Below are 131,811 nucleotides of genomic sequence, written 5' to 3'. Positions count from 1 at the left end.
GCAATTTCAACCAAATGTCTTTTCACCATTTTATCATCAACGGTTGTGCAAATTTCACTCAATACAAGATGTGGAAATGTCAAGATAAGATCAAATAAGATAAGATAAGATACAATAAGACAATAGACAATAATAATAGATAAGGCTTCATTATTCCCTGGGGGGAATAGAACTATAGTGTGAAATATAAAGGGGCGGGGATCCCCTTGGCCATATAATTTGACAAATTTGTGTATTCTAACATTTAATTATTCATATCTTGTAACGGTGATTATTTCCATATAGTGTGTTGGCTTTTCTCACCCCTACTGTAGCTTTAATGACTGAGACACAGTAGTTCTCTGGTAAAATGCTGCACTAAAAAAATGCAAACGTATCCATTTGGTAGCTTATGGCACCATGAGGGCGGGGCAATCAAAACTCCACGGCGCCCGTAAAAGCTGTAGATCAGCACAACTTTGCAACGGAGGTAAAAGTTGGCTCTCGCCAGAGATCGCTAACGGCCCAATTAAACAACGAGAGCAGATAAAAGCATTAAATATAGATGAGCTGGAACCGCCGCAGACATGGCCGCCGCCGCCGCCGCCCCATGCAGAGACGGGCGGAGACGCCGGTCCGCTAAGGCCGCCGTCGATGGGAAAAGGAATAAAATACAAAAAATGAGCGGAGCGTCCTCGTTGTGGGTGTTTAATGGGAAAATGAACGAGGCGACGTGCTTCCGAGCTCCTGTCGCCGTCCAAAACGCAAGCACGAAATAAAAAGTGCATCGCCTACCAACGGAGCAGAAGTAAGTGCGCGTCACATTGTGCAGCGCGTTGGGAGGCCGTGGCAGTGGTACCTCTTTTTTTTTTTGGGGGGGGGGGGGGTTGGTGGTTTGGGTTTTAGCTGTGACAGAAGGGGCCACTCCCTCTCCTCCGCCGGCGCAAGCCAGGGCCGTAACTTGGAGTTTAGCGGCCTTTACGACTCCCTCTCCTCGTTTCCCCGGAATGCGAAAACATCAGCATATGGCTGCTGACGGCGCTCAGGCTAAGGGGCCGATTTCCCCAAAGCGACATTGGGACAGGGGTGACATTCACGTCCGGGGCTCCACCCGCCCGGCTCCAACAAACAACGAGCAGGAGAGGCTGGGAGGCGGAGGTGAAGGCAGGAACTCTTGAAACGCAGAGGGAAGGACCTCCTATGGACGGCAAAGAGACGGACCGAGGGCGATCGGTCGGTCGGTCAGTCGGTCAGACGGTCCGTCGTTCAGTTGTTTGGTCGGTCAGTCATTCGGTTGGTCGTTCGATTGGTCGGTCAGTCCGTCGGTCAGTTGTTTGGTCGGTCAGTCAGTCAGTCGGTCTGTCGGTCAGCCGTTCAGTCAGTCAGCTGGTCGGTCCGTCGGTCCGTCGGTCAGTTACTCGGTCGGTCGCCGCCCTTACGCGTGTCGTCGTGCCGGGCTCGCCGGCTTTCTCGGCGCTTCCGGGACCGGAGAATGTCCATCGGCTGCCAACTGTCCAGCTCTGCCCCGTCCCTCTGAGCGCTCCTAAAAAATCCGCTGTTTCACACCCATGAATTACTCTGTTTATGGGTGTGGTTAAAATGGGCAGAATCTGGGCACACTACATGCGCAGGACGCGGCAGATGGGAGGCAATATGGCAGACCTCTGCCCGGGCAGCTGTAGCGCGGCGCATCACGCCGGGCCATGAGAGGGATTAGAATCCTCCGGAACATCTGGACCTGTAGCAACCTTCACCCCCAGCCAACAAGCTAACTTTACCTAGCCGACAGGGCGTGGGAGGAGGAGGGACGGAGGAAGATGGGAGTAGTCCGTCATTGTTGCCCAATACAATTTTAACGGACGCCATCGTTTCTGTGTCAACATTACCTTAAGGGTCGGTTCAAATGAAGCGTCTCTTCAATGTATTCTCTTTTTTTTTTTTTTTTTTCCCCTCAATATTTTAACTTCTTGGAAAGCCGCAAGCACATCGCATGTCACGTGACATGAAATCAGCAATCAGCCACGGCTTCACAACATCCTGTCTGTGCAGCGGTCTCCTTTGTCAACATGGAGGACGGTTTGGATACCGCAGATGTACGACCTGTCCAATCTACATTCCTATGTACGGAACAGAAGCTGTGAACTGGGATGTTTATCTAATGGCGATTTAATAACGTTATCTCTCGGCTAAGTTACTATTAGCTCTAGGCTAAGTTACTGTTAGCTCTAGGCTAAGTTACTGTTAGCTCTAGGCTAAGTAACTGTTATCTCTTGGCTAAATTACTGTAATCTCTTGGCTAAGTTACTGTTAGCACTAGGCTAAGTTACTGTTAGCTCTAGGCTAAGTAACTGTTATCTCTTGGCTAAATTACTGTAATCTCTTGGCTAAGTTACTGTTAGCACTAGGCTAAGTTACTGTTAGCTCTAGGCTAAGTAACTGTTATCTCTTGGCTAAATTACTGTAATCTCTTGGCTAAGTTACTGTTAGCACTAGGCTAAGTTACTGGTGGTGCTTGGCTAAGTTACTGTTGGCTCTTGGCTAAATGTTCCAATACAGCGTTTCAAGTAGTGGCCACTTTTAGTTACCTGCAGGCGCAAGGCGGATCATTTTGACATTAATAACAAAATTATAGTTCCGTCCTGTTTCTGTGTGTATGCGTGCGCACGCACGCATTTTTCTGGCTAAGAGTGTCCAGAACAAGACAATCGCCGAACCCACAGACATGGCTGAGGTCTTGTAGGAACCGTGGTGTTTCAGACATCTTGTCGTGTAAGTTTTGTGGCAGGAATTAGTGAAAAGCTGTTGCAAATTTACCGGAAGTTGAAATACATCGGCATGCCTTGATACCACTCTGAGAGTTGCGCTGTGTTGACCCAGGTTGATTCGCATAGTACTTCACTGTCACGCTTGTTCAGACGACAGACCGGAGGAGACGATGTGGCGTTCAAGGTAAACTGGGAAAATCGCAACTCGTGCTGCGTTTCGCAGAACCTGGAAAACTGTAATATGCGTCGAACACGACTAAACTGGACCCCTTTGTTATGCTGCCTGCAGCTATATTTGGACTTTTGATTGCTTGGTTTTATACCATAATATGAGGTGTGTGCCTTTATTGTTGTACATTTGAAGAGGTTTAATAATAAAAAAGTGTGCAAAGACAGGCACAACCCTCCAAGCGCCTTGATAAGAAAGGATTCAGCGGCGCCGCCTCCCGTTTTCCAAGCGTGTCAGGGGCGCTTCGTGTGAATCGGCCCTCACGCTCGGGGCGTTTGGCGGAGCGTCGCTTAAGTCGTACGATACCCTGCCCCCCCCCCCCCCCCCCTCCCGCATGATCCCAAACGTACGTGGCTTTTTTTTTTTTTTTTTTTAATCCCCTGTTGCTGTTTGAGTGACAAGTGAGGAATCCCGCCGTCACTCAGTGAGAGCTGTCAATCATGGGCCCGGTGGAGTAAAGGGCGGAGGCCCGTCCCGACATGGGCCTGTCATGGCCCAGTGCACGAGAGGAGGTTCCCACCACCCGGGGGGAGGGGGTTGGCGGGGGGGGGGGCGGGATGGGGACGGGGGTCTTTTTTGGGGGGGAGCACGGGCAGCGGAGGGGCGGGGCTCTGGCAGGTAGCGTTGGGGGAAACTTAGTTAAGTCGGATTTTAAACACAAGCGTCGACGGAGGGTTGAAATACTCACACTTCCACTCCCTAAAACCTTCTCCGATCAATTTGTCGTTGACTGATCTTCAAAAACAAGGCTCCCTCCCGCTAAGGCGCCCACAACGTGTATTTTATTGCCACGCAGACCATCCATGGATAATATCCGCTATTCGGTTAACGTTAATAACACAGCAGCCTCCGAAGCTCAATTTAACAATGAGGGTTGGTTGGTTGGACGCCGCGGCTGATATTATGTGCAGCAGGGACGACTCCGAACGGCCCGGAAGAGGCAGAACCTGACCGCGGCGCACGGGGAGAAACGGCGCGAGGAGGTTCTGAAGATTAGGGTGGAACGGCAAGAGAACAAGAATTAGAATGAATCGAAAAAGTGGAAAGAAAAATTTAAAAAATTTGATAATAATTCGAAATCCGTCCGACTTCACGCTCACTTTGTCTAGCTTAAAAAATAAAAAAATAAATAAAAATGACGTCACTGCAGGAAAAGCGCTGCGGATGCGACGTTTTTTTTTGCGTGGCGTCGCGTGCTTTGCAACGCCTTCCGGCCCACAAGCGATTTTTCACCGACGTTTTCTTTTTGTCGGAGCGGTTCCTCACTTCGCACGGGGCGTTTTTTTTTGTTAATTCCGTTCTTTTTTTCCCCCCCGTGGGATTGAAGTTGCCTGTTTATTTACAGGAGCCGTCCTGGGTTCCCGGGGTTTTTTTTTTTCCCGCGGTGAGAGAGAGAGAGAGAGAGAGAGAGGGAGTGAGCGAGGGAACGGCGTCCGACCCCAAAGACGCCCCCCCCCCACCCCCCCCCCCCTCCCTCCCTCCCTCGCTCTCTGAATAATTAGTGATGTGTGTCAATATTGCGGCCCATAGTAACCATATGGTGGGTGCAGGCAGACAGGCCATTGTTGGCGAGCTGTGAAATATTGTGTATCCCTGCGAGGGCTGGAGCCGGCGGAGGCAGGAAGTGTTGTCGGGACTGACAGGGACATTGTGCGGCTGAATGGCGGAGTCCTCGGCGGCAGGGAGCGCCGCGGACCCAGACAGAAAGTCTTGACCCTGGCGAAAAAAGGCTGATTAGGCACGGTGCCGCAGGCCTCTCCTTCATCCACGCCCCCCCCCCCCCAGCCCCCCCACCCCCTTCCTCCGCAAACCCCTGGAAGCCGCGAGGGCCTGGGCGGAGCGCACAACGAGGCCACTTAACTGGATGGAGCCTTTTCACCGGGGGCACATAAAACACGCTCACATATTCCTGTCGGGGGGGGAGAGCGGCGTAAGGAACCGAGGAGTTTCCTGCGTTCGTTTTTTCACCCCTGTAAAATAAACCTGGTTACGTACTAACGGGTGGAGCGCGATTTCGAGGCTTTGAGACGAAAAAAAGAGGGGGGTTATTTAGAGGTGTGTGTGCGACGCGGGGCGGAACCTGAAGCTTTCGGGGTTTTTTAGTTTTTTTGACGGCGGTCACAGCACAAACACACCGTGGGAAAAGAGCCGTTCCGTCCCGAGGGAGCAGGCCCCGAGGAACGGCGTCCGTCTCGTCAACAAGCCGTGCGCTCGTTTTCCCAGTTCCAATCCCAGACGGAGAATCTGGAAGCGTTGGAAGTTCCGTTTACGTGCCCCGGGGAATCCCCTCCGTCTGACGTTCTCGGATTCCGGTCGAAAAGGGATGACAGAGACATGAAAATCGATCTGTTTACGGTTACGAAATCTATCAATAATGACATCGACGTGAGGCACCTCCCTCACCCGCCCGCTCCTTACATTCAAAGTAAAAATCTCATCCTTAAACTGAACCGAACGCATTTTATTATTTTTTTTCTGGAATGGGATGGACGCACGTGGGCGGACCGGATCTTCACGTTTAAAAGAACGTTGTGATAACTTAACAACCGCCACCCCGCGAGTATCATCCGCCCTCCTCGCCGCCCGTCCCTCTCTCTCCCGGCGCCATCAAACGCACCTCACCTCCATCTTGATGGACTCCCAATGCAGTCCCTCCATCCTCTCCACCCTTTCATCCGGTCCTCCGCTCCCCTCTGCCAATTATCTCCCAGTCAGTCTGTTGCTCTTTGTAGTCCGGTAAAGGCATTTTAAATTGATGCCCAGCCCGCCTTTATCCCCCTGATAAAGCACAACAATTAAGGCCCCGTGTCTCTTTGCTCAGGCCTTTGATGGCCAACAAAGCTGCGACAACCGCAACCGGAGGGGAGAGAGGGAGAGAGCGACGGAAGCAGGGAAAGTGGCGTCGGAGCCCGAACGCAAGTTTCGCGGGCAACTGACTTATGTTCAAAAGGATTCTGCAAAAGATTTCGATAAAAAAAACAAAAATAACAACAACAAAAAAAAAAAGGGATGAATTTCACTGACGACCGAACAATATCACCTTCGACCTGTTCCTCGTGCGGGATTGACCCCTCGGGCCCGCTTCACACCGAATACGACAAACGGCGAGGGCTGAGCGGAAGTCCATTCGTTCCGATGGAGAGCGGGGGTTCCGCACGGGAAAAGCTGCGACGCACTGCAGCGCAGAACTCCGCATCCCATCCAGGCCCTGGGACGTGTGCGTTTTTTTTTGTTCGTTTTTTTTTTTATCGCAATTTAGCTTAAAATTACGTAAATAAGTCGCGTATATGAAATAATCATGATATTAACGTTAATGTTGGATGTCACCATATTCACTATCAAAAAAACTATTTTTATATAAGTGAATTGTGTGTTTTGAATTTTGAAAAAAGAAAAGGGTGAACTTTGCAAACACAATATAAAGGGATTTTTAAACTCTGATTTAATGGAAAATGGTAAATGTCCAGCCGAGCAAACTACCTGAGGGGTGGGGCGGATTGGGAGTAAAGTCAGTAACGGTAACAGTTAACGGAAAACCTTTGTTTCTTTCTCAGGCTCAGAAAAGTAACATAGTTGAGCGGAGAAGTTTGATAGCGGTGTCGGGGTATCGCAGAATCGCTCAATAAGAATTAAGGCGTAGATAATTACCAGGTAAAAAAAGTAGAGAAAAAACACTCATTGCAGAAAACGTTTTAAAAAACCCAGCGTGATGCCAGCGGGGACGTTCAACATGTTCCCTCTTTGTTTATCGAATTGTGCCGTGACGCCGGGGGGTAAGCTCCTCCAAGATGTAAATTCGGATAGTCACTGGAAGCAAATGGAGAGGTACGAGTGAAGGCGGTCGACAGAAAGTCATTAAAATCCATATTTGGTCCGCGAGGGATAGCGGCAAACTGGAGATACCGTGTTGTTATGGTAGACGAATGAAATGGAATTGCACCCTATTATTATATTTAGCTTTTTTTTTTTTTTTTTGTACCAAAATGGGAGACAGCAATTCTTTTCTTCTTAATTTGATCTCACACAAGAAACAGGTATTTCTCCAAATTATACACATGACTAAAAGAAAAAAATTCTTTGTGGTTGTTTTTTTTTTCTCCAAATCCTAACTTGTTTTTTTTCTACGCTGAAATTGACTTGGAAATTTTACAAAAATTGTACGAAGCCCAGCAGCAGAGCAAAAGAGAAGATTTCGTAAGAACCCTCCCATTAAATATGTGGAAAAACATGAACCTTTTTGTGTTATTTGAGGCGGGGGTTAAACTACTCTTTATTATCCATCCAAACACATGACACTAACTTTGCATAACAAATAGTGCCAGAGGATTTACATAAATCAAGACTTTTGCTGCAGTCTGAGACCTTTGAGAATAAGCCACATAGATAAACATATTTATTTCCGACGTGCCGCGATGCAATACAATACATGCAATACATTTTCATTATCGCATGTAAATATCTTTACTCTGGAGAAGTCTCCTATTACTTGGTGCTACAGCCATTCTACCAGTTCTGAGATACAATATGTGTGCGTGTGCAATACAAAATAAATCAATTAATCGTATATATATATATATATATATATATATATATAATTTATTTTTTTGTGTGGCTTTTACATCTAGACGGGAAACAAAACACCAGATAAAAGCTCCAGATTAAAAGCAAGGTACGGCCGTATTGTTTTGTGAGGAACAAAGACAAACAGAGTCTACGGGCCCTCCCTCGCCCTCTCTCTCCCTCCCTCTCTCATCCGCTCTCTCTCTCTCTCTCTCTCTCTCTCTCTCTCTCTCTCTCACACTCTCACACACACACACACCAGCTCAGCAGTATAGTTACCTGGGAGCCAGGGCCCCGGCGAGTGAGTAATGTTGCAGAAACAAAAGTCTTGACAGCAGAAGTGTGGAGAGAGTGATGAGACGCCCCGCTGGGCTGCGAGCTAGCGCTGCCTCTCAGTCTCTCTTTCAACCTCGTGCCTTGTTTTTTTTTTTTGTCTTCCCCGAGCCCTCGAGGCGGTAGAAATCCGGAGGAGATAAGGTCCCAAATGAGACCGAATGCAAAATGCTGCAAACCACGTGCAAACGTCTCGTTGGTTTCTCCGATTTGAGCGGTTCGACAACGGTTCCTCCTTTCTGTTTGCTTTGGACAATCCAAAGCAAACAGAAAGGAGGAACCGGGATCTGAGATGCACTCGGGATCCGCAGAGCGTCCCAAAGGGTCCAGAGGGGAGATGGGCCCTCGCCCGTCTAGAGAGACAATTAACAGAAACAACTTGAAAATCCTGGACACGTGGGTGAAATGGAGCTCCACGGTTCCTTCTCCCCGCGGGGACAAGGGTCCTCCGGGGCCCCCCCGGCGGAGCGCCTCGGGCGGACGGAGCCCCCCGGGAGGAAATCCAAGGCCGGCGAACGCGCTCAAAACGTCGCCTGGAATTTTTAATTGACGCTGGAGGACGACGAGAAACCGCTCGAAGGAGCAAGTTAAGGTTTTTTGGGTTTTTTTGCTTCCAACGACAGGTTCTACGGCTCTGCGGTATGAAGGGGCGCTCCGGCGTGCAGGGTCGTCCCACTGGATCCCCGAAGTCGCTCGAATGGCGTCAAATGGCCTTTGAGTATCGGCTGGACCCGAAGTGTGTGTGTGTGTGCGTGTGTGTGTGTGTGTGTGTGCACTGCGACGTGGGGGCGTTGTGCAAAACCCCTATATGTCAAGTTTTCAGGCCAACTTTGGCCAAGCTGTCCAACCCTACCGGGCTCAACCAGGGACGTCTCGTTCTCTTGCACCCCGCCCGTCAGGAGTGATTTCCAGGGTTTTGTAGAAAGTTAATGCTTTTCATCGAGCAACTATTATGGCCGAGCAATACCCGACCACAAACACTTTCAACTTAACCAAAGGGTTTAATGCAACAACCGTGGACGTAACTATGAGGTCTACGACGTCGAACAAGGACTTTGAGTTTTTCCTCCATTCAGTCATTATAACATCAAGTATTTGAATACTTTCACTGAATAGAATGATTTTGCTTTGACCACAGAACTGTTTCTCTATTTACATGTCTGCTGAAGTATCGGCGGTGGCACTGCCAGAACGCTGCCGGATGGGACCGCGGGAAAATATCTCGGGGTGGCACACCAGAACCTTGCTGGCGGGGCGTGTCACAGCGTTCAACGTTGACGTGAACGCCTTCATTTTGACAAGCTTATTTTTTTCAATTATTTCCTAATGTGGTTTTGAACTGCAGAGAACCGGGAAGGGAGCGGGAGCGCCGTTTGTCCCGCCTTCTTGCGTTGACGGACTTGACCGACTACCTATCAGATCTGGGGTTTCAGTGGCGGTTGAGTATTGGACATGAGCCTGTGCATAATTGGTTTTCCTGGGACGGCTGGGCCTTGTTGACCACGCAGTCACAATAGTTTGGTGCAGAGGTTGATCGGGTGACAGCTGCTCTTCTCTGGGCGGCGTCTTATTCTGCTCCCGCAGAAGGACATCCGCCTGCGATAAAGAAACGTGGCTCTCCTCTGTTGAGGGTTGGAGATGCGGTTCCTTCCTGTCAAGTGTTTTCTATTGAATGTAATCAGTGTAAGGAGACGCAGGCCGCTGTCATTTACACTATTAATATTATATCCTGTGAGGTACGAAAGGTTTTACCTCCTGCTACAGTCCACCTGTATCTTGAGCAAAGTGATAGTACCTAAGTTAATAGTTGACTATATTCACTGTCTGTGAAGCGAAACACCTGAGGTAAACAGGGCGAAGGATGAAACAAAGAATTCATTGATCATTCTTACCAGTACGGATCCTGTGCCAAATATTTTGAGAAAGACGGGGCCAAAGGAAGGAGGATGAACTCGTCTCCTCAGTAAGGCCAAGGCTGTCACCACGTGGTCAGAGTGGGGAAATGGAACTTCAAGCAGATATTTTAGATATTTTCATATCCAGTGCAAGTGCTGCCACCAAGTGGTGATTACGTAACATTTTATGTTTTTTTATACATTTTCCCGTTAAAAATGATTGAAAATACACTGTAAAACAGTTGCCCTTGCCTGATGTGAACAGGTTTAAAATAAACCCTATGCCATGAGATTCATGTATTTCTTCTTTTATTGAACCCATAAAGAGGGCCATTTGGAGTCCCGTGTCACTCCAAGTGGGCTATGTAGTCGACTCAGCCTGAGCTAAATGCAACGTTATACCTTGTTTGATTTGACTGGTTGTTAAAGTGCATACCGCCGTATTACCGTGGTGGAACCATGTGGTGCCTGTTGGAAAATACTGCAATAATACCAAGGGGGAATAATAGATTTGATAGAATATGATATGGGTTAAAAATCTATAAATTTCCAGAAATTATGCTTGAGAATTCATGCTCAACCAGAAAATGCTCAACTTGAATGTGTCACAGTCTATATCTTAGGGTTTTTTGGTGTGCAATTACATTTTTTTTGCCTTCTTTTATTAAATGTGGTGTCAGCAGATCAAATTACAGAAGGTATTTGTATGTCATTGCATCCGAAACTGTTCATCTGAAAGTGAAGTTCCAATTCCCAGCCTGCGATGCCAATCTCAAGACACTTGTAAAAAAATTGAAAGAAAATTGTAATAATTAGAATAAATATGTAAATAATAATAATAATAATAATAATAATAATAATAATAAATGTAATAATTAATGAGACACTAAAACTTAACCCTTTGCTCCTAGCCGATTCAAGACAGGTTCTCAGAGCTCTATGTAATGGGTTTATTTGAAACATAATGAGTACAGATATTAACAGTCTGTTCTCCCCTCTTTGGTGTTGAGCTTCTTGAACTATTCAGGGACTGGAAGGGTGTAGTCACAGGCTGCTGAAGGCTACTTTCTAGTACTCTTCTCCCTCCTCCTCCTCTCCAACGCTGTCTGTGCCCACCTCTTCGTAATCCTTTTCCAGGGCGGCCATGTCTTCTCTGGCCTCAGAGAACTCTCCCTCCTCCATGCCCTCACCGACGTACCAGTGGACGAAGGCCCTCTTGGCGTACATCAGGTCAAACTTGTGGTCGAGACGAGCCCAGGCCTCGGCGATGGCCGTGGTGTTGCTCAGCATGCAGACGGCCCTCTGGACCTTGGCCAGGTCTCCTCCGGGAACCACGGTGGGGGGCTGGTAGTTGATGCCCACCTTGAAGCCCGTGGGACACCAGTCCACAAACTGGATGGTGCGTTTGGTCTTGATGGTGGCGATGGCAGAGTTGACGTCTTTGGGAACCACATCGCCGCGGTACAGCAGGCAGCAGGCCATGTACTTGCCGTGGCGTGGGTCGCATTTCACCATCTGATTGGCTGGTTCAAAGCAAGCGTTTGTGATGTCGGCCACTGTCAGCTGCTCATGGTAGGCCTTCTCAGCGGAAATGACCGGGGCGTAGGTGGCCAGAGGGAAGTGGATGCGTGGGTAGGGCACCAGGTTGGTCTGGAACTCCGTCAGGTCCACATTCAAGGCGCCGTCGAAGCGCAGCGAGGCAGTGATGGAGGAGACGATCTGACCGATCAGCCTGTTGAGGTTGGTGTAAGAGGGACGCTCGATGTCTAGGTTCCTGCGGCAGATGTCGTAGATGGCCTCGTTGTCCACCATGAAGGCACAGTCCGAGTGCTCCAGGGTGGTGTGGGTGGTCAGGATGGAGTTGTAGGGCTCCACCACAGCCGTGGACACCTGGGGAGCAGGGTACACGGCAAACTCCAACTTGGACTTCTTTCCGTAGTCCACAGAGAGGCGCTCCATCAGCAGAGAGGTGAAGCCGGAGCCGGTCCCTCCACCGAAGGAGTGGAAGATGAGGAAACCTTGGAGCCCGGTGCACTGGTCAGCCTGGGGAGGATGCAATCAGGAGGCCATGTCACAAGGTTTTCACTTTCATAGGTTGAAAATATTTCTGTCAGAAATCTGGTTAGTTCAGCGGTGGGTTGTGTGAAGACATGACCACTGGACCAGTTGTGCTGCTTACCAGTTTGCGGGTCCTGTCGAGCACCAAGTCGATGATTTCCTTGCCGATGGTGTAGTGACCTCTGGCATAGTTGTTGGCTGAGTCTTCCTTCCCTGTGATCAGCTGCTCAGGGTGGAACAGCTGGCGATAGGCTCCTGTACGCACCTCATCTGGAAGAAATAAGGATTTGTTTCATTTTATTATGTGATCCTTCGTATATTATGAACTCTTACTTCATATTCCTGTAAGGCTCGTTCGTGGGAATTATTTTTCAAAATCTCGTTTTCTCTCTTACCTATGACTGTAGGTTCCAGGTCAACAAAGACAGCCCTGGGAACATGTTTTCCAGCTCCAGTCTCACTGAAAAACGTGTTGAAGGAGTCGTCTCCCCCTCCGATGGTCTTGTCGCTGGGCATCTGCCCATCAGGCTGGATGCCGTGCTCCAAGCAGTAGAGCTCCCAGCACGCATTGCCCATCTGGGCACCAGCTTGACCAACGTGCATGGAGATACACTCACGCTGTACAAAACAATATAAACATACATTAACCAAGTCCACACTGCGTCACATGAGCACTTTTAGAATTTTAGAGTGGAGCGTAGAAATGGACAGAGCATTACTCTAACTCCGCCTGACTTCGACACAGACCTTCGACTTTGGATCAAGTTACTTTAATGTAAATGTTAATGTAAATATTTTTTGTTTGTTTGTTTGTTTGGTTGTTTTTTACAATAGGCCACAAGTGATTAACCAGACATACTGTAACAATGGTTCGGGATTTCTAAGAGAAATACACCCCTAGAAGTCTGGGATTTTTATTTATGCAGAAACTTACCATTTTTTAAGTTTTTTAGCCTCTAAAAATGTAGTTCGTTCCAGGCGGCAACCAACCTTTAGAAGGGAGACGAGTACAAACAGGACAGAGAAATACATTCAAAATTTGACTAAAGACCAAAAAAAATAAAAACAGGAGCGAAGAAAACATCCATAGAAGGTTGTTGAAATTGCAGGATGTTGAAATGCGTGTGATCCTTATCCATAATTATCCTTTTGTTTGTGAAGTTTTGAGAGCCATTGGACTGCAATGCAGACACACCCAGGATTGGGAAGGAGTCACCAAAACATCACAAATTACATTCCTTTAATGGGAACAAAACAATGGAGAAGTATCTCAGAGAAAATGTGCAAAAGATTCAGTAGAGGGGCAACGTACCTTTGTGGCTGTTATTAACAAAAACTGGACAAATCCTGTTCAAATGGCGAAATTGCGTTGCTTGTCAGTCAGTGCTAGTTTGAAAATTCCAAACGCTCAGCTCCAAACATAGGGGACGAGTTGTGACGGCACAAAGACGTCACTAGATAATGCCCCCGCCCCCTGGTTACCATAGCTACCAAGGGCAATTGATAAGAACGCAGCCCGATCGCAAATTGAAGGTCGTAAAGGGACAAAATTAGGCCAAAACGACTCAAAATACATCGAAACGACCGCCTTGGTCCGGGAATAGTGGGCAATGACTTTGTGGAAAGTTTCAATGGTTTAGGAAATATTTTTATTTTCGTTCCACAATTTCTGCCCATGAGGTTCCCTGTAGGAAAAATACAGTATACAGGTATAGGTACTGAAGTATTCCCAAAATATGGCGAGGATTTAGCAGCGATAACTTGCGGTCGGAGCCAAGCGCGGCTCTCTGAACGCCGCTCGCAGCCCAGGTAGTCTGACTCGCTGCAGCCTAAATAGGACGAAGACGGTACGCGCACGCCCTCGACGTTTGAAGGATCAGCCAATCGGGGGGATCGACGCGGAACGTGCCGTTTTCTTTTCACTTCAACAGAGCGAGAATTACTGGCTGACTAAAAGCACGCCGACAAACGACCGGCGAACACATGAACATGTCGTTCATAGGGTCGACTTAAACTGACCTCAGCAAAATGATCTGCCCGTTCCATTCATAATAAACTGCGTTCCATGGAAAAAGGCCGTTTCCGCTTTTTCGAACTCGTGAGAGAAATGTCTCTCTGAGTCCGATGAACGAACGAGAGGTTCCAGTGAAAAATAGTCTTTATACGTCTTTATACGTCTTTTGGCATAAATGCATTGGCCTGTTGGCCCCAGCTGATGAAGAAAGGGGATAAAGACGCTCCTCAGCCTCGTCTGGAGGCACAAGGCACCCACTGTGTGGAGGCGGAAATTAATATCCTAACATTGTGTAAAATTTGAAAAAAATAAATTGCCCTCAGTGTACAAAGAGAAATGTTCACTCCATATTGCTGACCTTATCACGCGGAAGTAAAGTCAACCATTGGTTTCGCATCGACCCGCTTACCGGGTGACCCTCTAAAGCTCGCTTCACACCGAATACGAAAACGCTTCTGACAGTCAGATCCTCCCCCTAGTGGCTGTCGGATGAACTGCGCTAGGGTTTCAAATCCCGTATGTTAGGGAAAACTGGAGTTTTCGTTTTTTTCCAGAACAACAAAGACTAGGTTTGCTCTGCAAGACATTTACTGTCATCCATGAATGAGCTTAAAACCCTATATATAGTGTTTGCGAGGATAAATAAAAAAAAAACCCACACAATTCACATTATACAAAAAGAGATTTATTGAAAGGGAATATGGTGACATTTAATATTTTATATCCGTGACTTTTTCACTTATTTTTAAGCCCAGCTCCATTCAAAAAAAAACTTTGATGTAACTGCCGGACGGGGTGTCAGACTGAAACTTGCAAAAATTCCGCAATGCAGTGCATCACAGCTTTTCGCGCGTGGAATCAGACTACCCGTGGGAATAAATGGACTTCTGCTTTTTTTAATTTTGATTTTATATCTTTTTTTCGTTCATCATATTCAGTGTCATGCCGGCTCAAGCCGCGCTTCGTTTCCAAGCCAGGAAAGGGGTAGTTTGTCACCCAGTGGGCATCTTTGAGAGAGCCAGGCTAGCCGAAATAAGCCTTGCTCATGGCGAAAGCGGGATTTGGGGAATACCCCCCAGTTACTATGGAAACACATGTTCCAGGGAATCCCCCACGTGGCCCCGTCTCCTGGTTGCCGCAGCTACGGGGGTGGGCATCGACATGTAATGCATTTGTGAGGTCACAACTCTCCCTCTATAAAGCTGAGTGCTGGGCGGGTTGAAATTATTCCACTCGTCGCACGTACAAGCACATACGAACAGCCAAATAGGACCAGCTCACTTCACCAGGAATTGTCTAGTTTCTGTTACCACAGTCACTTCACAAAACTACCGATTGTCACCCCGATATTGAATTCCTCCACACCTTCTATGAGAGACTTCTCCGTTGTGCTGTTTCCTTCAAAGCAGATACCCAATCTTGCACTGAATATTTTTATTACTCATTCCCAAATCTGGATAGACATTCTTATCCATATTTCAGAGTCAAAAAACTAAAAAAAGGTATTGATCCTGATCTGTGAGAAGGATTTTCCTGTGATGGATAATGTGTTCCACTCTTCAGAAGAACAATCATAAAATCCAACATTTTTTGTTGGGATGTTTCTTTGTATCCAAGATTACAGTCAAAAAGGCTTTCAAAAAAATTCACATCAATTAGTGTAACATAATTGAGGCTTAGCCACAAGCGTATCAACATCCTGTGCTTTTATGACTTAAGATGGATGTTTGATGCGCTCATGTGTATATTTTTGGTATATTTTTCGTTTTGAAATTTGAAATTCCTTTCTCTGTCCCGTTTGTAGTTTTCTCCCTTCTAAAGATTGGTTGCCGCTTGGAACTAACTATAATTTAGTTCTTGAAATACTGTAAAAATGGTAAGTTTCTGCAAAAAAAAGTTGTTCATCCAGTTGTGTTTCATTTTGCCTCAAGAACCGGCCAATACGGTTAAGAATAAGTGCAGAATGTCCGGCAGCACTTAAGCACTTGCGTTGCTATCTGATGAAAAGGAAACTGTTATGACAACAGTTCAAAGAATTTTCTAGTTCGTAACCCTAACCTTTCCCTGTTTCTACCCAATACCTACCATTGTCTCGTGGACAGTATCACAGTCATGTGTAAGCACATTGCACATGACTTTGATGCCCTCCACCCTAAAAGTATGCTCAAAGCACATTATTTGCATGAAACCTGTTGCCTATGTGACACATGGTGGGCTTGGTTTATGTATATTTCTAAAAGGAGCTGGAGTCTATAGTGTATCCTGAACCATGTACTCAAATGAGTAATTTACAGACAAAACTCTTATATTCCATATCCACTGCCCCCAATTCCACAAAATGACTGGTACATTTGAAACCTTTTCAACGTTCTGGCTGTTCCGTATTGGAATCAGAGGATTGACAAGAATAACTTAACAATGATAAATGTAGAGTTGTCTCACCAGGACAGATCAGAACTAGCCCCATGTTTAGTAAAAATACCTGGTTTACTTTGTGTTGGCAGCGACATGTGCAGTTGACATGTGCTATGAAATTACAAAAAAATGCAAGTGATTTTGAGCAGTTGGGGGAGTTGAGTCAATAAAATATTTTTTTTTTGGTGCGCAGCGTGAGTGTATCTCCATGCACGTTGGTCAGGCTGGTGCCCAAATGGGCAATGCATGCTGGGAGCTCTACTGCTTGGAGCACGGCATCCAGCCTGATGGGCAGATGCCCAGCGACAAGACCATCGGAGGGGGAGACGACTCCTTCAATACGTTTTTCAGTGAGACTGGAGCTGGAAAACATGTTCCCAGGGCTGTCTTTGTTGACCTGGAACCTACAGTCATAGGTAAGAAAGATAACGACATAAGAAAAATATTTTTCCCGAACGAGCCTAATCAGAATATGAAGTAAGAGTTCATAATATACAAAGAATCACATAATAAAATGAAACAAATCCTTATTTCTTCCAGATGAGGTGCGTACAGGAGCCTATCGCCAGCTGTTCCACCCTGAGCAGCTGATCACAGGGAAGGAAGACGCGGCCAACAACTATGCCAGAGGTCACTACACCATCGGCAAGGAAATCATCGACTTGGTGCTCGACAGGACCCGCAAACTGGTAAGCAGCACAACTGGTCCAGTGGTCATGTCTTCACACAACCCACCGCTGAACTAACCAGATTTCTGACAGAAATATTTTCAACCTATGAAAGTGAAAACCTTGTGACATGGCCTCCTGATTGCACCCTCCCCAGGCTGACCAGTGCACCGGGCTCCAAGGTTTCCTCATCTTCCACTCCTTCGGTGGAGGGACCGGCTCCGGCTTTACCTCTCTGCTGATGGAGCGCCTCTCTGTGGACTACGGAAAGAAGTCCAAGTTGGAGTTTGCCGTGTACCCTGCTCCCCAGGTGTCCACGGCTGTGGTGGAGCCCTACAACTCCATCCTGACCACCCACACCACCCTGGAGCACTCGGACTGTGCCTTCATGGTGGACAACGAGGCCATCTACGACATCTGCCGCAGGAACCTAGACATCGAGCGTCCCTCTTACACCAACCTCAACAGGCTGATCGGTCAGATCGTCTCCTCCATCACTGCCTCGCTGCGCTTCGATGGCGCCTTGAATGTGGACCTGACGGAGTTCCAGACCAACCTGGTGCCCTACCCACGAATCCACTTCCCCCTGGTCACCTACGCCCCGGTCATTTCCGCTGAGAAGGCCTACCATGAGCAGCTGACAGTGGCCGACATCACAAACGCCTGCTTTGAACCAGCCAATCAGATGGTGAAATGCGACCCACGCCACGGCAAGTACATGGCCTGCTGCCTGCTGTACCGCGGCGATGTGGTTCCCAAAGACGTCAACTCTGCCATCGCCACCATCAAGACCAAACGCACCATCCAGTTTGTGGACTGGTGTCCCACGGGCTTCAAGGTGGGCATCAACTACCAGCCCCCCACCGTGGTTCCCGGAGGAGACCTGGCCAAGGTCCAGAGGGCCGTCTGCATGCTGAGCAACACCACGGCCATCGCCGAGGCCTGGGCTCGTCTCGACCACAAGTTTGACCTGATGTACGCCAAGAGGGCCTTCGTCCACTGGTACGTCGGTGAGGGCATGGAGGAGGGAGAGTTCTCTGAGGCCAGAGAAGACATGGCCGCCCTGGAAAAGGATTACGAAGAGGTGGGCACAGACAGCGTTGGAGATGAGGAGGAGGGAGAAGAGTACTAGAAAGTAGCCTTCAGCAGCCTGTGACTACACCCTTCCAGTTCCTGAATAGTTCAAGAAGCTCAACACCAAAGAGGGTAAAGTGGACTATTGATATTGGAACTCAGCAAAAAGAAATCCACAGGGCTGTGAGAACATTCCTGCCTCACCTGAACCATTGAAAACAGCTTAATAAAAAACAAATTAAAAAATGGAAAGAATTTAAGCAATTCATTGAACTATTAACTGAACTAAGTTAACCCGTTTGTGTACAGGGGACTGTATTTTATGAAGGAAAGATCATATTACATTCCGGCTCTAAACTTCTAGATTAAGCTTTGGACACTTTTGCAACTTAAAATAAGTACAATTTGTCGGTAGTATCAAACCACCATATATCACAGTCACAGCCAGCTAAACATCTTTGAGGAATAAAAAACAAAGACCTCATGGGGTAGACAGGTCAGTACAAGTAGGGTCCAGGTGTAGTCTGAAGAGATGGGTTAGTGCAAGTAGGTTCCAGGTGTATTCTTAGGAGATGGTCCAGTGCAAGTAGGTTCCCTTTTTTTATATCCAGTCCAAGTGCTGCCACCATGTGGTTATAGAAAGAGGAGACAGTACCTTGATTCCTTGATAGGTTGTTGTGCTGTGCTGTTCTCTTTATTAGTATAAATTATTTGGCACACTTTTCTGGCAGTATTTAAAGTAAGGTTGTGTTAAAATGTCAAAATCATGTAAAAAAGATTGCACACAAAAACCCCTATAAACTCCAGTCATTAACCAGTCCAGTCGTTTAAGCATTTCATGGGAATTTGAGTTTAACCCACAGCTAATTTAATCAAATCAACTTTTCCCATTTCTAATTGTTGAATTATTGTATTCATATTTTCAAAAGCAATTATGATTATTTTCAAAAACATTCAATCATTTTTATGGGGGAAATGTTTGAAGAAACTATTTCATATCATATATCATAAAAGGGACATTAAAAAGACACTGATGTCCGAATCCTGGTGGCTTTGCTCTGCTTGGTGGTGGTGGCAGGACTGCGTCTGCACCTAATTGGTTCACCTTATCACCTGCAAAGACATAAGTAATATTCATCACAGGAATATTCCGCATCTAAGTTGAGCAGAAAGTGGACAGAATCATTGCCTGATGAGCAAAAATAAACTTAGTCACTCGATGTGCAGCAGGAGCAGCAGGAGCAGCAGGAGCCAGAGTGGGGTCATCAGGCTTAGTGTAGCAGCGTCACTCACATGGTTCGCCTCCTCTGGGACTCCAGAGGTGGGACACCCAGCACTGAGCCTGATACTTGAGAGGGAGCCGATCATTTCCACCTTATTTCTCGCATGCTCCTCTTGGTCTTTGTCCATTTCAAAATCCAGAGGTAGCTGAACTTGAAAACCATCGGCATCTGATCGGAGAGGAGAGGAGGCCATTTCAGCAAGGTCCTCTCGTTCCAAATCTAGCTTAGTTGTGTCGGCTCTGATCTGTGGCTCCGAAGTGTCGAAGTGTTCCAGCCAGGGACTTCCCCCACAAGGAGGGGAGCAGTCAGATTCAAATCCAGTGGTGTTTAATGCAGAATCACTGACGTTTCTGTCCTCAAGCTCCTGATTCTCAGAGTCCAGGAGGGCCCGATACAGCTTAGAACCAGCCGTGATCAGTGGTTGCCATACATCCGCTTCACACAGAGAATGCGAGGGACCGGCGTCTTCGAATCCAGATCCAGAGGATGGGGGAGCATAGGCATAGCTCTGGCCCCGTACTCGCTTCAATGAGTCATCACCATAGCCGGGGAGACCCTGACAAAGCAGCTTTATGATCCAGGCATCCTCAAAGGGCGCACTGTAGGAAGCATTACCAATGTTGTTGGATGGAGTCGGGTGGGTGGGCCTCTCCGCCGCAGAGGTGATGAAAAACGGGTCCCACATATTGACACTTCCGGGCCCAGATGTGAAGGTGGAGCCCACTGTGACATTGCGTCTGGGTGGTGGTGGGGACAGCAGAGAGGAAGCACGGAGAACGTCTTCACAATCATCAGTTCTTAAAATGTTGCGTCCTCGGGCGTTTTGCATGCATGCTGCGGGGATGAAAGATGAAACAGCAACAGGTCACCAAAAATGTCATTGCTTGAATTCGGTTTTGGTCATGCAAATAAAAGGGCAATTATATGTAGGTCTAATATTAATGTTTATTCTCAGAACACCTAGTATCCTCAGTACACGTATACATTCAAAAATTTAATAAAAAAATATATATATGTTATAACAAATATACATATGTTATATCTAAATAACATTCATCCCTTCCAAATGGTGCCTTACATGGACAGTCGCCCATAGTTGATTCAATGCGTTGATTCATTGTTGTTGGATGGCTGTGTCTTTCCAGAGCAGGGTAAGTTTTTCAGCGATCTTGCTGTTTGTTCCTCTGGTCAAATGAAGACTGAATGGCCCGAGCTGAAAAAAAAAAAAAAAACCCCACCGCCCAAAAAAAACCACATTACCTTCATGTTGAACGGTGACAAATAACAAGCTTCAAGAAAATTGTTGATATGGTTGCCCTGGAAACGTGTAGAGCTGTTAGAGCACGTCAATCAAAGAGCATATGAAATCTCTCTGAATTAATCATATGGAGGACATAATGGCCAAAAAGGAGTTCTGATCAATTAAAATATATATATCCTTATTTGATATTTCTTGAATAACAGTTCAATCTCACTCAAAAGTGTATATTAACTTACAATTTTACATTTTTTCTGATCTTATATATTACCTCCACATATGTAACAAACAATACACTTTAAAAATGTATGTGGTTGACCTGGAAACGAGAAGTTAGACTGGAGCACATAGCAGTTAAAAAGGAATATGACGTACTAGTCAACCAGTAAACCAAATAAAATATTAAATTAAATGTTTATTCGGTTGCTGTGGAAACAATTGTGGGCGGAGCCACACTCAGGAAAACACACACTCAGGAAAACACACGCACGCTTACACACAGATTTCACTAATTGTATAACAATATGCCGAATAAAATAAGTAAAATTTTTTCATGTTTATATGGTTGTCCTGGAAAGGGCAGTGACAGTGGGAAGCATAAAAATAGCAATATGAAATAAAAAAGTCAGAATTACAAAAGTAAAATTAAAATTTTTTTACTTGATACTTCTCAACGAAAAGTTGAGCATACCGTACATTGATGGTGATGGTGAATGTAATGGTCTTTTATTTTTTTGAATCACCCAAAAGTGCTCAAAATATCAAATCTGGATAATGATGGGGTCCTCATTACATTATATATATATATATTTATATGTGATATGAGTGTGTGTGTGTGTGTGTGTGTGTGTGTGTGTGTGTGTGTGTGTGTGTGTGTGTGTTTGTTTGACACACAAACATTCGATGACATTATACAATGATGAGCTGATAACTAAATTTAAAATAGCATTGTATTGTCTACCATGGATGTAGTGTCGGACGTACAAAACCTTAAACCTGGGAGAACGCTTCTCAAAGACAGACAGGTCGATTTTAAGGATTAAAGGACCAACAGTATAGGGGCGGTTTTGCAGACAGGGTTCAATCTAAATCAGGACTAAGTTAATGCGATTTAAATGAATCCAGAATTCAAAGCCTATTAAGCCTAACCATGTTTAATTTAAAGTGTTACTTAGGCCTAGATTGGCTTTAATCTTCCATCTGGAAATCAGATTTATTTTTAAACCAAGACTACTGTAAGGCAAATCTGAGATTACTTTAAACTCTGACCATTTCAGTTTGTCCAGATTAAAAGTGTGATTTAGTCTAAAATTCACGCGAGATGGTTGCGGGACTTTCTGTGGCATTTTTTCACCGGTCGAGACTTCCGAGCCGACTTTGGACTCGAAAAATGCCGACCAAACATTTACGGGTCCATGCCGGCGATCCCCCGATGTGGCGACCTGCTGGCCATCCCAAGGAAAAATAAAGTTGTGTCGAAGCTCAGTCGAAGCGCCAACCCTCCAGAGAGTCCCTCCGAGTGCTCTAAATTTCTAAATGTCAGATATAATCCTAGGATGGCGTAGGACCCAATGGATATGCAGGGTAGCCCCCCCCAGACGTGGAGGGGGAGGGAGGGTGTTGATCCAGAACCGTCTGGATGTCCAATCACCGTCCGTCCACAAGGGGCAGTAAAGCTGGTTGGCCTGCATGTGGGGCTATTTAGAGACAGCCCTGAATCCCACTTAGATCTACCTCTTACACAACGCGCATGCCTCTATGCGTGCGTGTGTGTGTGTGTGTGTGTGTGTGTGTGTGTGTGTGTGTGTGCGTGCGTGTGTGTGTGTGTGCGCGCCCGTGTGCCATTTGGGCTAGGAAGTTGGAAAAGGTGTTACGGTACCATTGGTCATTTTCTTTCTTTCTTCTCCATGACAATGGCAGAATTAAAAAAAAAAAGAAAAGGATTTAATGACCGCAGAATAAATAACGTACGCTCAGATAACCAGAGAAAATACAACCAGGCAACTAGAGAGACAACACTTTAAAACCGTATACAAAAGCACAAAAACAAAAAAAAAAATATGTTCGGCCTTGCAAGATCTTGCTTGTGAATGAAAAAAGGCAGATTTGCAGATAAGCATTCAGCCCCAGTGTTTGAAAACTATTTAGAGCATCTCATATTCCAGTCGATTGTAAGATCATAAAAGTGTATCTTCTTGAGGATATTTTAGGTAAGTGAGTTGAGAAACTCTACTACCTTTCACTCTCAGTCTTCGTGCAAAATGCAATGGGGTTTTTTTAAACCTGTTTTAAAAACCTGCTTCTCGACAAAGACTCTGAACCACCCTGAAACCAAACTTTTTTTCCTCCAGTTCCCACGGGGGGCTCGACGGGTATAACAGACAAAAAAGCCTCCCAGCACATGCCCTCCTTCCACTCAGGTATCATGCGTATCTTCAGATCAACTGTCAGGCAGGACAACGGCGGAGGGAGCGGTCAAACACCATAAAGTTTTAAAGGAGGGGAGAAAGCGGCGCTCCGGCTGAGAGCAGGAGACACCTCTCATCTCGCACACGTTCTCACATTGTCACACATGTATGCACGGAGGCCGACAAAGACCGTTACGGGACACTTTCGAAAATAACCTTTCTCGAAACGTGCCGGCGTACCGAGCCGGGGCTTGCAAATGTGGACGAGATATATATATAGGCTGGGACCTTAAGTGAACCGCGCCTTGGCGAGACAGCCTCGTACCCTCCATGTTGAAGCAGCTCCTCTACGGGCTGTAGAGGGTAACCTGCCAAAAGAAAGTCAATTGCAGAAGTTTTATATTCTTTAAATGTTTTTTGATAACACAATACAACATCATTATTTGTTCACCAAAAACCCTATGGATGGAATAGAATAGAATAGAATTGAATAGAATAAAATAGAACAATGGACAAACGATATAAAATAAGACAAAATGCTGACATTCCAGACACAGTCTATTAAGAAAAAACAACAGATTTCCTCCCACATTCCTTAGAATCATTGGCCTGAGATGCCTTGATCTTATCATACTGTAGGCTAACTACTGCCTGTGGAAATTATAATGAGGAAGGAGATTAACGGTAATGATGACGACGACGATGACGATGATGATCGTGATCATGAGAATCATAATGAATATCTGAATACCCAGGACCGAGCGACAGCTTTATACCTCAAATTATTAATGCCGATCAGAGATATTGGGTTATGGGGAATTCCCTGGCATGGACCCGCCCCTGGTTGCCGCAGCCATTACGAGCGTCATCATGTGATGGTTTTGTGACATCACAACTCCCCCTATAAAGCGTACAGGATGGCAGGTTCCATCCCAACACCAAACTGCCATCGGATTACGCCGAAAGAAGTATGCGTACGTATGTGCATACGTACACAGATGCATCCACCCGTGTTTTAATGGACACCCTATGGGCAAATGCAATATCTCCCAATAAGACCCTGGCTCTATCATAAACTGCCAAATAGTTATGATTATTCACTTAATTAGGTGTATAGTTGTAGTTTTTATTCTGTTCTATATCTGCCTATAAAGGAAGGAATCTCTTGTCTGTCTGTATGTCCTTCGATTGTCTGCAAAAGAACAACATTTTTTTACATGGTCGTAGAAAAAAACCTAACACATTTGGAAAGGGCTCGTCTTGTAGGTTAACATACATAAGTTTGAGAGTTTTCAGTGGACCCTAAACTGAGATATTGACCTTTGAACCCTCACCAGAGGTCACCTTGAAGCCCTATTTCTCAGTAATTAAAAGAGCTACCAAGATAAGGTCAACTGTTTTGGACAGCTCTGGACATGTACTTTTAGAGGGGTGGTGGTGTCAACAGGGGCGCCACTGAAAAATGGCCAAACATTTAATCGGGGCTTTGCAAATACATATGTCATTCCCAGGCAGAATGAACGCCAGTCACACATGCATGTTGTTTTTCACCAACAGATTTGTTACATTTTTAGGTTTTTAATAATACCAACTACTTTACCCCTGAGGCGATTACATCAATATGCACTACAAAATGGCGCACAATTGGAGTTTGTGTAATTTATAGAGTTAAGGTTTAGTGTTCAAATGTTTATAAATAACGGTAAATATAATTCAATGTAAATAATGATTAGTTTTTGCTCCTGTAGAAGACACAAGTCTGTATGATGTAAAACTTGTTTTAAGAAAAACAATGACATGGCAAAGCACGACACTACCCATATTCATAAGCGTAACAGCGACATCTCTGATTGGTGGAGCTCGCTCTTACCATGGAAATGTTTACCGCACTGCCTGATGGGTACATTGGGTACACGGCTGCGCAAACACTGTTATTATATCCAGTTAAATTGTATCTATGAATGAAATTCATAGTGAGAGCAGGACACTTTATCCCTGTTCTCACCCAATCTTAAATTGAATAGATCATTCAGAGAAAAAGTGAAACCAGGATCCTGCTTTTATTTTGTGATAGAACGAAATTTATACTCGTGCATTTTCAATTTTGATACACCCCCCACTCATTCAAATCGATTGGTTTGAATTTCATTATGTGGAACACTCGAAAAGTCGGACCGCCATGCTCCGGGACACGATTCAACAAATTCTTTTTCGTGACGATGAGACGGGGATGGCCGCTCAGCTCTGTGCGGCGGCGGCCGGGGCTGGCGGGGCCGCGGTGCTCCGCCGCTGAGTCGCCACAGGCACGCGTCGAACGGCACTGCACTGGTTCTGTATAACAAAGTGTTATCTCATATTATCTTAGGATATCACGAACGAAAATGAGAGAAGAGAGAACAGGCGGACAGACAGAGAGACAGAGAGACAGATAGATAGATAGATAGATAGATAGATAGATAGATAGATAGATAGATAGATAGATAGATAAAAAAAAAGAAAACATATTTGGATTTCTATAAAAAGGTATTCATTTAAATTAATAATTAGAATGATTTAAATATATATATATACATATATATATATATGGAAAGATTATTTAACGCGTGTTTTCAGCCCGCGGCGCACCTGACCGGCCGCGACGAGCGGGCGCGAAGACGTGACGTCACCACGCTGGCCTAGAGCAGAACCAAGATGGCGGAGGTGAGCGGGCTGAGGAGCAGGATCCACCTCGAACCCAACCGTAAGAGCCATGTCTTCGACGAAGGTGAGCGACGCGACCCTCCGCTCCGCTCCCCGGGCGGTGATGTGTTATTATTATTATTATTTTTTTTTTATCTTGGTGGTTTCGAGTGTTGCGTTCGGGCGGGCGCGCGGTCTTTTGTTTGCCCCGCGGGAGCGACGCTCCGCTTTTTTTTTTTTTTTTTTTTTTTTTTGCCCGTTAGCTCGGAGCGGAACGTTACGTTATGTGGTGTGTTGTTATGTTTTGTTTTTGAAGCGCTTCCTCTTCGTGTTCATTGCTTTAAATTTTTTGTTGTTTTTTTTAAATCAACGTCGGGGTCCACCCAGCGCGACGTGTATTTTAAGCGGCGTAAGCTCCTCATCTCTCCTGGCTCGGGTTATTTTTAAACGCGCTATTATTAGTCCGCCACGCTGATCCACCTGAAGCTAATTTACGTGCTGATTCGGACCTCGGGACGCAATTGAAACTGCCGTGTCGTTAAGGGGCTGGGTTCAAGTGGTAATCCATGAGATGGTTTCGTCAAAAAAATAAAAAATAAAATAAAAATAAATAAAAGATCCCGCGTTTGATATCCGTCCCGTATTGATTTCACCGGCGCATGTGAGGTTCACGTTTCATTCCGTGCACTTTGCGCCTCCGTCTTCCGTTGACGTTGTTGGTGGCGCGACCGGGTCCCCTGTCAACGTCCGGCTTGCGCAGAGAGGCGACGGGCCGCCGTGGTGGATTTGATTAAAAAAAACCGGTGTCGTCAGTCAACTGCCAACGCGGAGGAACGCTGACAAGAACGAGGTTTCGTCCTCGAATGGGGGGAGTATCCCCACCGCCTCGAATGACCCACGGGGGTGGAAAAGGCGTCAATTAATGAGAAGGCATGCGTACGAGAGAAGTGAAGGTGAGGGTGAACGTGGATGTGGGGGCAAGAAAACAAAAACCCCATTGTCGTTGTCGAATGGAATCCCAGTACTGTTTACTGTTTTTTTGTTTTTTTTCTGCTATGGCGCCCTTTACGATGAAATAATCCCAAAGCTCACCACTGAAAACACGACGGACCCGGCCTGCTAATAGTTCTCACTTTCAGGGTGAAAACCCGGCCTTTGTTGCAACTGGAGCCGACAAATTACTATGAATTAGCCTTGCAAGTATGATCCTGCGACACAGAATGTGAATTCCGTTGTTTTTATTAAGTGGAATTTGAAATCTTCGTGGCACACCTGGCAAAAACACTTGTAATCCACCCAACACAGAAGATGTTTTGGATTTCACTTCAATGTGCACTGTATCTAACAATATCACACTAATTCTTATGGATATCAATGCGTTATAAATCCTTCCCCAAATAAGGTTTTTATGAAGGAATCTCATTCACAGGCTTTCATTCAATTAGTTTTCATATTGAACTTTGCTTTAATTGGTGTATGTCACTGAAGTGGCATTTTATTGGAATAAAGGTTGTGGTAACATTGCAAATGCAATGTTTTAGTATCTATCTGTTAAGGAATCATAGCAAATTCTTATCGTTAAATTGGAAAATGAGACGATTTGTCTCTTTTCTAAGTAGAAATATTGTCATAAAAATATGATCAATCAATCTACCATATCACAATAATCTTTATGTATTTTTGTGCAGGCCAGTTGGCTGTGTGGCAAAAGCTACAGCAACCTCCCAAGGCCATTCTAATCTGCACTTTGTCCTTGGAGCACAGACTCCGATCTCTCCGCTTAGTGCAGTTAAGCAATTGCCATGCTTGGCTTGGACATGTTGTCCGCTAGTTTTGCAACTGTACACAAAGTGTTTTGGCCTGCATCGGAGTAGAGCATGTTGCCCCCCTTTCTCTCTTTGACAAACTCATTCTCCTCAGCCGTGTATATATGATATATATGCCATACGATTAGATGTTTAAACTAGCCAACTCAGTCATTTGGCAATACGTTTCAATGCAAATCCTTGATCCCAAGATGCTGACGTGTGTTAAGCATTACATGACAGTTTTCAAAAATACTGATATTCTATCAAGAACCAAAGCAAGATATTTCATATTTGTAATTAAGTTACAGAGCTCTGCCAAACTTAGAAAGCTGTTACAGCAAGAAGACCCTTATCAATCAGCTTCAACTGCAGTGTCTGTCTTGGGAGTTGATAGTCCCTGGAAACACAGTTTTGAAGTATCTTGCTGTCCAACATAAAGGGAGACCCAAACTAGAACTGGAGTGATGCAAGGCTGAATACTGTAGCTGTTCTTTACATAGTAGGTCTATTTAAGTATACAGGACATCCCTTTAATGCTCTATGCATGTTGTTTTTATTTTTTATTTGTATAATTCCTTGCAGTGACCTTGTTTGTGTGCGCACATGTGCCCTCATGCATTTTTGAAGACACCATGTAGGTCAGTCAGCATCTGCTTTTAGTTCTTCAAAAAGATGAGAAATAAGGCAGCCAGTTTTAGCCCTGCCCCACTTACTGCCATCTGAGGAATTGTGTACCACTTTTGTGTGTGTCTCTGTGGTGGGCCTGAGGATACCTAATGGTTTCCACTGGTTTAAATGCACTTCACTAAATACCTAACATGCTAGCTCCATTCTATCCTTATTGTCACACACAGGCCTACACATCACTGCAATACAGAATCCTTGGTAGCCAGAAAGAATCGTGTCTTTGTGTTAGTCTTCTCTATGGCTGCAGAGCCACTTCACCAGCTCTGGCCACGATGGGAACCTGCTTTGCAACAAAGGGCAAAGATAAAGGTCTGATTTGTTTGCTGAGCACACGTGATTACGTACAACTCACTGCTAAATGTATATACCTATGTGTACAGTGGATTCACCATCATCACAACTTTCTGGAGCGCCTGTCCAACACGCAGCACCATAATCTGTTTTGCACAAACCAATTTACAGTTGTGGATTTAAATGATCTAAAGGAAAAAAATAACGAAATGTACCCTTATCACCTTGACTTGACTCCATGAACTTGACTTCACTTCATCAGTGACTCTTTGTATTTATTTTTTTACTTTATAGTATCTACGTTCATTATTCATTTTTAATTCAGGCTAGAAAATTGTATTGCACTAAAATAATGGCTTAAGTACATGACCATACTTTACCACTGAATGGCAAAACATAATGTAATAGTCTAGTTTGTAAAAAGAACACCACTAAGGACTTCTGTTGAAGGCTCTTCTCAGCCCTATCTCTCTAAGTGGAAAGTGACATCCAGACATGTAGTTACACAGCCTTTACACTAAATTGTTAAACACAAAATGAAGCTTCATCCTAAATTTGGATGCTGTTGGAACCTGCACAAATAAACATTATACAATATACAGTAGATCGTAATATCAGAATTAGTGGAGCAACTGTCCAGCCTGGACCCAAAACAAAGAGCCATACTCAAAAGCTCACAGATGGAAAGGTGAGCATTTCAACCAAAGCTTTTTTCTTTGGCCGAAAATACAGTTCAGTCTCCAGGTCATGTTCCTTTCCTGTCCATTCTGGCTTGCGTGATGATAAATCGCTTCGTAGTGTACACATTAACCTTACTCAAGAAGCATGTTGGCAGACGAGTATGCAAACGCTTGTTGCCTGCACATGTTTGCAGACGGGAAGACTCTCGAGGCACCTTTCACTCTTTACCTGCTCTATTAACTTTTTACGAAGCACATTTGTGCTCAATAGTGTAAACTTATTTCCTGATAAGTATTTGAGGATGAGAGTCCTAGAGACACTGCTGTTGGATTGTCACATAATTAACTTTCACAAGTTCTTAATGGCAGCATAGTCTACGGAACAAATACTATGCTCCCAACACACGCTAGTGCTGTCTATTGACCATCATTTTTCATTGATTGCTTCTAACTTGTTCTAACTCCTGCAAAGTAAATACTTGACTCTTGCAGTGTTTAGGGACCATGAAGCTAAAGTCTCTCCACCCTGTGTCTGAAGGGCTTGTATTTCACAGAAAGACCAAAATGCCTAAGAACAGTGGGAAATGTAATTCTAAACTCTTGTCTTGTCTTGTCCTTTCTTTTACCCCCTTTGTGGTTTTTTCAGGGCAAAGCTATTTTTGAGCCTGACCTAGATGGGTTAAGCAGAGTGGGTAACAACATGTAGCCCAGGACGGAGTCTTGGAATCATTCCCAATTAAATTACGACCCATATAGGGTGTTGTACATGTCATTGATGCATGGTGGATTTCTTATTTCTATTGCAAGGTGTCGCTGGGCTGTGGGAGATCTATGAAAGTGATATTACAGTGTTGTCATTTGAAAATATTGCGACCTACGATCACGTTGCCCACCGCAGACATGTTGCCGTTGTATAAAATTGGTTTTAACATAATTATTTGTCAAATTGTGACGCAAACACAAATGACAACTCCATGGGTAAACAAAATATCACTTTCACTGTCAGTATTTTGGCATTAAACCAAATCAAAATGCAGTACCAGAGGGAAATTGTAGCCAGCTTGCAGCCTTTTCAATGGATGCATCTCCTACATCTACAAAAAGTTTATGCTTTTCTGGGGCCCCATCGAAGTGTGGAAAGACAATTATTACTTCTACATTATCAATAGGGAAAAATATGCAATCCAATGTGGTGACGGTGAACCTTGGCCTTGTGGCTTAAAAAATTCACATCAAGCGGAATAAAAATAGTTTCAAATCCAGTGTTTGTATTCATAAAAAGACAGGATCTACCACAGACAAAAGACAGCAATATACAGAGTAGTAACGACTCTTTCACACTGAGCTCTCCTCCACCTTTAATATTGTGACAATTTTGAAAATCGTTTTTGGGGAAAAGATAACAAGTGAAATAACGTTTGCATTTAAAAAAAAAATGGATTTTGCGGAATCAACGTTAGATAAATCAATCTCAGTTCAATGTGTATATTGTGATTCTAGGGTTTGCAGGGTTTTTACCTTTTTTTTTTTTTTTTAAAGTATTTTTAAGGTTGTTTTTTAAACTATCAAAATAGCCAAAATCTTATTTCATTGTAGAGCTGCATGCAGCGCATTGATTGCCTCGCTCTCTCTCACACACACACACACACACACACACCACTGACAACGGACCTGTCTGTGAATAGCCCCTGTTCTCCATGCACACTGTGACTCAAACCATGATCATGCGTGGGATATTTGAAGCGTCCCTTTGCGTTGGGTACTGAAAGCCGGTACCACTATGGCACCAGTTCCAATACAATCGTTATCTACCGGATGTAATCGCAACTAACGTTTCGGTGCCATGCCCGAGCTGCCGTTTTATATATCCACCCTCCTCCGGTGCACCAAAACCGCCACACGTCTGGTTCTTCAGTTAAGAGGCAGGTCGTAAAGGTTTTCACTACAGATAACGTCCAGTTCATACAAACTGTCACTTTTGCAAGCATGTGAAAAGAAATGAAGGGCAAATGGGGTTAGTGCATAAAAAAATGTATAAAATAACCACTATCTAATTATTTGTTTTTTACAAAAATAATAAATAAAACAAATAAATGGAACAAGAATAATTAAAAAATATATATATCCTGGATCTATTCATGTGTCATTCCGGTCAAGCATGAAAGCCAGAGATTCTGTGATGTGCCGACAAACATAATGTTCTTATACAGAACAACTTTATGGACTTGGTCGTACCCAGCCGGACATTTCTATGAACTAGCCAACTGCTCTGCTCGGCTGCGCAGTTGACAAGAAACATTGGAACAAATTGAGTGATTGGCATCAATGGATGCCCCTGTCAGAGTACTTGGCCTCATCGGCCAGGCTGTCTACCCACACAGTTACTTTTTCGAACGGGTTTCGCTGTACTCTGCACTCTTCCTTACAGGTGTGGGTGGTGTAGAAGATGTCCCGATGTCTCATCACAAACGAAGACCTCCCTTGGCCAAGCCAGAATGCCTGGAGGACGACGAGGTTGGCAAGAGGATACTGCTGCCCCAGACCAAGTCTTCGCATCGGGCTACGAATGCAGACCCCACTCCCTCCCCGGATGAAGGAATTGAGGAGGAGGTAAAGTACAAGTCTTGTCACCATGGGAGACTGAGCCAACACATTCAGAATGGTGTGATGATGTGTCTTTTATACAAAGCTAATGAATCAGAAGCAAAGCATTTTACAACTTATGTTTTTTAACCCTTGTCATACTTATAAAACATGAGTCGTATGTCAGAGAAAGCTTTTGTGGAAAGTATTTATTTATTATTATTTTTTAAGTTCCTTATCTTCTGTATTATCTAAACACAAGCAAGAAATGATTCTATAGCAGTGGTACGCAGCTGGTTATTACTTATATACAGTAATATAATTAAATACAAATAATGAATGAAAAAAATTGCCAGTGGAAACCAGGTGATCAGCCATTGATCACTCAGTTAAAAGATCATTGATCACTACCAGGAAACGGATCTTTATAGATTGGCGCTCTCTCTCTCTCTCTCGAAGCCATGTGTTCATGTGTCTAATGGGAAATTCAGTTTTGAATACTGCAGACAATGTCGCAGGTATTTTTATGTATTAAAATATTATTCTAGAAATGTTTTTATTTTGTTTTAAATAACAGCTAGCCGCAACTTCTTTGCACGGGTCTGCGGAGTTAGATTGTGTAACATAAAAACAAAACAAACAAAAAAAGGCTTTTATTTAACCGCGGCATTGCGATTTGAAAATTGCGTTCTATTACATTGCGATGTATGTCTGAATTTGATTAATCATCAGCCCAAGTGGACAGCCGCTATTAAATATAAGCAAACCTTTCCCAGGCTGTGATGGAGAAGGATGAGGCCAAGCCTGTTCAAATTGTCCTGGCCAACGAAGATGAGCACAGCTTTGAGCTGGACGAGGTGGCGCTGGGGAAGATTCTGCTCCAGGATCACGTGAAGGACCTGAATGTGGTGGTGGTGTCCGTGGCCGGGGCCTTCCGTAAGGGCAAGTCCTTCCTCTTGGATTTCATGCTGCGCTACATGCACTGCGAGGTGAGCTCCCTCTCTCTGTCTCTCTGTCTCTCTCTCTCTCTCTCTCTGTCTCGCTCCCTGTCTCTGTGTGCGCGACACATGCATTGAAGGGAACTGCCATACACTCTTCACAGCTGTTCTCGGTTCCCTGCAGTCCACCACTTTCTGGTTGCAGGTTAGATGTCTTAACAATAAAAAAAAATCCCTGATGGGCGCGGTTACGTTCTCATTACTAAACGGAGAGATTCATAAGACATGTCTTTATTACTTTGTGTGTACAATCAACATGCACAAATAAATGGCACAAGAGGAATGTGTTTTCTTTAGAAATAGATTTTGTTCTTTATTTGATATTGTACATCTGAATAGTGACACACATTTATGAGACTTTCCATTGGTTTAGCAATGGTTTGGTTGATATCTTGCTGAGACGTGGAACAATCAACAACCACCCCTTCAGACATACGAACAGCAGCTGGAGGCAGAAGCAGCAAATATCACATTACATACACGCACACTGCAACCACACTGGCATGTGTTAATGTTCCTTTGCACACAGCTGTTGGCAGATATCTGTGTGTGCATTTGTTTAAGTGAGACATGCTACAGCTCTGCAGGCAGCTCTAATGGATGCAATGGATTGTAATATGTCGTGATTGTTTGCTTTCGATTACATTTTAGATAAAGGAGCCCTTGCATAAATGCTAAAAAACTTTGGAAGAGAAAAATTGAATTGTAGCAGACATTAAAGATTCCTCCCCACATGTCTGTAGAAATCAAGGTGGTGTTGGTTTCAATCTCAGGGATTTGCTTGCCGTGCATACTTTGCCTTGCAAATCAATCATTTGCTTTTCAGGGTTGTTGCAACATTTTCAAATTGCGATCGCTGGTTTGCAGCGTTAGTGGTTAACTCTGAGACTGTTCACAAACTGTGTGTGTGTGTGTGTGTGTCTTCATTACTAGAAGACAAATGGTGTGGTGGGGTGGGGTCTCCTGTCACTGTCAGGCCTTTTAGCTCAAACTAAGTGCCTAATAATTCATGCAGATTTTTAGAAAATTTGGAATGATATTAAACCGTGAAAATGCCAATTTACTAATACTAGATTTAGGTGTTTTGCTGAAAGGAGGATAGCTAAAAGTACTCAGTAAGAGTCTGGATCACCCTGCTGTGTGTGATGTAAAATGTCTCGTTGAAAGTTTTGGACGAGAACTATTGGCCTCTTTACAGTGATGAATGTTTTTGTTGGTACTACATAACAAAACTAAACAAGCAACCTGAGAAAGTTTCTGGCTACGCAGTGTTGTTGGCTTCAAATGATCGTCCTGCTCGTGTTTCCTTGATGAATGTTTTCTGCAGAATGACTCGTGGATGGGCGGGGACAACGAGCCCCTGACGGGCTTCACCTGGAGGGGGGGCTGTGAGAGGGAGACCACAGGCATCCAAGTCTGGAATGAAGTGTTTGTGATCGACAAGCCCGACGGTACCAAGGTGGGCCTCGCCATGTCGTTCAGAGTCATCAGACTGATGGGAGGTTGATGCGTGCTGACGTGGCTGGTCGACATCAGCAGGTTTTATGCTCCTGCGCAGACACTAGCACTACTACAGTTCTTGTACACTAGCCATATAAACCTGTACGACACATATACTTATTCTGCTAATAAAACAGCAGTTATATTATTATAAGTATAAGTAACTGAGGTGTTCCTGTAGGAGGTGTTTAGAGCGGTATGTAGTGTTAAGCTTTCTGTTCTTTAATGTTTATGCTCAATGGTGTGCACCACACCTCATCAGAAGAACTTCCTCCCATCTGTAAATGTACCAGGCGAATTAACAGATTCTCACATCACACACGGAGACCTACAAAACCACTGAAAAGTATAAAAACAGGGACGAACTGCTGCTGCCAAGGAGAGATGAAACCGATTGACTTAAACTCAAACGCAGATTGCATTTTTAAAAAAATCAAAACCTTTTCTGCGCTCCTCCAGGTGGCAGTGCTGCTGGTTGACACCCAGGGGGCGTTTGACAGCCAGTCCACCATAAAAGACTGTGCCACCGTGTTCGCCCTCAGCACCATGACCAGCTCTGTGCAGGTACACACGGCACCGCCTGCCTTGACAATACACACGTTTGGCGTCGTTGCGTCGGGGTGATGTTCATGCGCTTCTGTTTCGGGAACCTTCAGGTGTACAACCTCTCCCAGAACATCCAGGAGGACGACCTCCAGCACCTCCAGGTCAGCATCACTTCCTCTTCGCCCCTGCCCCATAATTGTCTGTAGAAATGTTCTGACGTTGCCCTCTTTGTGCAGCTGTTCACAGAGTACGGCCGCCTAGCGATGGAGGAGATCTACCAGAAACCTTTCCAGGTACTCTTTTGTTTCAGTTGACTTGGCGCGTGCGTTTCACCGCCTGCCGAGGCATTCCTTGCCCGTCATTGAAATAACATCTGATCAGATGAAAAATCCTCACTGCGTCCCTGTTGCGCTGCCTTCAGTCCCTGATGTTCCTGATCCGCGACTGGAGTTATCCTTATGAGCACTACTACGGCCTGGAAGGAGGAAACACCTTCCTGGAGAAGCGGCTGCAGGTAAGGAGCTTCCGCCGACGACGTCTCGTGCGGAGGCCCAGAAGAAGAACCCCCTCTCTCTTCCACGGTGGTTTTGTGACCTCATCGCAGCTGTTGTCTTCACCGTTGACGATGAACCCGTGACGACGGGCTGCTCCCCGTTCCTGCAGGTGAAGCAGAACCAGCACGAGGAGCTGCAGAACGTGAGAAAGCACATCCACTCCTGCTTCTCAAACATCGGCTGCTTCCTCCTGCCGCACCCCGGCCTCAAGGTGGCCACCAACCCATACTTTGACGGCAGACTCCGAGGTGAGGAGTGCCAACGCTACCGCATGAGCCAGGCATTAGAACTTCATTTTGACTTGAAGGCATTCTTAATTTCTTGTAACTATTTTATTTAAAGGCATTGTAACTCAACATTCTGGTTGATACAACAGCAGGATTATTTTTTCGAAACTGACTGAAACGGTGACTCATTTTCTCAGGCAAAATGAGTCACATTCTAAAAATATGTAGTCTGTTTGACGCTCTGATATTTTTATTTTATTATTTGTTTTTTTTGTTTTTTTTTGTTTTTTTGCTCTGTCAGACATCGATGGAGACTTTAAGCAGGAGCTTGCAGTGCTGGTGCCTCTGCTCTTGGCCCCTGACAAACTGGTGGTGAAGGAGATCGGCGGCAACAAAGTCACCTGCCGGGATCTCGTGGAATACTTCAAGGTGTGGTTGCATTGTCTGTCTGTCTCACCCTCGGGCCATCATGATGACATTTTAGTTTGACTGTTAATAGTCATACCAATAATTGTAATTTAATTGCCTTTTTTGCCCATTGTATACCACTATGCTACAGTCAGCATATAATGTGTGTAAAGGTGGAAATATTGATTAACAAACAATTGTTGTTTGTTTGAATCATTCTATTTTGTAGGCCTACATAAAGATCTACCAAGGAGAGGAGCTGCCTCATCCCAAGTCCATGCTACAGGTCTGTTCATGACTTGGATGATTTTGAATACATATTGATAATGGTTTATTAATTTTTTTCTATTTTATTTTTTATTTTTAAATCTTTCACCATCCACAAACATTAACACCTTCTTGGCTTCTTGCTGTGTCCTTTCTCGTTTCTCAGGCAACAGCAGAAGCCAACAATCTGACTGCTGTGGCCGGAGCCAAAGATATGTACAGCAAGAGCATGGAGCAGGTAGGGATAGCTACAGTTATTATTATCATTATTACTGATATCTATCATGAGTGTTGGAAATTCGATACAAAGGGCTACATCAATTGTCATTAAAGAAAATAAATATAATGTACTAGTGACTCCAAATGCAGCACTACTCTCGGGGTCCAACGCTAACTTTTTAAATGTTTGCCAGTTTGGCAAATGTGCATCAGCTTTTTGTGTAACACAGTAACTGAGTAAGATCAACAGGTAGGCTGATCGATAGGTTTCTTAACGGCGAGGTGTACTGTGCTGTTGATTAATCGAGAACCGTACTGAATGTTTATTTGACAAGCGCTGGGACTCAAAAGTGTGACCTTGTATCAGAAGTGCTCTGAGAAGGCACTGACCCCCACCTCTCCACCCCTCCTGACCCCGCCCCCTCCCCTCAGATCTGCGGCGGGGACAAGCCCTACATCGCCCCGACCGACCTGGAGCGCTGCCACGGAGAGTTCCGCGAGTGCTCGGTGCGCCACTTCCGCTCCGTTAAGAAGATGGGCGGCGAGGAGTTCTGCCAGCGTTACCAGAGCCGGCTGGAGGCGGAGCTGGACGAGGCCTTCGCCAACTTCACCAAGCACAACGACGGGAAGAACATCTTCTACGCAGCCCGCACGCCCGCCACGCTATTCGCCGTTATGTTCGTCACGTACGTGGTGTCAGGCGTGACGGGCTTCCTGGGGCTCGGCACACTGGCAGCGCTGGCCAACATGGTCATGGGGCTGGCGCTGCTGGCACTGTGCACCTGGGCCTACGTCAAGTACTCCGGAGAGTTCCGCGAGGTGGGGACACTGATAGACGCGGTGGCAGAGACGCTGTGGGAACAGGTGGGTGGTCCTCTCCAGAGCGCTCCGCGGCGCTCGGCTGCCTTTACCAACATCAATATTAACCCAAATAAAAGCAAAAGCAATGTGTTTTTATTTATTTTTTGTTTTGTTTGTTTGTTTTGTTTTTTCCACATTTGGGAAAACTGGATAAGGATAAGTGTGCGGGTGTGTTGTTGATGTGTGCATGTCCAAAATGTCTTGTTTTATTTTCTCACATAAGAAAATATAAGAATATAATGGGCTTGGTTAAGGGGGGAAAAAAAAAGATTCCCTGGTACAATTGTTTTTTAATTTATTTGAAAATTGATATATTGCAATACTTCTCTATGCATCTCTATAAATCTATGCAACAATGGTTCACTTAAATTAAATAACACCATAGTCACAAATGAATCTAAATGGTTGATGTACATTGGATGGTTCAGTGAAAAGTTGGTAACAATTCTTATTTGGTTTTGTTTCTTTCAAAGTCCTTTCTTTCGTAAATTATCTTTCCATTTTTCCACCTTTTTAGTTTTGATAATTTGGATAAATATTGAGAAATTGTTGCGATATTGTGACTATGGTATGACAATATCTTTTTGAATACATGGTAGTCACTGGTCAGCCACAACATTAAAACCACCACTAATATTGTGTAGCTCCCCCTCATGCCTCCACGGGTGGAGGCATGGACTCCACAAGACCTCTGAAGGTGTCCTGTGGTATTGGGCACTGAGACGTTGGCAGCAGATCCTTTAAGTCCTGGAAGTTGCGAGGTGGGGACCCCCATGGATCGGGCTTGTTGTTCCAGCACATCCCACAGATGCTCCATCGGACCCTAACCCCACCTATCCACATGATGTAGAAGAAAACGTGATTCATCAGACCGGGCCACCTTCCATTGCTCCATGGTCTGGTTCTGATGCTCACCTGTCCATTGTAGGTGCTTTCAGTGGTGGACAGGGGTCAGCACGGACACTCTGACCAGTCTGCAGCTACACAGCCCTATAAGCAGCAAGCTGTGATGCACTGTGTGTTGTGAAACCTTTCTATCATAGCAGCATTAACTTTTTCACCAATTTCTGCGGAAGTAGTTCTTCTGTGGGATCGAACCAGGTGGGCTAGACTTCACTCCCCACGTGCATAAATCAGCCTTGGGCGCCCATGACCCTGTCATCGGTTCACCGGTCGTCCTTCCTTGGACCACTTTTGGTAGGTACTAACCACTGCCTAGCGGGAACACCCCACAAGACCTGTGGCTTTGGAGATGCTCTGACGCAGTCGTCTAGCATCTCAATGTGCTCCTTGTCAAAGTGGCTCAGATCCTTGCGCTGCTTCCAACACATCAACTACAACAACTGACTCTTCACTTGCTGCCTCATATATCCCACCCCTAGATGGGTGCCACGGAAACCCGATGATCCATGTTATTCATCTCACCGGTCACTGGTTTTAATGTTGTGGCTGATCGCTGTATTTCCCTGTGTGCGCGTGCGTGGTCTGTGTCCACCCCTCCAGGAGGACTGACACGACACTGACTTCCTCCATTTTTATTTTTATTTTTTATTTACTTTTTACTCCCATTTTCTCCCGTGTTTTTGTTTTTCCCCTCTGGTCTCTTGGGTTTATCACCCTAGATCTCCGCCAACGAATTCTTTCTTTCTTTTTGGTTCTCTTCATGACCCCAACACCGTCCCCGCCCTTTTACCGCTGCCGGGTCTCCGTCCGTCCTTCGGTCTTCACACTAGAATACTTAGTTCAAACTGACGGTGTGAACCACCTCTCCACCGTCCTCCAGGAAGTGGAGGAATTGTTGGCGCACACTTCACCACTCTCCTCCTCTCCTCCTGCATTCTACCTTGTTTTGCTTTCCCTTCCTCCTCCCTGGCTCCGTCCGGCTGTCTGTCTCTCCCTGTCTCACGGCCTCCCTCGCTCTCCCCAGGTTCTGTCCAAGCTGCTGTCTCCGCTCGGGCGTCGTCTCGCTCGCCCGGCGTTGCTCCTCCGCTCGGCGTCGCGGCTCCGAGCGTTCTCCCCCCTCAACAACAACTACAAGAAGACCAACTAGCCCTCCCCCGCTCCGACCGCTCTTTCTTTCTTTCTACCGGGACCTTTTGTTTGTTTGTTTATTTTTTATATACCTCCCTCTTTTCCTCGGCGTGGAGGTCTGCATTTCTCTTGACGCACGGAGCGGCTCCAGGACGCGGCGCTCGAAACGCCTCGCGCTGCTCACTCTGTCCCGGACGGACCCGGGTCGGGTTCAGTGTCTGTGAGTTGGTGCCGGTTACCTTTCCTTTAAATTTTTTTTTTTTTTTTTTTTAGTTGTGGAATGCGGAATTGGTAAAACTTTTGGTGTCGTCGTCATTGTTCTTGTGTGACACAGTTGGAATGATCTCCTGTCGTCAGCATGTTCTCCCTCTGGACCCTTTGACTTTCAGTTCCTCCGCGTTTTAGTTGTTGTTTTTTGGCTGATTTGGAAGAGTCCAGCAGAGCCCTGGTGTTTGGTTCTCACGCCGAGTCCTCTCCCCCTCTCTCCTCCCCTCCTCCCCTCCTCGCCTCCTCTCCTCTCCTGCAGGTGTTGAAGCCGCTCAGCGAGCGCTATATGGAAGATAACGTCAGGCAGACGGTGGTAAACTCCATCAAAGCCAGTTTGACGGAACAAGCCGCGCTGGAAACCAAATCAAAGACACAATGACCCCCGCCCCTAAAGCTCTCCTTTCACCCCCGTTAGCCTCCATTGTCTCACCTGCTACATCCATTTTTTGAGTTCTGGGACTGTTGAACTGTTAAACCAAAGCTGACCCCTCCCGTCCCCCATCATGCTTTGCTGCAGCCTCCTGCCCCCCAGCCCCCCCCCCCCTTTTTTTTTTTATTATTATTATTTTTTTTCGCTTTTTTAAAATCTCGTTGCTGTAACGGACCTTCAGGCTTCCTGTCTGCTCCGCTCTACCACCACCCCCCCCCCCCCCGCCGCCGGTGGCCAGCAGGAGGTGTGGCGAGCCCTGCCGGTGGGCTGGGGGGGGGGGCAGAGCCTCCATGGTGGGGCCTCGAACCAAAATAGGAGCTGAAGGATTGTTTTGTCTCACCGTGCCATGTCGCCACGGATTGCACCTGCACGCTCCAGCTGTTTTTTCTTAAGAGGAACACGCGCTGCGACGCAGCCGCGCCCCCGCGCATCGCAATTGTAATACCACACGTGACGACACCCCAGCAGTACACTGATAGCGTTAGCTTTAGTATTGAGCGGTAATTCAGGGATAACTGACACAGCTCGGCACACACACACAACCCCCCCGAGGTGGCTTTTCTTTTTCCACATTTCCACAGAAAAAAGTCTAAAACAAACATGTCTTCCGTCTCAAAGACACTACAGAGCAGACTAGGTTTTTTTTTTTTTTTTTTTTTTTTTTTTTTTGTTTTTTTTTAAACAAATACCTTCCTGAAACGATGGAGTTGAAAGTAAACTCACAGGGAGCCTTGTATGAAGCCAGTTACACTAGTTGGATCTAATTGCCAAACTGTCGTCAGGCAGCGGGTCTGAACGCCGGCTCTCAACTAAATGGGCCAGTGCAAGCAATACGGCAATGGATACTCATTGTGTCTACATTGCACTACAGGGAGATTACAATAATCATTTTTCTCAATTCAGTTTTTAAGACGTTTGGCACTAGTGTAGGCTAGGGTGTACTTTTGTAATTTTTGGCTAAGCGTTTCGTCACCACCTTAACCGGTACGTCCGTCGCTTTTTTTTTTTTTTTTTTTTTTTTAAATATAATATTTTGTGATCGTAGACCCGCAAAGGCCGCTAGGAAGGCTGGAGCCTCTCGTGCGATATGTTATTTTTAGGAGGACTGGCGTGTTTTATTTGAGCTTGGTGTTGAGTGTCTGCCCTCTGCATGGTGTTGAGAGCCACCTTCTAGGAGCTTGTAGAGCCCGGCCCCCCGGGGCAAGAGGAGACCGCCACCCCGAACAGGCTGCTTCACTGCCGTTCACCAGCGCCACACGAGCACCAGGCCGCTCCGGTCCACTCGTCCCCCTGCCTTTGGAAAGTCCACGGGAGCTGTGGTGGAACTCGGGCGGGTTTTCCCTCAACTCTGCAATGATGCCGTTTCATTTCAGAGGTTTGCTTATTTTATTTAATTTTCTCTTTATTTATGGCACTCACTTTGTCAAGACTTTCTCGGGACTCACCAAGCACACGGGAGCTGATCCTATTGTACACTATTTCCCTCTAGCCTGGTGCAGGGGTGTATGTACGTCCCTGTACGGCTGCTTGGTTCATAGTGTGTGAACATCTCTACGAGTCCCTAAAACGTGTTAGTGCAGGACCTAGATCCCCCCCAAAAAAAACAAAAACTAAAAGATTACAAGTGAGGACGGGCAACAAAGAAATGGAAGGGGACATTTCCTAAACCCTTGTCAATGGCAATAAACAGTTCATATCAGCTCAATCAGAAATCAAAAATATAGGTTTTCTTTACGGTTTTATCCAGCGCAGCACTAGAGACGGCGTCGTTACATTTAAGTTCAAATAAGTAGATTCCATCCGCAACGGTCTTGCCTCACCAATCAAGTCTTGTAAAGTCTCATTTTCTATGTATATGTATTACAAAATAGGGCATGTGATTTCAGATATATTTAAATCAAGTTTGTACACATTTTATAGATAACTTGTTGACAGTGGCTGTTATTTGATAAAAACTGAAACTCGATGCATGGTAACAGAATGCTCAGGTTCTCGCTCTGCAGTCGCAGTTTTGTCTCTTCAGACGGTTTCGGAGGCGCGGGAAACGCGGCCTGAGCGTGTGGAATCCAAGCTTCTGGGGAAAAAGGCTTTTTCTTGAATGTGATCATTTGGTTAAGGATAACCTCTTGTTTGCCTTTTAAATAAACACATTTCCTGTAATTTATTTTTCAATAAAACGAGTATGTTGACCTTAAGCGTGCGTCTGCCTGTCTCCCTCTGCGAGAGGCCGCTACAGTGCGGAGACCTCTTCACGCCGAGCAAACGCCGCTCCCCGCCCCCAGCGAGGTGGTCTTTGGAATGTTTTTCCGTGCAGAATGGATTCTCAGACAAGCGGATGATTCTTCCGTCAGAAACAACCTTGTTCTGTAAATTTAAGGATGAAAGTAACGAGGCAGGTCAGTCCAAGTCCAAGTGCAAACCGCCCACACATTCCAGCTGATGTCTCACATGCTGCTGCAGCGTGAGACACACAAGGGAGCGTGACGGTTCCGCGGCCCAGGGCGTTTTTTTTTGGCACGATGCTTTGGAACGCACTGCGTTTTCCACCGACTCATCAAGTCCACGATTGTGTCGTGACAATATTTGCCGCTCGTCCAAATCATTCCACGGCTGAAGTTGTTTTCTGCGCCAACCTGAGCTGCAGTATTAAAAGGACCAGCAGTGGGAGACAGATTCTTACAAATGTTTTATTGCACAACTGCTTTTATATCGAGTTACAAGTAACAAATGGTTCTTCACGCCACCCTACAAACAGGATGGAGGGAAATAGATGAGTTAGTTGTGCTTTTAAAACAACAAAAAAGGCTGGTTAGTTGAATATACTGGTAATAACGTATACAACAAAAGCATAAAAAAAAAAGACCTTGCAAATAATGAAAAACTAAAGTAACACAAACAAGGTTGGTGCAGTCGTGTACCAAGCTTGACAACCTTTTCATGTGAACATTTCAATGAGAAATTGAAAATATTGGAGCTCAAACATGAGTTACAGCTGCTTATTTCATATTTGTCAAATACATTGAGATGCTTCAAACCGATCAGAACATTCTAATGTTCCGCTCGCTACACCTTCATAACATGCTGTTAAATCTGGCCCGCAAATGAATTTTAAAATCATGATGCTTGATTAACCCACTAGGAGCGATACAATCTGTTTGTTCCTTGATGTTCGATGCCTGGCCAATGGCTCCCAGGTGATGTGAGTTTGAGACCCCTGACCTCTGAAACAAAAACCTTGGTAAAACATGGTCTAAAATCTACCGTAACAAGAGCCCACACGCTCTCTGGGGCCTCCTCACGTTACTTAGGAGACCGCGACCTGATTACAATGAGGTTCAGGGGAACATGCGTATCCCAATTAAATAAGAAGTAGTGATGAGGAAACGTGTTTTGATGTGGATGTGAAACCCAGTTCCCCCTCAGAACAAAAGGGTTGAATAAAAGCCCAACATCGAAGATTTGGCCGCGAAACTCACAAAAAAAAAAAACACACACACAGAAGGTCCTCTCTCTAGAGCCGGTGTTTGGTTTGTCTGTTCTGGGACACCGTAGAAGAAACATGGCGGCGCAACATGGCGGCCTCTGTGAGGCGTACCCCCTCCCCATGCCGACATAAACGGCCGGTCTGTTCTTATTTTGCTGGATGCCACTAAATCTTTCACGCAATTCTCTCTCTTCAGAAAGGAAGCCCAGCCCTGTCCATCCCAATCACTATCAGAATAATAAAAAAATATTTGAATAGTCAGGACCAAACAGCCCTGTTCACAACCCCCTGCGTTGCTCGGTGTGGCCCCCCTGGTGGTGGTGACAGGAACTACGGGTTCATGTGGAGGAGCCTGACCGTACACTCACACCAGAAGCGATTTTATCGAGTAGTTGCCGTAGCGGCATAAATACAGATTAGTGTGTGCATAGCTGCATTCATTTATTTAGTTGTTAGCAAATATATTTGTTTGTGTATTTATAAAATATATATGCAACATTTTACAGAATATTTTTTATTTTATATACCTGGCAGATTAACGTCCCAATAAATATAGCGCATATGTTCTGACCAAGTGTTTTGTGCTATGTGACAAGTTATACTGTACATGGAAAATGCTATTAATCAAATTATATTTTAGTACAAGGAATTGTCAGGGGACATGGCCATTAGAACTTAACGTCAACAGAGATCGAATTAAGACTTACGCACTTTTAATTCAGTGCATCATGAAATACACCTCACCAGGGATCCAAACTTCCTGCCAAATTTTCCTCCATGCATCATTTATTTTTTAAATGATGTCTATGACCGGTTCCAGCAACAATGTTTGTTAGGAACCAAAGTCAAGACTTTGTTGATGGTGTATTAGCGGATGGAGCAGCTGGAATGCTTCACCGCTGCCCCGCCTCACAGCTACTCAGCGTAAAGTTTAACACTCACTCGCTTTCTCCCGTCGCCAAGTCTCTGAGATGGCGTCGCTAACCGCCGCGTCCCTCTCCGTCGCCACCTCCCATTGGAAATGAACGACTTGGTAAATGAACGAGTTTTGGTAACTTTAGAATGACTCCGATTGCTTTCGTTTTTATATATATATATATATATATATATATATATATATATATGTGTGTGTGTGTGTGTCATTTATATATATATATGTGTGTGTGTGAACACACACACACACAACATTCTGCTGCGCTTTGAAAACAACCTGGAACTGATTCATTCCTTTCCAGCCTCTTGTGTTTGTTGTTTGCTGACAGACAGACAACACCTTCCTTCTATTGGGAAACATAAAAAATAAAAAGCAGCGCTGGGATTTACAAAGCTCCAGTTCTTCAGTGAACGTGTTGTTGTGAAGGTGCAGGGGTCTGTTGTTTGACTGATGGGTCTCTCTTTAGGGGTGGGGGGCCAGGTTGTGGGTTGGGTGGTGTGTTCATTTTCAACCCAGGGTGGAGTCGGGCCGGTGGTCGTGGGGTAATTGGAGAAGTAGTTCAGATCATGGCTCTAAAGGCGAAGGACAGGGCGGCGCCCAGCGCCAGACCCAGCGACAGGAAGAAGGCCATGATGGCGCCGGCGGTCTCTGCCTCGTGCTGCGCCACCTTCCTGCAGGACGGGAAGACCAGTCAGTGGAGGACAGAACCGAAAAAAATGGTAAAAAACATTATGAAACACCAATATATGTGGCATTTCTAATGGCGATCACGGTCATCATATTGTAGTTTATCATAGTCGAAGTTTCCCATAGGAAACCTCCTCGGCCAAATATTTGCGCAAAGTACTTTAGATGTATTTTGCATGTACAGGATGTGGCTCGAGAACTGTAGGAGGAATGACGGCTAAATTTGGCTAATAATAATGATAATAATAGTAATGATTATAATAATAATAATAATTATTATAATAATGATAATAATAATAATAATAAATATAGCCGCTAGCAGCAATACACAAAGTCCAGTTTAGTCACGTTAGGTACGTATTACCGTTTTCCAGATTCTCTGAAACGCAGCACAAATTACAATTTTATGAGTTTGCATTGAACGCTGCATCGGCTCCTCCGGTGCGTCGTCTCCTGGTTGCTCATCTCGTGGAGCAACCACTCATGAACAGTTTCTTCACTTTGCTCGTGGGTTCAGTGACTGTCGTGTTCCAGACACGTTTAGCCCCGAAAATGCCAAAGAGAAAAATAATAATAAAAGTCCGAACAAGAAGTGTGCTGTGCTGCCAGCAATACTGTCATGTATTGACATCAAACATTTGAATGTAAATATTCTGGTGGACCGGTTTTTCTTTGACGCATCGATTTTATGTATATATTCCTGAAATATGTTAGAATATAACAGGGAATATAACATACGACTGTTGAACCCAACAACTTTGCTAAATTTGCGGTTATGTACTAATAGTGACTAATAGCTCGAGCAGGGTTCATTCTGACTACACAAAAAGAAAATTCAAGTACTTTTTAAAGCAAACCTTTTTCATTTTCAAGGACTTCACACAAAAAAATATAAAAATAATAATAATACAGAATAGAAATAGAAATAATACATTGCTAATGTAATCAATATTAATTAAAATATAATCTTAATAGTTTCATTATCATTTCCCTGGCATCTGTCGTAGAAGTGTTTCTGGATTTTTTTTTGTTATTCTGGGATAACATTTTCTGGAAATGGTTTTTATTACGTTACGATTTGAGTATCAAAACCAAGGGGAATATCACCGCTTTCAATCTCATTTCTTTTCAAGGACTTTTCAAGCACAAAAGGGGCTACTTTCAAGGCAACCGCAAGTTTTGAGGACAAAATTCAAGCGCCTCAAGGACCCCGGCGAGAGCCCCGCTCCGGTGTGTCCGGTGTGTCTTACTTGGGTCCGAAGCACATGCAGAGGCTGGCCAGGTAGCCGTTGGAGAAGGAGAAGAGGATCATGAAGACGATGTACCAGGCGTCGTGCTCGAACAGCACGGGGAGGTAGCGGCGAGGCTGCACGTTGCACAGCATGAAGAGCAGCACGAAGACCACCCGCAGGCACACCAGCGCGGGCAGCCACATGCTGTCCTTGCCGGGCTGAGGGCGGAGGAGGGTGGGGGTTATTCATTCATCGAGTCACTTGAGACACCTTGGAAACCCCACGGCTCCAACTTGTGGAACCTGTAGCGGAGAGTGTCACGCTCGGGGCTGATCGACGTATTTGTCATAAGAAATGAATAGGTTTGAAATGTGTCACCGTTTGTGTATAATGCATCCGGAGCTCCCTCCGTGCTCTGTGACGTAATAAAAGCTGATGCGGATGTGGAACATCTGCTCTGACCAGTCGTGTAAAGACCCTTTAGTTATTAACAGGCCTAAAGGGGAGTTGCAACCGGCTCCAAAACAACACTTGATAAAATTGATCAAATTGTAATTGTTGTCTTTGTGAGATTTTGGGACCAAAATAGCCATGGAGATTCTGTGATCTACAGCCTTTTCCTTCCTTCCTTGAATTCAAAGAAGGAGTCTCACTCTGACTACTTTATACCTCGGGACTTTGTCGTAATGTTTACACTGACAATTTGCACAGAATCATGACTCTATATATATATATATACATATATATATATATATAAAAACCTGCACTGACTTCAATGAACAGACACACATTCAACAGTTTCTATTTAAAGTTCTTTCAGTTTACCCTGGCTGCTTTGTGCACATCGCCCACTGTCTTTCATAAGTTTGTCGCCACGGCAACGCACAGCTATGTCGCTCGCGGGCGGAACGGAGCCTTCAGACCCCGCGCCGACCGTCCCCACTCCACCAAAACGGGGTCAGTTGGGCCCAGAATCCTCCGCTGCCTCCTACACGCTTTGCACGGGCGACACAGCGGGAGCGCTCTGCGGAGGAGGCGCAACGCACTCGGCTCCACCAACCCGCAGCTTTTCATCTGAGGAGGATCAAATCGCAACCGTGCTGTCGTCCGAGTCAATTCGATTATTTCCGTCAGATGAACCTTCAACTATGTAAACGTCGGAGTGTTCAAGACTGATGAAATGTTCCGGGAACACGGCGAACGGATGTTTCTCTCGATTCAATTCGGAATTATGCAGGATTTATTTCCAAACAAACCCACCCGGCAGCAGGATGTGGAAGGTGACGGCGTTTTGGCCGATTCCAAGCCTCCCCCGAGGCTTTCCGGCGGTGTTTCGTCAAAAAGCTCGGGAAACCGAAACAGTGGAATCGGCCGGGGGAAGAAAATGGAAGTGGCGACGAGGCCAAGATGATGTAATGCGCGCTCGTACAATCACTCAAGCTGATCTGGATCTATTTCCATCCGTCACATTGAATGGGAATGTACTTTGGTAGCGGCGCTGCAGCGGTGCGCCAACACCGGTTGCAACATCAGACCAACAGGGAGCTGAAGATGTTTTTTCCAGGGCGGCTGACACTGCCTGTACCAGAAACACTCCTCACGTGTTCCATCACTTACGGCAGCGCTTGTACGTTCCGACATCCCCTGGACTTAAAGAGACTTGTGCCGCTTTACGCAAAACGGTGTGAGCGGGGACATCCATCCCGACCTACTCTGTCCCAACTCGCTTTCGGCACGAAAGGGGCTGTTTTCAAGGGATTCCAGTACGTACATCTCTTGAGAACAAAATTCAAGCACCGTAAACACCTCAAGGACCTGGTGAGAACCCCTGTCGTTAAGTGTCGTGGTGTTGTTACTGACCCACATACAGGCGGCCGTCAGACTCCTGCCGGCCCAATCCATCAGGTTGAAGAGGAGGAAACACGACACGGGGATGAAGTAGTCCTTGTCTGTCGGGAAGGGGGACGACAGAACACTCGGTGAGACTTTGTTCGCAAAGAGAAGATGTGAGAAGATGTCCGGACGCGAGGTTTGCGCCGCGCGTCCAGAGACACCTACCCCAGGCTCCCCCGTCCGCCACCGACGACTTCACCTCCACCGTCACCGCCGGGAATATGCCGATGGTGATGGTGAAGATCAAACACACTGACAGCGCCATGAGCCAGATCTGATGGGAGGACGAAACATATATTTTTTAAAACCCGCTTCGGTTCAATCGACCCCGTCGCCGCGACGCCGTAACGTGCCCTCGGGAGCGATGGTTTCCGAGGTCTCGCCGATGCTTTTTTTTTTTTTTTTTTTTTTGGCGCGATAAAGACATTTACAAATAAACTCAACTTCAAAAATAGGTGACATTAATTCAAGCGGCGCCTCGGTGGCGTCCGTTTACCTGTTTGAATATTCCGAACACCGACACGGCAGGCTTGACGTCCACATCCGTCAGGCTGACCACCGGCCGCTTCTCCGCCGGAGTCTCTGGAAAACGCAAACACGCCGATTAAACACAATAATCTCTCGGCTGGCCGAGACGCGGGGCTGGATGGTCTCCCTGTGTTTATACGCGCGCCCGGAACCCAGACCCTTGCACAACGTGTGATTTCAGTTCCGCCCACCCACACCACACCAGTCATTGACTTCATGAAATTATACCGCCACTTACTCCGTCTCGGTCTGGCACGCGCAATTTTTAGACGCTTCTTAGTGGTTTGGGGATTCATAGGCACTCAAACAATCCTCCCACTGGTTGAAGAGACACACAGACTAGACACCCAGCAGCTAAAACACAATTACCTTACTAGACTCCAATACAGGGTGTTTTACCGAGCGCCTCTTTGCGATTGTGATGATTTTAAGAATATGAACTTGGTCCTAACAACCGCTGTCACTGTTCAACCGGCCTCCCAAATAATAATAATACAAGAGCGGTCATTTGCGATAATCTCCCGGCTGCCGCAGCTGTACTTTGCACCTGACCGACAGACAGGCACACTGGAGCCGGGTATTGTGTTTTTTTGTTTTTTTTTTGTGATTTTTTGGATTTTTTGGGGAAAGCGTAGCAGAGAACACCTTTGTGTACCTTTCTTGAGCAGGTCCATCTTGTTCTCCTCGTCCGTAGGCGGCCTGGAAGCACCGCTCTCCATGTAGTACTGGAAGAACTCCTGTTGACAAAAATCATAACAAGCCATATTTAGCATGCGGTGACATGTAAATAATATGGGAAATGTCTTTTATTTATAACTGGGGTAGTTTATTACTTGATGACTTACATGATTATAATATCATATGAAGACAGGCTAATGTGCATGGAGTGAACGAGCGGTGTCGTACTCAACGCAGTGAAGGATACGATCAGCGGTTTTACAAATACATACAGTACATATCAACAGCATGAGTAAATCCTCTGGGCGCTGAGATCTGAAGCCATGGCTGGAGGTTAAGGTGAGACAGGTGTGCCATGGATTGGGGAGTTCAGAGTGTATGAGGTGGTATTACCATTTTGGGCAGAGTGAGGTAGGACAAGATGGCCAGGAGAATAACCACACAGGCAGTGATGAAGTAGCCAAAGGCGCTGTCTTGAAGGGCTGAGCCACCTGAACAAAGGAGGGGGGAGAGTCGCAGTCATAAAGTCATTATAGAGAGAAATGTCTTGGGTGTGTGTGTGTGCGTGTGTGTGTGTGTCGGTGTGTGTGAGAGGGAGAGGCATCATATGGGAGACGTACTGGCCAGAGCGCAGATCATGGAGAAGGCGGCGAAGGCCCCCGCCAGCCCCTGACCGCTCATGATGGGGGTGGTGTAGGAGGCGGGCAGCATCCCCGCCAGCCCAAAGAGGCTGCCCTGCAAAACGGCACCAAACGCTGGGCCACAGAGACGAAGAGGGGGGTGGGGGTGGGCGTGGGGTGAAGACAAGTTCACAGGTTAGAACGTTTGATTAAAGATTTAACGATGTCCAGTACGTCAGGCACAGATCCCATCGAAAGCACCAGGCACCAGGCTATCGATGGGGAAAAAAAATGGAAGCGGTCACCAAGTTCAAACCACTTTCTTGGACGTTCAATCCGATCAAATTGTCCCATTAGCTGAGATAAATAAAACATTAACTGCGGTTGCAAAAAAAAAAACGGTAGAAGGACAACGCTGGGGGCACAACTGGAACAAACTGAAATGGTTTGATTGAAACCAATATTCCTCCTTTTTCCAGCAAACGGGCAGGGTGCTATGCATTCCAGAAACGTGGATCAAAGATTCCCCGTCGGTGTCTATAGATACAAGCTGGGCGAGCGCTGGCCCCAAACCTTGTCGGCCTCGAGAAATCCTGCTATCTGCATCTGGCTAAACTCCCCGCGGAAGAATGTGCCAACATCATAGCAAAAGCGCCGCGGCCGCTCTGCACTCCTTTGAAAGCAAGAAAATAACAAATAAAAAATGTTTGTCGGCGGGGGCTCCGGGCCAGCGCTTCTACAGGGGTGCGAGGGGGCTACAGGGGAGGGGGGTGAGCTTATCCCCGCTGCTCCCAGAGTCATTCTAAATAAACCAACGCCGCCAGATTCAAGAGCCCGCGTTGCCGAGCTCAGCGTGGTTCACACACAGAGGAGCGGCGCGACGGGGGAGGGAGGGAGGGAATAGATCCAAACGTGAACACTTGCCGCCCCGCGCATCCCAAAACCCGGAACGGGACCCCCCGACCCGGCGTCCGAATGTGCAGTGTTTTGTGTGCGCGGCTCACAGTTGATGCAGATGATTTTGATCATGGTGAGGGTGAAGAACGGCAGCGGCTCCATCTGCACCTTGACCAGGACGGCCGTCAGCAGGAACACCACCAGGATGACCGTCAGGCTGCCAGAGATACGCAGCTTCTGAGAAATCCTGAGAGGGGGAGGGAGAGTGGGGGTGAGACAGAGGCAGAGAGACAGAAAGAGAGAGAGAGAGAGAGAGAGAGAGAGACAGAGAGACAGAGAGACAGAGGGACAAAGACAAAGGGAGAGACCAAGGGAGAGACCAAGAATGAGAGGAGGGGGGGTTAGACAGACAGGGGAGGCAGAGAGACGGAAAGTGGGAGAGACAGAGAGAGAGAGAGAGAGAGAAAGAGAGGAGGGGTGAGACAGAGAGACGGAGATGAAAAGAGGGAGAGACCGAGAATGAGAGGAGGGGGGTGAGACAGACAGGGGGGCACAGAGAGGGATAGAGGGAGAAGATAGGAGGGGTGAGACAGACGGGGGGGCAGAGAGACGGAAAGTGGGAGAGACAGAGCGAGAAAGAGAGGAGGGGTGAGACAGACGAAAAGAGGGAGAAACCGAGAACGAGAGGAGGGGGGTGAGACAGACAGGGCGGCAGAGAGGGATAGAGGGAGAAGAGAGGAGGGGTGAGACAGACGGGGGACAGAGACGGAAAGAGTGAGGGACAGAGAGAGAGAAAGAGAGGTGGGGTGAGACAGCGAGACAGAGGGACGGAGATGAAAAGAGGGAGAGACCGAGAAAGAGAGGAGGGGGTGAGACAGACAGGAGGGCAGAGAGGGATAGAGGGAGAAGATAGGAGGGTGAGAGAGACGGAAAGAGGGAGAGACAGAGAGAGAGAGAAAGAGAGGTGGGGTGAGACAGAGACGAAAAGAGGGAGACCGAGAAAGAGAGGAGGGGGGTGAGACAGAGACGGGGGACAGCGGGACGGAAAGCGGGAGAGACGGTGAGAGAGACAGAGAGGAGGTTTGAGAGACAGAGACAGAAAAAGGGGAGAAGGAAAGGGGGATCAGACAGAGGAAGGCAAGGGGTGGGAGACACGGAGGGATGGAGAGAGGGACAGAGGAGGGGAAAGAGGGGGAGGGGGTGGAGAGACCGAGGGAGAGGACAGAGAGACAGAGACGGGGTGGGAGGGACGGAGAGGAAGACAGAGCGAGGGGGGGAGAGACGGTGGAGTGCGAGGGGGTGGGAAAAAAAAAAGAGAGGAAGAGAAGGCGGGCGGGAGGAAAACGGAGGACATTCCAAATAAACAAATCAGCGTTATGAAATTCACATTTAATACCAGAGCCACCCGTTAAACCAACAAGCCCTGCGGTCCAGAAACTAATTTGAGAGAGAGGAAGGGAGGGAGGGAGGGAGGGAGAGAGGAAACTTCATACATTAACCATCACTAATTAGTTCAACCTGAAACCCACATGACCCACACAGTGTGTGTGGGTCATGTGGGTCCACATGTGGCTCCACGAAACAAAGAGTTCCATCCGAGGTTGGAGGCTCAGACGGGCGGTGGGGAAGAAGTAATCAAATAGGAGGATGTGCCGGGCGTGGGTGTTGGGGGTGTTGGGGGTGGGTGAATAGCATTCCAGCGTGTGTTTGTGCAGGTTGGGGTAGAGTATTTAGGGTGGAGGGGTCCACCCGCGATCTCCCTCTATCCCACTGTAATTAAAGCAAACATGCCAGAGCCAAATCGAACCGCATACACATATTATGGGGTTTGCGCAATGTGGGCCGCGGTGAGGGTGACTGGGGGTGAGGGATAGTTGGGGGAGCATGAAGATATTTAAATGTTTAAATCCGAATCTTCATCCCCGACACCGCGTAAACCATCGGTCACCTCTTCCTACAACATTTTGGATATAGAAAACAGCTGGAACATCAGTGTGTGTGTGTGTGCGGGCGTGCGCCGTACCTCTGGTATATGAAGGAGTTGAGGCAGGTGAACAGGAGCAGCGGCACCATGGCGCACAGAGTCATCACGTTGTTGAACTTTGACTCCAGAACGTTCCGCACGTCCCCGACCGCCGCCGTCCCGTTTGCCGTGGCGTTGGGCGGCGGGTCCCTCAGCCTGCTGGTGAAGTACTGCCGAGTGAGCAAAGGGGATGCGTGTCAGAGTTCCGAAGCCATAACCCGAGCGTTACGCGGTGAAGTCCTTCGGATCTGCCGACTGTCTTTGCACCCTGGTGAATATTACCTCTGTGTAAAACAAGGTGGCGTTTATGTATTACAAATATAAGGAAAACCATCACTACAGTGGCACACTCTGAGACGTTAGGTATAACGAGGAATATTTCAAAGGGGAATATTACAAGCGGCTTCCGAAAAACAGGGGTTATTATCGAGGCTGTATTTGACAGATTTCGATTTTTTCACTGATCAGGCGCTTTTGTCCACGGAGGGCGGAGGGCCCTGAAACCGCCACAGTTATTCGTAGCTTGAAGGGCTGTCGTGATTCCGATTCGAAAATCGAATCGAAACGAGTGTACGATTTCGGACTTCGAACCCACAATCAGATTGCCGATTGTCCCCGTATTTTCGTGGTTAACGTTGTCCGACACGGTCGCCATCGTTGGGGCAGTCAAGATCCGGCGGACAACAAATGCAGCGTGTGCGGGGCCCCTGCCCGGCTCGCCCGGCTCCGAAACCACTTTCATGAGATTTGGCTCGGACTTTGGGAGAGCTGCGGTCGGGTCTGCGTGTACGAGGGAGAGTGCTGAGCCTTTGACCAGTATGTCCAGTAATTACACAGATGTGAAAGTGGGAAAGAAACCCCACCATCACAGACGGAATGTCCTTCTCATGCAGAGGTTCCCAACCACAGGCTCGCGGACTGTGCCGGGCCGTGGGGTATTTGCCACCGGACTGTGTGTTTACTTTGTTTGGGGAAAAAATGGCTCTGATCGGACCTGCGGAGCTGCAATTAATAATTTGTAATTATTGTAATTATTATTATAATTTGTTATTATGCAATTTCACTTTTACTAGAAACGTTCCCCTCAAAAATAGCATCCGTTTTTCTGCGCTTATTTTGGTGAGTAACTTAAAAGTATTAACTAACTATTAAGGTAACTAAGTAACTCATTGTTTATTATTCTAAAGTCTAGTTTTGCTAAAGCTCTTCACTCTTTAGGTGTGTTGTTTAAATATTCTTATATTATTGCCCAAATATTCAAATAAAAGTTACCTATTGAGAAACACGTGTTTTCTTTACATATCAAAACTCGCTAGTCGAACAAAAGCATGGCCAACAGTGCTGGAAAAAGAATATGTTTAAATGATAAAGGATTGTTACAGAAACTAAGACATGCCGATGGCCACGAGGTGCTTTATATCATGTCATCCTGTTTGATTTTATTTATTAAAATTGGATTTAATTTAGTGGATTACCCCGTCTGGTGCATATAAAGTGAAGTATAAAAAAAAACAAAAAACGAAGGGAAGAATTAATTAATCAAGAAAAACAGCACCGAGAAAGACCGCCACCTGACCTCCGACCAAACACGCACCACCCTGAGGGGCATTCCGTGTTCATCCACCCTGCGATTAGTTGGTGGACATGAGAATGGAGTTACCCTCCTTGCCCCACGGCATGATTTTGCATTAAAAGCCCAACTGTCAGTCACGCTGATTGAAACCAGGCTGCTTTCGGTGGCATGGTAAACAAACATACACCTCTCTCTAAACAAAGGGACCTTCCTCCAAGTAGGGCCTGACATTTAAACCGTCAAAGTTAATAATTCAGCCACGCACCGATGCATACAGGTAAACACCGATTATCAGGAAAACAATGGCTGAAAACATTGCAATGGTTACCATAGTTGCGGTCATGAAGAAATTCCATGGTAGAAGGGTTCCCAAGCCCAGGATGAAAAAGATGATCCACACCAAGTTATACCTGAAAAATGAGTTCCACAACAAAATTAATATCGATTAAAATTTGAGAAAAAAGGAGCGCAGCACCATCACCAGCTTCAAAATATATCAACAGGGACTGGGAGAACAACATTTATGAAAAAAAAAAAAAAAAAAAAAAAGCAAATCAAAGTATTACGTTGAAGAGTCGGGAAATGGAGAAACATCCCATCTTCTTGACAATGATCTTACCTGTCGCGGGGTGCGCTGAGGGCCGTCATGGTTCTGCCGCAGGCCGAGCTTTAGTCAGGAGTTTGGCACTAGATCTGAAATCACAACAGAAATACTTGGGGCGAGGCGCGAAACAGCTGGGACTGCACTGTCAGCCAGTAAAGCAGTGCCCGGGAAGCGAAACCTCCTCAACTTCCCTCTAAACTCAGCATGGCGGGCATGTAGACCTCGGGCCTTGACCACAGCGACAAAATTCTGCACAACTCAGTAGATTACAACCCACACGTGGTTCAGCCCCAATTCTGCTGAACCGTCCAAAGCGCTTCCAGCTCCCACTTTTCCGTGAACATTCCACGCGCTGCACTCCGCACTGCGAAAGGCTTTTTTTTTTTTTTTTTTTTAAATTGGTTAAAATGTCAGACGCAAACCAGAGCGAAGAACGAAAAATCCCCTGTCGACACAACTAAACCACCAAACTGGCGGTTCGTTTCGTTTTCTCCGCCGCAACAAGCCTCCCTGGGCCGGAGCTCGCTTACGGACGCATCGGCACGTCTTAGGATGCAGCCGCAACAATTGCTGATCGAGATTCACCAATCAGCAGAAATAGACACGACCAGCCAGGGTTGGTCGGGGAAAAATTGCGAAAGATAACAATCGTGGCATTTGTCGGCCGAGTCGCATAGTAGACCGTGGAAGTCAAAGTGGCTGCCAAGCACACCCTGTATTGCTTTAAGCCAAAGGCGGTCCATCAAATGAGCCGGAGCATTCATAACTAATAACTTAATTGGGAACATTCTCCATCGCCAGGACCGTTCAGGAAAAAAAGGAAGGGCGCCGTCTGGTTGCTGACCTAGTTGAGGCGGAGTTCGGATACGACCCGAACGGTTCTTCTGCGTCCGAGAGGGGGCCGCTACCTCGGAAGGGAGCTCCGAGAAACTGTCGGCGGTTTCATTTCATGGAGTGAGTTTCCTCCCCACTGTTCACTGGACCTGCCCCGCGTCCCAACGCAGCAACCCTCCCACCCCCCCGTTGCTTCCCTCCTGCTTTTACACGCCCTGATCCAGAGGGGCTTCATACGATACAATATGAGTCTGTCTCAAGCGGGCGAGGATGAAGGCGCGTTGAAGTCATCAGCACCGTCCCAAATAAAAGATGCCGACTTGGAGCACGGAGGATATTGCAATGCTTGGTGAGAGCCTCCACTTTTTGATGTTTTAGTGTCTTAGATCAGGGGTGGTTCCCAAACCCTTTCGCGGCAAGGCCCTCTTGAGACAACAAACAAAACAAACAAAAGGAAAATAAACCCAAATACACACATCATCTGCCTATAGGAAGTTGCTGTGTAGCTTAACACTTAAGTTAAAACTTTCTGACATAGGTGCAAATGTAGGAAGAAATAAAAATGCCACATCATGGCTGTAGAAAGCACGCGCGCACACACACACACACACACACACACACACACACACACACACACACACACACAGCGTTTCTTCTCGAAACATATCCACACACTTTATCATCTCTGGTTCCATCCCTACAACCTCTTTACTCTTTCCGTTGCAAATCCACTTCTTCACCTCCCGCTGCCCGTCCAGTCCTGCCCTGAAACCTCCCGTCTCGAATTTGATTCAGGTCCTCTACGGTACCGCCTCCCTTGACCTTTCCCCAGGACCCGGTTCTCCTGGTTCTCCTGGTTCTCCGCTCAATGTCCTCCTCCGTTCGTGTCTTGATGAAAGACATGTGCTGAGACAGCCTACACTTCCCCCGGACAGAGCAGCCTTTCAGAATACTCACTCCACGAAAACAAACTGCCTTCGTTATACACACATGAATATACAAAAATCAATTTGGCTTGGAGTTGAACACTACCATGCAAACAAGGTGGATCATAAATCAGCGAAGACATTCTTAGAGGGAGAGGTGGCCCCCACAGCCATTCTGACGTTTAAAGCCCAGTGAAAGATCGGATTTGAACACATAGAAAGAGTGGCCTGCAAAACCTAAATATGAACACATGAGAAACACCATGATGAGACACGTGCACTACATTCACACAGAACCTGATGAATGTTCCAAATTGGGTGTCCGATGAACACGTTTCCCAGCAATGCTTCGATTATGAGCTGAGGGTTAGGGTTACTATCTTCATCATCATCATCGGGTGAGGGTGGCGGAGAAACCTGAAAACATGCTTTTCAGCGCGGGCTACGACGTTCACTGACTGACGCCAGCATCAGAAAGTAGTGTCGGTGAAAATCGGCCTCAATTTCCCACTCGGAGAAGAATTTAGGCGGGAGAGCAGGGTGTGAAACTGGCTGAATCTGTCATTACAATCCGATCAGCCAGGAAACGTCTCACGGTGGACAAGTCACAATGTGTTAGAACTCTAAATAGTCCAGATGATACACAAACTGAAAAAAAAGTCAAAGGGCTGATCACAAAAGGGACCCAAATCCTCCTTGACACAGGAACTCTCTGTACAGACAGATGCTGCATTGGAATTTAAGTTAAACAGAGGCCTAATAGACTGTAGGTATACCCAATTCACACAACAGTATGGAAGTTTGCAATACTCTCAGTGGTGTTTTACCAGTTTTTATCCAATTAATATAAAACTATACATGACAAAATTGATTAAAATAAATAAATTAATTAATAAAATACTTGGGTTTACCTTTACAATACATTCAAAATTTCCAAAGACGATTGTGTCTGAATAAAGGTTTTTATTCTGTACAATTTTCCCCACTTGCTTGAATATCGGCCATCATTCCCACATCTCTTTTCCTTCATGACATAATTGGCTTAAACCAGCGGCGCAATGCCGACGAGGCAACATTTTAATACGACAAATCAAGTTGCAGTTATCTGTGTGGGTCACGAGGTGAGACGCAAATTGACTTAAGTCCAGTTCCAACCCCCTCCTCGTTTTGCACGGCTCTGCTAAACCTGCCAAAAATGCGGCAGCTGGCATGAAATGGCCGGTGTTGAAGCGGTGCCCAGTATGTGCGCGCACGCACGCACGCACGCACGCACGCACGCACGCACGCACGCACGCACGCACGCACGCACGCACGCACGCACGCACGCACGCACGCACGCACGCACACACACACACACACACAAGCACTTTGCAGTCTGTAGAGCTTGGAGGAAAAACTGTAGTTTGTCCTCTGTCAATGGTAATTTGGTTTGTTTGCTTTTCAACAGAAACTAGCTCCAAGTAAGCCCAGAAGCATTTCCTCCCAATTAAATTCCAGACATAACTCCTGTGAGGAAAAAAACCTTAAATTATTATTAAGGTAGAATAAAACCGGTTCAAACTGCTTCGGTATTGTGGGGAAGGGGCAATTCGTGGCTGTTGAAGTTAATGCTTTTCTACATAAAACAGTGGCCACCACCGTTTCATCACAGGACTAAATCCTAATAGAAGAGGACATTGTTCACGTCCCACCGGCATACCTCTTTAATAGGCGAGGCAACATTCCCACACCGAAACGCATAGAATGAATAGCGCAGGTCATACGACGAGGCGAGCGGAGAGTAACCCATTTTCTCAAGGTCACTTCCCAGGGACTCGTAGACCATCGGCAGCGCTGGAGCTCAGATCCACGAAAGGAACACAATCTATTGAAACAGCAGATGGTGAGACCAGACCAGTTTAATTTTAGTTGTAAAACACACCGCGGGGTCAGAATCTGACACCCTCGGCCCCGGCCGTGAAAAACGAAACCACGTCACGGCGGCGGGAGGCGGGCGTGAGCTTCCACAGAGCCCGCGCTTCTTCAGGTTAGAAGTTCCTAAAATAAGAACACACAGGGAGCACTAACGCAGTGCAAACAACAACCGCCGAGGGAATGTTTTTTTTTTCCGCCGCCCCCCTCACCACATGGTGAATGTCAAAGCTCGACTCAGGGAGGAGGCGAGGTTTGACTCCGCTGCCAAATGTGGAGGAGCGGCTCACAAACATAAAAAAAAAAAAGCACGTGGCCGGAGGGCACAGGTTATGCCGACAGGAAACACACTTTACGAGCAGGTTCATTATTCATTTACTGTCGTGAACATCTGACGATCTGGTTTTCTGGTTTTCCCCTCGGATCATTTCCCTTTCTCCTGAACACAAATCCAATTGTTTCAACAGTTTCCAAGCACGCCACAGGTGTCCAACTTGGAAGGCCTGTCCGAAGAGCAGGAAATAACATTTTATTGGCGCACAGGTGTATGGAGAGAGATCGGAACTGTCCAGACGAAAGCTGGCCGGGCGGCCACAGCGTGAAGCAGCACGAGTCGCGGCGGTCCCGGGTAGTCGCGCTGTAGAGTCGCATCCAGCCGGGTCACGACTCGATCAGACGTGTTTGATATTATTGGGGCGCGTCTTTCCATGATCATTTGGCGCATGCACGTCGAAGCCTCAAATTTGCGCCGGCACCGTGGTGAAGCCAAAGAAGCGGCAAGCGGGATGGAAACCTGTCGGTCGTTAAATGTCCGTTGCTCGGTCTTCTTTTGTTCATTCCATACCGGTGGAATGATCCTTCATGTGGCTGTGGTGTCGGTGCTCGGTGGCAAGGTGCATTGCAATGCTGCCTCACAGCAAAAAGGTCCGGGGTTCGATTCCCGCCTGGGGCGCTGTTGGCACCGTGCTCCGGCAGTTCATCTCCCGATGAGGGTCCCTTCTGTGTGGAGTTTGCATGTTCTCCCCGCGCTCACATGGGGTTTCCTCCTAGTAACACCATAAGAACCCAAACTAAAAACATGCACAAGAACATCGTTGGTCCCCAGGCGCTGTAAGCTGCCAACTGCTGGGGAGAAAGGCAGTGATTTCCCAGCCTCCATTAATTGTGTGTGTGTCACCCCCGTAGCTGTGTGTGTTCTGGTATGTGCAGTGACAAAATAAAGAAGAGCAAAGCTTGTCCAGTTATCTTCATTTGTTTTTTTGGGTCAACCAGGTTTCCTAGAAGTATGAATCACTGGGTAACTTCCGGTAGTGCTGGGCATTTTTTCCCCCCGATGTCAAAACAAAATAACATTGATACTGTCTCATACTGATTCGTCAAATTATAATTTTCTATACAAATTATTTGAAAATAATTCCTTCTAAGCACAATTTGAATTAGTGCTGGGCAATTAAACAATAATGATAATTATAACCATATTTTTTTCCTCTGTGTCAAAATAAAATAGACTCGATCATTTCCATATAGAATTCCACGGATTGGCAAGTTGCGATGGAAAGCAAATCAGTTTGGACGATCTAAAGCTGACCTTTCACCTCCGACTAATCATGTTTGTCGATCTAGAAATAAGCCCCCCCCCCCCCCCCCCGTGGACAGGTTGCACACACACACACACACACACACACACACACACACACACACACATCCATTGTGTTATGAAATATGTTGATGAAACATAAAACCACAAACTTTATTGTATTTAGTCTTTGCACTGGAACAGTTTCCACGTTTCCGGTATCCAGGAAACGTGAATCAGCACCAATTTGTTCTAACGGAAACTGTGATAGGTTCCCTCCGTCATGGGTAGGTTGCACTTGCAAACACACCGCAGCGGAAAAAAAGACGGACAGAGCGGCCGCGTCCAAAATGACTTCAACTCAGAGCAGAAGGAGCAAGATGATAGTGTCCTTGAACAAAGAGGGCCACATACATCCATAGTTTGGTGCTTTCTTTGGATATTTAAGTTCCGGCCCAATGGGACATACTTGAATCGATGAGTGCAGCCTTTGGTCCACTTGTGGAATTTACCAACTGTGTCTCTCTCTCTCTCTCTCTCTCTCTCTCTCTCTCTCTCTCTCTCTCTCTCTCTACGTCGTCCTCAGACGAGCCTTCCATCGGCGTCTCCCACATCCACATAGGTAGATGCGTGACGTCCTCTTGATCGACGCCCCTGTGTTGGTTCCCACAGTACAAGCTTTTTGGCCGGGAGTTGTCGGTGGCGGTGGCAATGGCCTGCTAGTCTGATCCTCCTTACTGCTATCTTCTCTGATACACTGGGTAGTGCCCCATACAGACGTTGGTTGGAAATGTGTTCGTTCTGGTTGATGTTCAGTACCACATGTAACATTCTGGTGTAGCACCCATCCAGGGACTTCTGTAGGGTCTTCGTTGTCAGATCATATGTTTAGCGTTCCATATGTGAAGCCTGCATTGCACCTTTTCAAAAGAGAAATTCCTAAAGGTGCAGCTGAAGATACACAGCTATAGAAAGGATGGACTACGTCAATGACAAATACAAGGACGAAGCTGCAGATGACGTGATTTGATGTCATCAGATGCAGACAGTGAGTCTGAACCCTAGGGCTGTTGGAGGATCAATGACAATACTTCACCCGGAGTCAGAAAGCCGGCAAAACCATACTTGTGTATCCCTGCCACGTGCACCGTCTGAGAGAGTTTTCAGCACTGGAGGGAACATGGTTTCCTGCCAAAAGGGCAGCTCTAAAGCCTGAGACGCTCCAAAAGCTGACCTTTCTTGCCTGCACTTTGTAGCTGTGGTGTTGGGATGGTGTGGTTTGAGCAGCCACACCTGTCCTGGGTCTAGGTAATTAAGGCCCAGGATCAGAGTTGCTGCATACCTGTTGCTCGTTGGTTGGTCCAACGAGCAACAGGTAAAACCGCCATCCCCACACTCACTCAGGAGAGGAGCCCTTGTCACGACATGTTCTATCTGCTCCTGGGCTTATTCCACCTAGCCTCCTCTCGACAATAAACTGTGTCTATCGTCTATCTCTATGATGAAGGTCCCTGAAAATGCCACTTGGGTGGAGTGTGGCAGGCAAAACTGCCACAGTAGCCTTTTAAACGAATATGTACTAATTTAGTAAAATTTACAGTATTAACAAATTACCTGGTACTGTTCCTACTTGAATAGTACTTGTTCAGTGATACAGTTCAGCCTGACTGTGTGTGCTTTAAAAAGTTAGACCTAGTCATTGACGTGAAATGTTGTGTTTTACTTTCCAAATCCGTGAAATCTGTTATTTTTGAGAATCTACGTCCGTAAAACTGATTGAACATTTACCGTGAATTTGGTAGAGCCCTACCGATGACCCCAGGTTTCCAGGATCCTTTCAGTACAGCAGACTTACAAAAGACAGCACAACAAATTTCCTTGTGAGTAGTTTTGTCTGGGACTCGAAAATCCCATTTTAATTCCTTTGACGCACACTAGGCACAACATTGAATGGCAGCTCAATGGGCGGTAGAGGAAATAAAATCACCGATAAGATGATGGGAGAGGACATGCAGTGACTATTTCCAGAGGCTAGTTAGTGTGTTAGCTGGCTTAACTTATTTGCGCTACAACAAAACACATGTTGAAATAAAATTAAGATCCCATATTTTCAAAAGCTGTCAGTGCTCAGGCGGCTTGTTGATATTTATTTTTCCATTTCGTAAAAAGCCAGCACATTCTCTTCCAAAGATTGTTTGGCCTCACTGCCTAAATTATATTGGCTCACAACTAGATGCTTCATTCGTGAGGATCCCAAGCCGAAGAGGTCATTCAACTTGCATAAACACAATATTTCCAGCCCATTCTTTTGGGGCTTCAAAGGGAATGCGCTGTCCTTGACCTTTGGTACTGACCTTGCTTGCAACCAGACAGCGAGGCTGAAATTTAAAATATCAAAATACCGAGCATTCTTAGTTTAGGTAATAATAATAATAATAATATTATTATAATTGTTATTATTAATAATAATAGTGTAATAATAATATTACAGAGAGGCAAAATATCTGAACAGCAAAATTAATCTGAGCCAACATAAACTTCCACTGCGAATAATAGAATGGTAGAGGGCCAAATGCATATCCAGACCCCACATTGCTAGAAAGGCGTTTGGGTTTTCAGCAGCAAGACATGTGAGCTCAGAACCCCGAAGTAACACTGTTGAGGGCTCATACTGTACAAACAAACATGAAACCTTACAACCCCTTTGCCAGCACTGATGCTTTTTTGCATTATTAACAGGACAGTTTATAGAACATTGTCCGCTACTCGGAAAATGCAAACTCACTTTTCCTACACCACCTCATGAGAGATAGCAGCCCCAGGGGCCCAGTGTGGTGCTCCAGTGTAATTCCACCTGTAAAGTCAACATGAATTACCAGATTTGTATATAAAACATCTTAATTCTCAAACTGTACCACCGAGGGACTTGAACCTGGATAATACAGGAAAAGAAAAGTCTCTCTCACCACTGGAATCTAGGGCTATGACCTTAACCGCATTACCTAAATCACCACCATCACCGCGGGGCCGAGCTCATTACTGTCATCACCACAAATAATAAAATATATGTATTTTCTTTTGTATTTCTTTTTTTTTTTTTGCTGGTGACAGTTACAGAAGTACATATGGTGTGGGATATAAAACAATACAAAGTCCATTAAACATATGGGGGATTTATTTTGTGTGTGTAAGGCTTGGACAGATCTATGACTAAATCATCAATCTTCGATGATGACAGACGCTTCTTTTTTTTTTTTTTTTTTTTTTTTTTTAATCTGCCAGGAAAAATCTGAGCGATGCAACGGTGTGAATGCAGTTTGCCATGTTCTGAAACTGGAGCGGAGAGGGAGGCGGGCGGAGGCTCTCACCCTCTCCACTCAGAGCTGTCGAGTTACCACTGGTGATTGGATCCTACTTCCCCGCTCTATAAGCAAATCTTGTGATTATAACATAGCAATATATAATATTATACCATAGAGAAAGAGTTAGATTTATTTTGTTTCCTTAGTTTCTTACTTTATGGAAAATGAAAAACATAAACCTAACTCATAATTGGAGTGGATTTTTTTTTTTATTTCAATTTTTTCTAATTTCTTTCTATTTTAGATCTATTTATTTTAGTTTGTTTGCTCCATGAGTGGAACTTTTTTTTTTTTTTTTTTTTTTTAAACACAACTGAGTTAAGGGACCGTCCAGCTCGGCCCCGTTCCAAAAAATAGCAACACCGTGGTGATAGTTGCTTTTTCATCGCGGTAAGAATAAATTCATAAGTCACAGCCCTACTGGCATCCAGCTGCTTAAACAGTCATTTGCATGCAGTGGCATCGGTGCTGGACCTCGCCCAATTGTGTCACAGCAACGACAGTGCAATCTCACAGAAATAAAAATCAGCTTTTTGAAAGATAGAAATTGCAGAAAAATGTTTAGACTGTAAAAGTGCATGCTCAAATAAATTAAAATGGCAAATATACTTGAATGCATCGCTGAATATGAACTAAAGAAAAAAGCTCCTTCTGACAAACTGTATAATGGCATGATCTCATGCAGACATTATGTGTCATTAAACAATCAAACAAAACAATTTTAAGGCTTCTTTGGAACACAACGCCCCTTCAATCAATTTCAACCCTTGCCTCCGGTAAAAGTCTCATTCAAAACAAAGGCCACAACCTCCAAATCAAACAATAAAAGTCTAGAGTTACGTTTTAATTTGGCAAATTAACAAAACGATGACGTTCAAATAACTGACACAATCATTTTTGCACATTTTACATCATTATCATAATTGAGGCTGGAACAGAAGGCATTTTCTTGTAAAATTTGGACAAAAACTTAGAAATATTTATATATTAAAAAATAATAATGAAAAAAAAGCTGATGTTGACAACATGATTTGAACATAAGATATTGCAAGCCCCGTATGGAAAACATGCAAAAACGGAAAGCCAACCTTCATCACTCGTTTGGTTGTATTTGATTTCTGAACGGTCTTTTTGGTGGTTTCAGTTCTCACGTCATTTTTTCCCCTTTATGATATTATAGCCGCGGGAAGTCCCTCGGCCACGTAACTTTTAAAATTGTGATGCTTTTGACCGTAAAGTTCACAATATGGCCGCGGCTGCTGTGACATCTGCTCCGGAATACATTGACTGTGCGCTCGTCTGAATGACCTCTTCTCTTCCGTCTCTCCTTCCACTTTCACCGATCGTCCCCGGGCCACATTTTAAATATTGTCGCAAACTTTTCGAGGTTTGATTATGTTTTCATTCTGAACGCTGGAAGGACTGCTACGTTGACGTACGCATGATATCAGGCGGAACTTGTAGTTTTTATAATCTGGATTCTGACATAGTTCATCGTGTGCAGTAACTTAATTTTTAAAACCCCTTAAAAAACATCACTAACACAGGTGTGTTTTTGGGGGGTTTTTTGGGTGGGGTTGTTCTTCTTGTTTTTTCTTAATACATTCACACTGAGGACTTTTTTGTTTTACTCACAAATGCAGTCGAAATTAAACATCATAGAGGCAGACTTGGGAAGGCCGACAAAGACTTATTCCATGGTCGCGCTTTATAAAACCGGGATGGGGTGATGTGCAAAAAGCACAAAAGGCTTTGGCTTCGGTCTGAAACAGACGTGGGAGAAGGTGCCTCTGGGTTCACTAAATCTATTGTCTCCGCCGCGGCCCCCCGCCGCACGCTCTACCCTCAATTCCCGCCACTCAGAGGGTGAACAAAGCCCCACTCCAGCGGTCCCGCCGTGGTCGGGATAAGCTTCCGACTGAGGAAGCAGCCATGGAAAACCTCGCCAGTCACCACGATGACATCACAGAAAGCCCGAGGTGCTGATGGGTGTTCGCAGGGAAAAACAAAGAAACGCCATCAAACAACAAAACCCAAACAGGCTTTGGTGACCGTCCAAGATCCCAATTTGAGCGTCAGTATAGCCTCTCTCAAGAGTTTTCGTGACACGTAGCCTGCAGCGTGTCATTCTATACCAATTAAAAAGTCACTACAGAAACAATCTGATTAAACATGGTAACCACAAGTTATCATAACCAGTGAAGCTCCGTTTGCGCTTTAAGGGTTTGCGAACCCTAAATTCCACCGTGACAGCTTTGCGTCCGGTTTTCCCCGCGTGGGGTCGGCTGCACAGATGTTCTCCTGCGCCTACTAGTTGTAATGAGTCAGCTGTCCAGTGGAAAACAAAGACGCCATTTGTTGCTCCCCTCTCCTTGGAAGCGCATTTGCAGGGATATAAATAGCACAGACATGTGAATATGTCCGGACACACACACACACACACACACACACACACACACACACACACACACACATACACACACCAAATCAAACAATTTTGCATAATTTTGCACAATTTTGATAGACAAATGTAATGACAGATCAATTACTGCGCTTTTTCGTGGGCAATTTTTTTGAGAATAAAAAATTAATAAAACTTTATTACCTACAATCCTCTCAGCTTGTTGTACATGAAAGCATTTAGGTTAACCTGAGTAACATGTGTGAGTGAGACCAATAAATGTATAAATAAAGCATATAGGTGCAGTACTGTATGCAGTTTAGTACTTATCCACTTATTCGTCTTAGATACTGTATTCATCACGAAGGGACATTGCAGTGTCCTAGCAGCTCACATCAACACAACGGGCAAAATAATAATACAATAAATATAGCTGCAGGCAGCAAGGAAGAGGGTGCAGTTTAATCGCCGCAATTGTACCAATTACAGTTTTAAGAGATCTCGTGAATGGCAACGAAAATGCTGTTTCCGGTTTACAAACAGTGGATTTGTGTATGATATTCGGGTCAGTTCCCGTTCCACCACATCCCGAAGCGCCACAACCCGCACATACTGGAGCGTCCCACTCCACCGGTACCTTCACTCGTCTACCTCCGGTAAGGCGGCTCCGGAAAACGACCAACAACTGCTGCGAATACAGTCGGGTTTGGATCAAACTTGGACCGCAGGCTGTGTGGGCTGCCCCGAATACAAATCTCCCCTTGTCATTCGTGTCCGTGGGTTCGGCGGTTTCTGTGCAGTTGCTCTGTGCTAGAAACACAAGTCCTCAATCCACCACAACACCCACATGACGCGAACCAAAGCCCCCCCCACACACCGTGCACCTTACACACTGCAGCTGGAAGACCCACTCCCGCCCCTCCGCCGCCCCTGCTCACACGCAGGAATCTCAATCGCGAGTTACGTCAGCCATCGACCCCCACGCGGTGCGGGCGGACGACCCACGCGTGGCGTCGGGTGCTTCCCGTCAACAGTCGAATACAGCGTGCAACGAGGGCGTCACAGCCAGCGCCGAAACCCGGGCCACGGGGTTGAATCCGGCGCGGAGGAGGAGGAGGAGGAGGAGATGGAGATGGAGATGGAGGACCAGGACCCCCGGCGAAACCAGCGCCGAACTCCGGGGAGTCGGTGCGCACACATCGGGGGGGGGTCTGCGATAACGTCGCCTCGCTTCAAAACAACATGTTTCGTTCAGTCACTCCATCCAACCATCCATACGTTCCTCCATCCATCCATCCATCCATCCATCCATCCATCCATCCATCCATCCATCCATCCATTCCTCCACCCTCTGCCCGGAGAGCGCGAGCCAGTGTTTACGTTGGCGGTAAAATGTAATTACGCGCGCGGGCGTCAAGTCAACAAAGACCGCGTGCTGCCGCTGCCGCTGCCGCCCGGAAACAAAACACCAGGAGGACGAGAAAGAGTTCACCTCGTAACAATAACAAATACGAATAAAAATGAATAGATTTAAAAAAAAAAAAAAGAAAAAACCCTGGTAAAAGACAACACGATTTAAAATAAAACAAAATACCATCGCACTCAACGTTTTGTCTTCCCTCGCAAAGATGTCTACAGAGTCGCGAACACGACAGCGGCGGCGTGGAATGGCAGTGAGTGGTGTGCGTGTCCTACCTCGTGTTGCTTGCGTGTGTGTGTGTGTGTGTGAGAGAGAGAGAGAGAGAGAGAGAGACACGCGTGCTGCCCCCACGGCGTCCGGGGCGAAGCGCTGGGCGAGCCTCCCTCCGTGGGCGACTCACCGCTTGCTGGCGCGTCACCCGGGAGGCGGGGAGACGGCGGCGGTGCGCCGTCACAACGAGTTGCGTGGGGATCTTTTTGTGTGTTTTTCGGTTTCCGGTCGTCGCTCTTTCTTGCCACCACTTGGCGGTTTTATAACCTGCTGTAACTTGGGATTCGTATACCGTCTCAGTCTACAATGACCTCCCCATTGGAATAACTTTGTCAAACCTATATCCATACATATGTACTGTGTAATATCTTCTGTGGGTTTTCCTCCTCAAAAGCTCCTACATGTACAAATATAGCTGTTAGAAATCGACACTAAGCATTTGTTGTTGTTGTTGTATCAGACCACCCAACTGTTTTCCTCTACCTAGTAACTTTTGAACAAATAAAATACAATGAGATCGGATCAGATAAGATGGCACTTTATTCGTCGCCCAGGGGGATTCAGACGTTGCGGCAGCAAAAACAGTTTAAGTCAAGAACATATGTGCAATAACAGCAATAACATATGTGTTCATGTTTATAAACCCCAGTTAACATGGAGTAGTGCTGCACGGTTGACTATGCTGACTAATGAGCCCAATGTGGGCGGGTGGCGGTTACGCTAAAATAAGCACAACGTACTGGTAATATGTTAGTATAGTAAAGATGTCTAGAGCCATAATCTACCTATAGTCTGGTGAGATAACATGCATTACAGAACATGTGGCATGACAGTATTAAGGGTAGATATAGATAAATATGATAAAATTAACAAGAATTTCTCGTCTTTACCGTAGGACGAGGGGTTCCTTGAGGAGGGGTATGACAATCACAAAGCAAACAAACTGATGCAGACATATATCATATCAAGCAAGTCTTCAATCTAAGCAAATATCTAATCCAATCTAATAATCTAAGAATATCTCACTATAAAGGGAGGAATCTCATAACCTTCACACATGTGTTGACTTTCTGGTAAGGTCCTGTAAGGGCGGGTTGCGGCTCGGAATTCATTCTTTGGGAACGGCAATGAGCCGAGGAGATTTGCATACACGAAAGACCATAAAGCATCGATCAGAAAGTTTTATGGAGCAATGCGGCCAAATTTCAAATGTTTGGTTGCCAAAGCAGCCAGCATAAAACACAGTTCACAAGAAATGCACCGTTGCCCATCCACAGCCTTTTGTGGTTTTTTTCATGAGGATCTGGTTAAAATTCCAATGATGGAGCGATAAATGCCGAGAAAGATACACAGTCATTATGCTGCAGTTTGAGGAAAATGATTGGCCCAAACCCGATCCGTCAGCATTATAATGACTGCAAACACACTCTTACTCGGACATGGAAGAAGCCAAATACTCATTGCAACTAATTTTTAGTGTGTAAATGTTTGGTTATATTTACTTTAATATTATATAGCGGTTGCACATTCCTCCTAATCTATAATGTATATAACCTTTCCATGCAATCGTTTGCTTTAGCACCTTCACAAATTCCAGCAGGAAAAAAAAACATCCACCATACAGGCTCAGTCACAAGTCTGCCTTGTGACAGCAGAATCAAGTTAGTGTGATAATTCTTGCACCCGGAGCTCAAACGCTACACCGCACTATGGCGGCTGCTAATCCGCATTTAGATGAAAAGTGTGGTGAGAGCAGCGAACTGCAAAATGCACCCCTTCCTCGCAGCTGGAGGCCATCGTATTGTGCTAGTAGGGGGGGCAAACTGGCCGAACCTGCATTTCTTTGGGGGGGTTGCAGGAAACAAAGTGCAAAGATACGTTACAGTATGTGATCTAATTGTGTTTGGATCCAACTTAGATCAGTGTGGTCCCTTTGCAGATATTCAATTCAAGTGTTCATGCACACCAATGGACGCACATACGTAGATGTTCTCATTTTCCTTTGTTGTCTTTTATTAGGCAATCCTTTCAACATGCTTAGTGGATGTATTTCAAAACACCACAGGCTTAGGATGGGTTGGAAATAGAGCCAAATATTGTCTATTTTTAAGTGTTTGTGACGCAAACAGGCCCTGTCCACATCCTTTCTAAAATTATGGTTATTGGTTTCAATGGGCAGGATCAAATGGTGTTGATGGCGTTATTGGTGACGCATGCCAGCTGGAATCGACCCAATGGAAACCGTGGTATTTATTCATTTCACCATACAGTTTATAGTGAAACCAGTGAAAATTAACTGCATTTAATTGAATGTCAGCTTTGAAGGAGGCAGGATCCGCTATAGTCGCACAACTATATTTGTCGGGACAAAAGAAAACCATTGCAATTATTTTCTTATTGGCATTTTAATTTCCTTGCCCACAAAACAGCAACTTCAAGAAAAGTGTTTGAACCTCTCCAAACATAGCTTCTTATATACTCTATATGACATAAGATATAAAAGAAAACTTACAAGTTAAATGTAATATTTTGCTATACAGTAGTTGCTGTAGTTGAAAATGCAAGAAAACTCAGAGTGAGGACGACTATTGTGAGATCTTTTCCCAACATTATATTTCCAAAGTTTTCAGTCTATTATGAAACGACCTCACCCAGCCCCAGCATTAGTCACATCAGCCACACTTTTCCACAGTGTTGCAGAATAGGGAAATGACATGTGGTATTTGGTCTGAATGTCAGCGCTGTGCTTGGAAGGTAGGGGTGACTGAGTGTCTGAGACGGCTCCGAAGGCCAATGGGTAATTTAAATGTGTCATTGTCTCGTGTGCAGTTCGATTTTGTACATACTTATGTGAGCTGCTTACCTGACAACAAACTTACAACCATGCAAGAGCCATCCAAAGTTACATACGTAGATGCAAAAACTCACCCAATGTCTCACTGGTAACCCAACTTCTGGAGTACTGACCTATGCGCTTAATATTGGTTTTAGAACGGCACCTTCTATGAAAAATGTCTCACCAGAACTCACACCGACATGCTGTTCCGTCACAAGCGAAGCGCTCGAGCGTCTCGAATGAGTCATTCCTTAAATGGAACCCTATGGTGCTTGGGGCATTGTTTTTGTAGGCTGTGTATTCTTACGTCTGGATGTGCCGAGAGTCAACGTCTCTGCTGTTTGCCACTACGGGCGGCTGTGGTAGGTAGGCCGTCCACACACACCCTGTCTCGCTCCGTCTATAATAAGGGTACTGTGGTTTTGGAAAGAAAGCCTCAGAGACGCGCTCGTCTGGCCCGAAACCCCTGTGGCAAGTTGGCGGGGTGGCCGTAAACACAAGCGGTAGTAGGAAGACTGTAGCTCTGGACGCTCGTGGACGTAACGCACATGGCGGAGGATTCAAACCTCCCGACGTTTTTTGAGGTTGTGCTGGTTTTCTCCGTCACCAGGTATGCCGTGACTCCCTCACATCTTTCCCATCTCCCCCCTTCCCTTCTCTTCGCTTCCCTTCCTTCCCTCCTCTCTTTGGGTCTTGTTTCTTGGCTTGTGCAGCCAGAGGGGAAGCCCAGTCGCCCGCCCTCCAAGCAGATGGTTTTCCATCTGAGAGATTTAATGTCGATGACAAAAGAAAACAAAGGGAGGAGAGGAGGGGAGAGGAGGGGAGAGGAGAGGAGAGTGGAGGAGAGGAGAGGAGAGGAGAGGAGAAGAGAGGAGAGGAGAGGAGAGGAGAGGAGAGAAGAAGAGAGGAGAGGAGAGGAGAGGAGAGAAGAAGAGAGGAGAGGAGAGGAGAGGAGAGGAGAGGAGAGGAGAGAAGAAGAGAGGAGAAGAGAGTGGGGGAGAGGAGAGGAGAGTGGAGGAGAGGAGAGGAGAGGAGAGGAGAAGAGAGGAGAGGAGAGGAGAGGAGAGAAGAAGAGAGGAGAGGAGAGGAGAGGAGAGAAGAAGAGAGGAGAGGAGAGGAGAGGAGAGGAGAGGAGAGAAGAAGAGAGGAGAAGAGAGGAGGGGAGAGGAGAGGAGGACAGAGCTTGATGCATTGTTTTCTATAGGGTGTCTTACCATCCTCTCTGGCCGATGCTATCTGCTTCTTTGCAAATATTTTGAAACTCCGGCACCATTTCTCGGAGGAGTCTGTGTGACCCTGTTCTTTGGAATCCGGTGTTTTTTAACCAATGTTTCCAAACACGCAGAGTTTGTTCATGTGACCCGAGCCAGTTGAGACTTCCCATCATAGCTTGTTGCATCCAGCATTCTGGCTGCAGAGTTCAAAAAGATCCGACAGATACAAAGGAAAAAAGGGGGAATCTAAGAGCATTTCCAAACTAGGCTTTTTGTTTATTTATTTTTTGTCATTTGTTGCTGTTTCTTTTGTGAGCGGAGAATCTTATGTCATCAGCCCCTTCACTTCCCGCCAAACCCACTGCAATTACTCCACATGCAACTTCAAGTCGGCGAGTTTACGATACAGGCATTTCGTCTAAACATCTAATTCGAGAATATCCGTGTGTAAGTGGCATAACAGCGGGGCACGGGGAAAGGTGGGGGGACATAACATGAAAGCGCTGGAAGTGGCTTTGGAACCACATACTGAGATTTAAGAGGACATAGGGAGAACAAGGAATTCCAAAGGGCTGGGCTGAGCTCTTTAACCCCCACATGAGGCAGGACAGAGTGAAAAGTACAAAATAGAGAGAGAGAGAGTGAGAGACGGCCGGGAGAACCGAGAGACCTGGCTTCTGGGTTTTGGATTAACCCCTGCACTGAACTGGCAATGCCTGGTATGAAAAGGGGGGCGGGGAGGGAGGATGTCTCCGGGGAGGCATTTGGGAGTACAGAGCTTCCTCAGCCCCTCTCATGGCAGCTTCCTTTAATCCCCGACGGCCTGTAGGACTGGACAGGTGCCCTGATGGTTTTTCCTGGTAGATATCCAACCACTGGCACGCTGGTTGACCCCGAGTCATCACCAATGTGTCCTCAACAGCTGTCGCATGTGGCCAAAACATGACTTTGGACGGGGGAGAGCTCAAGTGTGAAGCATTTGAAATAGTGTTTGCGCTTGAAAATTGCTTTGTTGACCTTTCAATGTGGGCCTGAAAAACACAGTTAGTGACACCCTTTTTCCTGTTTTTGAGGAAAGTCCTACAGAGGTATGGACAAAATGGGGATTGATGTCCAACACAAACATAAAGTTATCCTGGCTCCTGGCAGTTTTGACATATTGAGCTGGAATGAAGCTTTGTCAAAGACTCTATCTTCCCCATCTGTAATCAACTACATTATTTATTTACAAATGGAAAGAGAGCTGATGGCGGTTTTCATACCTCAGATCACGATGAAAACCGCCCAGGAACAGATTATGACCCTATATGAATGCTGGCAACATTTTCGGCAGATATTATGCAACACTCAACATTCTGTTTTTGCTTGTGACCTCGAAATGGCCTCTGTGTTTCTGCAAGTGTGTTGGGGTGCCACTATGCTCTTGTCATAACAAAGGTTTTTGGCAAAAAATTCTAAATTGAGAACAAGAAGCGGACAAAAGACAGTATTTTTGGAGGCGTTGACATGGGTGGTTCTTCATTTGTTTGTAGTATATTGCCTACTTACAGTAAGTGATGCACTGAAATGAAAACCCCTGGGTTTGAGTTTGCCGTTCCTTCATGTCAGTGCCGCTGCCGTGGACTGATATTCGGGAGTAGAATGCCTGTTTATTCACATCTAAGAAATATCTTTCCTATATCTCATTAAGGGCAGAGTAGTTAAGCTGCTCTGGAACCACGTGAGTCCCCACAGGAGGAAAATGGAATTCTGAGGGCTCCTAAAGACCAGAAGTGCACACACTATTGGATTTTTCAAGGATGGGTGATCACCCCATAGCACACGTCATGTAAAAATACAAATGAAAGAGGTTTGATCCACGTTAATAACTGTGGTGTGGGGGTGGTGTGGTTTAAGCAGCCACACCTGTCTTGGGTCTGGCTAATAGGGCCCAGGATCAGGGTGGCTGTACGCCTGTTGCTCGTCAGAGCCATCAATGAGCAACAGGTGAATCACCCATCCCAACACACACACATGGGGGGGGGGGCTCTGTCATGACATGTGTCCATCTCTCCCGGCTTGTTACATCTTGCCACTCCTTGTGTCGGACGGCCCTGAACACCACTCAGGTGGCGTGTGGCAGGCAGAACTGCCAAACTAACATTTTTCTACTAGATACTAAGACTTAGATACTTAGTTCTTTAGTATTAAGATAGGGACAGTTTACAGTGATTCTACAGCCCAGTCGAGGCGAAAGCAAACAGTTGCACTCGTACTTGATACATCATGGTCTCAAGGCCAAAGCTGATTTACATCCAAAGTTGTGCAATAGCCTGTGTTCTGTAGATGTGTAAGCTGAATCTTCACGACACATGCTTGTATCAGCCAATGCGAGCAGTGTGTGGCAAGTGTGTAGCAGATGTTTTCTGGCAGTTACACTCTTGGATAGACAAATAACGTAGCAACGCTGTCAGTCGACTGGAATGCACCGGACTCTGGATCTGTGTGCCTGTGTGTGTGTGTGTGTGTGAGTGTGTGTGTGTGTGTGTGTGTGTGTGTGTGTGTGTGTGTGTGTGTGTGTGTGTGTGTGTGTGTGTGTGTGTGTGTGTGTGTGTGTGTGTGTGTGTGTGTGTGTGTGTCTGTGTGTGTGTGTACAGTGGCGTATTAATATGGCGGGGTATCAGTTTGTGGTTTTTCATGTGCAGGGGAGTGTGTGTTTAAATTGGTTGACATTGTTTGTGTCTTTGAGCACAAATGAGTATTTCTATCCTGGTGTAGCCATTGACAGTGGCAGCTGCCGATCCGCTTCTCATCTGAGTAGATTGCAGTCAACAGCTATCGATCCAAAAATAGGACGAGGTTCCGATTTAGGAAGCCTACCTACACCCGGGCCAAGATCGGATCACGCAGGACACATTTTGCAGACTGGAAAACACGTCACACCTCACTGCTTTTTTGTGAGGACTTCTAAGTGGAGCAGCATAAGGTTTATCCTCCCATCAGAGGATAAACCATTTTGATTCCTGACCCTGACCCACTGGGGGCAAATGCACCTCCTGCCGGCTTATCAAGATGCTGTCAGACATCCTACTGGGACGACTGATAGGACTGGAAAATGGAGGAATCTGAGGGCGGGTCTGTCTTGTACATAAGTTTAGTAGCACTGCCATTTCTGTGTTTACCAAAGCTTGATTTAGATGCATTAGGCCACCCTGTGGGCCCATCCAGAAACCATTATTTAATGGTCCTCCCTTGATTGCAGCACAAAGGAAAACTGTTTGTATTTGCCAAGCTTAATGTCACCAAACCATTAGGGCCCGGCCGCCTGGGACCTGCCTCCGTTTGGCTGTTTAAGCAATCAGATACACACACACACACGCACACACACACACACACACACACACACACACGGACACGAGCACACAAACCCAGAGTCGCCAGGGGCGCCACACATTGAAGCCCGACAATAAGACCTGGTTTGATACCAGTTTGTGAACAGCAGTTAAATAAACATCTATGCGCTGTGCTCACACACACGTACACACATGTTCTTCCCCTCTCTCTGACCCACTTGGGGCTACCCAAGGTCATGGAACCAAACTCCGTAGCAAAGGAGATTGATTGACCATAATATATTGTATTACTGTATCCTCAGGTTACATTTCACCATCCGTGGGCCCATCTGTCCATTTCAGGTTCCAAGAGAGTTCATTCATATTTGCTTAGATGATGAACCGTTGTGTCAGTATATGTGTCTGTTCCACGCAGATACAGTGTAAGCCGATTATCCATTGAATGTGTTGATTTGATTCCAGTGAAACTGATATGCTGCATTTACTGGCATAACATGTGAAATGTATTTGTATGCAAAAACCCTAGCTGACAAATAAATATATACAGACATGCAGTATACTGTATATCCGTACATATCTGTTTAACTTTGATAACTGGCACTTGTGTTTTTTAAATTAACAATAAATGCCAGCTGGTACACGACAGTATATAAATACAATACAATACAAATATAACAGTATATAAATACTTGGCCAATGCTTTCTGACATGGCCATGGACATAACCATCTATCAGAAAATAATATCTCTAGCATCTTCACTCCGTTACTTGCGTATTCTTGGTTTACCTGTATTGTGGCCTTACATTGGCAGTTTGTGCCATAGCACCACAGAGATGTGATATCAACTCCTTATATATATATTATATATTTCATATTATATATTATATATTATATAGTATAGTAAAAAACCAAGGAGTATTTTGTGAATTTGTTCCACAACTGAATGCAACCGTATGTTGAATGCAATCCACTTAGTTTTGTTCCATTCCACTGTGAGTTGGTTGGACACATGAAAAACTAAAATGCAATGGACATCGTTGCATTTCTCCAAAGGCCTTTGTAAAGTTCATTGCATTTCAGCAAACGACAAAATAAAAAATGCAAAAATAATGTCATTGGGAGATTTAAAAACCGTATTGATTTTAATTTGTATGCGTACGTGTGTGTGCGAGTGCAAGGGGCACAGTGCAGGCCTTTAATGATATACAAGGGCTTGAGAGCAGTTTGATCTATTCTGGGACCTCTTTAATACGATACCCCAATGTGAGGTGTGTGTGTGTGTGTGTGTGTGTGTGTGTGTGTGTGTGTGTGTGTGTGTGTGTGTGTGTGTGTGTGTGTGTGTGCGTGTGTGTGTTGGGGAGTGGGATGCATGAGGAAGAGCTATTCTCACACTGCTGCATGCTGTGAAACCCCGACTCAGGCTGTTTATAGGTCTCCACCTTTGGCCAGGAGTAAAGTTTTCTTCAAAGGGAGGTCAACTTTAAGCTTCCTCTGCAGCTATCACAACATCTGTGCAGCATTAACACGATTATCCAGAGAGGAGAGGAAAAGAGAAATAAAGATGGATTATTATTTGACGAAGTACCTAGCTGCCAAAGATGGAAAGGGTGGTTGGAGGGTGGGTGCATGGAAAGGTGGATGGGAGGCTGGATGCCTGGCTACTGGATGGGTGGATGGATGGATTGATACCTGGAAGGATGGTTGGATGGATGGAGGGATAATAGAGAGATGGATGGTTGGTTGGAGGATGTCAGATAGATGCATGGATGCATTGATGGATGGATGGATAGATAGATGGTTGGATGAAAGAAAGATGGCTGGTTGGTTGGATGGATGGTTGATTGGCTGACAGCCGGCTGGATGGATTATGGATTGATGAATGGGTGGCTGGATGCCTGGCTGCTGGATGGATGGATGCATGGAAGGATGGCTGGATGCATGGAGGGATGATGGAAAGATGGCTGGTTGGATGGATGGATGTTGGATACATGGATGCATGTAAGGATGGGTGGCTGGATGGAGGGATGGTGGATAGATGTTGGATGCATGGATTTATGTAAGTATGGTTGGATGGTTGGAAGCATGGAGGATAGATGGCTGGCTGGTTGGATGATGGATGTCTGGTTGGATGGGTGGATGTATGGCTGACTATAATGATGGGTGGATGGGTAAATGACGCATGGATGGATGGAACGATGACTGGCTGGGTGGATGGATGGATGGGTTGATGGATGGATGGGTGGGTGGATGGATGGATTGATGAAGGTACGACAGTCTGAGCATATTAGTACCCAATCGACTGGACTGAAGGTACCGACCAGTTAGGCTTTTGTCTTCAGAGCTGCGGCAATAACTATGAACACACACAGCAGTGTTCAGTCAGAGGTGGAGCCCACGTGCACCCGTCACCGGGCACACGCAAAGAGAGACAGCAACGTGCTGCAGCACACGCCCCCAGGGTTCCCTTTTCATTTCAGCTGCAGACATTTCCATGATTTATTGTTGATTATTATCAGCGCTGATGTTCTTTCCTTATCAGTGACCCGTCAGACTAAATAAAAAAAACAAACAAGAGAAATAAAAGAAATATGGCTTACGTCTTTTTTCTTTTATTTTGTACCTTATTTGTTTTTTTTTATTACAGTATGTCGTCAGCACACCATCAAAGGTCAGGTCAGAAAGCACCAAAATCAAATCAAGGAAACGGGACGACACACGGCCCATGGAAAAAAAGTAAAAAGCACATTATCAAGAGGGTGTTTAAAGGTGTATGTGAGTAGTGCTGCTGTGTGAAAAAAAACAAAAAAAACAATAACAATAATTATCATAATCATAATTATTTTTTCTCAAATTCAGAATCAAATTAGGTCGGGAATATTGGGAAATTTGGGAATTTCTCACAGAATGCTCCTGGTTTTCCTCAACCCTCACATCAAAAAAATGTGATAATAGATCAAATCGGTCTGTCTATTTGACGGAGAAGTGAAGTTGCCAGATAAGATGGTTTCACATAATACGCACTTGACACTATCTTCCCCACATAACCTGGCAACCCAAAGTTGTTCCGCTCAAGGGATAGAAGTGCCAGTCGTGGTTGTGTGCATTTGCAAAAACCTGCTGTCAAATGTGTTTCATCAAATCAAAACAAATATCAGCCTCGCAAAAGTACTTAAATCCAGACATTAGAAATGCAGTTTAAAACGGGCCATTCAAACCTCCATCAACAGCCGACAGCAGCTTTTATTTACTTTGTTTGTATCTGCCATCACTATTTCAATCAGAAATCAGCGCTTTCCGGGAGAAATTGCACAACGGCAGCACGCCCCACGCTGGATGGTTTTACATTTGCTCAGAGCCCGAAAAGCCGCGTCTGCGCACGCCCCCGGGACGCCGAAAGAATCCTCCACCGTGCAAGGTGAACCCCCACCCACCCACCCACCCAACACGCCCATGCCCACGCCCTGCCCGACCACGATCACTGCGGTAGGCCTTTCACTCCTTCGACGTGCCCCCTCGCTGAATTCTTGCCCAGCGAGAGAGAGGCGGACCCCGCCACCGCCATTGGAAGCGTACAGTATAGAGGAGCACAAACACATGGAGAGGCTGTTTCTTACAAAGCGCAGCTAAATAAGGTATCAAATATGTTGTTGTTTTGGGTTTGTTTGTTTTTTTTTTGTTTTTTTTTTTCAAAATAATGTTCCGGATTACCACTTTAATACGACTGTCAAGAGTTTGGTTCGCAGACACTTTCTATTCTGGAATCCAGCTTTCCCACGAGGCGAAGATCAATGACCTTGTAAAAACTTTAGTGCAGCTTTACTGTGAATATGATGGATATCCCCGTGAAGGCTGTCTGTATTTTGGGGAGCGCTACGCCCTTTAAAAGCCCTGTGCGGTGTTTAACCTTCAGCCCGCGTCCTTCACGCTCCTCGCATCGTCCCCTTTTCGCGCTGTGCCGGCGCAGTGTTTCGTGTCTTAATAATAATAATAATAATAATAGTAACAATAATAATAGTAATAATAATATAAGAGAGACTCACCCGCATACGCTGCCTCGCGATGTCCTCACATCTTAACAGCTCTTCATTGTCCCTTTTTGGATTTCTTTCTCCGTCATAGCTCAGTTTGGGAGCGAACCCCTCAACATCAACTGACGCAGATCTGCAGAGGACAGCACGGCGGATGGATGGATGTTGGATGTAAGGATGGATGCAAGGGTGGATGGATGGGTGGTGGGATGCAAGGACGAATGTAAGGATGGGTGTAGAGATGGATGTAAGGACAGATGTGCGGATGGATGTAAGGTTAGATGGATGGATGGATGGATGGGTGGCTGAATGAATGTAAGGATGGGTGTGTAGATGGGTGGATGGATAATGGATGAATGTAAGGATGGATGGATGGATGAAAGGATGGGTGGCTGGATGAATGTATGGATGGGGAAAGATGGATGGTTTGCTGGGTGGATGGGTGGCTAGATGGATGGATGTAAGGATGGATGGATGGATAGTTGTAAGGCTGGATGCATGGCTGGGTGGATGGATGGATGGATGGGGAAAGATGTATGGGTGGCCCGATGGAAGGATGGATGGGTGGATGGATGGATGGATGGATAGATGGATGCATGTAAGGCTGGGTGGGTGGCTGGATGGATGGATGGAGCAAAGGATGGGTGGAAGGATGGATAGATGGGTGGATGTAAGGATGGATGGGTGGCTGGATTGATGGATGGATTGATGTAAGGATGGGTGGATGGAATGATGGATGGGTGGCTGGATGGATGTATGGATGGATGGATGGATGGAATGAAGGACGGATGGAGGGGGGAAAGATGGATGGGTGACTTGATTGATAGATGGATGATGGAAGGATGGATGGGGAAAGATGGATGGGTGGCTGGGTGGATGGATGGATGGAGCGAAGGATGGCAGGAAGGATGGATAGATGGGTGAATGTAAGAATGGATGGGTGGCTGGATTGACGAATGGATGGATGTAAGGATGGATGGAAGGAATGATGGATGGGTGGCTGGATGTATGGATGTATGGATGGATGGAAGGGAGGGAAGGATTGATGGGGCAAGATAGATGGGTGGCTGGATGGATGGACAGATGGATGGGTGGCTTGATTGATGGATGGATGATGGAAGGATGGATGGAGGAAAGCTGGATGGGTGGATGGATGGACGGATGGATGGATGGGTGGATGGATATAAGGATGGATGGATATATAGATTGGTCGGTGGATGGATGGCTGGGTGCGAGGATGGATGGATGAATGGACGGGTGATTGGATGGATGGGTCGGTGGGTGGATGGATGGGTAGATGGATGGATGATAGATGGATGGATGGCTGGATGGATGGGACGGTGGGTGGGTGGGTGGATAGATGGTGGATGCTGAATCGATGGATGAATGGATGGGTAGATGATGGATGCTGGATGAATGGATGGGTGAGTGGATGGATGGATGGATGGATGGATGGGTGGGTGGATGGGTGGATGGATGGATGGATGGATGGATGGGTGGATGGGTGGATGGGTGGATGGGTGGATGGATGGCCTACATTCCAACACTCGCTGTGCAACTTTAACTCCTCAATTTGTATTTTTTACTCCTATTTGCATCACAGACGTGGCCCAAACCACCAGCATGTACCTCTCACTCAGTACCTACTCAACTCTTTTATTCATAAATATTTTGCCGTGTTTTTCAGTATTGGCAAGTAAATATACACTAATACTGTATATATATAGAGTATATTTATGTTTTGTAGAACATGTTTCTTTTAGGTTGGTTTAGGTTGCACCTATAAGAAGAGGGGCTGCTGTGAGTGCATCTCAGTTTGACTTTGTGCTTCTCATATTCACCACCAAACTGCAGAGTTGAAATAGTCAAACTGCATTTGAATAATGTGAGAAGAATTGAGACGCGACGCTCGGATCCTTTGTAATAGATATGAAACGGGACCCGACTATTTCATGGGTATCTCTTAACTTTCTGCTTTAATTGGGCCTTTGTGTGTGTACGTGCCCAGACTGACAAAGACCAGAGCCATGAAGATCCCGAGGCAGCAATTTGTAATTTAAGGGCACAAACTCACACACACACACGCACGCACGCACGCACGCACGCACGCACGCACGCACACACACACACACACATACACATTTGCATTCCATATAAGTAAAGTAAAGGTAATCCTAAAGCCTGAAACACAGTTATATTTGCAATTCATGGCTGAAGATGCCCACGTTCAACAGGGGATTAAATGGAGGACTATCCTTACTCAGAGAATCACCTTGAAACGACTTGAAGTCGATCCCCTTCCGGGATCACCAGGTGCATATTAGGCACCGGCTGAAACACGTACAATGGAATGACATATACTGTATATTACAATACATACAGTGTACGCATGAAATAATGAGCAACCTGTGCGAGCAGACGTCCGTTCCAAGTCTGTGTTGACATAGGACGCGGACGGTCGGCAGCCCCCTGGGTGCCCACCTACCTGCGGATCGGACGGAGGGAGCGTTGGACGAAAGGCACGGATCGCCCGACGCGCCGACGAGAGGCGTCGGCTGGGGGCCGCAATGACGGAGCCTGTCGACGCCACGCGCACGTCACCTCTCAAGAGAGGGCGTCTGCGAATGAAAATACACTTGAATGAATGCCGAGGAGTGAGGCGTCAACGCGGTGCTTGCTCTTCATAGCGGAGCTTTGAAAAGAATGCAAGTTGGGCCACTTGTGAGGTGAGCGATCTGAAGCCAAGAAGACGGCAAAGGCGCCCTGCGGCCTTCCCGTCGCCGGTTTCCCACAAAGCCGTTCCCCCACAAAGCCGTTCCCCCTGGGCTGTATTTTATAACCTTGTAGGAAATCCCCCGAAAGACATTGATCCGGTCTGGAGCACAGTTTTGGGCCTGACCCAGATGAGGGAAATCCTTTCTAATTCCATGAAATAATTTTCACGTAACTTAAGTTAACGAGACGTTAACACCCCCACCACTCCTTGGGAAAATGTTTGTTTTTGACATATCTGGCCACGCACAGCTCAAGCAAACCTAGTTTGGCCTGAAAAGGTCTGTATAATCAGTAACTATAGAAGTAGGAGAAATATTTAAAATAAAAAAATGATAATAATAACAACAACAACAACAACAGCAATAATAATAATATTGTTATTATAAATAAAAATGAATAATAACTAATTATTATAATGGTAAAATAATAATAATAATAATGGTGATTAAAAAAATAAAAAATAATAAAAAGAATGGTGAAAATTATAATAATAAATTATAATAATAATCATAATAATGGTGATAATAATAATAATAATAATAATAATAATAATAATAATAATAATAATAATAATAATAATAATAATAATAACTTCGAAAGTGTCACAAGTCTGTAGGACAATCATGGTCTTACACGAGGTCAGACTCTGGGTTTGGTGGTGGTCTTGTCTCCTTAGCCAAAGTTGTGTAACTCCATGATGAGCTTTTCAGCAGTAGAATCCCAAACATCTATATCCCTAAATGGAGCTTGCCAGACTCTGGGGTTCCTGACTGAGCTCCTGTCCTGGTCTTTCAGATTTCCAAGCCTGCCTGAGGATTTATCCTAACAAAAGAGTTTCAGAGCTTTGTCATCAAAACCTCAGACCAAAAAAAAGGGATTAATGGTGTGTAATTATGGCATAATGTGTGGAGGTTGTTTATTTCTTCAAATGTTTTACGTTTGCAAATTATTTGGTACATTCTTTAAATAGTGCATTTTTGGGGAAAGATGTTCCTAGATCCTTATCACACATATTCCTATATGTTGGATAGGATGCACTGCACCAAACATCCAAACATGGCCATCTATATTCAGTAATAGATAAACCCAGGGACTTGATAAGTGGCGGTATTTAAACCTTCCTCTTACTCAAACAATGTGGGTTCTCAGCTGTCTTGTCTATATTGTTCCACCTTTCAAGGTGGAAATGTGGTTTTATACTGTAGTGCTCAGCCCTTTAGAGTGTCGGTACACTTGTCTGTATAATGAGTAATTGTCAGATAAAATAAATTAAATTAAATTTGATTTGATTTAAATAAAATACCATAAAAGAGAAGAAAATAAATGTAAATAAAATACAATAAAATAAATTAAATTTAATCAAATTAAGGTTTTCCACGTGAAAGAATTAGATCTGCTATCAAAAAAAAAAAAAAACAGAAAAATAATCATTACACATTTTTGAGAGGACTATTTCCACTGCGATGCTATGCATAGTGAAGGAGGACAGGATACCAACAGGGCGGGACATGAATATAAAATCTGAGATTGCAATTTAAATGAATGCTTAGAAAAAAAATCAAATAACTAGAGCTAATTAATGAAGAGCTGTGGTTTATTTTCATTAAGCACCAGACTTTGTCTTAGTGAACTTGAAATAGCTGCACTTGATAAAATAAATGACTGACTGCCACCATCTAGTGGAGAGCAAACTCCTAGAAAGAAAGATACGAGACCAACTGAGCGAGGAGACAGTTTTAAATAAATACTCCGGAGTAAATCATAATTCGTAGATAAAATGATGTCTTATAAAAGTGCCTTCATTTCTTTACATATTTTGCTTGAAGTGAAAACACTTGATGTGATGTAAAGTGTGTGACACATGATGTAAATGAGGAAGGAAATGAAAATGTGAAAAAGTATTTAAAAAATATATATAAATCTATATAAATCATATTAGACGCTGAGATTAAATCGTATTGAACAAGTTATTGATTGTGTACAGTGACTCGACTTATGACAGTAATTCATTCTATGAGAACGGTCGTATGTAAGCAAGTAGATGCAGTCGTAAATCGAGGCACCACTGTATTTCCTATTTGTTCTAACCACCAGGGGGCTCATATATGAGGCGGTTAACCCGGTATCAGACATTTTACAGGAAGTTGCACAGCACGTTGTGGTTATTAGTTGTATTTTATTGTAAATTTGTTACTTAATTACTTAGTTTATTGGTAATTAGTTGATAATTTATATTTGATCATCAGTTGTTTCGGTGCCGGGCGCGGGCCAACCCAACCCGGTCTTGACCGCGGTCGTAGATGCTGTAGTACTGTCTCAGGAAGACGTCTCCCAGAATCCAGAGCGGTCCAGAGGACGACATCATGTCCACCGCCTGGAAACCGCTGAAACACATCTCCCTGTCCCCAAGCAGCTCCTGGAGGGATCGACAGGTAGAGAGACAGACACGTACAGGTGGATTGACATTGTCTTGCCGCGGCACATGTGTGTATGTATTGTGTGTATATATGTATGTATGCGTACATTACATGTTCTTTACCACAACACATTCCTTGCATCTGAAAATGTACTTGGCAAAATAAAGGGATTCTGATTTTATATACTGTATGTATATACATATATGTGTGTATATGTACAGTATGTATGAGAATGACCCTCGCTACCCTCTCGGAAACTGCCTATGAACTGGAGACTGGTGGGATCGGGATAGCGTTATGGGCTTGGGGGTTTGGGGGATTTGATTCACTGTACACTATTCTTATGTTTCTGTTTCTGTATTTATCTATTTATGCATTATTTATAATTGTATTGGTTTGCCTAAAGCATTGAGTTACCTCATTGGACTTTATGTCAGATAATGCATTGTTTGGATTATTCCCTGAGGCCCTGCATACTCTATGAAAGAAACATACACAAATGAGTTACCTTTCGAACGTAGTTCTCTCCAGTCAGGATGTATTCTACTCCTCCCAGTGTGATGCTGACATGAGGCAAACTGGACAGCCGTGCGCAGTCCATCAGATACTGCACGCACATACAAGCGCACGCACACAAGCACACAATACATAATTGAATCTCCTCCATATAAATACAGACTCAAAAACTATAGTATGATACACACCCTGACCTCACCTAGCCACCTGGTTTCCTCAGTGTTCCCTTGTGTTGTGCTCAATTGTTCCCCATTATCCATTACCCGTCTTGATTCAAAGTCATGTTACCCTGTAGCCTTGTAGTTTTGTGACTGATCCCTGTTTAGTTCTTGTGTATTTAACTGAGTTTTGAGAAGACTCAAGCTCTCTCCGGTCTGTGTTTGGGCTGGGCTCTAGTCAAGTTTCAACTTTATTACGGTACAAACTAGCCAGACATGGACCCACCCAGTGGACTTCAGTTCTGCAGGATCTGATAGCATTCAGTCAGCCGGTATCAGCTCCAGACCACTAGCCGGCCGATCCAGGAGACAGCCCTCCTCACCAGCTTACTCTCCCCCAAGGAGCCCCACTGACCACCTCTTGAGCGCTATCATGGTGATCTACGTTCCGACCACAGTGTTAGCCGGACTTGGACCTGCAGCTGTCCTCCTTCCTCTGAGAGTCCTACCTCCACACCCCCCTAACCCTCCTGGCCTGTAAGGCACGTGCCTGGATGACCCCCATCCAAGACCATCAGGCGCCCACCTGCTTCTCTTACCCGTTGTTTGTCCAGGAGATGAGGGGTCCGATCAAAGAAGAACTTGTGACCCGCATCAACTACAAGATTTATTAACAGAGGTGGGAGCGACGGCGATTGCTTGCCAGTCAACATGTTGCAGCAGAAGGAGGCCCTACTACGAGCCCATCCTTCCCTCGTCACTCGCCCGATGCACCTTCCCCCATGGCCTCCGGGTTCGCTTCAGAGGAGGTGGAGGTGCAGCCCATGCAGGTTGCTAGAGGTTGACACCCACGGAGCGTCAGTGAAGAAGGACATTTCACCTCCTCTTGTCCTTTGTGCCCAGTAAAGGAGTTGCTTCACAAGTAAGTGAGAGGATACTAGTAAGTCGATATGAGCCTCCAAGACATCCACTCTCAGTGCTCATTCACTCCTGAGCCAATTAATGTTTTTATTTACTTTGCTCTCATGGGGGGTGAGCATAACTACCACACCATTGGATCCCCCGTGGACACCACTCTCCTGGATGGACATAGTGTCACTAAAGCCACTATGCCACTATAATTTCACTTACCACATGTTCCTGTTGTTTTAGGTCACCCCTGGTTTTTTTTCTAAATCGCCCTATCAAGTAAGTCCACCTGGTTCTTCAGAAGCTACTTGAGTTCCAGGTCTTAGTGAAAGCCTAGAAGGTCTCTATGAAAAGACCTGCCCCTTTGGACCGAGTCCAGCAAACTGCCTCGCATCAACCTGACATCCCACGTCTCCCTCATCATGCCGGTGGTCATCAGTCCACTGGCATAATCTCCTGTGGACCCTCTGCCCCTCTGGCCCCCCATCTTATCAACGACCAGCTCACCTACATTGTGTGGTGTTTCCTGGATATCCAATGCCGAGGCAGAGGGCTCCATTAGCTGGTAGACTGGGAGGGCTACGGTCCGGAGGAGAGCAGCTGGGTTTTAGCCAGGGACATTCTGGATCCTGCTCTCATCCCTGACTACCGACCACAGCATCCTGACCAGCTTGGAGGAATATCCCTAGACAGGCAGTCCTGTCATGGCTTTCCATTAGAGTATGCTATGTACGATACACCACATACGCTCCAGATGCTCCATACGCTAGGTCCGTTGGCTCTGCCAGGAATCAATTGAGCGTTCCTTCTAAAAATGCACTCTTTCGGTCTCACCTCGCCGATGTTTGTGGCCGTGGCTCCAATCAACTCATGCAGCCTTAGAATGGCATTGGTCGGGCCAGTGATGAGAGAGGTTCCCGTGTCCACAATTGCCTGGCAACCCTGTGTACAAAATGATGGGACACCCTGCACGGCGAGGCTGACACACACACAGACACGCGCATGTATGGTCAATAACTAATAAAATATATTTCTGTTATTTTGTGATATATTGTTTTAATACAAATGTATTTTTATGGTGAGTGTCACCTGTCCATCTTGATTTGCCAGTATCCCTTTGTGGTGACAGGGAGCCAGTTGATCGTTCCATCGTACAGCGTCTCATCTATTCCGCCAAGCAACAGCTCTCCGTCTGGGTCACCCTGGTCGCTCATCCTACAGAGCGAGAGAGAGAGACTTAGCTGTCCATCACCCCTGGCCTGTTTAAATTAGTGATGAATGGTTCAACTCTTTTTTGAGTTGAAGTTGAATTCCAACTAGCCCTCTCCCTACAATAAACAAACTAATAAACTGTGTGTCTACAACCCCGTTATCTGTGTCTCTGTGCCGGAGGGCCCTGTATACGCCAGTTGGGTGGTGTGTGGTAGGCGAAACTGCCACACTGATTCTTGGTTAGTTTAACACAAGGTGAGTGTGGGAGGACTTACGATTTTGAGGCCAGGACTCGCTAGGGAGGACTACAGATTCAGACTGAGTGAATTCAGACTCAGTGAATCCAGATTTAGACTCTGTGAATGCCTATGGTTCTGGGTGCAGTTACCAAGTAGCTAACAAAACAAAAGACTGTTTTGGTGGAATGACTCCAGACTCATTTAAAAGATTTGTTGGCTATGAACGGATCGTCTTGCATCACTACTTTGCAGTTCACTCTCATAGTAAGCAAACTGTGGTCTCAACTTCCGTTGTTTCTGAGGCCCTCGGTGGAGGACTCTGGTACCGGCTGAGGTAGAAGGAGAACAGCGGCTGCAGCACCGCCTTCTGGACCATCATGCTGTCAAAGACCGGCTTTCCCAGGATCTGGGCCAGGGACGGGTAGGCCAGACCTAGAACCCCGTCAAACTGGGCCATGACGAAAGCCGAACCAGGCTCATAGACTGATTCCCCGAACTCCTGGTTCAGCACAGTGAGACCCTGGACCTGGAGGGAGACAGGTGGAGAGACAGGTTGCCTGGGACACAGACAGACCGACAGACATGTAGTATGACAGAAGGGTACCTTCAGGGTATCTCTTGCCATCACTCCTAGCAGGTGTCCTGATCCATAATTTATTCCAAACATTCTTCCATCCTGTGAGAATGAGCTCGACCCGAACGCCTTAAAACGCTGGTGTGTTACTGCACACGCACACACACACACACACACACACACACACACACAAATATTCCACTATATTTACAAATAAACGGACTGAAAATAGCAAAGAAGAACATCCAAGACAAACATGGGTAAGCACTTGTACACACACATACACACACACACACACACACAGCAGGTCTTACCACACGCCTCGCTCACGCAGTAGGACGATGGCACCCAGAGGTCAGCCGATCCGGTGTCAAACACCACAGTGAAGTTCTGCTCTGGCGTCCCAATGCTGATATCACCGAAGTACTGAGCCTGTGCACATGCACACACACACACACACACACACACACACACACACACACACACACACACACACACACACACACACACACACACACATATGCAGTATGTGTATATATGTATACTATACAGGAGATAGCTGATTGCTGTTGTCTCGTTCTTTGGCTACAGCCTGGCTCTCACATCCATGAAGTTGTAGAGCCTTTCACTGGAGTTCGAGAGCCGCAGGGAGGGCGTTCCCGGCGGGAAGCACTGGGCATAGCGCCGGCTGAACACATCGTGCCGATGGTCCCTGAGAAAGTCCTCCAGGACCCCCAGAGTCCTGAGTTGACTGCGAACCGTCTGCAGCTTTCTGAGAGGAAGCCTGGCAGGAGAGAGCACTAAGTTTATGAGCTGCTTCTCATCTCAGGAGCTTGGAGAACCGAAGATTCCAACCAGCACTTTGAACACTGAGGGTGTTTTCGAGGCCTTTGGAGCCGATCAGGGGCCTGTTTGTGTGTTTTTTAGGATCGGGTGACTCCTAGTGGTACTTGGTGGAATTGCAGGGGGTCTGCAGAAACATTTTGAGGTATGAAGAAATTCCACCTTTCCTCTTGTTTAGTCATCAATCGATGGCTGAGATCTGATTGACAGCACAACACCTGAGTCCACCTGATTGCCTTGTTTCTTTTGGGTATTTACATTATTTCAGCCTCGTAGCAACTCAACTGACACACAACTGACGTTCGTCGTTTGAAAAACCTGAGCCGTGTGATTAACCTTTGAGTCTGGGTCTTCAAACCAAACGGCCCACTCCTCAAATTGGAATCCATTTTAATTTTAAGATTGAAGGCCGGTAACCTTCAGAGACACCTTTTTGGATGCAGGTTTATGCCTTATAAATGTTAAATTGTTCAATTAAGAGTTGTGGTTTGAATAGTCCTACCTCACCAGGGCCTGAGAGCTCTGGGTCCAGCAGAGTAGAGACAGGAGAGCGACCCACCTCATCCTGTTGTCTCTTTGTGCGATCGTCTGTTGCTCTGCTGAGGGGTTTGAGGTCTTTATTGAATGGAGGTACACCTCTCCGATTGGCTGTTTGAATCCTCGCTGTGTCAACATTAAAGCTCAAGTCACTCTTCTGCCAAAACCCACAAACACAAACTAAACATTTTGATGGGGCCACATTTGTTACATATTAAAAAAAAAATCTTACTTTGTCTAAAGTGGCAAGGACCCAACTGTGAATCAAATCCAACTTAAATTTTACTTTTTTTTACAGAATGTCACCTACTTGCAGATCAATACGGAGCAGAAAATGTGAGAAATACTTTTATTATTAAAGTCCTTTTTTTTTTCTTTTAACGATACCTGATTGTGATTTTGGCTGTTCTCCTTTTCCGAATACTACATTGCTGTCCGAAGCTCCAGTGTGTTTTAGGTGGACCACATGTGTCCAACTTCCTGATCTGGATCACTTTGACCAGCTGGACGCGGTGACCTCTTCACCTGGTGCTTTGGACTTGTGTGTGCTCAGCATAAATAATGGATTAAAAGCTGCAGCTATGTACTGTCAGTACAGGTACAGAAGAGCTCCTAAAGTAGCATTTAGCAGCGACTCAAAACCGATTAAAAAGGGAATTCTGTGTTTTAGAAGAGTAGATCTTCAGTTCATATCCATATTTAGAGATGTAGAAACTGAAGTAGAAATTAAAGACTCGGTTTGAATATTATTATGAATCTACAGATATACAAAGTGCAACATAAATTTCATTTACATCACAAATAAACTACATAATATATAAAACAGGTCATGTTTTATATTGTATAATGTCTCCATAAATTAAAGGATAATTTAGAGTAAAAAAATATATATATTTACTTAAATGTAGGGAGGTAGAGTAAAGTAGTGGTAGAAAAGACTCAATAAACCTGTTTGTGGCATCAACCGATTGTTACTATAGAGTCAAGGATACATTCTGTTTTTCCTCCTCTACTGTACATGAACACACACGGTAAGTAAAGTGTGTGACTATATATAACAAAGAACTGTCAATTTAGGTAAAAATCATAATTCTAAACTTCTGACCTTCATGGAGTTGACCTGAAAGAGATGAGGGGGGTAGATGAGACCAATGAGGGTGGTGGCCTCTGCAAACTTCCAGAAGCTTGACAGTTTGGTGTCGGGAGGTGAAGCCATTAATGGAAGTGCAGTCGTTGGTGTACCAATAGAAAAGAGGAGGAGAGAGAGCGCAGCCTTGAGGGGCGCCAGAGCTGATGGTTTGAAGGTCTGCGACATGCTTCCCCAGCTGACTCCTGACATCCCTCATCAAAGGGGAACCTTTTTTTTTTAAACCTGTGCTGTCAGCATGCTTGGCATACAACACAGAGTGTTTGTATGCTATTGCAACCAGGAGTTAATCTGCAAGTGGGGTTCAACTTCTCAACCTGTGGCTGGGCTGCTGGCAGTGCTGCCAGGTGCATTCCAGTGCCCCTTGCAGGCTGCTCGCCATCATGGCTGTGGGTTGGGGTGGCATTTCTGTGGCGGGTGCTCCGGACGCCAGGTGTGGTGGAGGACCTACATATCTGATTGTCTGCACTCAGGGCTTGTGGCCTGGTAGGGCATCTAGCTGGTTGCAGTATGGTGGGCCTTGCCTTTGCGTGGGGCTTTGGTGGGCACGGGGTGTTGGACGATCAGTGCGGGACCTGGCTCCAATTCTGTCCGTTCTGCGCCTGTGGGTGCATCTTGTGCTGGCACGTGTGGGTGGTTTGTATGTGTTCGCTTCGGGATTGCAGGGTCTCCTAGCCCTATCTGGGACTGGTTGATGCTCCTCGGGGCCATGTGTGGGTGTTGCTCCATGGGCTTACGGCTTCTCTGGGGGCTGTGGCTGCAGGGCAGGGTGCTCGGGGCTTTCCTGCCGTTGTGGGGTGTCTATACGGCTGCAGGAGTCAGGAGTGGCTTCAGGGCCTTTTCCGTGCTTGGAGGCACTACGATATCATTCCAACCTCATACACCAGGACAGTTTGGGACGCAACATTACCGTCCACCTCTGCCAAGCATCCTTCTTGCCAACGTTCAGTCTCTGGAGAACAAGCTGGATGAACTTCGAGCGAGGATTAAATTCCAACAGGATACGAGTGACTGTTGTGTCCTCTACCTGACAGAGAGATGGCTGAACCCGCTGGTGCTGGACCACGCCATACGCTTTCAATACCATAGTCCCCACCAGACTGTCTGTCAAGCTGAAGGAGCTCGGACTGAACACTCCGCTGTGTGCCTGGATCCTGGACTTCCTCTCAGCCCGGCCCCAGGTGGTTAGGATGGGGAAGCACATGTCCAGCTCCCTCACCCTGAACACAGGATCGCCCCAGGGCTGCGTCCTCAGCCCCCTACTGTACTCCCTGTACACACACGTGGCCAGGTCCAGGTCCAACACCATCATCAAGTTTGCTGATGACACCGTTGTCATGGGCCTGATCACCGACGGCGATGAGAAGGCCTACCGCGAGGAGGTGACTGACCTGTCACTCTGGTGCCTGGACAACAGCCTCCACCTAAACGTCAGCAAAACGAAGGAGCTGATTGTGGACTTTAGGCTTGGCTTACAACCGAGGACGCACGCACCGTTGGTGATTAATGGGACTTCTGTCGACAGGGTGAGCAGCTTCAAGTACCTGGGAGTCCACATCACAGAGGATTTACAGAGGATGGACTTTACAAACAGACAGTCTGGTGAGAAACCTTTACCACCTCAGGCAGCTGAGGAAATACCTGGTCTCGGTGAGGATCCTCAAGTCCTTCTACTGTGGAGCAGTGGAGAGCATCCTGACAGGCAACATCACGGACTGGTTTGGGAACTGTACTGCTCAGGACAGGCGGGCCCTGCAGAGGGTGGTGCGTTCAGCTGAACGTACCACTGGAACTACCCTCCCCTTCCTGCAGGACTAATACACCAGGAGGTGTAGTAGCAGAGCCCGCAGGATCATGAAGGATCCTCACCACCCCAACAGCGGACTGTTCCAGCTGCTGCGGTCAGGCAAGCGCCTCCGCAGTCACACAGCGAGAACAGAGAGACTGAGACGGAGTTTCTTCCCGCAAGCCATAAGAACTGTCAATGCTGACCTCACCAGGGGTCCTCACTGAGCCACACACATAGGCTCCACTACCTCACTGTACTGTATGTAGCATACTGTACCGCATACTGTATCGCTGTTCTGGGTTGTTCGGTATTGCTGCGCGGTTCAGCTGTTCTTCAAATGTTTGGATTACCTTGTATTGAAAACAACCGCAGGAGTAGGAGTAAATAAGGATCAAATCCCAACTTGAACTCAAAGTTGTACTGGATCCGTTAATCAACGTAAGTTGATTCTTTGTGCATGAATTCTTTATTGTCAAAGAATAAGTCAGAAGATCTAAATTGTCATGTAATACAAGTGTGCTCAAAATATGATCAAGGAAACAATACAATATGCAGAAAAGAGGTATGCACAGAGAATAATTTGGATTGGATTTGGATTCCAAGTCATGAGGTTACATTTTAAAAGCAAAAACAAATTCTAGGTCTTCAAACAGCATCCTGGTTAGATTTGAGCTACTGTTTGGTGTCCCAAATGAAAGCGATAGGCAGGTCACTCATCCTCTCCTCAAACACCTGATCAAAACACTTGTTCTGGGCCACTGTGAAGAAGTTCTTCCAGTCTCCTGCGATACCTTCACAGAAAACAAAAAATGCTGAATTGAAGTGCAGGATGCCGGTAGATATTTACACATGTTAGCCTCTTCCATCACATTACACATGATTCAAACTGACCTTTGCGCATTGTTGCGCTTTTGTAGCGTTGCTTCTCAAGCAAGTCTTTGTAATTTGCTTTGGGGTTCTTCTGCATGTTGTGGAAGGTAGACATTTCTACAACCTGATCGATGGCTTCTTCCGTCAGATTTTTGCCCAGAAATGCACAGAGCTTCACAACCTCCCCTCTGAGGTCCTAACAAAAGCAAAGATGCAGAAACAAAATGTAGATAATACTGTATTTAATACCATCGGGAACTAGTTTGTCACATTTAAACAGTGTTGTACTATAAACAAACAAAGGGTTAGGGTTAGGGTTAGGGTTAGGGTTAGGGTTAGGGTTAGGGTTAGGGTTAGGGTTAGGGTTAGGGTTAGGGTTAGGGTTAGGGTTAGGGTTAGGGTTAGGGTTAGGGTTAGGGTTAGGGTTTTTTTTTCTCAACATCCCGGTTTTCCCTGATCCCCGCTCTCATGGTAGGGTCACACCGCAGTCGACAGGGCGGGGCAAAGACAAGACAGAAACAGGCTGTAATGCATTTCAAATGGAGCTCGGCATCATCCGGGTGAAGGGGGCGGAGTGGTGACCGGCGACGAGCTGACGACTTCACAGAGGAAAAGTTGAGCGGGTTTCAACTTTATTCAAATGAGCAGTGCCCGGACCACTCCATAATTGTCAATCTGTTAAACTATCGATAAAAAAAGGAACACATAATTTTTTATTTCTCAAATAAGGATAATTCTTTATTTGAAGGTACGGATGGCAAGACGAGTTATGGAGTTTTTTCAAGAAGTAATTTGTTTTTCTAAGTAAACAGTTCCACCATTTTAATTATAAACAATGAAGACACTGCACCATCTATCTATATAATGTATATTAAATATGGAAAGGGAGAGAGGTTTGAAATTTTTGGTACGCCCACAACAACCAGTCAATTTTGAACCAACACACCCACAAATACCAGGGGCACAGAAGCCAGCGGTATGACCCTAGCGTTACACAGTCAAATTATTTTCTGGAGAATGCATACGTTCCTATGATCGATTGGTTTGTTCTTTATTCTTGGTCACTTGAGGTGACGGGGATATTTCCTCATCGGCTGGTGCTCTTCTGTTTTGTGAATATTCATCCATATTGACAGTTTACTGACCACAACTTGCTGGTAGTATCAGCCTGGTGGTATACTGTAGTACAAGCTCCATGGGCCTCTCACTTTCTGTGCGCACCCTGCAAAGATACTGCTCTGACTCCTGTCTTTCCACATTATTATTGCCAAATTGCTGAACAGCATATTGACATAATTAAATTGGGCCCTAATTTGACCCCATTAATTCTGTTCATGGTGGTGGAGGCTGGAGTCTCAGTTTACGATGGCAGGCAGTAGATTATTGATCCATAAAATATATCAAATGGCAGCCCCAGTCTCACTGATAAGAACAGAATACAATGGAAGTTTAGTTATTTCTACTGCTTTCTGACTCAGTCACTAGTTAGGTCCAAATCAAATGACTTAAAGCTGCATCATACTGTACTTCTGCAACTCCAAACGAAGCACAAGACTCTCTGTTATGTGAAAAATTGCTCAACACTGCCAGGTTTGTTTACAACAATTTCCTGGAATTTCTTCTAATAATGCAGCTTGAAAAAAAAAAAAAGAAAAATTATACTGAACCTTCAGCATCTCTTCTTAACTCATGAATACAATGTCCATTTGGTCTCTTGCTGTGTAATATTCTTGAACATGATCGAACCACGATCCCATGAAAACTGTTGAAGGAAGAAAGACGTCAGTCGCACAGATAACATATCTGCAAAACTGTCCGCTGTATTAAATGGTTTTCTGGTTGGTTTATTAAGTTCATGGAACAGCTGGGCCCTGGTTTCCCCCTCCCTTAAAATCCAGGAGAAGCCATCATTTGCCATCAAAAATGGCTCCACTCATTCATAATCCACATGGATGAATGGAGACCTAAACCTCACCAATATTCAATCCAAAGTTGCACCCCTTGCTTGAAGTGGAATAAATGTTATACCTTTTACCTTCTCAAATCTGGACAGTGGGTTTTGTTGAAATGTATTTTTCGGGCATGACATTAAACTTACCATTGCCATCCAGAAACTGTTCAAAAAAACTCTCAAAACTCTTTGGAGATTCCAGCATGTTCCAACTGAAACCAAAATGATAGAGGGACACCAGCACATCCTTGGGGTTCCTGGTGATGTACACTACCTGAAAATAAGAAGCCGTATTTTCATCAATAAATACATTGGATAAATATGTTTTGCCATTTGGCCATGTTTGCTATATTTATTGAACTTCTTGCCAAAGCAATCCAACAGAAATGAAAATATTGAGGGAATTATACCCCACAACCATCCTGACCATCCTTTCCCTTTTTGTCTGCTACCAGCTTCCTCTGCAAGACTGTTCTCCCTGGATTCACCTGCACTATTTCCCAGCCTCTGTTAAAGCTTCTGTCTGCCCCCTGTCTGCATTTGGGTTCTATTGTCAATACACATCCTGAGACTACAAGATCAGCCTTTACGCAGATTATGTGTTGCTATACCTACAAGATCCAATAAACTGCCTACAAAAAACGTTCAAAATAATTTAGCCATTCTCAGGAGTAGTGGACTAAATCTCCCATTTTACCTTTAGATGGTGACAGTAGGAAGGACAGTCCATCTGCTCCAATGAATGAACCCACCATTCACTTTAATTGGCTGAATAGCAACCCTCAAAAGTTAGCAATCTCTTCACTATGATCCCAACCTACCACCAACCGGGGACCAATAGCTGAACTTTTTCACCTATTTGTGCTTTGGTAGCTCTTCTGTGGGATCGGACCAGACACGCTAGACTTCGCTCCCCACACGCATCAATGAGCCCATCGGCGCCCACGACCCTGCCCTTTCACCAAAGTGTCCAACCTGAGCTGTCCCTCTAACGTACTCATTCTTAATCCTGTCCATCCTTGTCACTCCCAATGAAAATCTCAACATCCTCAACTTTGCAACCTTCAGTTTAGCCACCTGCCTTTTTGTCAGTGCCACCGCCTCTAAACCGTACAACATAGCTGGTCTCACTACCGTCCTGTAGACCTTCCCCTTCACTCTTGCTGGAACCCTTCTGCCACAGATCACAGGACACTCTTCTCCACCCACTCCATCCTGCCTGTACTCTCTTCTTCACCTCTCTCCCACACTCTCCGCTGCTTTGGATGGTCGACCCCAACTCATCCGCCGTCTCCACCTCCACTCCTTTCATTCTCAGCTTTTCGCCGCCCTCCCTCCCATTCAGGCACATGTATTGTGTCTTACTCCTGCTGACTTTCATTCCTCTTATCTCTAATAGATGCCTCCATTTCTCCAGGCTCTCCTCAACCTGCTCCCTACTCTCACTACAGATCACAATGTCATCCAAGAACATTATAGTCCATGGAGACTCCTGCCTGATTTCATCTGTTAACCTGTCCATCACCATTGCAAACAAGAAAGGGCTCAGAGCTGATCCTTGATGCAATCCCACCTCCGCTTTAACAGCCTTCGTCACGCCTACTGCACACCTTACTACTGTTTGCCTGCCCTCATACATATCTTGTACCACTCTTACGTACTTCTCTGCCACCCCTGACTTCCTCATGCAATACCGCACTTCCTCTCTCGGCACCCTATCATATGCTTTTTCTAAATCCACAAAGACGCAGTGCAACTCCCTCTGGCCTGTACTTTTCCACCAGCATTCTTAAAGCATTGAAGCATTTGAAGCATTGAAGCATTGAACATTGCATCTGTAGTACTCTTTCCTGACATGAAACCATACTGCTGCTTGCTGATCCCCACGCCTCTTAACCCAGCCTCCACTACCCTTTCCCATAGTTTCATGCTGTGGCTGATCAACTTTATTCCCCTGTAGTTACTACAGCTCTGTAAGTCTCCCTTATTCTTGAAGATGGGTACCAGTACACGTCTTCTCCACTCCTCTAGCATCCTCTCCCTTTCCAGGATGGTGTTAAACAGTATCATTTGGAATGCCACTGCCATATCATCTAAACCTTTCCATGCTTCCCCAGGTATGTCATTTGGGCTAACTGCCTTTCCACTCTTCAGCTTCTTTAATGCTGTTCTCACCTCATCCTTGCTAATTTGCTGCACTACTTGATCCACTATCCCCACATCATCCACTCTTCTCTCCCTCTTATTTTCTTCATTCATCAACTCCTCAAAGTACTCCTTCCACCTCCTCAACACACTCTGCTCACTAGTCAGCGCATTCCCATCATTATCCTTCATCACCCTAACCTGCTGTACATCCTTCCCAGCTTGGTCCCTTTGTCTGGCCAATCGGTACAAGTCCTTTTCTCCTTCCTCACTGTCCAACCTCTCATACAACTCGTTTTTTGCCTTTTCCTTTGCCTTTGCCATGTTCCTCTTCGCCTTGTGCAGCATCAGCTTGTACTCCTGTCTACTTTCTTCATCTCTCTGACTATCCAATGTCTTTTCGCCAACCTCTTCTGCTTTATGCTCTCCTGTACTTCCTCATTCCACCACCATGAGTACTTGTCTTCATTCCTCTTCCCGCATGCAACACTCCTCCTTTTTCAACTTCCACCATTTAATCTTTGGCTCTTCTTTCTCTCTCTTCCTTTTCTTGGCCTCCAGAGTCATCCTACAGACCACCATCTAATGCTGCCTAGTAACACACTTCTCTACCACCACTTAGCAGTCACTAATCTCTTTCAGATTGCACCTCCTGCATAAATTGTAGTCCACCTGTGCACCTTCCTCCACTCTTGTTTGTCACCCTGTGTTCCTCCCTCTTCTTGAAATACGTATTCATAACAGCCAATTCTATCCTTTTGGCGAAATCCACCACCATCTGTCCTTCCACATTCCTCTCCTTGACACCATACCTACCCATCACCTTCTCTTTTTTTTTTTTTTTTTTGTGTTGTCAGCATGCTGGGCATACAACACAGAGTATTTGTATGCCATTTGCATCCAGGACAGAGTTAGTCTGCAAGAGGAGTTCAAGTTCTCAACCTGCAATGCAACTCTTTATTAATTCTTAAATCATCAAGAACTGCTGCAATAACTCTGTCCTGTGGATGCCCTGTAGAATGACAAGAGCACAGTTTTGGTTATGGAGAGCCAACACCGACCCCCCTCTTTGGAGAACTATTCATCATGTATGAATCTATAAACAACTGATCACTACTCCAAGAGGGGGAGAATCACCACGGTGAGACAAATAAACATAGAAACAAACGACATTTACACAAAAACATGAACATTGGACAACATGTATTGAAAAACTGAATTAGGTCCAGGAAAACTGGAACTACAACTGGTCCCGTGGCCTCTTCCTGTCAAAGTTATGGCAGTAAATAAGGTAGGAAAGGAGAGGAAAGCACCCCGGTTGCTGGGGTGCACTCCAAGCAGGGGTGCGTGTGTGCATGTGTGCATGCGTGCGTGTGTGGGTGTGGGTGTGTGTGTGTAAGATGTCCACCGGTGAGTGTACATGACTTATCCACATTGGTACTTGTATAGAAGGTCGGTATTTTGTTGCGGCGCCTCCAGACAGCGCAAGGGGCCCAGAAGCCCCCCGAACTCCACAGCCCCGCGGACAACCCCTGGCTGCAGAAGACCCTCGGGCCCCCAGAGAAGCAACTTCCGCGCCCAGTCCGAGGAGCATGACCAAGACCCCCACGCCCACCCACGGCCGCACAAGGGGGGAGGGGGCCGCCCCACCGCAGCCCCGCCCGGCGCGAGTGCCAAGTGACCATACATGTAGCAGCAAGTGCCCAGCGCGGGGCACCCCGATGTTACATCCCCCCCCAGGCGATGCCGGCAGGCCACCAGGTATACTGCGCCCGCCGCAGAGAAGCCCCGCTGCAGAAGCAAAAGGCCAACAGCCGCCCCCCACACCCCAACCCACACCCCAATGACAGGCAGTCCCACCAGGAGCCCCAGAAGGCACCCGGCGGTGCTCTCCGCAGCCCCACCAGGTTGCAGCACATTACAAGCCAAGCCACCAGGCGCAAGCCGTCAGGACTCCAGCCAGGCCGGGAGAAGGGGCCCACCAGACTGCCCCCCGGCCAACCACGCCCCCACACCGACTCGCCAGCGACCGGCCACCCCAGAAAACCCCAGTGCTCAATGTGTGCTGTTGGTAACTGCAGTTAAAATTGCAGGGCTGGGGGTGCGAGTCCTTTAGGCAAGTCAAACCCAAATCACTCGCACCCCTCCTGTCTCGCAGACCCTGGTTCGATGGAGTGTTTGTCGGAGTAGGATTGCTGTGCCAATGCGTGTGTGTTTGAAGCTAATGTGAGTGGGATTAAAATTTTGGGACGGACTAGAAGCTTGGGCAGGAGCCTGACAGGCAAGATGGCAGCTGCCCGCCGCATCCCCACCCACATAGCTTGCACCCCGCTTTCCTGCAAGCCCTCGGCCTATTGTGTGGTATATTTGCTGAGTATGAGTTTTGGCACTGGGAGAGATGGGCGAGTCGTGACTGGATCCATCCAGGGGCGCAGCAGGCTGGGGAGCAACCACACGGATGACAGGAGACCGCCACCCACGAAGAAGGCCACATGGGGAGCCCTGTGCCCAGCACAGCCAGCCAGGTTCAGGACTCAGGTTGACAGGCCCAGACGGAACGCCCAACCAGCCCCGGCATGACGGGCCACCCCCCCCCCCCCCACGGGATGCAGAGGGACACGCAGGCCCAGCCACCCCACCGCAGGGCGGGCGACCCCCGCGGTGCGCCGACCCGCCGACCACGGGGCCCGAGACCCGAACCAGCGACCCACACGCCCCGCCCCCAGCCCAAGCCCCAGAACCCACAACCACGCCCGGAACCCACACACGGACGCCAGCTGCAGGTACTCCCCGGGAGCAAGTCTCGCCCCACCACCCCTGGAGACAGGCCAGCTCAGCTCAGGCAAAGGAGCGGGCGCCACCCCCCAGAGGACCCATCACCTTCTCGTCACCTATGTCTCTGATCCCTTCGCCAACATTGAGATCTTCTCCAACGACCACTCTCTCTCCCTTGGGGACACTCTCCACCACTACATCCAACTTACTAAAGAATTCTTCTTTCTCTTCCATCTCACACCCAACTTGGGGAACATATGCACTGACCACATTCATTAGAAACCCATCAATTTCCAGCTTCATGCTCATCACTCTGTCCGACACTCTCGTCACCTCCAAAACACTCTTGACACATCCTTCCTTCAAGACTATCCCTACCCCATTTCTCCTGCCATCCACTCCATGGTAGAACAGTTTGTACCAGGCTCCAATACTCCTGGCCTTACTCCCCTTCCACCTGGTCTCTTGTACACAGAGTACATCTACCTTCCTTCTCTCCATCATGTCAGCCAGCTCTCTCTCCATAGTGCCAACGTTCAAAGTTCCTACTCTCAAATCTACTGTCCTACAATTCTTCCTCTCATGCTGTCTCCGGACACCCCTTCCCCCTCTTCTTGTTCTTCGGCCGACAATAGCACAATTTCCACTGACACCCTGTTGGCTAACGGCACCAGTTGCGGTTGTTGTTAACCCGGGCATCGAACGATCCGGTATGGATTTCAGATTCATTGTTGTCTGCATGTTTGATTTGGCATGGGTTTTACACCGGATGCCCTTCCTGATGCAACCCTCTCTTTTTATCCGGGCTTGGGGCCGACACTGATGATACACTGGCTTGTGCACCTCCAGTGGCTGGATTCTATTAAGAGCATTGTAATTTTCCTAAAAACCCACCTTGACTCTCTTGGCTTGGATTCCATGTGGCAGCATGTCCACGGGGAGGTGCGTCCGAAACAGCCTGGGGTCAGGCCGGTCTCTGGCTGCGTTGTCTTGGACACTGGCCTCCAACCAAGGAACTCGCACTCTATTACTAGCGTCCTCTACCTGCTCGGGGTAGTAGAAATCCATTATCTGGACCAGAATCTGCTGCACCCATGCTGTACCTATACAAAACGACCGGAAAATAGACACAGCTGTCCAGTAATCTGTCCGTTGCAGGCGTTACATCTCTATGTCCCTTATTTGGGTTATACAGGTACTCCTCACTTAACGACCTACCTGTTGAATGACCGTTTGGACTGACGACCAGCTCTCTGACCAGTCAGTATTGTGCGCTGCGTACAATAATGTGGTGTCTCAGCATCAAACATCTCATACATACCCTTTATATACAGTACTATATACACTCTCTGTGACCCACCACAGCAAAAGCCGCCATCTCGCGCATTTCTAAAATAGCCAGGAGTAGCCAAATAAGTTGAAAAACCTTTCTTGAAGGAAAATTTGATCTTTCCAGATTCGTGTTCCTTTGTGTTTTTTTTTTAATCTCTCAACGCATTTTCAAAACCATTTTTGATAAAAAAATAGCAGAAAAATGTTAAACCGCAGAGTTAAATATTCCCGTTCGATAACATAGCAGTTCACTTACCGAGACGATGAACAGTGCTGAGCAATGCGAGAAAAAAAAGTCAAAAGCCGCCAAATGACCTAAGTCTGCGGTGGGTCACATATGTACTCTGTACACTATATACACTATATACACTATTCTGGTGGATGGGATGGCTCGAGCAGCCACAACTAATGCTTGTTGGTTGGCCAACGAGCGGCAAGTTTAGAACCCCATCCACACACTCAGTCAGAAGAGGGGACCTGTCATGGCATGTTCCATCTGCCCCTGGCTAATTCCACCTAGCCTCATCTCTACAATAAACTGGTCTTAACAACCCCCTTCATCTGTGTAACTGTGCCGAAGGTCCCTGGAAATGCCACTTGGGCAGCAGGTGGTGGCGAAACTGCCACAGTGGTGCTAAATGTAGCAGCGCAGCAATCACCATAGGTAAATGCTGGCAGCTAACTTCTCCGCCCTTCAGCCATCGCCGGGACCATGCAGCAGCCAGGCCACCCCTCCAAGCAGCCCACGCAGCAGCCATGTCTGGCCACGGCGTCACAAGCCAGCACAGCAGCCCGAGGCCCCACGCTCCGGAAGGGAGGAGGGGGCAGTTTGTCGGCGCCCTGGTGGAAGGATGCTGGTCGACCGTGCTGCTCCAGGGAACTCAGGTCCTCTGGGATGGGACCTGTAAATTGGGGGGGGGGGGGGGGGGGGTAGGCTTTGGCCTCAGTTTCGTGTTGGGGGTATGTGGGTGATGGGATGGCTTGAGCAGCCACAACTAACGCTTGTTGGTTGGCCAACGAGCATCAAGTTTAGAACCCCATCCACACACTCAGTCAGAAGAGGGGACCTGTCATGGCATGTTCCCTCTGCCCCTGGCTAATTCCACCGAGGCCTCTTCTCTACAATATACTGGTCTTAACAACCCCCCTTCATCTGTGTCTCTGTGCCGAAGGTCCCTGGAAATGCCACTTGGACGGCGGGTGGTGGCGAAACGGCCACAGTGGTGCCACGGGGCACGGGGAAGGGACACAGAAGGGCCGTCCGAAGACACCCTGGAGCCACCAGTGGTTCAACGGGCAGCCCCAGCACCAACCCTCTCCCGACTGGCAGCAGCAGCACCTAGGGGGTCCGGCGGAGGACCGGGGGAGAAGCAGCGCAGTCAACCACCACAGGAAACCGCTGGCAGCTAGCTTCTCCATCCACTAGGCATCACTGGGACCATCCAGCAGCCCAGCAGCCAGACCAACCCTCTCTCGACTGGCAGCAGCAGCACCTAGGGGATTGGGTGGAGGACCGGGGGTGAAGCAGCGCAGCAATCACCATAGGTAAACGCTGGCAGCTAGTGAGGTGTCTGGAAGGTTTGAGGTGAATAGGTTACTGAGCTCCCAAAGCTGAGATATAGTGCGGTCATAATATTAACTATGTTAGTATTAGATTTATTGCCTTGATGTCATACGAAGAACGAAAACAACAATGGTTCTATTGAGAGGTCCTATGGGAGAGGAATTTTGTTGATTCTTCCAGCTCGACCAGAGGAGGAAAGGTTTACATTTAGGACAGGATATAGGCTGAGCGGGCACCTATGGATTGGAACCAGATGTGGTATGTTATCTTTGTACAGCTTTAAAAGCGAGTGCAGAGCGTCACTTGGGAGAGATTCCATCTGGCTCGGGTCTCTCCCAGGACATCCATGGCAAGTCTGGTTTGATGCTGATTTGTGTAATAAAATCATTATTTTATTCGAGTCAGTGTCAGCGGTCACTCCTTCATTCTTCAACACATCACACCCATCAAGAAACTAAACTACAAAGTGGCATCACGAACAGGATCTGTTGGGCCTCATCTGCCGATGCTGCCTGCTCCAGCGAACTGCCGCTCTCAGGGTGAGTGACCTCTCAAAAAATTGAGCTGTTATGTGGGCTAGGAGCAGTATGTTTTTGGCAGGGAGACTACACTGAGATTATGCGGGGATGGAGATGATGTGTTGATGTGTGAAGTGAGTTTCCGTCTAAATTGGGGTTAATTAAGATGTAAAAGACGTAAATAAGGGGAATAAGAGAATAATAAGTGAAGAAAAAGAGAATTAAGTTGAAATAGAGAATAGAGATGAGAGAAATAAAAGTTAAGAGTTGAAATAGAGAATAGAGATGAGAAAAGTTAAAGGCTTAAAAGATGTTGAGAAAGTAGAAATAAAAAGTAATTGTAGAATGGCAGAATTAGTAGCCAAAAGTTATTTAAATAACCACGCAAGATAAACGAAGACAGGGCCCGTATCTCGTTAAACAGTAAGACATGTGTACATTAAATGCTGTGTGAAAGTTGGCCGAATGAAGATATAATATAGTCAAATCTAGGTAGGAAAAAACAAGAGGAAATAACCCTGGCCAGGGGAATTGACTTAAAATAAAATTATATGAATAAAGATGAAAAAGAAGAAAGTAAAGTGAAAAAAGAGATAAAAGTTAAAAGCCTAAAGTAAGATGAAAAGTGAAAAAGAGATAAAAGTTAAAAGCCTAAAGTGAGATGAAAAAGATAAAGTCAAATAAAAAGAGTTACAAGTTAAAGGCTAAAGATGAAAAATAAAGTTTGAGCTAAAGTAAGATGAAAAGGATAAAGTGAAATAAAAACAGTTACAAGTTAAAGGCTCAAAAGATGAAAAAATAAAGTTTGTAAAGAAAAGTGAGGAAAAACAGGGCAGAACCTGCTCTGGAGAACTAGTGAACATGCATGATGAGAGAATCTGATTAAAAAGAATTTGTTAAAAGTGTGGCCAAAGTAAAATTTTAAAAGTCTGGCCAAAGTGAAAATTTTGATGAAATTAGAAAAGTATAAATGAGTCGACGTAAAACATAAAGCTAAGCGCTGTTGAAGTCTCTGGGGATTAGATGTTCTGCTGGTCAGACATATCTTTCTTTTTCTTTTTTTCTTTTTGTGTGTGTGAGTGTGAAAGTGCCGCGGCTGCAGAGGTAGAAGAGCTTTGTGTAATGTTTTGTGTATGTGTATGTGATATAGAATATATGTGTTATTAAATAGGTATACATATGTGGTGAGCAGTTGAATAATACATAAAGAAAAACATTTCTTGCCCCTTTAGTGATAAACATATATGAGCCTGTATACGGACTTTGTAAAGTTGATAAACATATATGAGCCTGTTTAAGGACTTTTGATAAAAATATATGAGCCTTTCTTTAAGGACTTTTGATAAATATATATGAGCCTTTTTCTCTAAGGACGTTTGATAAATATATATGAGCTTTTTTTCCAAGGACGTTTGTGCATTTGATAAAGGTTATGAACCTTTACAGGACTTTATATATTTGATAACAAAATGAGCCTTCTGAAGGACTAGAGCCACAGTCTGCCTACACATACATGAACACATCCAGAAAAGAAAAGAAAATCTCCTGCTCTGAATTGGAAGGAGGATTTGTGATTTGTTTGATTGGCGTGTGGGTTTTTTTTTTTCTTTTTCTTTTTATGCTTGGGGTGTGTGTGGCGGTGATTTCTGTGAATCCTGTCTGGTTAAAAGAGCAGATGGTCTTGTTGGGGTGAAGGGAGACTCTGGTTCTTGATGCAAGAAAAGAGGTTTTGTGTTTCGACTGCTGAGAGAAAACAGCTTTGATTTACGAGTGCGTGTAACTGCATTGAGCTGGGCTGTCCCTACGGGAGCCAAAACAGGATGTTCACTCGCTGACGACCAGTCCATACTGGAAGTCTTTGCTAAACATAAGAGGTGGAGCAAGGGGTGGTGCTTCACACAAGAGTGGAATTTAGTTAACTCCTCCTGACAAGAGGGGCTGGTGAGCCCCCTCTCTACTCTTTTCTCTCAGTAGTTAGAAGAAAGAATAAAAAGGATAAAATACAATTAAATAGATAAATAGAATAAAAATAATAGAATAAAATAAAAATAAATAGATAAATAGAATAAAAATAACTAATTAAAGGTGATATCAGATTGACTAATATACTCTTTGGACTTCAAATGCATTGCATGATTAAAAGTAACCATTGCTTTATTTCAAGTGTGCGCAAAATAAAAAGCTGATAATGTATGTCACACTGAATTGTATTACAGTGTGTATAAGAATTTAGAGTGAGCCTAAGGCATTGAACTCTTCTGTTGTTCTTTTTCTTTTTTCTTTCTTCCTCTCTTTTACTATGCTGAGTGAAAGCTGGGGAAAGACAGAAAAGATGGAATGAGTCTGAACTGAATCATCCATAGGGCAGATGACAAGACATCTGGCAGATCTTCACAGACACGAGGCTTGCGGATGACAACGTTCTGGAATCCTGAATCCATCCAAATCAATTAAAGGCCAGTACGGTTTTATCCACAAACTCTTTCAACAGACCTCACCTGCATTTACCTATATGCCTATAAATTTAGTTACAATAAATGTGTTTAGCTTGTTTTCACATATGGGTTTGTAGTAGTTCTTTTTCATACATTGCATTTGCAATTATTTAGTGAGAGACTTGGCAACAGACTGACCAATTAAGGCATTTGCCTAATTAATGGAGTATTATTGATTAATTGATTGATCACATATGGAAAAGCTGATTTGATTTAAATACTGTTCGGTGAATATTGGTTTCATTATCTGGGTATGATTTATCTATGCTGTTTTGAGAATGAACACTGATGTAATTTTGATAATTGAACATAAATGAGGGTGATCAGATGCATCAGATAGTGAACAAGTGAATTGGCTTTCACAAGTGGGAAGCGATTGGTCTCCTTTGGGGTTGGCAAATTCAGCTGTTGTTGGTTGAGTGTGATTACACGGTGCTTTATAAAGACATTTTTAAAATAATTCAAATTGATTTATAATAAAAGAAAAATAAGAGAGTCATTAGGATGTCAAAAATGGATACTAAAATCACAAAAGTAATCACTCCTATTGACGTAGTGCAAAAGAACAATCCCCTTATTAAAGATATTGCAAAAATATCAGGAAAATGGAGCAAGCGTTGGCCAGACATTGAACAACCATGGCCAGTTGAAGGAACTCTTAACCCGGATGTGATTAAAACAATGCAGGTGCTTGTGTCCACATATAAGGTAAATCAAAAGAAAGGCAAGAAAGGAAAGAGACGCACGGAGAAAAGACAAACAGAACTTGGCGTTCTGCAACTGTTTGCAAAGGAGGGACAGACATGGTTCGAAGCTGCAAAGGAAAAAAGAGAACAAAGTAGACAAGAAATAAAGAAGAATGAAAAGGAAACAGAAAAATTGATGGAGAAGATTACCACGCCCTTCTCACATACAGCATCTTTACAGAAGCCCCCGCCTTATGAGAAGGAGGTGAAGTTTACTGATGTTTATCCCCAGCTCCCAGTGATTACACAGGAAGGCAACTATCTCTGCAAAGATGAAGATGAGCAAATAATAGAAATGGGCAAGGCTACAACAACCATAAAGATGTATCCAAGCTCCAACAATACCAAGAGAAGGAACCGTCTGGGAAGCCAACAACGAGTCAGAAGTCTGGAAATAGGAGAAGAGATTGGGAGTGACTCTGACGAAGCTATTGGAGGATACGACCCAGCAGTCAGACGGATGTTGGCTAAAGCAGAGAAAAAGGGAGATCGACCAGTGAGGAAAATGTCACCAGGAACGGACGACACGGATGAAAGTGAACAGGGTGAAAGCGATGAAGAATCGGAGAAAGAAGGTCCTTCCTGTTTTCAACCATTAGCAGCCAGCACTGTGGTAGGAGATGACAGACGCATGATTTTAAGAGAGATTGAGAGGAGTATAGACAGATGCCTGGAGGACATAAGTGACTCCACCTGTCCAGAAGTTCAACAAGTATTGGAAAGGCAATTACACGAATTGCAAATAACAGAGAAGAAACTCCAGAAGAAAAAGCCTCAAAAGCCAGACACGTTGAGGTATGGGTTACGTCCAAGAAAAGGAAAGAGACCCAACAAAATGTGTCCAGTGATAATTCGAGGACAAAACTTAGAATACAAGCCTTGGCAGAATACAGATATGTCTAACATACTTGAAAAGTTACCCACTCTTCAAGATGGAGCACATCCATGGATCTCAAAGCTGGAAGAGGTTTTGGTGGGAACACAGCCTGCCATGGGAGATATTAAGAGACTTCTGGCTAGCCTCATTGGAGTCCCAGCTATGGAAGAGATCCTGCAGACGGCAGGCCTTAACAGATACGTGGCAACTGCTGTATATGACCCAGAATTGTTTGCTGCAAGCAGAGGTCGAATGTGGAGAGCATTGAAAGATGCTTTTCCAACAAACGTACACCCGGACAACATCTTTATCGAGGCATTGGGCCCACAGGAAAATCCAAGAGCTTATGTGTCAAGAACTCATCAAGTGTGGAGAAATGTCACAGGAAATGATCCAGAACTGAATCAAATGGAGAAATCGATTCTCCGAGCTAAAATACAGAAGGGGCTGCCTCTACAAGTGAGGAGCAAATTGGCCGAAGTGGTTGGTCTTGGAAGCATGACCAAAAGTGTTTATACGGACCACATAGCACATCAAGTAGAGCTATATCGGAAAAAGGAGCATGACCAGAAGGAACAGGACCAGGAGACTCTCAGAAAACTCAACCAAATACAGTTGGTGGATAACAAGAAGAAGGAAAAGAAACAAGCTGTGGTTATGCAGAGCCAGTCACAATCAAATCAAGTACCACCACAACCACAGCAAGAACAGATTCAGGTTCTACCACCTGTGGTCCCCACTGTCTCCTTTCCACAGCCAGTTTTTGACCAACCACAAACATGGAGAGGAAGAGGCCAAGGAAATTTAGGAAGAGGAAGAGGAGGAAATTTCCAACAGTCTCAAGGAGCGTGTCATAATTGTGGACAACAAGGTCATTTTGTACGTGACTGCTACAAGTTCAGAGGAGGCTTCAGAGGAGGCTTCAGAGGAGGCTTCAGAGGAGGCTTCAGAGGACAACCACAGCCACCCAGAGGACCAGCGAACCCTTACAGGGGTCCGGAACCTGGTTTCTAGGGGTGCCCAGAAGACTCGAAAGGGAGGTGTCAGCTGGTAGTATCAGGGCCGGAGCAAGATCCAAAAATAGAGGTGAAAATAAATGATAAGTCATTGGAAGTAATGGCAGATTGCGGAGCAGCAATCACCTGTGTTCGGCCTGAAGATGCTATACATCTCCCCATGTCTGACCAATTGGTACGGACAATCGGGTTTGAGGGTGTGAAACAGCTGATTCCTCTCACAAAACCAATTGAGCTCTGCTGTAGAAATCGGAAAATCACACTACCTATTTTGGTGTCAGAACGTACGCCCATTGCACTCTTGGGAAGAGATGCTATGTGCAAACTAAATTGCACAATACGGTGTACACCGGACGGCTGTCTGGTGGATGTGCCACCTGATGTCTACCACCAATTATTTAGCGCACCAGAGACCGAGACTTCTTCAGTATATTGGATTGGAAATCTTAGTCCAGAGCTATTAGAGCCAGCCAAGCTGTGGGAGAAGTTCATTGTGGCAAATATGCCTGATGCTAAGCCCCCTGAGTATCCACATCACTGCACGTTGAAATATTTCAAGAAAACTGACCAATTGGATCCAGAAGAATGGTTGAGTAGTCAACCGAAGCATGTTCAGCTGACCTCATGCTGCATAATTGTGGGACCACAAGGAGCAGCTATGAAGATAAACACCAATGAATATCTTGAGAAAGAGTATGACATTGTGAAAAGTGTGCCACATGTGACTTTAATGGTGGCTGAAGGATTTGAGCAGAAGCAAATAGGAGAAATGATGGCAGAAGCTGAGGAAGCCATTTTTTCACCAATAATGGAGAATCTTGCTATCTGGATAAGTGAAGAACAGAAGTTCATGAAAATCATGATTTCAGCTCAAGGACAAGGACAACCACAAGTGATACAGATGACACATGAGTCAATGTTCAGCGCTAAATTGGACTCAGACAGCATGAGAGAGGAGATGCTGCAACAAATTCCAGAATGTTTGTGGTCACGACATAGTACGGACATCGGACTTGTGAAGTCAGCCCAACCGGTGAGAGTTGAACTGAGACCAGGAACCAAACCTCCTTGGAAGAACCAATATCCACTAAAGGAGGAGGCAATCAAAGGGATTGAACCACAAATTGAAGGACTGTTAAAAGCAGGTGTAGTGGAAATATGTTTGGATCCTCAGAGCAATACACCTATATTGCCTTTAAAGAAACCAGATGAGTCCTATCGCTTGGTACATGATTTAAGAGCGATAAATGAAGTGGTGCAGGATTTTCCAGCAGATGTACCAGATCCACATACCTTGTTAGCCCAAATTCCTCCAGAGGCTACACACTTCACAGTGTTGGATTTGTGTGGAGCATTTTTCAGTGTTCCATTGAGCGAAGAAAGTCAAGGATTGTTTGGGTTCACGTACAAAGGACAAACCTTCAAGTACAAGAGGCTCCCTCAAGGATTCAAACACAGCCCTCACATTTTCAATAAAGTATTGCAGGATGACTTGGCTGGAATTGATCAGATCTTGAAAAGTACTGTCATTCAGTATGTGGACGACATCGTCATCTGTTCACCGGATAAGGAAACATGCCATGAGGATTCAATCAAACTGTTACAGCAATTGGCAGACAAAGGTCACAAGGCCTCTCAGAAGAAGCTACAGTATTGTCAAGAAAAAGTTGTTTATTTGGGTCAAACAATAACCCATGGACACAGAAGCATCTCTGAGAGTAATTTGGAAGCCATTCGAACGGCACCAAAGCCTAGAACAGTCAGAGAGATGATGACATTTCTTGGCATTGCGGGATATTCTTCAGCCTGGGTAGAAGATTATGCCTGCCTAACAGGGCCTTTGAGAGCCATGATAAAAGAGACTGGGAATGCTCAACTCCATTGTAACCTCACCTGGACCCAGGAAGGTCTTATGGCATTTGAAACGATCAAACAGAGGCTACAAGAAGCTCCAGCGCTAGCGCTGCCAGACTACTCTAAGAACTTTTTGCTGTATGTGGCCACGTCCACTGGAGGCAAATATGCATGTGCAGTTCTTTGTCAGCCAACAGGTACAGGGACAAGTCCTCAACCTGTGTCGTATTATTCTACTGCCTATTCAGAAGTAGAATCGGGGCTACCACTGTGCTACAGAGCAATGGTGGGAGTTTATCTAATGTATGAGAAAGCATCATCAGTAACTATGGGTTACCCAGTGACAATTCTTACCCATCATAGTCTCAGAAATCTTTTGAACTTCGGTAAATGTACATTGACTATGTCTAGGCTAAGAGACTATCATAGGCTCTTAGAGCAGGAAGATGTCATCTTAGTAAGGTGCGTCACGGTAAATCCAGCTGATAATTTACCAACACCAGGGGATGGAGAGCCACATGATTGTATTCAGGAAGTAGAGAGATATGCAAAGCTCAGATCAGACTTGCAAGCTTTCCCACTTCATGTGTCAGATGTGGAGTATTGGACTGACGGGTCCTGCTATCGAATAGGAGACACATTGAGTGCTGGTTATGCAGTAGTCAAAGCCCAGGGAACTGAATTTGTTGTTGAGAAAGCAGAAGTAATACCACAACCTGCTTCTGCACAGCTTGCTGAGCTTGTGGGCCTGACTGAAGCTTGTCTATTGGCCGAAGGCAAGCGAGTGACAATATATACAGATTCGGCATATGCACATAATGTGTGTCATTTATTTGGATCAGTGTGGAAAAATCGAGGATTTAAGAAAACCGATGGTTCTCCGATACAGCATCATGCCCAAATAATGAAATTGTTGCATGCAATGATGAAACCAAAGGAAATAGCTGTAGCTAAGTGTGCAGCACACAAAATGGACACGTCAAGGGTCACACAAGGTAACAAAGCGGCTGATGAGGCTGCTAAAGCAGTTACAGGAGCAAACAAAGCAGGCAAGGTTCTTCTGGTCACTCATGAAGTGGACTTGGAAGATAAAATCACGCTCAGAGATGTGATCGCGATGCAAGAGGCGGCGTCAGCCATCGATAAACAATTATGGTTGGACCGAGGGGCCACACAAGATTCTACTGGTCTGTGGAGAAATCATGAAGGACTGATGGTAGCACCCCCTGACCTACTAGGTCTGATGATTCAGGAAGCACATGGGTTAGCCCATGTTGCAAGGGGGGAGGTAAGGAGAAAGATCACGAAAGAGTATGGTTTTTGGGCACCGTACTTGCTTGAGCAAATTGATTATGTCATAGGCAGATGCACAATCTGTCTTAAAAATAACGTTCGGAGGGGTGTGTTGAGTCCACCCGGTCACATTCCAACTCCGACAGGTCCTATGCGTGAGTTGGTTGTGGATTTTGTTGACATGATAAGACCAATAGGAGGTAAAAGATACATGCTAGTCGTCGTGGATAGATTTTCACGGTGGCCTGAGGCATGTCCAACCAAGCGTAAAGATGCTCAGTCGGTTGCCAAGTTCTTGTGTCGTGAGGTCATAAGCAGGTGGGGACTTCCAGATCGGATATCCTCAGATAATGGGAAAGAGTTCGTGGATAGAACAGTAAAATTAATTCTGCAAAAATTGGGAATTAAACAACGTTTAGGAGCTGTTTATCATCCACAAAGCCAAGGAGTTTGTGAAAAAATGAATGGTGTGCTGAAAAATCGCATTGTTAAAATCTGTCAGCATACAAGTCTGAATTGGGTAGAGGTGTGTAGTTAGGAGCTAACACTTGTAGAGAAATACCCATTCTAAATATCTGATTCCATCATTTACTCAACACTATTGTTAACAAGGGAAATACATGGACAAAGGGGGGAAAGGAAAAAGTTAATCATATGTTGGAATAATGTTAAAGTATAATGCAAAAGTGAAATTATTATACTGTATTTGATGTATGTGCAAGATACTGGCTGGTGATTCTTTCTTTCAGGACCAGTCAGAGGATGGCTGTGTCCAGAGATCCTAACTGCCTAATGGACTTGAACATTCAAACATGGACACTCGAAAATGGACGGCGGACCCTGAATGAAGACATCATGATCAGGAGTGTTGAGTGAAATATCATTAAAAGTTGATGGTGTTAAAAAGCAACAGTTTAATACATACATGTGTGTCCTGAATGTTTTTATAATATTGGAGTTTGTTTACTACAATGTAACCTGTATTATTGATGAATATCCTGTACTCTACGCTAGATATTTTTAGCAAGACATATTACTTTGATTTGCTATTGTTTTCTTTGAGGTGTCTGTAGTAGGATGAAGTGAATACATTGGGACCTCAGGTATTTTCTTTTTTTTTGCGGTTTTTGAGGGACATTGGTGCTAGGCAGGGAAAGGTCCACTGGAAGGTCCGATGGGTCGACCAGCCTGACTTTGGACAAATTTTTTGATTTATTTCTGAGGCTCTTAATGTATGCATTTATATGTAACATCCTATACAGTAGTCTAAACCCTTCGTCTTTTTCTGTTAATTGATTTGGAGTACCTTAGGTGGTTGCCTGGGGCAGAGGGACCGTGAGAGAATTTTCCTGTCTTGATTGATTGATGGATGTTCTAAGAAATGAAGCTGCCAGATGGGTTTTTCGCTCTCACACTCCACAAATTTGCTGTATTGCTATGACTAAGCATGGTCAGAGGGGTATATTATAACCAATTGTGTTTGTTATTAAGTGATTTCTGTTAAGCCAATCAACATCGTATGTTCAATTACTCTTCTCTCTGTCGAGACTTTGTGTAGTCTCGAAGGGGGGAATATGAGGTGTCTGGAGGGTTTGAGGTGAATAGGTTACTGAGCTCCCAAAGCTGAGATATAGTGCGGTCATAATATTAACTATGTAAGTATTAGATTTATTGCCTTGATGTCATACGAAGAACGAAAACAACAATGGGTCTATTGAGAGGTCCTATGGGAGAGGAATTTTGTTGATTCTTCCAGCTCGACCAGAGGAGGAAAGGTTTACATTTAGGACAGGATATAGGCTGAGCGGGCACCTATGGATTGGAACCAGATGTGGTATGTTATCTTTGTACAACTTTAAAAGCGAGTGCAGAGCGTCACTTGGGAGAGATTCCATCTGGCTCGGGTCTGTCCCAGGACATCCATGGCAAGTCTGGTTTGATGCTGATTTGTGTAATAAAATCATTATTTTATTCGAGTCAGTGTCAGCGGTCACTCCTTCATTCTTCAACACATCACACCCATCAAGAAACTAAACTACACTAGCTTCTCCACCCTGCTGCCATCGCCGGGACCATCCAGCAGCCAGGCCACCCCTCCAAGCAGCCCTCGCAGAAGCCATGTCTAGCCACGCCGTCAGAAGCCAGCACAGCAGCCTGAGGCCCCACGCTCCGGAAGGGAGGAGGGGGCAGTCTGTTGGCGCCCTGGTGGAAGGCCGGTCGACCTTGCTGCTCTGGGGAACTCATGTCCTCTGGGATGGGACCTGTAAATTGGGGGGGGGGGGGGGGGGGGCTAGGCTTTGGCCTGGAATGGCCTCAGTTTGTTTTTGGGGGTATGTGGGTGATGGGATGGCTTGAGCAGCCACACCTGACGCTCATTGCTTGGGACGCTCATTGGTTTAAAACCCCATCCACACATTCAGCCAGGACAGGAGCCCCGTCATGACATGTTCCATTTGCACCTGGTTAATTCCACCTGGCCCCATCTCTACAATAAACCGGTCCTAACAACCCCCCTTCATCTGTGTCTCTGTGTCGGAGGTCCCTGGAAGAGCCACTTGGTGGCATGTGGTGGTGAAAACTGCCACAGCTATATACTGTATACACTATATAGACGCCCCATTAAAATAATAACATAATAACATGGGTCCTTGCTTATCGACCAATTCGCTTAACGACCTTGTCCAAGGAACAGAACATTACATTTAGCAGACGCTTTTATCCAAAGCGATATAATTGTTCAAACACCGATGGACGCAGCCATCAGGAGCATTTAGGGGTTAAGCGTCTTGCTATGTAAACATAAATCTCTCTTACAATGTCAATTCTAACATGGAAGAACAAGATCACATTTGGTCCTGTTTAATCTTCTATGGCGATGAAAAATAACTACAGGGGAGCCTGGAGGTGCATTGTAAGGGATTGGAATTCGCGTCTGCCAGGTCATTTACAAGTTCCTGTGAATTCACTGTTTGATGTAACATCCAGGGAGACAGTTGAGAGACACAGACTTGTAAATGACTTCTGACCCAAGCCACACCCTCTGTTGTTGTATAAAGCCCCCTTGATCAGAAATAACATTAGACTGGTCTGAACACTGCTTTGGAGCAGTACTGAACCTTGCTCTTTATTCTGCAGAATAAATAATCTTGAATATTCTCAGTTTTTGTTTTCTTGTAGCAGGCAGATTAACCTCACCAATCATAGCAGAAGAATTTCTTCCACAACTTGGACTGTATGCTTTTACAATGCGGCCATTACTGTATTCTAAAAATAATTGACTTAGTTCAGAAAACTGGAAATGTGACTCATCGCTGTCACTACATAAATATATATATATATAGTCTCCACTTAGCTTTCTAAATCATAATAATTAGAACATGGATGCACATCCAGCAAACCTGTTCTTGTCTAGTGTGAGAACCTGGAAGTGAGCCACCCACCTGACTTGGGATATGCAACAAGGAAAATATCAGAAGGCCAAATTTCGACATGCTGGAGAGCATCGAGGTCCTTCGGCAGTAGCCCTTCTTGCACAACAAAGTTCTTCTTTTTGTAACTGAACAGGTAGGGGCTCACTAATTCCAATGAATCCATCACGGACTTTGAAACTAAGAAAAGCAAAGTCACAAGTTAATACAGAAATTAAATAACAGTAAAATAAGGCAAGACAAATTTATTTTCTATAGCACATTTCATACACAAGGGCTACTCAAAGTGCTTTACACAAGGCATAAAATACATTTTAGATTTCTATAGTTCAGAATGTGTGGGTCGTATTTGCTGCTTCTTATATAAAATCACCACTTAAACCTTCTCACACTTATCTCTTCTCCTTTGCTCGTTGAAAACCAGTAAGCAGTAAAGATGAAATGCAATCTTTTTCTGTGGTGCAAGAGCAAAGCAAATAGTTTTGCCTAAACCAATCAGCAGGCAGGGCAGGCTCAAAGCACAGGGTGTATCTCTTGGAAACTGCATCACCTTGCTTGACTGGATTTTGTGTATTTCCTTTTGTTCATTCCTCCTCGCAAAGTCATATCATATCATTACCCCACCTCTACCTGTAGAGGGGGGATTTAAAACATTGCCTCTGTGTTTCCAGGAGCGCCCAGAGTTTATGTTAAGAGAAATGTTCTTTCTCTCCGTACAAATTTCTGTACAAACACGCTTGCCCACATGATCCCCCTACTGATTTCCTTGCAGACCTTACTGAATGGACTTCGATTAAGATTCAAGATTTAAGATTCAAGAGGTTTATTTGTCACATACATATACATACTTTCAAACAATTATGCAGTGAAATGTCTTTGCAACGCACCCGGAGATTATGCACAATAGTTACTAAACCGAACATAATAGCTAACCTAATTCCTACCTGACTAACTGACTTAAACTAACTGATTCCTAAAATGTAATGCAGTTAGTGAATAATATATAGAATAATATAAATAAAATAAAATAAAAATGAAATAAGACTCAAAAAGGTAATACAAAGTGGGGGTACAAAATAGAGAATAGAGTTATGTATATGGGATAGGCTATTTGTATATGAAGATATGTGCAGTAAAGTGCATGTGAATAATTGAGTATGGAGGTATAGAGATATGGAGATAATATACAACAGTACGACACAGTGCTGCTTTAAGTGAGTGTATATACAGAACAAACACACACAGATACTGTACACACCAAACACCCACAAAGCCTGTAAAGGCTTATAAGTTTTGTCAATTGTTTATTTAAGTATATATTAAAAATTGTTAAAACAGCAGTACACAGCAATACATAGCATAATAGAAACATGCAGACACTTAGATATGACTCAAAAATACTACAGTTTTTCATACAAGGCAAGGTATTCCAGTTTTGATATTTTGTTAATAAACTAGTAATATAGGCGCTATTGACAAAACAAAAAGTACAAGTGGAAAAAATAGTTATAGTGCGCAACCATATCATCAAGAGACATGCAGACACTTGCATATGACTCAGAATAGTCCCGACTGTCAATGTGACTCGTTTTCCCAGTGCTCCCCACTCATATTCTGTCTCTACGCGCTATGGTTGTGTACCTTTGTAATTATTTTCTTATGTTTATGGAAATTTGATATATTGCTTTTCTGGTTACTTTTTACTTAAACAAATAATCTGCAAGACATTTAAAAATGTGACAGTTGATGTCAGAGGGAAATAATCAGCATATAAGTGGTGGCATGAATAGCCATGGTATTGCGGTTTACCTTTTTGTTTCTTTAATTTATGCATTATGCATTACTTATTATCAATATTATTATTATCAATAATACATCAAGAACTGGAATAATAAACATGTATGATGTGAGTGAATATTTTGAGTCATATCCCATTGTTTTTCTCTATCTGTTGTATCATTGCATACCTTGTCTTTTGATTGGTATTTTGCACACCTAAATAGTTTTTATCCTCTTTCTTTATATTCCGGAGAGAGGAGGACATACATTTTTAAACGGTCCATCGTCCACGGAGATTCAACTGTGTTTTTAAAAAGATCTGGAGAGTGAGGACATATTTCATGAATGCTCTGCTCTGCCCTGATAAATGTGTGAGGATAAGGTGTGGTAGCAAGTGGCGCTGTCGACTTGACTAACAGAATCTACAAGCTGTGAGCAACACAGGCTGGTCAAGTCAATTGGTTGAAACTCGAATTACAGGTTCTGCAGGATGAGACTAGTGTTGAGACTGCTGCCATTTGGCAGTCCTCCGCTCTGAGATAAATCAGATGTTATTCAAGATATTCCCAACTTCATTCATGTACATATACATCAAATTTCAATGGTGACCCCCAAATCTACCTTTTAATGTTCCAAAATTGGAGATGTTCAAGCACAATTTAAAGACGGCCGTGGACTTTCTGCTGCAACAAAGCAGGCAGGGCAGAAGGGATTGGTTGCCTTAATGACCTGCCCAGATAAATGCGTGAGTATATGATGGTGTGCTTTCGACTTGTCTGACAGAATCTACAAGTATCTAAGCAAATATGGCACATCAACTCAGTTGGAAATTACTGGCTGGTTAGCTCAGTTTGCTGGCGCATGGTGCTAATAACGCCACGTCATGGGTTCAATCCCCATACTGGCCATTGAACCTTTGCTTTGCAGAGGCAATATACATTTAACATGCTATCAAATTCTCAGAAATATGTGCCTGTTGAAAGTAGTTAAGATCCTTCCTATGTTTGGCAGCCCTCTGCTCCTAGATATATCAAAAGTTAGTATTAACATTGCCAACTTCATCCATGTAAATATCCGGTGAATCAAATTCAAATGTTAACCCGATGACACCTAAATCTTCCTTATATTGTACCAACATTGGAGATGTTTGAGCACAATTTAAAGATGGCCATTGACTTTCTGCTGCAACAAAGCAGGCAGGGCAGAAGGGACTGGTTGCCTAAGTTACCTGCCCAGATAAATGCATGAGTCTATGGTGTGGGAGCATGTGGCGCTGTCGACTTATCTGACAGAAACTACAAGCTGTGAGCAAAACAGGCTGGTCGACTCAGTTGGCTAAAACTCCCCCTTTACAGGCGGGTTAGCTCAGTTGGCTAGAGCGTGGTGCTAATAACACCAAGGTCACGGGTCCTATCCCCGTACTGGCTTTTGAACTTCCAGCACGAGGATCTTTCTGTCTCTGGACACCAAGCGCTCATTAACTTCTTACAATTGAAAGTCGTGTGAGACTGCTGCTATTTGGCTGCCCTCTGCTCTTAGATACATCAGATGTTATTCTACATCTTCCCAACTTCATCCATGTACAAATACATCAAATTTCAATGGTAACTCCATGACACCCAAATCCACCTCTTAATGTTCCAACATTGGAGATGTTTAAGCACAATTTATAGACCGCCGTTGACTTTCTGCTGCAACAAAGCAGGCAGGGCAGAAGGGACTGGTTGCCTAAATTACCTGCCCAGATAAATGCTTGAGTCTATGGTGTGGGAGCATGTGGCGCTGTCGACTTATCTGACAGAAACTACAAGCTGTGCGCAAAACAGGCTGGTCGACTCAGTTGGCTCAAACTCCCCTTTACAGGCCGGTTAGCTCAGTTGGCTAGAGCGTGGTGCTAATAACGCCAAGGTTACGGGGTCCAATCCCCGTACTGGCTATTGAACTTTCAGCATGAGGATCTTTCTGTCTCTGGACACCAAGCGCCCATCAACTTCTTCCAGTTGAAAGTCATTGTGAGACTGCTGCTATTTGGCAGCCCTCTGCTCTTAGATACATCACATGTTATTCTACATCTTCCCAACTTCATCCATGTGCATATACATCAATTTTAAATGGTAACTCCATGACACCCAAATCCACCTCTTAATGTTCCAACATTGGAGATGTTTAAGCAGATTTTGAAGTCAGGAGTGGATTTTCTGCTGCAACAAAGCAGGCAGGGCAGAAGGGACTGGTTGCCTAAATTACCTGCCCAGATAAATGTGTGAGTATATGGTGTGGGAGCATGTGGCGCTGTCGACTTATCTGACAGAAACTACAAGCGGTGTGCAAAACTGGATGGTCAACTCAGTTGGCTAAACCTCCCTTTACAGGCCGGTTAGCTCAGTTGGCTAGAGCATGGTGCTAATAACGCCAAGGTCATGGGTTCAATCCCCATACTGGCCATTGAACCTTTGCTTTGCAGAGGCTATATACATTTCACATGCTATCAAATTCTCAGCAATTTGTGCCTGTTGAAAGTAGTTAAGATCCGTCCTATGTTTGGCAGCCCTCTGCTCCTAGATATATCAAAAGTTAGTCTTAACGTTGCCAACTTCATCCATGTAAATATCCGGTGAATCAAAGTTAACCTGATGACACCCAAGTCTTCCTTATATTGTACCAACATTGGAGATGTTTAAGCACAATTTAAAGATGGCCGTTGACTTTCTGCTGCAACAAAGCAGGCAGGGCAGAAGGGACTGGTGGCCTAAATTACCTGCCCAGATAAATGCATGAGTCTATGGTGTGGGAGCATGTGGCGCTGTCGACTTATCTGACAGAAACTACAAGCTGTGCGCAAAACAGGCTGGTCGACTCAGTTGGCTCAAACTCCCCTTTACAGGCCGGTTAGCTCAGTTGGCTAGAGCGTGGTGCTAATAACGCCAAGGTCACGGGTCCAATCCCCGTACTGGCTATTGAACTTTCAGCATGAGGATCTTTCTGTCTCTGGACACCAAGCGCTCATCAACTTCTTCCAGTTGAAAGTCATTGTGAGACTGCTGCTATTTGTCAGCCCTCTGCTCTTAGATACATCACATGTTATTCTACATCTTCTCAACTTCATTCATGTACATATACATCAATTTTAAACGGTAACTCAATGACACCCAAATCTACCTTTTAATGTTCCAACATTGGAGATGTTTAAGCACAATTTATAGACCGCCGTTGACTTTCTGCTGCAACAAAGCAGGCAGGGCAGAAGGGACTGGTTGCCTAAATTACCTGCCCAGATAAATGCATGAGTCTATGGTGTGGGAGCATGTGGCGCTGTCGACTTATCTGACAGAAAATACAAGCTGTGCGCAAAACAGGCTGGTCAACTCAGTTGGCTAAATCTCCCCTTTACAGGCCGGTTAGCTCAGTTGGCTAGAGCGTGGTGCTAATAACGCCAAGGTCACAGGTCCGATCCCCATACTGGCTATTGAACTTTCAGCATGAGGATGTTTCCGTCTCTGGACACCAAGCTCTCATCAACTTCTTCCAGTTGAAAGTCTTGTGAGACGGCTGCTCTTTGATACATCAGATGTTATTCTTCATCTTCCAAACTTCATCCATGTACATATACATCAATTTTAAATGGTAACTCCATGACACCCAAATCCACCTCTTAATGTTCAAACAGTGGAGATGTTTAAGCCGATTTTGAAGTCAGGAGTGGATTTTCTGCTGCAACAAAGCAGGCAGGGCAGAAGGGACTGGTTGCCTAAATTACCTGCCCAGATAAATGCATGAGTCTATGGTGTGGGAGCATGTGGCGCTGTCGACTTATCTGACAGAAACTACAAGCTGTGCGCAAAACAGGCTGGTCGACTCAGTTGCCTCAAACTCCCCTTTACAGGCCGGTTAGCTCAGTTGGCTAGAGCGTGGTGCTAATAACGCCAAGGTCACGGGTCCAATCCCCGTACTGGCCATTGAACCTTTGCTTTGCAGAGGCTATATACATTTCACATGCTATCAAATTCTCAGCAATTTGTGCCTGTTGAAAGTAGTTAAGATCCGTCCTATGTTTGGCAGCCCTCTGCTCCTAGATATATCAAAAGTTAGTCTTAACATTGCCAACTTCATCCATGTAAATATCCGGTGAATCAAAGTTAACCTGATGACACCCAAATCTTCCTTATATTGTACCAACATTGGAGATGTTTAAGCACAATTTAAAGATGGCCGTTGACTTTCTGCTGCAACAAAGCAGGCAGGGCAGAAGGGACTGGTTGCCTAAATTACCTGCCCAGATAAATGCATGAGTCTATGGTGTGGGAGCATGTGGCGCTGTCGACTTATCTGACAGAAACTACAAGCTGTGCGCAAAACAGTCTGGTCGACTCAGTTGGCTCAAACTCCCCTTTACAGGCCGGTTAGCTCAGTTGGCTAGAGCGTGGTGCTAATAACGCCAAGGTCACGGGTCCAATCCCCATACTGGCTATTGAACTTTCAGCATGAGGATCTTTCTGTCTCTGGACACCAAGCGCTCATCAACTTCTTCCAGTTGAAAGTCATTGTTAGACTGCTGCTATTTGGCAGCCCTCTGCTCTTAGATACATCAGATGTTATTCTACATCTTCCCAACTTCATTCATGTACATATACATCAATTTTAAACGGTAACTCAATGACACCCAAATCTACCTTTTAATGTTCCAACATTGGAGATGTTTAAGCACAATTTATAGACCGCCGTTGACTTTCTGCTGCAACAAAGCAGGCAGGGCAGAAGGGACTGGTTGCCTAAATTACCTGCCCAGATAAATGCACGAGTCTATGGTGTGGGAGCATGTGGCGCTGTCGACTTATCTGACAGAAAATACAAGCTGTGCGCAAAACAGGCTGGTCAACTCAGTTGGCTAAAACTCCCCTTTACAGGCCGGTTAGCTCAGTTGGCTAGAGCGTGGTGCTAATAACGCCAAGGTCACGGGTCCGATCCCCGTACTGGCTATTGAACTTTCAGCATGAGGATGTTTCCGTCTCTGGACACCAAGCTCTCATCAACTTCTTCCAGTTGAAAGTCTTGTGAGACGGCTGCTCTTTGATACATCAGATGTTATTCTTCATCTTCCAAACTTCATCCATGTACATATACATCAATTTTAAATGGTAACTCCATGACACCCAAATCCACCTCTTAATGTTCCAACATTGGAGATGTTTAAGCAGATTTTGAAGTCAGGAGTGGATTTTCTGCTGCAACAAAGCAGGCAGGGCAGAAAGGACTGCTTGCCTAAATTACCTGCCAAGATAAATGTCTGAGTATATGGTGTGGTAGCATGTGGCGCCGTCGACTTATCTGACAGAAACTACAAGCGGGGGCAAAACTGGATGGTCAACTCAGTTGGCTAAAACTCCTATTATAGGCCGGTTAGCTCAGTTGGCTAGAGCGTGGTGCTAATAACGCCAAGGTCATGGGTTCAATCCCCATACTGGCCATTGAACCTCTGCTTTGCAGAGGCTATATACATTTCACATGCTATCAAATTCTCAGCAATTTGTGCCCGTTGAAAGTAGTTAAGATCCGTCCTATGTTTGGCAGCCCTCTGCTCCTAGATATATCAAAAGTTAGTCTTAACATTGCCAACTTCATCCATGTAAATATCCGGTGAATCAAAGTTAACCTGATGACACCCAAATCTTCCTTATATTGTACCAACATTGGAGATGTTTAAGCACAATTTAAAGATGGCCGTTGACTTTCTGCTGCAACAAAGCAGGCAGGGCAGAAGGGACTGGTTGCCTAAATTACCTGCCCAGATAAATGCATGAGTCTATGGTGTGGGAGCATGTGGCGCTGTCGACTTATCTGACAGAAACTACAAGCTGTGCGCAAAACAGGCTGGTCGACTCAGTTGGCTCAAACTCCCCTTTACAGGCCGGTTAGCTCAACTGGCTAGAGCGTGGTGCTAATAACGCCAAGGTCACGGGTCCAATCCCCGTACTGGCTATTGAACTTTCAGCATGAGGATCTTTCTGTCTCTGGACACCAAGCGCTCATCAACTTCTTGCAGTTGAAAGTCATTGTGAGACTGCTGCTATTTGGCAGCCCTCTGCTCTTAGATACATCAGATGTTATTCTACATCTTCCCAACTTCATTCATGTACATATACATCAATTTTAAATGGTAACTCAATGACACCCAAATCTACCTTTTAATGTTCCAACATTGGAGATGTTTAAGCACAATTTATAGACCGCCGTTGACTTTCTGCTGCAACAAAGCAGGCAGGGCAGAAGGGACTGGTTGCCTAATTTACCTGCCAAGATAAATGTCTGACTATATGGTGTGGTAGCATGTGGCGCTGTCGACTTATCTGACAGAAACTACAAGCGGGGGCAAAACTGGATGGTCAACTCAGTTGGCTAAAGCACCCTTTATAGGCCGGTTAGCTCAGTTGGCTAGAGCGTGGTGCTAATAACGCCAAGGTCATGGGTTCAATCCCCATACTGGCCAATGAACCTTTGCTTTGCAGAGGCTGTATACATTTCACATGCTATCAAATTCTCAGCAATTTGTGCCTGTTGAAAGTAGTTAAGATCCATCCTATGTTTGGCAGCCCTCTGCTCCTAGATATATCAAAAGTTAGTCTTAACATTGCCAACTTCATCCATGTAAATATCCGGTGAATCAAAGTTAACCTGATGACACCCAAATCTTCCTTATATTGTACCAACATTGGAGATGTTTAAGCACAATTTAAAGATGGCCGTTGACTTTCTGCTGCAACAAAGCAGGCAGGGCAGAAGGGACTGGTTGCCTAAATTACCTGCCCAGATAAATGCATGAGTCTATGGTGTGGGAGCATGTGGCGCTGTCGACTTATCTGACAGAAACTACAAGCTGTGCGCAAAACAGGCTGGTCGACTCAGTTGGCTCAAACTCCCCTTTACAGGCCGGTTAGCTCAGTTGGCTAGAGCGTGGTGCTAATAACGCCAAGGTCACGGGTCCAATCCCCGTACTGGCTATTGAACTTTCAGCATGAGGATCTTTCTGTCTCTGGACACCAAGCGCTCATCAACTTCTTGCAGTTGAAAGTCATTGTGAGACTGCTGCTATTTGGCAGCCCTCTGCTCTTAGATACATCACATGTTATTCTACATCTTCCCAACTTCATCCATGTGCATATACATTAATTTTAAATGGTAACTCCATGACACCCAAATCCACCTCTTAATGTTCCAACATTGGAAATGTTTAAGCAGATTTTGAAGTCAGGAGTGGATTTTCTGCTGCAACAAAGCAGGCAGGGCAGAAGGGACTGGTTGCCTAAATTACCTGCCCAGATAAATGTGTGAGTATATGGTGTGGTAGCATGTGGCGCTGTCGACTTATCTGACAGAAACTACAAGCGGTGCGCAGAACTGGATGGTAAACTCAGTTGGCTAAACCTCCCTTTACAGGCCGGTTAGCTCAGTTGGCTAGAGCGTGGTGCTAATAACGCCAAGGTCATGGGTTCAATCCCCATACTGGCCATTGTACCTTTACTTTGCAGAGGCTATATACATTTCACATGCTATCAAATTCTCAGCAATTTGTGCCTGTTGAAAGTAGTTAAGATCCGTCCTATGTTTGGCAGCCCTCTGCTCCTAGATATATCAAAAGTTAGTCTTAACATTGCCAACTTCATCCATGTAAATATCCGGTGAATCAAAGTTAACCTGATGACACTCAAATCTTCCTTATATTGTACTTATCATTATCACTTACATCTTCCCAACTTCATTCATGTACATATACATCAATTTTAAACGGTAACTCAATGACACCCAAATCTACCTTTTAATGTTCCAACATTGGAGATGTTTAAGCACAATTTATAGACCGCCGTTGACTTTCTGCTGCAACAAAGCAGGCAGGGCAGAAGGGACTGGTTGCCTAAATTACCTGCCCAGATAAATGCACGAGTCTATGGTGTGGGAGCATGTGGCGCTGTCGACTTATCTGACAGAAAATACAAGCTGTGCGCAAAACAGGCTGGTCAACTCAGTTGGCTAAAACTCCCCTTTACAGGCCGGTTAGCTCAGTTGGCTAGAGCGTGGTGCTAATAACGCCAAGGTCACGGGTCCGATCCCCGTACTGGCTATTGAACTTTCAGCATGAGGATGTTTCCGTCTCTGGACACCAAGCTCTCATCAACTTCTTCCAGTTGAAAGTCTTGTGAGACGGCTGCTCTTTGATACATCAGATGTTATTCTTCATCTTCCAAACTTCATCCATGTACATATACATCAATTTTAAATGGTAACTCCATGACACCCAAATCCACCTCTTAATGTTCCAACATTGGAGATGTTTAAGCAGATTTTGAAGTCAGGAGTGGATTTTCTGCTGCAACAAAGCAGGCAGGGCAGAAAGGACTGCTTGCCTAAATTACCTGCCAAGATAAATGTCTGAGTATATGGTGTGGTAGCATGTGGCGCCGTCGACTTATCTGACAGAAACTACAAGCGGGGGCAAAACTGGATGGTCGACTCAGTTGGCTCAAACTCCCCTTTACAGGCCGGTTAGCTCAGTTGGCTAGAGCGTGGTGCTAATAACGCCAAGGTCACGGGTCCAATCCCCGTACTGGCTATTGAACTTTCAGCATGAGGATCTTTCTGTCTCTGGACACCAAGCGCTCATCAACTTCTTGCAGTTGAAAGTCATTGTGAGACTGCTGCTATTTGGCAGCCCTCTGCTCTTAGATACATCACATGTTATTCTACATCTTCCCAACTTCATCCATGTGCATATACATTAATTTTAAATGGTAACTCCATGACACCCAAATCCACCTCTTAATGTTCCAACATTGGAAATGTTTAAGCAGATTTTGAAGTCAGGAGTGGATTTTCTGCTGCAACAAAGCAGGCAGGGCAGAAGGGACTGGTTGCCTAAATTACCTGCCCAGATAAATGTGTGAGTATATGGTGTGGTAGCATGTGGCGCTGTCGACTTATCTGACAGAAACTACAAGCGGTGCGCAGAACTGGATGGTAAACTCAGTTGGCTAAACCTCCCTTTACAGGCCGGTTAGCTCAGTTGGCTAGAGCGTGGTGCTAATAACGCCAAGGTCATGGGTTCAATCCCCATACTGGCCATTGTACCTTTACTTTGCAGAGGCTATATACATTTCACATGCTATCAAATTCTCAGCAATTTGTGCCTGTTGAAAGTAGTTAAGATCCGTCCTATGTTTGGCAGCCCTCTGCTCCTAGATATATCAAAAGTTAGTCTTAACATTGCCAACTTCATCCATGTAAATATCCGGTGAATCAAAGTTAACCTGATGACACTCAAATCTTCCTTATATTGTACTTATCATTATCACTTACATCTTCCCAACTTCATTCATGTACATATACATCAATTTTAAACAGTAACTCAATGACACCCAAATCTACCTTTTAATGTTCCAACATTGGAGATGTTTAAGCACAATTTATAGACCGCCGTTGACTTTCTGCTGCAACAAAGCAGGCAGGGCAGAAGGGACTGGTTGCCTAAATTACCTGCCCAGATAAATGCACGAGTCTATGGTGTGGGAGCATGTGGCGCTGTCGACTTATCTGACAGAAAATACAAGCTGTGCGCAAAACAGGCTGGTCAACTCAGTTGGCTAAAACTCCCCTTTACAGGCCGGTTAGCTCAGTTGGCTAGAGCGTGGTGCTAATAACGCCAAGGTCACGGGTCCGATCCCCGTACTGGCTATTGAACTTTCAGCATGAGGATGTTTCCGTCTCTGGACACCAAGCTCTCATCAACTTCTTCCAGTTGAAAGTCTTGTGAGACGGCTGCTCTTTGATACATCAGATGTTATTCTTCATCTTCCAAACTTCATCCATGTACATATACATCAATTTTAAATGGTAACTCCATGACACCCAAATCCACCTCTTAATGTTCCAACATTGGAGATGTTTAAGCAGATTTTGAAGTCAGGAGTGGATTTTCTGCTGCAACAAAGCAGGCAGGGCAGAAAGGACTGCTTGCCTAAATTACCTGCCAAGATAAATGTCTGAGTATATGGTGTGGTAGCATGTGGCGCCGTCGACTTATCTGACAGAAACTACAAGCGGGGGCAAAACTGGATGGTCAACTCAGTTGGCTAAAACTCCTATTATAGGCCGGTTAGCTCAGCTGGCTAGAGCGTGGTGCTAATAACGCCAAGGTCATGGGTTCAATCCCCATACTGGCCATTGAACCTCTGCTTTGCAGAGGCTATATACATTTCACATGCTATCAAATTCTCAGCAATTTGTGCCTGTTGAAAGTAGTTAAGATCCGTCCTATGTTTGGCAGCCCTCTGCTCCTAGATATATCAAAAGTTAGTCTTAACATTGCCAACTTCATCCATGTAAATATCCGGTGAATCAAAGTTAACCTGATGACACCCAAATCTTCCTTATATTGTACCAACATTGGAGATGTTTAAGCACAATTTATAGACCGCCGTTGACTTTCTGCTGCAACAAAGCAGGCAGGGCAGAAGGGACTGGTTGCCTAAATTACCTGCCCAGATAAATGCATGAGTCTATGGTGTGGGAGCATGTGGCGCTGTCGACTTATCTGACAGAAACTACAAGCTGTGCGCAAAACAGGCTGGTCGACTCAGTTGGCTCAAACTCCCCTTTACAGGCCGGTTAGCTCAGTTGGCTAGAGCGTGGTGCTAATAACGCCAAGGTCACGGGTCCAATCCCCGTACTGGCTATTGAACTTTCAGCATGAGGATCTTTCTGTCTCTGGACACCAAGCGCTCATCAACTTCTTGCAGTTGAAAGTCATTGTGAGACTGCTGCTATTTGGCAGCCCTCTGCTCTTAGATACATCAGATGTTATTCTACATCTTCCCAACTTCATTCATGTACATATACATCAATTTTAAATGGTAACTCAATGACACCCAAATCTACCTTTTAATGTTCCAACATTGGAGATGTTTAAGCACAATTTATAGACCGCCGTTGACTTTCTGCTGCAACAAAGCAGGCAGGGCAGAAGGGACTGGTTGCCTAATTTACCTGCCAAGATAAATGTCTGACTATATGGTGTGGTAGCATGTGGCGCTGTCGACTTATCTGACAGAAACTACAAGCGGGGGCAAAACTGGATGGTCAACTCAGTTGGCTAAAGCACCCTTTATAGGCCGGTTAGCTCAGTTGGCTAGAGCGTGGTGCTAATAACGCCAAGGTCATGGGTTCAATCCCCATACTGGCCATTGAACCTCTGCTTTGCAGAGGCTATATACATTTCACATGCTATCAAATTCTCAGCAATTTGTGCCTGTTGAAAGTAGTTAAGATCCGTCCTATGTTTGGCAGCCCTCTGCTCCTAGATATATCAAAAGTTAGTCTTAACATTGCCAACTTCATCCATGTAAATATCCGGTGAATCAAAGTTAACCTGATGACACCCAAATCTTCCTTATATTGTACCAACATTGGAGATGTTTAAGCACAATTTAAAGATGGCCGTTGACTTTCTGCTGCAACAAAGCAGGCAGGGCAGAAGGGACTGGTTGCCTAAATTACCTGCCCAGATAAATGCATGAGTCTATGGTGTGGGAGCATGTGGCGCTGTCGACTTATCTGACAGAAACTACAAGCTGTGCGCAAAACAGGCTGGTCGACTCAGTTGGCTCAAACTCCCCTTTACAGGCCGGTTAGCTCAGTTGGCTAGAGCGTGGTGCTAATAACGCCAAGGTCACGGGTCCAATCCCCGTACTGGCTATTGAACTTTCAGCATGAGGATCTTTCTGTCTCTGGACACCAAGCGCTCATCAACTTCTTGCAGTTGAAAGTCATTGTGAGACTGCTGCTATTTGGCAGCCCTCTGCTCTTAGATACATCAGATGTTATTCTACATCTTCCCAACTTCATTCATGTACATATACATCAATTTTAAATGGTAACTCAATGACACCCAAATCTACCTTTTAATGTTCCAACATTGGAGATGTTTAAGCACAATTTATAGACCGCCGTTGACTTTCTGCTGCAACAAAGCAGGCAGGGCAGAAGGGACTGGTTGCCTAATTTACCTGCCAAGATAAATGTCTGACTATATGGTGTGGTAGCATGTGGCGCTGTCGACTTATCTGACAGAAACTACAAGCGGGGGCAAAACTGGATGGTCAACTCAGTTGGCTAAAGCACCCTTTATAGGCCGGTTAGCTCAGTTGGCTAGAGCGTGGTGCTAATAACGCCAAGGTCATGGGTTCAATCCCCATACTGGCCATTGAACCTTTGCTTTGCAGAGGCTATATACATTTCACATGCTATCAAATTCTCAGCAATTTGTGCCTGTTGAAAGTAGTTAAGATCCGTCCTATGTTTGGCAGCCCTCTGCTCCTAGATATATCAAAAGTTAGTCTTAACATTGCCAACTTCATCCATGTAAATATCCGGTGAATCAAAGTTAACCTGATGACACCCAAATCTTCCTTATATTGTACCAACATTGGAGATGTTTAAGCACAATTTAAAGATGGCCGTTGACTTTCTGCTGCAACAAAGCAGGCAGGGCAGAAGGGACTGGTTGCCTAAATTACCTGCCCAGATAAATGCATGAGTCTATGGTGTGGGAGCATGTGGCGCTGTCGACTTATCTGACAGAAACTACAAGCTGTGCGCAAAACAGGCTGGTCGACTCAGTTGGCTCAAACTCCCCTTTACAGGCCGGTTAGCTCAGTTGGCTAGAGCGTGGTGCTAATAACGCCAAGGTCACGGGTCCAATCCCCGTACTGGCTATTGAACTTTCAGCATGAGGATCTTTCTGTCTCTGGACACCAAGCGCTCATCAACTTCTTCCAGTTGAAAGTCATTGTGAGACTGCTGCTATTTGGCAGCCCTCTGCTCTTAGATACATCACGTTATTCTACATCTTCCCAACTTCATTCATGTACATATACATCAATTTTAAACGGTAACTCAATGACACCCAAATCTACCTTTTAATGTTCCAACATTGGAGATGTTTAAGCACAATTTATAGACCGCCGTTGACTTTCTGCTGCAACAAAGCAGGCAGGGCAGAAGGGACTGGTTGCCTAAATTACCTGCCCAGATAAATGCACGAGTCTATGGTGTGGGAGCATGTGGCGCTGTCGACTTATCTGACAGAAAATACAAGCTGTGCGCAAAACAGGCTGGTCAACTCAGTTGGCTAAAACTCCCCTTTACAGGCCGGTTAGCTCAGTTGGCTAGAGCGTGGTGCTAATAACGCCAAGGTCACGGGTCCGATCCCCGTACTGGCTATTGAACTTTCAGCATGAGGATGTTTCCGTCTCTGGACACCAAGCTCTCATCAACTTCTTCCAGTTGAAAGTCTTGTGAGACGGCTGCTCTTTGATACATCAGATGTTATTCTTCATCTTCCAAACTTCATCCATGTACATATACATCAATTTTAAATGGTAACTCCATGACACCCAAATCCACCTCTTAATGTTCCAACATTGGAGATGTTTAAGCAGATTTTGAAGTCAGGAGTGGATTTTCTGCTGCAACAAAGCAGGCAGGGCAGAAAGGACTGCTTGCCTAAATTACCTGCCAAGATAAATGTCTGAGTATATGGTGTGGTAGCATGTGGCGCCGTCGACTTATCTGACAGAAACTACAAGCGGGGGCAAAACTGGATGGTCAACTCAGTTGGCTAAAACTCCTATTATAGGCCGGTTAGCTCAGTTGGCTAGAGCGTGGTGCTAATAACGCCAAGGTCATGGGTTCAATCCCCATACTGGCCATTGAACCTCTGCTTTGCAGAGGCTATATACATTTCACATGCTATCAAATTCTCAGCAATTTGTGCCTGTTGAAAGTAGTTAAGATCCGTCCTATGTTTGGCAGCCCTCTGCTCCTAGATATATCAAAAGTTAGTCTTAACATTGCCAACTTCATCCATGTAAATATCCGGTGAATCAAAGTTAACCTGATGACACCCAAATCTTCCTTATATTGTACCAACATTGGAGATGTTTAAGCACAATTTAAAGATGGCCGTTGACTTTCTGCTGCAACAAAGCAGGCAGGGCAGAAGGGACTGGTTGCCTAAATTACCTGCCCAGATAAATGCATGAGTCTATGGTGTGGGAGCATGTGGCGCTGTCGACTTATCTGACAGAAACTACAAGCTGTGCGCAAAACAGGCTGGTCGACTCAGTTGGCTCAAACTCCCCTTTACAGGCCGGTTAGCTCAGTTGGCTAGAGCATGGTGCTAATAACGCCAAGGTCACGGGTCCAATCCCCGTACTGGCTATTGAACTTTCAGCATGAGGATCTTTCTGTCTCTGGACACCAAGCGCTCATCAACTTCTTGCAGTTGAAAGTCATTGTGAGACTGCTGCTATTTGGCAGCCCTCTGCTCTTAGACACATCAGATGTTATTCTACATCTTCCCAACTTCATTCATGTACATATACATCAATTTTAAATGGTAACTCAATGACACCCAAATCTACCTTTTAATGTTCCAACATTGGAGATGTTTAAGCACAATTTATAGACCGCCGTTGACTTTCTGCTGCAACAAAGCAGGCAGGGCAGAAGGGACTGGTTGCCTAATTTACCTGCCAAGATAAATGTCTGACTATATGGTGTGGTAGCATGTGGCGCTGTCGACTTATCTGACAGAAACTACAAGCGGGGGCAAAACTGGATGGTCAACTCAGTTGGCTAAAGCACCCTTTATAGGCCGGTTAGCTCAGTTGGCTAGAGCGTGGTGCTAATAACGCCAAGGTCATGGGTTCAATCCCCATACTGGCCATTGAACCTTTGCTTTGCAGAGGCTGTATACATTTCACATG

At 45.5% G+C, this 131,811-nt stretch overlaps 6 protein-coding genes across 10 annotated transcripts; 2 read left to right on the top strand and 4 right to left on the bottom strand.

The window, feature by feature from the left end:
• Positions 1-10,829: 10,829 nt before the first annotated feature.
• Positions 10,830-12,395, bottom strand: LOC307242262 (tubulin alpha chain-like; the record flags this gene model as incomplete). The annotated part of the gene is made up of 3 exons (XM_080016647.1): positions 10,830-11,804; positions 11,941-12,089; positions 12,215-12,395. The coding sequence occupies 3 exons, from the start codon at positions 12,393-12,395 to the stop codon at positions 10,830-10,832; spliced, it is 1,305 nt and encodes a 434-aa protein (XP_079872773.1).
• Positions 12,396-16,483: 4,088 nt separating this feature from the next.
• LOC307242331 (tubulin alpha chain-like) lies at positions 16,484-18,048 on the top strand (the record flags this gene model as incomplete). The annotated part of the gene is made up of 3 exons (XM_080016752.1): positions 16,484-16,664; positions 16,789-16,937; positions 17,074-18,048. The coding sequence occupies 3 exons, from the start codon at positions 16,484-16,486 to the stop codon at positions 18,046-18,048; spliced, it is 1,305 nt and encodes a 434-aa protein (XP_079872878.1).
• A 7,577-nt stretch (positions 18,049-25,625) lies between these two features.
• Positions 25,626-42,170, top strand: LOC307242702 (atlastin-2-like). Its single transcript, XM_080017247.1, has 14 exons — positions 25,626-25,703; positions 31,513-31,694; positions 32,444-32,656; positions 33,993-34,124; positions 34,625-34,729; positions 34,822-34,872; positions 34,948-35,004; positions 35,133-35,225; positions 35,375-35,513; positions 35,794-35,921; positions 36,130-36,186; positions 36,334-36,405; positions 36,819-37,250; positions 39,805-42,170. Exons 1-14 carry the CDS (start codon positions 25,631-25,633, stop codon positions 39,922-39,924), a joined length of 1,854 nt encoding a protein of 617 aa, XP_079873373.1. The 5' UTR covers positions 25,626-25,630; the 3' UTR covers positions 39,925-42,170.
• Positions 42,171-42,644: 474 nt separating this feature from the next.
• LOC307241978 (equilibrative nucleoside transporter 1-like) lies at positions 42,645-79,311 on the bottom strand. Of its 5 annotated transcripts, XM_080016280.1 has the most exons (14): positions 66,776-66,913; positions 63,161-63,229; positions 55,144-55,217; positions 54,853-54,934; positions 52,952-53,121; positions 51,036-51,175; positions 50,032-50,166; positions 49,805-49,902; positions 49,389-49,470; positions 48,702-48,787; positions 48,371-48,479; positions 48,173-48,261; positions 46,331-46,530; positions 42,645-45,064 (listed from the first exon to the last, which is right to left on the bottom strand). In XM_080016280.1, exons 3-14 carry the CDS (start codon positions 55,170-55,172, stop codon positions 44,953-44,955), a joined length of 1,332 nt encoding a protein of 443 aa, XP_079872406.1. In that variant the 5' UTR covers positions 55,173-55,217; positions 63,161-63,229; positions 66,776-66,913; the 3' UTR covers positions 42,645-44,952. The 5 variants fall into 5 exon arrangements, with proteins under 5 accessions (XP_079872406.1, XP_079872407.1, XP_079872405.1 ...); XM_080016281.1 differs by lacking the exons at positions 63,161-63,229; positions 66,776-66,913 and adding an exon at positions 79,252-79,311; XM_080016279.1 differs by lacking the exons at positions 63,161-63,229; positions 66,776-66,913 and adding an exon at positions 67,834-67,920.
• Positions 79,312-84,256: 4,945 nt separating this feature from the next.
• nots (nothepsin) lies at positions 84,257-90,948 on the bottom strand (the record flags this gene model as incomplete). The annotated part of the gene is made up of 9 exons (XM_080016427.1): positions 84,257-84,430; positions 84,940-85,038; positions 86,849-86,993; positions 87,104-87,229; positions 87,792-87,991; positions 88,070-88,188; positions 88,354-88,471; positions 88,643-88,811; positions 90,884-90,948. 9 exons carry the CDS (start codon positions 90,946-90,948, stop codon positions 84,257-84,259), a joined length of 1,215 nt encoding a protein of 404 aa, XP_079872553.1.
• A 2,079-nt stretch (positions 90,949-93,027) lies between these two features.
• Positions 93,028-115,385, bottom strand: LOC307242091 (amine sulfotransferase-like; the record flags this gene model as incomplete). The annotated part of the gene is made up of 6 exons (XM_080016426.1): positions 93,028-93,146; positions 93,247-93,421; positions 94,923-94,987; positions 95,324-95,450; positions 100,991-101,199; positions 115,232-115,385. The coding sequence occupies 6 exons, from the start codon at positions 115,383-115,385 to the stop codon at positions 93,028-93,030; spliced, it is 849 nt and encodes a 282-aa protein (XP_079872552.1).
• Positions 115,386-131,811: the final 16,426 nt, after the last annotated feature.

This window comes from Zeus faber (genome assembly GCF_960531495.2).
Source record: "Zeus faber genome assembly, chromosome: 16".
Taxonomy (NCBI): domain Eukaryota; kingdom Metazoa; phylum Chordata; class Actinopteri; order Zeiformes; family Zeidae; genus Zeus; species Zeus faber.
The sequence above is the reverse complement of the archived record's forward strand: the minus strand, read 5'-3'. Positions and strand labels throughout refer to the sequence as shown.

What these genes read in the sequence shown, in the direction of transcription:
- LOC307241978 (XM_080016281.1), bottom strand. Translation starts at nt 55,172, where the DNA reads ATGACGGCCCTCAGCGCACCCCGCGACAG. An exon ending in TGACGGCCGCCTGTATGTGG is followed by an intron (nt 46,531 to 48,172) that starts GTCAGTAACAAC and finishes CTCCGCCCTCAG; the next exon opens with CCCGGCAAGGACAGCATGTG. An exon ending in TGCATGTGCTTCGGACCCAA is followed by an intron (nt 45,065 to 46,330) that starts GTAAGACACACC and finishes CCCGTCCTGCAG; the next exon opens with GAAGGTGGCGCAGCACGAGG.
- LOC307242702 (XM_080017247.1), top strand. Translation starts at nt 25,631, where the DNA reads ATGGCGGAGGTGAGCGGGCTGAGGAGCAGGATCCACCTCGAACCCAAC. An exon ending in GAGCCATGTCTTCGACGAAG is followed by an intron (nt 25,704 to 31,512) that starts GTGAGCGACGCG and finishes TCTTCCTTACAG; the next exon opens with GTGTGGGTGGTGTAGAAGAT. An exon ending in TGCGCTACATGCACTGCGAG is followed by an intron (nt 32,657 to 33,992) that starts GTGAGCTCCCTC and finishes TGTTTTCTGCAG; the next exon opens with AATGACTCGTGGATGGGCGG.